Raw genomic sequence first — 125,923 nt, 5'->3', positions numbered from 1 at the left:
GGTATGAAAGCTGAACTTGAGAGGAGATAGTATTTAGGAGGAAAATACCATGCTACTTCTTCTGTACCTGTATTTTGAAATTCCCTGTGAATTCTTCTCATACTTTCTTTTTGAATTAAACTTTCCATTTATTTCTACTGCAGAGCACAAAATAGATCATCATGTACGGGACAGGAAGATTTTCTATGGGACACAGGGCAAACTATTACATATATCAACATGAATAATGAATCCATTTATCAAAAAGAATAAATAATAATCATAAATGACTGGCTGATTCAATAGACACTGAAGTTAAGTCCTTTTGCTGTCAATAATCAGTGGATTATGACTGTGATCCTGCATATTTCCATTCCCAAATGCATGCTTCTACCTTGAATGAAATCTTACTAATAATCCATTATATAAATGTTTTAACAATATTAACAATTCATTTCATGTATGTACATGTATGTGTGCTGTAGCTCCTAATGAATTATATTGAAACTTCATCCATCAATGACATTTTTTCTTTCCCATTTAATATCATACGTTTTGGTCTCATTTTTGAAAAAGCAATCAGAATTTTATAGCATAAAACTATTCTTTGTGCTCGCACATCTATGTATGTGCCTCTACTATCTTTCAGCTCAATGCTTTTGTAAAGGTTCTCTGTATTTTGTGATACATTGTAACGATATTCAGGAAAAAAGGGTCCTAACTTCTGAAAATATCTGGTAACTGCAGTTCCTCAGGGATGAAATACGTGCATAAAAATGCTTACTTTGGTGAAATATGGAAAAAAGGACCTAAAATGGTTTGGGTTTTATTCAGGGCATATCCTTTCATTGGAATTTTTGCCATACGCTTAAACCTCTTAAAGAATGTATTAGCTAACAGCTAACAGATCTGGGGAGTCTAGCACTGGAGATGGGTGAAAATCAGGAATGCAACACCAGGAGGCTGACTATTTTATCTCACCACACTAGCTTTCCCTAGCACACTCAGCCTTCAGCATTTCTGCGACAACATGACATCATTTTCGTGAATGCATTCATGTTCCCTCATTTGAAAGGAGACAAGGATATGGTGTGTACAGCCACTAGGCATTGCACCAGAGCACTGCTCTGACCTGAACATTTTTGCAGTCCTTCTTACATCCTACATAACCACCTGAGGAAATGCAGCAGCACAGCTCACAATTAGGGCACCACTGTGCTTTATACACCAAGCAGCTGGGCACTACCACAGTAATGAATAGAATGCTAAAAAACTGCGATGTAAGAAAGCCTGGAAAGAGCAGCAGTCATCACCAGGAGTGAAAGAGCCACAGGGTAAAGCAGTGTGAGTGGGAACTGGGTACAGTGATTTGTGTAGGCAGAGTCCCTTCTAGTGTTTTAGGAGCTTACCATGACCCATCAGAGGAATTAGAGCTCCATCATCCAGTTTCCTCATTGTTCTGGCTATGAATATGACTAATAGGAACTACCATATTCAAGATAGCGGACTGACAGTAAAGACTGGAGAAACAAGCAAGAGCTTTGAAACTGCAGGGCATTTCTTCCTTCGATACATCCGTTTATCAACACAGAATTAATGGTTACCATTTTGAGCTAAGGTTTCCATTCTGTATTATGTAAACGCCAAATGAAAATGGACACAGCTTGCTCCCAAGAACAGATTTTCAAATATGGAAGGTGAATTTTCCATGGATTTCTGAGAAGATCCTGGCAGAATTTTCAATGTTGCAATTGTTTGGTTGAAGTTACCAAGACCACAGGTATTCTCAGATGATGATTATGAATTTAGAGTAATCTGGATCAGGGCTCTCAGTGAACTTCAGGAAATACAGTAAACTCACTTTGGTGCATTAAAGTGACCATTATTTAGGAAAGAATATCATTGTCATGAGATGAAAGAATTAGTTATACGGCAGTTTGACTCCCTGTTACACTCCTTTGGATCTAAACTACATTAAATAGGGGGTTTTGACAGGGAAGAGAAGAAAGTAAGAAAAAAAATCTGTGCGATTTATAGGTAAAAAGAACAGGTTCACCCATTTCCTGCTTATGGTCATTAACAGTGGCATAATTGTGCATAATCATTTGTCGCAGTCCTAGTCTACGTTGCTGGAGGCTAACTAAACTTTGCATCTGCATAGAAATTAAGATGCAAATATGAGTTGTGTTCATTGGTATGACTAGTGTAAAGTAAAGAGTATTTCTATTGTATATTTAAGGGTGAGAAACCTATTTTGTGAACAGCATGCTATCAGCGAATACTTCACAGTTATTAAGTAACTGCAAAAGAACCTGGTCAGGTCAATGATGGGTAAGGAAAAAGGCATATATGAAGAGCACAGCAGTGTTGGGATACTGACAGGCACCTGTGGTCCCCATCTGTGAAACTGCAATTGTTCGCTATCACGATTCCTGTGTTTTAAAACAAAACAAAAATTGTTGTGTTGGGGAAGAAAGTGGGGCTGGAATACCAAGGAGTAATTTTTAGGATGAAGAGTACAGAAAAGCTGGAGCAAAATGGATGGCTTAATTTCTCATCATTATTCTACTGAAGAATTAAATTTGCAAGGTCATGTTGCAGCTGATTCAGACGGAGGCATATCAGTGAAGGTAACTGGATTCAGATGAGTTCCCATCCAAGAGACATTTAAAGAAGAGACTGTTCTCTAAATATATGTACAAAACAGCCTTGTCTAGACTCATGTTGCATATTAAATCAAAGCTCGGTTTCCTGTAGTTAAAGGACCTTATTTTAGCCTCTTAACAAAAAATTGACCAGAGTTCTGAGATCCACCTTGCCAGATTTATCTTAATAGATAACACTATGCTACTTTTGCTTCCATGTACTTGATTTCTTTGTTTCTTTTTAAAATTCTCTAAGAATACCTGTAACAGCAGAAGTTCACTTTACATAATTCTTATGTCTTACTAACACATAGTCATGGTAGAACAGACATGAAAAATACCTGTTACCTGTAACCAAACCTATGCATTTAGTGAACATATTAGATGAGTATTTTCTCTAATTACTTTACTTAATATATAGCTGCATTTCAGATGTGTTCACAATTGAATGTGGAAAGGTAAATTCAGAAAATGAAAGAAAGGAAAGAATGGGAGTGAAATTACTGTAGAAAAAAACCTTATAGGATAAGTTTTTGAAAAATCTATAGTGTAAATTATTTCAGGTGCTAATAAATTTTCCTTATTAACATTCACCTTTCAATTTTCTTAGTTTTGTTGACTCCTTAACAGAGAAATATATGATTTTACATCTTTTGAACTACTTGAGAAATGGCTGTCAGCTGGTTTTGGATTGGATTGGATTTGTTATAAACAGCTGACAGTTGGCTTGGGAAACTAACTGTGATACATACAAATGATATCTCAGGTTTTTCTTTTAACCAAAGCCTAATTTGCAGAATCTTAAATTACTCAGTTCTTCCAGTTCTTCCCTTTTATTTATTTTTTTTTCCTTTTGTTCCCAAAATCTATCCAGAACTGCTGCTAGAAGAGCAGCCTGGGCACTAGCAATATGCAGAGAACAACCAGGTTTGTGTTTTCTTTCACAGGGAGAAGTGTTTCAAAACCACATAACATTGAAATAAGTAGGAGAGGAAGTATCTGTCAACTTTATTCCTCTGTAACATTTCTTATTATGCCCTCATATGGTTAAAATAATGTACAGATTTGAGATAGTTTGTGGAAAAGAATATACAAATAAACATGGCAGGAAAAAGTGTGGTTACTTCTGCAACAGGGCAGAAGAGATCCCACCTTTTCTTACCTCACACACCTGCACGTGTGAGGTGAGAAAATGTACCTGTGTACATTTTCTGTGTACCTGTGTACAGGAATGTACCTGGGTACATTCAGCAACCTGAGTGTACATAAATGTCAGCATTGATTATTTAAGAGATGTTAGGAAAAGACCAGCAGTCTTGGGCAAAAACTCTTTCCCACCCTAGAAGGTTCAAAAGTTACTTACATTTTTATTTAGAACAGGTACACTTCTGCTCCAACACCCACATAACCCCCTTTCCCCAAACCAGTGTCACTACATCAGTGTGCAGAAATAGTTTGATGCTTCTGGAAAGTTGTGTTTGATCAGGACAATTTGGAATATTTAAAGGAAACACATTGGGCAATGCGTCCAGCTTTCAAATTACATGCTGGTTTGTGAAGCCATCATACGAGAGTTCCTCTCACTGTCACTTAAACCCACTCCTTAAATCCCATGTGCCTTAATTCTGAGGATCCTTCATGGCTCAGCTCACCCATGTGTGCGCTGTATTTCATCTACTGCATCTCTACATGCTAATCTCTTTAGGACAGGGCCTAAGTCCTTCGCCATATGTCTCCTTTTGTATGTTGTAACACATGTGATGAACATCCTGTGAATTAAAAAATGTAAGAAGCATACCGGACAAAATTAAGACACTGTGAAAGCTGTAAACCATTGGAGCAGCTTACTAGAGGCCAGGTCAGTACCCAAATGCAATTTTAATACAAAAGCTTACACTCCATCCTGGTACTGTTTTTATCAACTGAACCCTTCTATTCTAAAAATACCACTTTTAGAAAATAAAGAGAAAACAGGTGGGAAAGCAGAATTCTCTTTCGGTACCTAAGTTGAATTCCAAGCATTGGAAAAATATTTATGACTCTAAAATGGGGGCAAAAAGTCTTGTCTGTGAGAAAAGGCTGAACCCAAAGAGGTTTGGGGCTTTCCTTTGTCAAGGTCAGACACACGTTCAGCAAATAGCTTTGAAAAATAAACCAGAATGATTCCACTTCTTCAGACACCACAGGCATTGTGAAATTTAGCTTGGAAATGATGAGGGGTCAATTTTATGAGGTTACTTGGTGTAGTAATTTTAATCTTAAAAATGTTATACCCATTTGGTCTTGTATATACGGCAATCTGGTTTCTTATTTCTTTTAAAGAAAAATGAAAACACTGAAGTGGGGTTATAACAGCTTCTTTATTTTTTTTCTGTATTCTAAATTATGCTTATTCACCCATACATTCCCTCTCCAAGTATTCATTTAGAAGGAAGGTTTTGCAATAGTCACATTTAATTTATCAGGGTGCAATAATTTGTGTTTCCCAATCATCTTGCAGACTTTGGTTCATTATACTATTGTTTCACATGAGTAAGTTAGCAAAGTTTGGATTGATTGACTCTAATTAACTAAAACTGGTTCCAGGCTGTGCATCCATTGTCATGGTAGCTAGCCACAAAGCCCCAAACTGTTCAGTAATGGCAATATAACATACTATTGATATGAAAACTCCAGCAAATGTTTAATGTTGGGCTTGTCAGCAAATGAAAATAGCAATAGTGGAGGAGGGAGAAAAGGGACATTAGGACAAGCATGTCTCAGAAGGTTTGGGGGGAACACAGCCTTCCAGATCTGCTGGTGCTCTGATTTTTCCAATTCTTGTCATCTCGGCCTCCAACATGGAAAGAAATTTATGCCAAGTTTGCACACTGCTCTGTAAAATAAAATGCACTCTTTTTGTTTAAGTCCTCAAAAGGACCCAAAACTCTAGGCTAAGCTAAGACTCGAAGAATGTATGTGGACTTCTCCCTCTGTGTATTTTTAAAGGCAAAGTATTTTTGCTTGGTTTTGTTAGCCTACTTACATGAAGTCTGAATCTCTGGTCTATTACCATCAAAGAGAATCTAACCACTATAAAGTGCATTCCCTTACACGTGACACTGGAGAGCCAGCTGCATTGAAAGCTTACGAAGACATGTGAATATTCACCTCTTCTTTCAGATCTTTCTGAAATTAAGCAGAAGCAACAAGGACCTCAAAGGCTGTGTTGTCTCTGCCAGCAGCAGTGGGCAGCACCTTCCTTGGCACACCCAGGACATACAAATCTGAAAGTGTAAAAGCTTTCCACCATCTTTACCACAGGCTGTCTGCTCTCCAGACATGCACCACCTGAAATATCAACCTTTGTAATCATTACAAGGAAAATTATAGATAGCAAAACACTCACTGAAGAGCCAATGCAAGCACAAATGACAGGACTGGTTTCCTTTGCTTGACCTACCTACATGACTGCCTTGCTGCAGCCCCCAGTGTCTTGCTCAAGAGCTATTTCTGTGGCAAGACCCGTGGCAGTCTGTTTGTTACTCCCAAGGAGTAATTCCTTAGTGTGATGTTTAGTCCTTACTGCGCAACATGGTGCTGTCTCCCTTATTTTTAAAGCATATGACTCAAATCATGATTCAAGTACAGATATGCCATTTATTTCTATTTTTTTCTATACCCTGTGATGCAGGAGATGTCATAACTCTGCTCTTCACCATGGGAAGTGCAGTCTCCCTTTTACAGATACTGCTTGTCCCAGCCTCACTCTATTTACAGCATCTGCATCCTGCACCTGAGCAGAGCCAGTTTCACCCTACAGTACCTAATGCCTTCAGGGCTGTGCAGGAGGGTTGACCCATCATCTGTTGGATGCCAACCCCTTGGCAGAATGCAGCAGCCCAGAGCCCTGGCTCTAGCTGCTTGGGGGCTGAACCTGGCTGCCTTTCATCCCCAGTATTTTATCAGGCAAATATCTCCTGTATTCTCATTTGCCAAAACAAGGACTTGATTTTTATGGCATGACTGATCTCAACCTTTAACACAAAAAGACACAACTCCTCACAGGCTGCTTCCACAAAGCTCTTTGTAGTTTCATTTCTTCTGCAGCCTGGATGGAGGGATTGAGAGCAAGGCTTGCAGATAGGAGCCACAGGGAGCCCTTTGGTCCCATCAGGCACATGCACGCAGCTCTCATCGACTTTGGTACAATTTACATTCCTGGGAGTGATTGAATTGGGTCCTGGAGCCTGGTGCTGGCCCCGCTCTGACTCACTGTACACCTCCAGGCAAGCCATTTAACACCAGGCTGTGATACCTCTCATTGAACTACACATTACACCAAAAAGGGTCTCACGGAAGTCAATGGAGCTACTTGTGGAGCACTTGTACTTAGTAAGTGTGTCACAATCTGGCCTTTGCTTAAGTTTCCCGTTTTAGTGGAAATTACAGACTCATTTCCAAGGTTGTGGGGCTTAATTAGTTTATGTTTGCAAAACACATCTTACTGCTGGTGAAAGGGAATAACCATTATTATGATGATGATGCGTTCAGTGCATGGCAAGGTCTTGAGTCTGTCTAGGTTTTGTTTCATTTATCCTGTATAAAATAAAATTAAACAAAGGTGCTTCCTTTGCAATCAAAAATCCTATTTCTAGGAATGGAGCATTCTTTCTTCTGTCAGAAGCATTGAGGAAGAAAAGAAAAAGCCAAGCAAACTTAGTGGGCAAAGTTCCCCAGAGCCTGAACCCAAGGCACAAACCCAGCTGCCAGTGCAGGACAATGGGACTGACCAGCCATAGCAGAGCTGTGATGTGACCATAGTTTAGATCAACTTGGGTGATGCTCTCCCAAACACAAATGCCATTCCCTTTCCCAGAGTCAGGATATATTCTTTTTTTTAACCCTAAGATGTATCATACCTTTAAAACTTGGCATCAGCAAACAGTTTGTTTTTTCATCAGCTGCAATCGGGGGTTTTTTATTCTGTTTTTTTGTTGGGGTTTTTTGTTTTTTTAATCCAAGTATGGTTCTCATGGTGTAGTAAATGACATTAGGCTTTTGTAAATTCTTGCAGAATATAACAGATCATTGATTTTATAACACAGTCACTGCTTTTGCATTCTGATGAGATTATTAGTAGCAGCCTAGAATACAACATCCCTGCATACTGTTAGTTAAAAAAAATAAAAGTTTACTAAATGGTCTCTTGTCAACTGTATCTGAAAATCATTATAGTTTCTCTGGTTTCCTTTACATGGGGGGCTTCTTCTGTGAGCTGGTGGGTTACATCAGTATGAAGTTATAGAATTATTGCAGAGATGCTGTTTATTCCTCTATAGCTCTGTTTGTTTTTCTACAGAAAACCAGTTTTTTAAGTATTCATAAACTGATTGCAAAAATTGTTCACATGCCCAAGACGTGCAATATGGTATCTGAGCTCAGTAAATATAGTTTTCCTTTCACGTTTTAACTGCAATTATATTAGACATTTTTATCTTGTGTCGAAGTATATACAAATCAAGCCATTTTCTGATCTTTTCACACATCCTGTCTTGCAGCCCTAAAGCAGTTTAATTTGCCAGTGAAGACACAAACCATCTGATCTTTTCAGGCCAAACTCCCTCTCTTCCACCCTGCATTGCAGCTCCCCACTATACACCCAGTGTGTACCACCCACCAACTGCAAGCCAGTGACCCACATGTGGCATCAACCAAGGGCCACTCTTCAGACCCTGCTCATCAGGCAGAGGGGAAGGGGCAATTTAAGCTTGAATGTGTTTTTTAAAGACTAAAAACGCTGAAATTAAAAGCTGGCTACTGACATGCAGCATTTTCTCTGCCTCCATGCTGTTATTAACATACATCTGTATCAACACCAATGACAGTCCACCCTACAAATTGGTACAATACCAAATAAAGAGCCTGCACTGTGCACTGTAATGGCTCTACAGGAGCCATTACATCTGATATAGTCAATATTATACATTTTTTAAAAATGTATGAATGCATATTTAACTGAGAGATCTGATCTGCTCCACCAGTTCTGATCTATCAGAAACATAATATGCATTTTAAAAATCTGCTTGCATACAGTTCACATTTTTACCTGAGAAGCCGCACACAGGGTCACAAATAAACATTTTCTTTTCTATGCATTTGCTTCAAAAGAAAACAAAAATAAGGGGGAAAGATGATGAAGTCCTGGCTTCGTTGCCTCACCATGTCACCACCAGCATTCCCACCCCCTCTGCACCTTCCTCCAGCAGCTTTTATTCCATGTCCCTGGCACTGTCTATGTGTAGGTCTGCATTTGGTACAGCTGTGAGGAGTGAGCATCTCAGCAGAAAGAGCATCGCCAGGTCTCTAGCTCATGGCCATGTCACCAGCAGTGTGTGACACCTACGCACACGTACACAGAAAACAGAGGACCCTGAGATGCCACCAGCACTCCCAGGTTACTTCTTCCTGCACAGGGAGAGTGTGAAAGAGAGGGGAACTCAGCTGTAAAATACTGGCAGATATACTTCTCTCTTCAATGAGATCACACCCTGTGGTTTTGCAGACAGAGCAAATGCTGTTGTGGGTCCATAATTATGGGGCATATTGGGGTGGGAGCAGCTGATCTGGAGAGCTGATTTTGAGATGCTATGAATGGCATCTCAAAATCCCATCAGGCTGGGTCTGAACTTGAGTACAGGGCCGCTACATTGCTGGTGGGAGGCGTTGAACAGTCCCAGGCAATCCCAGCTCTTCTGAACATGCTGTTGTTCCCCTCTGGGGCTGCTGGGCTGCTTGACTTACTCTGACTGTTGTGAGCAGAGGACATATGAGTTCAGCCATCCACATCATGAGAGACAGGGCAGAAAGAAGGAGTACAGTGAAAAGGCACCTACACATTTACTTTCTGAAAAGCAACCGTTGCTTTTATTGCTACTATGAAAATTGTTACATGTTAAAAATTCATGCCAGCGCTTTCCCACCCATATCTGCGCACACAAGTGTCCCTGTACTCTCACAACCTAATGCAGAACATGGCTAAACTCCGCAGCTTCCTGCGGATTTACAGCCACTCTGTGTGCTCAGGAGGCATTCCTCCTCCTCATCCATTACAGGCCCTCTTAGGCTTTCTCCTTTATACCTCTATGGAGCTTTTACATTCTCACACGTGCACAAAACAACTAAATAGTTCAGTCAGTAGAAAAGCATACATTACTAATTATTCCTATGAATCCATGGGTTTTCACAGTAGTTTTAAATGTAGCTTGCCCACATAAATATAACCGCAATGTCACCAACGTTGCCAGCTCTGTAGCAAATCTTATTACTCATAGATTTTCCCTGAAACCACTTGTTCCTGGGCTCAGCTGATGATGCGAGAAGCTTGGGTTTCTAAACAGAAGCTGGTTTCTGTCACATGTGGTTTGAAAACACAGAGCTGAAATGCTCCAGCATCACAATATCAAGAGTCAGATCAGTTTCTATATTTGTGGTTCTTTTATCAGGAAGGGTGCAAGTGCACACTTTAAGGGGTGTGTGGAGGCAACATGTATACTGTATGCAAAGTAGGCTGGTATAAGGCATGCCACATCAGCTCTTCAAACACGTACAAAGGCATATTTCAGAACAGCCTGGCTAGTGATGGCAGCTGTAACTGTTTCAGGGACAGGGGTAAACGTGGATTTCAGGGAAGCAGTCAGTGTCAGTAGGGGATTTGGGGGGAGTTTTGAGTGGAGGTGCAGTCTCTTGCATCCTGCGCTTCCTTTGCTGTCTGGGTGAGAGGATCTGGGCGTGAGTGCACATGTTATTGGGGTATGTCTTACATTAATACTATAATGAAAAAAACTACTAATGCAAGAGCTGAGTGTTTGCTCAGTGCAAAGACAAAAGATGACTGTTCTTCACTGACAGAACTTCAACCCAGAGATGGCCACCAGCTTAAATATGTGAACAGCACAGAGAAGAATGTTTTACAACACAGAGAAGCACAGAGAAGAATGTTTTACAAACAGTCCCTGTACTTACAGTTATCTCCTGTTCTCTTACCAGAATAGGAATGCAGTGTGCAAATATTATTAAAGAAATGTATGAAATAATGAGGAATCATTTCTGTCAAATGGATATAAGATGCTAATTGGTGATGTGCTGAATCCCAGAGATGCTTGACATTCAAAAAGTGAGTGAAGTACGGCAGAGCATTTGTATAGGCCATCTGGAGATGTACACCATACTCTGCACTTGATGAGAAAGTGGCATTAAACTGAAATTTCTGATTCCAAGACCTAAATATGCACCACTCCAGGGTTCAAATTTCATAGATTGCTAGGAAGATCACAGATAAACAGCAATCTGGCACATCTCTGACTAGAGGGAGGGAAATGCTCTGTGGTCCATTCCTTACACAATTATTAATGCTTTGAAGAACTTCCATAAACTTAAGAAACAAAAGCTTTGGAGCTAACATTCCCATTTATGCACAGTTCTGGCTCTTGGGGTAATTAGACTGTGAAATCTCTGTTCAAACAGGGATACCCAAATACTGTATCATCTATGATACTGTTACAGAGGGAAAAGCATGCAAAGTGCAACAAGAAACATCATACAAACTTGCATGGTGATGCCCTCAGTTCTTTTATGACATCAGGATTTCTCTGGTAAAAGAACAAAAACTTTGTAAGAGCAGGTAATAGCAGTAGCCGTTCAATATCCCATTTTTCTAGTTTCTACAAATCTGTAACTTATGTCACTAAACAATTTTTGTTCTCCCTAAAAGTTGCTCTTACAAAACACACAGCATATTAAACCTTACGATGATCAAGGTGGTAGTGCCGAAGACATTACATTGCAAATATATACATTTCTACTTTCATCATACATTGCAATCAATTCCTTACAGTGCTGTCGGCCCTACAGTCCTGAATCTGCTATGTTAGATACTGTAAAAACAGTGCTACAAGTGAATCACAGCCTGCAAGCTAAGAGAGGAGCAGCACATGGTTGGAGGGTGCATAGTGGGTGACTTTCTGATAGAGATAAAGCAGATCTCTCAACATAGCAGCTGCATAATTGGTGCCAATTTTTATAGGTACCTGATGGAAAAAAAAAAAACGTAAAGAAAACAAAGAGGTGAATCTGCTGATGATTGTATAGTGCTCCTCCCAAGATTAAAGAACACCAACAGAGAAAGTGAGAAAATGCTTTCTTTAACATAGATGTTTGGCACGTAGGAGCTTCTCAGGTGGGCCAGGGAGCAGCCAACACCTCACCAGGGCCAAGGGTGTGTTGGACACCATATATTGTTTTGGAAGGCAGAAATTTTGAGAAATTACATGGATAGAGGTTTAGATACGGCACTGGCACATCTGTGAAGAGCAAGGTCAAAGCTGAACCCCCGCCACAGTGACCAACAGAATGATGATGGTGTAGATAAAAACCAGAGCAAACAGGGAGACATTTGAAGGGAAAAATAAGATCACTGTTTTCTGTCACCTCAGCGTTGAACTGGTGTATAGTTATTCTTTAAGACCTATTAGAAAAAGAGCATGAAGGATCTGGCATAAAGATCTGTGCAGGACTGGAAGACTGGCCATGAGAGATGAACAAGAGGTCATCTGAGGAAGAGAAGAAGCAGTGAACATGAACAGCCCTTGGTAGGGAATAGGGAGCCTCCTCTTCTGAAAGAGAGGACACTGAGTGAACCAGCAGAGCAGCCCTGAGAAAGCTGAATTCAGTTATGAATTACAGCAAAGTAACAATTTCCAAGGAGCTACTCATAAAGGTGATGTTACATTTTATGAAGCTGCTACCAGAAATGTGCAAAGGAATGTAGACTCTATGCTATACCCAGTTTCTCATCCCTCTTAACATCTTGATCAGGGTCTACCCTCAAGGCTGTTCTGGGTGGCTTCCAGTCAATCTGACCATTCTGCCTGAAAATATTTGCATGGTTTGAAGTGGCATATTATCCATAATTACCTTCTTGTCCTACCTTTACCGCTCCTATTTGCAATATCCAAGTCTGTTGGTGGGACTCAGCATAGAGCTGGCAGCTTTTGGAGACAGGGTATGCTAGGTGGAAGGTCTGTCCTTCTGGCAGTGGCATTGCTGTAGTGATGATAATTCAAATAAATCAGCAGATCAAGATGAAGTCTTACACCAGCTGATATGTTCAGAGTAAATAGTCCCCAGGATAAAGAAGCTATTCTTCAGCTCACTCTCAGTAGCCCTTTCTGGGATAAAATATTGTGCCAAGCCTCCGGTATGTTGTAAAGAATTAGTGTCAAAAGACAAAGATATTTCACTTCTCCAAGGTGTTATGGTGTTCAATCATCCAGAAGATGTTTTCCCATCCGGTTCCAAAGTATATGCATTGAATCCACCATGATACAAAGCACTGAGCCAGGGCAAGCTAATTCGGTTGCTTCAAATATGTTCACAAATATTGAAGGCAGAACAACATACTCTAGATGATGGTGAATCAGGTGCTTATATACTGCTCTAATTTTATACTGGTTCAGACATTGTCTGTACTCCTACACAAAGATGGTGTAAGCATTGTGTTGTGCTTTCAGACCAGCTCTACAGGGGGGCAGCTATGTGCTTTGCCTGCTTCACAACTGATCTTTACTTTTGGGGATCTGATCCTAAACCAATCCGGGGTTAATTAATGTGAAACTGTGCTCTGGCAGCAAGCATGCTACACTAATAACCCACCAGCATGCCAGGTGGAAGAGATCATCTTGCCTGCTCCTCTGCTATGGGAAGTAGGAGTGAAAGCAGAGAAAAACCTGGAAGATTTGCCTCACCTCTTCTTTAAAATTCCCCAGTGATGGCAGTTCCACAATTTCCCTGAACAATTTGTGACTACGCTTCACTGCTCTTGTTTCCATAAGGTTTTCCCAATGCCTAAATGTAGTCTTCATTAATATCTATGGAATTTATAATTTCCTGTCCTACTAGTTTAGGCTATACTTCTAGTATTAGGCTTTGATCATTTATTGTTAACACGGATTTCATTGGATATATAGAGTTGTCAGACACAGTATTCGTGAACAACTTTCAATTGGGTAATTAATCATTGCATCTGTTTTCTGTTACTGCGATTCCAATTCTGCATGTGTATACATGATTGATTTTTAGGCACACAAATGGTCCCATTAAAGACAATGACACTTGTGGATTTACAGCTGAGCACGTACTTACAGGTTTGTAGAGTCGGGATATAGTAGTAATCATATTGCTGCATAAAAATCCTCTAATTTCACTCCTTCAGTTATCTCAGGTCACAGGTAGTCCTTCAAACCAGAAGTGCTGAAAAATTCACTAATTTTAAAAGTCAGTAACTGGTTTATGGCTACACCAAAATGGTCATGGTACTGATAATGTCTTGACAGATTGAATCTTCATTGCCAGGACAGCATACATAAGGATAACTCACACATTATTTGTACCTGTAAAATATTTTTTATAATGATCATCTAATAGAGATCTCAATATTCCTCCATAATAATACAGATGACAATCTAAAGTTTGGGAAATAAATATATTGTTACAGACTGATTTAACTAAAACACAAATAATATTAGATTATGACCTCAAATTAACACCTCAAAGTGGCTGACTTCAGGGAACAGTTTTGAAACGTTTGTTATTTTGTCCCTTCCATCAGTTTTGATTAAAAAGTATTCAGACTATTTAAAAAAGCTGCTGAGAGAAATTCTAAAAAAAAAACCAAAAAACACCATTTTATTGCAATTTGAATGAATAATAAAATTGCACCAACTGAGCGGTCTTCCCGTATGTACTTAAAATTGAATCGTGAGTTTTGAGTTCCCTCAGGATCCTAGGTTCTTAATGCTGGTTAAATATGTCCAGTTCACAATTTTGTTGCAGATGCTGCCAGTGGTTACAAGATTAGATGAGATGCTGATCCCTTGCTCCCAGCATGAGCATGTAAGAGTTGATCTCCACAGGGAAAAATAAAACTCGGGGGAATAGAAAAGATGCACCTGGTTATCCTCAGAGTGGGTTCAGTGACTCCCGAAATCCACTTTCCTTAGATTAGGAAAGTGCTAGAAAGGCTAAAGAACAGTCAGTCTAAAGGCTGACTTTTTCAGGGCTTGGGATCTAACTCAGGGGTTCGATGCATTGAAGGTGTCTATCAGCGCACACAAGAGAAGCTGCAAGGACTTGTCTTCCTGCTGCTTTTCACTTCTGTTTCAAATGCAGATTGAAGCCTTGCCAGCAGGGAGGGACACCACCACAGTACACTGCAAGGAGCCACATCTCTTCTAACCCGTTCAGTGAGGCATTTGGTGGGGGAGAGCACATAATGAGTGTTCTTTTCTTCATATTAAGGACAGGCAGCTGCAGGGCTCTTTTGCTGGGATGCTGGCCCACTTTCCCCAGCCTCGTCTCCCAGCCAAGGGCACCAGGCAAAAGACAATACATTTCCTCAAGTCTGAGGACCTGTCTCTGTCAGCTCATTGAGATGTGTGTGCCTGTGCCTATGATGAGCTTCAGAGAGCACAGGAACAGCCTATGCTATTTGTCTCTCTGCACCCCAAGGCACAGCAACATTATGGCACAAAATCACCTTGCTTGTCTCCTGTAGCTCCAGGAAATTCCCATCAAGCAGCAATGCCAGAGCCCCTTTGCTATGAATGGGGTTAAGGATAGAGCTGAGGCTAAGGAACTAGTAGGACTAGCTACTGCCCTTCTCTTGGGGAGCACTGATGGTGACAGCGGACACACTGAACCTGGAGTGCTGGAGCTTGGGCTGAGCTCTTCACTTGCCTGACAATTAGCCTGGATACCATCTTATGCTGGTCACCTGCTGCCCTTATTAACTCACTGTAAGAAAAAGCTGAGGGGAGAGGGAGAAAAGGGAAAACTGCCATTACTCTTTGGCTCTTCCCTGCCCCACAGGAACCCTGGGACTTTTCCCCATGGAAAGCCAAGCTAAGCTTCACCGCTGTTGGACAGGAGGAAAATACTGCTGTGCCAAGTTGACCCACGCATGTAAAATACTAAACAAATATGTTTGCTTGTGTACCATCTCAGCAGCAAGTGCTCTCATTCTGGCCAGATATGATTTTGCTCTCATAAGAGTCAGGTTCTACTTGGAGGTTGCAGCACCTGAGGTTTCTCTCTGGGCTCAGCAGAACCACAGGGCAAGGTCCTTCACACACTTGCAAGGCTGAAAGAGGAAGCAACATGCACATTGCACAGGGCTTGGGAGAGCCCATTCCTTCCATGGGCTGTCTGACAGTGGGGTTGGGGTCTGCCAGCCTTTTGGCCTCAGCCATGGCACATGGCTGAAGTCCCCATGGGACCCACTGCTAGGAGACACGTACGCATAGCCAGAGCCAGTGCAGGGCACGTCCTCACTCTTCATGCCTTGGTGGAGACATCGCAGCTCACTGTCTGGTCTGCGGGACTCTGCCTTCCCACCATAATCACTGCACAAAGACCCACAGGAGGGACAAATGCCATGAGGGCCACTGAGTGCAACAGGAGCCCCACCACTGTCACTATGAGGAAATCACTGCCCACAGCACACTGAGGGTGCCAGCCCTTGTAGTGGTCTCCCTGCCTGTCCCATCTGCTCAGCAGCAATTCCAACCCCATGGGTATGTCCCCTGCCCTGCTTGCTGGGGTGATGTCCCATTCTCTCCTGACACAATTGTGCTTTCACCCATGGCATTCAATGCCAAGATGGCCACAACTGCTGCTTCCAACTCCCACAGCAACATGGTATCTCAGCTTTCCATGGTCTGCTGCTGAGCTAACCTGTCCCCATGAGAAAGGGGAGAAGTTTGAGAAAAGAGGTGTGAAATGGAGAAGTAAAGGTGGTGTTTACTGTTAAAACAGACACCAAAGAAAAGTATGTGAATGTGATATTGAAGGTGTGAATACAAAAGGACAGGTAATATAGAAGGTAGGCTCCTCCCTTTTAAATAAACAATAAATAGTGTATTAAATTGCAAAGTGGCAATACAAAATACTCTGACACAACCTCTGTTCATGGATTACTTTGGTACATGCAATTATTTCTGCTTTTAATCTGATGTATTTTAATCTTGTGTTTTTCTTGGCAATAGTGGCACAGCATCCATAAAAGGTGCAACAGCAAGCAGCCTGCCAGCTTTAGCTACCAGAGTTCACTAATAAACATCTGGCATTTTTAGCGAGTTGCACAGTGCTACGTGCTTCATTTGGATGTATTGGAGTCAACCTTGCTTTGGTTAAAGAGGTGTTTAATTAAAAGGACAAAATGTTAACAATTCAGTAAATATCACATTAATTTCAAAGAGTGTAATTACTAAACATGCATTAATAGAAATTATACTCATAGTTGTTTTAAAAATTGCTTAACTCTTAAGAATTATTATAAAGGGGTTATAGTTTGTCTTGTAATAGACATATTTGAAGTAATTTACAGTGTCTTCCCTGCTCACCACCACATTCCAGCCTCTGGGGTCCGTCTGTTCTAGCTGCCATTTAAACCTTTGCCATAATAAACACTGCTGTGATGCCTGCAGCACCCCCAGCCTGCCTGCAGAACCCTTCCCAGAACGTCAGACATGCTGCCAGCGTTCCCAAAAGTGCTGTCATGTTCAGTGGTAATGATTGCAAGTGAGAAGACGATTGCGAAGGTGTTAACAGTGGCATCATAATGAGTGTGAGGTAGTCATCGTACATACAGGTTTCTTAATGCTGCTCCTCTGGAAAAATCTGACACAGTGATGCCTCTTTCCACAAGGTGTTTACATCATCCTGTGTCGTACTAGAAGTGTGTGGTACAAATGCTGCTTGGTTCAATAGGTTAGCTCTTCAGTCCTTCAGAATTTAAATAATTCCCTAGCAAATCCTATCTGATATTCAGAGTAATTTCTATTGAATCCCATTGGTTTCACCCTTATTATCTTCCCCAAGTTCCACTGCTCATGGTGAGTCAGCATGGTCTAAAAGGCTGAGTGTGAAGAGCCAGAAATAAGACATTTTTCCAGGAGGAAAAGTACATAAGCAAGATGTCCTTTCCAGATGCTGAGTTAGGGAATTTCATTTTGCTTAGTTAAATTCCCCTTGCAGTTACTGATAGGTGCAAAATATTTCTTTATGTTCTGTCATAAACTCCTCTTCCGTTGTGCACTGATGAATACTCACCTCCAGCTCCAGGTTGCATTTCAACATTAAGCAGAGTCATATTTGTTTCTGTTTCCTTATGTTTGTAAATGCTTTGGAGTGCTTCTCCATGAAAGGTACTGCATAAAATGTAAACTATATTTTAGTGTTATTAGCACCACCATTTGCAGGGGAAGCTTTAAATTGTATTTCATTCTTGCTGCAGTCTATCAAATTAATGTAATAAACGTAATGTAATATTAAGGCTTTTTATAAATCAGATGAAGGATGCAATTTTTTTTCTGTAAATCATATAGAATTGAATAAATCTAAATGCAGAGAGAGTCCACAAAGCCCTACCTTAGTCTGTCTGAGATCCGCCTTTAATATTTTTGTTGCTCTTGTTCTCTTTTCTTACGAAAGTATGAAAAGACAGCAGGCAGGTTTACAGTGTGACCATATAGATGGCATAAAAAATCACTTCTGGAATTCTTCAGTACAATCCTCAAGGGTGAAGCGGTGACGGTAGATTTTTGTTTGTTTGTTGGGGTTTTGTTGTTGGTGGTGGTTATGGTTTTGGTTTTGGTTTTTGTTTGTTTTTTTCTGTTTTTTGTTTTAATTGGATGTATTCAGCACTATATGATTAAGATTTAAAAAAAATCAGCACCCATGGCCAGCTCATCGCCTCATCACTCAGGCCAGCTGAGGATGCAGGAGGGTCTCTCTGCAGTCTGGCAATTTTCCTATTCTGCCAAATGCCCTATAATCAAGTATGAGTGATCCTTTTCCTAGAGGTGCTTAGAGATTGTAGAGGTCTTAGAGACAGCAGAGATTATGCTCAAGGTTGGTAAATGGCCTCAGAGTGCTTGAGAGCCATGTATTAGCTATCCTTCCCACCTGAAGCTCAACTCTACGTTATTTGGTCAGGCCACAATTTTTCACTGAACTTGGTGCCAGTAAGGGATAGGGTTGTTTCATGACAATGATATTGCCCCCCCTCTCCTCCCTGTACAAGATAGACCATCAAACTGGAGCAAGTTCTGGAGAGTCTGGAGCTGGAAAACTTGCTCCGTGAGGAGAAGTTGTGGGACCTGCGCTTGTTCAGCCTGGAGATGAGGCAGCTTCAGGGCACCTAACCGCAACCCTCCAGTACCTGTGGGGAAGTCATCAAGATGGAACTGGCCTCTTTACAGCAGTGAAAGGTAAGAGGAAATGAGACAACAGGCACAAGCTCAAAGCATATCTTCAGACAGATACAAGGAGAAAAATTTCCCCAGGAACGCAGGCAGTGTCAAATGCTGCCCAGAGACGTTGTGCAGTCACCACCCATTGAGCTTTGCAAGACTTGACCAGAGAAATCCTCAAGCACCCGATCTGAGCTCATGGCTCAGCCTGGTTGAAGAAAGTTGGATTTGAGAGGAGAGACCTGCTGAGGTTCTTTCTGACCTGAATTTTCCTTTGATCCTGTTTTTCTTCTTCCTGGCAGAAGCAGTAATATAACTACAGCAATAATTATGGCTAAGCAGACTGCCACATCATGTTTACAAAAGAAAAAGAAACAAACAAAAAAAAAAGAAACAAAAAAGAAAACACAAACAAAAAACCCCCACCCACATAACACAATTCCAGTATTGGGAAGATTTCAGAGTAATTTGCTTTCTAAATCCCCTTTTTAACACTTGTTCAAACTTCAAAAATAAAGTTTTCCTAAGGATGAAATGGAAACGGTTAGGAAATTGGTTTGCATAAAAAGAGGGGGGCAGCTAGAAGAAAATCAAGCATTGGGTGCTCAGCAGGTACTAATTGGGTGGTTAGCTGTGAAGAAAGCGCTTCCCCCAGGTACTGGGATAAGGCAGCACAGAAATGAGTTGAAATATGGATGTGACCCAAAACCTCCCTTTTAATTCAATCTTTTTCCAGCCCATCGCAGGGATTTACACAACGTTTTATTGACTATGGTATCAGAAGCTATCAATTTGCTGCAGCCTCATAAAAATAAAATAGTTATACAGAAGAGAAACTGCTGTGTCAGACACACTTCAGCTATTCCCAGCTTTCCTCGACCCCTTCATCTACCCTCTCATCATAAACATCACTATTCTGTTCGCCTCTTGCTTCTCCTAACTATTAAAACAGGAAACCAAAAACATAGCCCAGAAGCTGTTAACACAAGACCCAGAAATTTGTCAAATATTCAGTGTCTGAAATATTTGTTGGCACCAACTAGTAGGAAGGAGCAAGCAAACGAGCAAACAGCATTAAAACTAGGTGTGTCTGTGGGTAAGAAAGAGATAAAAGCCAGGTATGTATTTAAAATGGAGAGTTTTGTCTCATGCCATTTTTGCTACGGTAATTGCCAATTTTAAAGCATATTAGTGCAAGCAGTTGTGCAAAATGTATATAACTGGTGGAACATATGCAATACTCTGATTAAAAAGAATTACAAGGAGTTTTTTTGAAGGAGTTAAATGTATTTTCTTGTCATGCCTGATTGCTTGCAACATAAATATTTCCCAAGGACCAGTAAAAAAGGTGCACAATAACCATTTACCTCTTTGTTTAATTCCACGTATGTTAGAAATGCGTTAGTTTGGTAAATCCAACAGCAGAATTTGGAAAACTACCTTACTTTTGGCCATGCAAATTGTAGACCTTCTGCAATACCAGTGATGTTTACCACACCTTATGCATGGCCACATGTCAAAGACAGAGCATTTAACAAAAGAGAAAATAAATTAGCTTGGGATTGGGGGAGTTATAATGCTTCTGTTGTGACTGTGCAAAGTGACTCTGGTGAAATATATTTAGTAGAGGAAGATGTGGGTATTTGGACAAAAACTATGGCCTTGGGTGACTTGAAACTGTGAGGAACCACAACATAGTGTTTTCCAAGAGAGAAAAATGTTTAAGACAAAACATTAGATGAGCCCCCAAACTTGTATTTTAGGGTGTGTGCCTAATTACAACTCAGGGGGAAGCCATGGAGTAGAGCCCCTGTTAATCTCATTGCTCAAACACTGGGGCTTGCAACTTTCCCCAGGAAGTTTTAGGTCCTTCAGAACATGCACTTGCTGATGAGAATTGTTCCCTTAAGTATACGCACAAAGAGATAAACTTTATGCCGTATGCCAACTTTATGATGTGATAAAAGTTTGTGTTTGAGGTAGCTTACTGATTATCTATTAGGTGGAAGAAAAAGAATAAAACAACCAATTAAACAGTAGTTCTCTTATCTGTATTTTAGCTAACCTGGTAATTGAAAAATGGCCCCCATTTTTTCCCTCCCCCACCCATTTCTGTGTAGCATTTCAAGAACTCTGTCCAAGAATATCACTATATGAAAAAAACCATCATCTCAAAATTATTAAAATCTCTGTGGGAATTCATGATTAATTTTAAGGCCTGGCAGATTAAAATACATTATTATGTACACTCTAGTGCATCCTTTCAGATATTTTCAGAATCTGATTTTGCTCTCTTGATACACACCAATGATTCTACATGTATCTAGTAGATTGCAAGGAATAGATTAGCATTAAAGAGGCAGTATTGTGTTGTTAGGTTGTTATGTGTAACTTGTGCTCATACATTAAGAAAAATGTAGCTGGCATTCCCTTGGACATGACCAGACCCCTTAAAAAAAGGAAAGAGTTATTAATAGTTGGTTGTAATGCATTTGTAGAGCACTTCAGAAATTTTGACCTTTAGTACATTAACTGGCTGTTTTTATCCAGCTCCCAGGCAGAGTAAGATCTACAGTAGCCTGCTTAGGAAATGGAAATAATGGATTTATTAGTAGGACTTGTTAAACCTTCAATTCCTGAACTTTCTACCTTTAGCTCTGGAGCTAGCTTTGCAATGAATCTATTGCTCTAACCAGCAAAACCAACAGCATTCAACATCAGGAAGACAGAAAAAAAGTTTTTTATTTGGGACAGACTGGCCAAATTGATCATTACTGCAAATCCATTCATTCACATATTAGCTTTATAAATGTTAATGTTCCACCTTTGGCCCCAGCAGTTGTGTTTCTAACTAGAAGCCTGAGGACCTATCTAGTCCATCATTCAAAACATCTTTAGCCTCCATCCTGGCAAGGTAAGCAGCTAGAGCTCCTTAAGCCTTTTTTTATTAAGGCATGTTTTCTCATATAATTCTGATACAACTATCATTGATACTCTTCCATGTTCCACCTACGGCTTGGTATCAACCTGTCTGAGTGGTGAGCACTTAAAAAGGACAAAGGACTTCAACAGCATTATGGCTGACATAACTAAATCCTCTGTTTCTCCATAGCCTATTTACATGCTCAGAGACCACAATGGGTCTAGGAGCAGACTGGAGTTCATGACCAGTTGACCAGTCATCGTGAGTGTCATCCTTTTTACTGCCTCTGTTACAGAGATGTCCCCTCTCTTTCTAGTATTTTTCCCCCAGACAATGCACACGCAGCTTTACTGAAACTAATACTGTTTGTTTGTGTCCATTGTCCTAGCAACCAGACCTTCATGCAGCAGAGATCTCTCCAGGTCATTATTTAATATGGCCTCGAATGTCACGTCATCTGCAAACTTTATCTCAGTGATTTTATGTTTTCTTCCATGTTACTGGTAATGCTAAATGATACACAGCCAGAGCCAATCCCTGCAGAACCGCACTAGCAAAACACAGTCAGTGGTGATTGTTGCTTATAATTACATTTTGAGACATATCTTTTAACCAGTTTTAATGCATTTAACATGTGCCACATGGGGTTTGTATTGCTGTAGTGTGTTAATCAAAATGCTTTGAAGTACCAGGTCAAATACTGTACAAAAATTGAAGTATGCTACATCAATATAATTATCAACTAAATGAATAATCTCATAAAAATGTTAGGAAGTTAGTTTTACAAGAACTGTTTTCTATAAAACTACGTTAATTGTCACTAATTCCAGTATATTATCTGTTAATCAGATCCTCTGTCAATGATTCCATTTCAAAACTCTGGACTGAGATCAGACTTGAGATGCTTAGAGCTAATGCAGTCATAGTACTTACTCTTTTTTAAATACTGGCACAATGAAGCCTTTCTGTTGCTCCTCTGCAACGTCTGGATTGCTTCAAAAATTATTGGAAATGAGTACTAACAATCTAAAGAGGTCCTTGGTTAGCTCAAAATAAAACATCTCACAATTTTAAACATCTAACCTTCATGATGGCTGCCTACCATCATGCCTTCACATACTGTTGGGAATGTAGCAAGCTAGTTCAGTGTCAGTTTCATGACATATGAACACAGATTTACTTTTTTCTTCAAATGAAAAAGAGCTTTCTTGAATGCTTCCACCCGTTTATATTATAAATTTTTTTTTTAAATTTCCCTCTTATTTAAAAGCACCCTTCATTTCAGACCCTTTTTATTCTTGTAAGTTAAAACGATTCTTCTGTTTTTCTTTCAATTCCTTTACCTGTAAATTTCCTCTTTGTGTCCACCAGCTTTATTACTCAGTTTTCTATATTTTCTGCTTTTAATGTATGTAAAAAAGAAAAATAAATTTTTTTTACTTTTTCTTTCTTTTTTTGTATTTGTAGCTGTTTATATTTCCATGTTTTCTTAGCTCATACAGTCTTTTTTCCAGACTTACACGAATTTGATGAGGTAACAATTTCTCAAACAGTTCACAGTTATCATTCATAGTTTTTGCTTAAATTATGTTGCTCAGATATTTTAGGTTGTGTAAAATAGACCTTTTCTAAAGCACCAGAGAGATGTATTGGAGGTTCAGGCTGTATTCAGTTTTCACATAACAAACACAGCCAATTTACAATCCTGAGCAGTTGTCAGATTTTATTTCAGGCATGAATTTCTCTTCTTCTATTAGATGTACTCCAGTATAACTGGATACAACCAGCAACGGTATTTTATTTTTTTGGAAGTTAAGAAGTTGTCATCCATGCTTTTAAAAAATTCCAAGGACATTTTAGTTCTGACAGCCAAATACTTCCTGCACATGTCAATCAGATTGAAATCTGTACCTCTAATACAGTTTTTTGCCCCCTACATCTTATGTATAGAAAGATGTTTAAAGGTCTGGCCATTCTGTTCTCTTGTGTGATTTGGTAGCCCAGAGTAGCTGAGGGTTGTCACTTATTTCATCCTACTATACTTCTGATCATGAGTATTTGAGATCATTTCCTTTAAAGTTGACAATGACTCAGAAGCATGTACTCGTGTAGTTGATACAGAGTGCTTTTCTTTCTATTCCTTTGCTCATCTGGTTCTCCCTAAAAATAAATAAATAAATAAATAAATAAATAAATCTTAACATACCAGGCATTAAGTTCTTTCATTTAGAACCTGGATTGGGATTTAAAACCACAAGTTCTGTTGCTATTGATTCACAGAAACATTTTCTACACAGCTTTACTTATAGACTCAGGACATTCCCAAACCAGGGGGACTGTCCAACATGTGTTTTGGAATCATTGCACTAAGAGATAATAGCAAAGTGCAAGACAATGAAAACCAGGCTAAAGTGAGGGTGAATCACACAGTGTTATCTTGAAAGATGGCTCCATCTGAGTGCCTCAGACCCTGGAGTCTGAAAAGTATGATGGTACGATCTGCAATACCAGAGGCACTGTACATCCCATTCCTACTATAACTTACTAAGATACCTGAAGTGCAAACTCTTGGGCTGGACTACATTCTCTCCTCTCTCAACCTTAGGTGTCCTCAAGGTGTAAGTCAAACTTTGGCCATGTGAACTCCACCTCCAATCCCTACTCATGAACCCAAACTTGAACCTGTTTTTGCTAGTGTGGCTATTTTCCTCCCTAGGCTTCAGTGCACCTGCTTCTATGAAGCAGAAATTGGGATAATAGTAGGTGTGGAGAGATAATACTGTAAGGGCTCTGACATCCGCAGGGATGAGCATGGTAGAAGTATGATTATGGGAAGCACTCCTGCAGCTCCAGTGGTACCTTCTGAAAACTGTATAACGTCTCGTGCTGTGAAGGTCAGGAACACTGATGACACTTGGCATCTTGCAGAAACTGACCTACTGTCACCCATTACATTTTCTTTTTTTGCTTTCCATTACCTTGCAGATAACTGATGCCTGTATCTTACCTAGTGCAACTGCAAAGAAAATCCCTCCCTCTTATGCCTTTCTAATTCCCTGAACCTTGGAGTTCAAGCAGGCTAGCATTTTGGATAATTGCCACAGCTAAGCGGATAGAAGGGGCAGAGCAGCTTTATGTCCTGTCACCCTCCCATAATGACCTGGTTGACTGCATGGGCAAAAAGAGGGAAATGACCTACATTTCTTCAGTCAGAGAAATAATTATTACATCCCTAAATAAGGACTGGAGAAGCTACTCTGCAAGGCATCCGAACTTCGGTTAGAACAAATTTGTGATGCTTGCTACCCAGATCTGAGACTTGCATCCTTACTATAGTTGTTAAATGAAAGACAGAACAGCAGGTTAATGGGCTGATGCAGTATCTTGCACCACAGGGCTCATCTCCTCACCAGCAACCACAGGAGAAGTAGAGAGCCAGAAAAAAATGACTACATGGTAGGGCAGTGATACAAGGTCAGTCTAGACACAGGAAAGAGAATAAAATCAACAAACAGATTTAGCGGTCACTTCTTGACATGAATCTGAAGGTTTGCTTTTTAACTATGCTGAAAAGTAGTTTTCTTTTATTTTTTTTGGCTACATGGGTCAGAGACTGAAGAAACCTGTGCAGGAAAGTAAGAGGGAGAACTGAATGCAATCAGTCACAAAATAGAAATGAAGATTTATAAGAGAATCACATAAGCAACTGCCAATAATGCTTAAAATCACTTTGATTTATAAAAAAATAAGCCTGGCATTGGTATATATTTTGTTACCTCTGAATATTTTGAAGATATTTTTTGCCAGAACTCAAACAGTTTGCAGATAAAAATGGCTGATTCTTTTTGTTGTTCTGTGTATAAAAACTAAGATCAACATACTGTATGTTAGATGAAACCAACACCTGTGTGCTGCAGTTCCAGGACTTGCCCCACTTCAGACAGACTTTCTCTTCCTGCTAAATATGTGAGACCTCATCTTCTCCACCAAACTTTCCATGCCTGGGTGGAGATAACATTATTCTGTGCTGCTGCTTTGCACCAAAATTGAACCTTTGTTTCATCTGCCAGGTGGGAAGAGAGAAGTTGAAATACACAGTGTCTCCAGTGACTCAATAGGTGCACTTAGTGCTTAGCAGCTTAAATATCTCCACAAGGAGTTCCATCCTGGGTACTTATCTGTCAGGGACCCAAATGGACTAGAGAGGAGGGATTTGGGCATGGAAGAGGTCAGGGTGTGGAGGTTAGAGTACTCATGTCAGGAGGTGATCAGAAAGCTGATGCTGTGCACTTTCCTGCTCCTCAGTGAACTGATTCACATTGAATGGTCCATTTATTTATGTGACCATCTAGGGGGAAAGAAGTCTTTAATTGCAGGCTCCATAATGTGTTCTTCACATTAAATTCCAAAGTGCTGATTTCAGTTGATTCTGTTTAGAGGTCCATATAGTTTCGTTGGTGAACTGTGCTTATTCATTAACCCTCTTGGTTTTGATGACGTTATATTCTTTATAACAACGTAAACCACCTTTGGAAGCCAGCTAAATATCACTAAACCCTTTGTACAGAGGAAAAGGAAGTTATAACACTTAAAAAAAAAAAAAAATCATGTAAATTTGTCCCAGTACAAGGGAGATAAAGTATAACTAAATATAGGATTGAAAAATGAATTCTGTATTTTGGAATAGAGATCACCTTCTTAAGGCCTAATGTCATGAAGGAAGACCCATATTTTGGCAAGGGTAAATATATTTCCTTCTTTTCCCTGAGCCAAAGTTGAATGCAGCACCCAAGACTTGTTTCTCAGAAGTGATCTGTGTTTAGCTGCTTTGAAATTCCTCTTATGAAGTTTGAATACCCAGGAACTTTGCACCACTGTTTCCTCATCCCTCTTCCCACCCTTCAGCAAATTGGTTTTTTGGCCCCCAAGGACATTATCTTTCCATAGACATTATCTTTCCAGGGACATGTCTTTCCACCCATCTTGTAGCTGTTCCTGCAATAACCAGGAACAACTGTGCAGAAAGGCCATTCTGTCCCTTGCTGTATCCAGAAATCTGTCTCCAGAGAAAAGAGACCTTCATGAAGACTAAAAAGCAAAGGTCAGTCTTGGAAGGACAACTTTTCCCAATGTTAGAGATTATTTCTTCTGGAAACAATTCCTGCAAAGGATTGTTCTGACACAAGGGTGTTTATTACATGAGCAAACTTGCTCACATCTCTTTTCCAGAAGCCCAAACGTTGTATATGACATGATTCCATTATTTCATGACCCATCTTCAAGGTTGTAAACTACACTTAACCCTCTTTGAGAAGGAGACAGAGGAAAAACCAGCAAGGTGATCTCGCCGTGCAGCTCAAGATTTTAAAAGCGTAATAACTGTACTTTTTAGATAGTCAGAACTTAGCGAACCATTGAAAGTGACCCAGTTCATTGAGCGGAGCTGAACAGATGGAATTCCAGCCTCGCCATGCTTGGGTAACTCTCTGAACAATACAAAATCTTCCTTAAAAGCTGTCTCCATCAAGCTTCCTGCCTCACACATGTAACATTTGGGATTGTTCTGGTCCCTTCTCTGTTCAGCTTATCACGTTTTGGGGTAGAGTAGGTGACAGACTCTTAGCATTGGGCTATTATTTGGGGGTTTTCATCAGGGCTTTTAAAAATTCTGCTGTTTTGTTTTAGACTTTAAAAAATTTAAAAAATCATAGAATCACAGAATGGTTTGGGTTGGGAGGGACCTTAAAGATCATCCAGTTCCAACCCCCTGCCACAGGCAGGGACACCTTCCACTAGACCAGGGGCTTTTGACGTCTCACCCAGCCTGGCCTTTAACACTTCCAGGGATAGGGCATTCACAGTTTCTCTGGGTAACCTGTTCCAGTGTCTCACCACCTAAAATCCTATAGTGTGGTCTTTGTTTGCTGGAAAATATCTCAGCAGGCTCTAGCCCCTGAAATGCCATGGCTATTTTCCCTTTTTTTCATTCAACTTGCCTAATACTGAATGCTGACAAAACATATTTACTGCATTGTTGTGATTTACATCAAGTCACTTGCTCAGTAACTCTGAGGGACATGGTGGCCCTATGGCTCTCAGACAGAAACAAGCAGCATCACCTATGAGCTGGCTACTGCAGCAAGGGAGATGAGGGGAAAAGAAAAATAAATATGGTCAGAAGCCTGCCATCACCTCCTATAGGACACGAGCAGAGAAAGATGATGGATTAAAAACTTTGGATAAGGTACTGATTTGCTAAATCAGAGCTGAGCATGGCAGAGACCTCCTCTTGAAGCTGTAGTATTGCAAGTTCTCTTCAGAGCAAACTGTCCAGCGCTCTGATGCTCATGGAATGATAGCAAGAAGCAAGCTTAGGTATGGAGGGCTTGAAGCTAAGTGCAAGAAGGTGTGCACAGAAATACTGTGTAAGGCTTTAATCTTCCCACATGCCTGAATACCTTAGAAAACTGGCTCCATTCCAGATTCATTTTGAAGTGTCTGTAGCAAGCTCTCCACTTCTCTTGGTCAGAAAAGTTTCAGGGTCTCTGTGTTTCTTTCATAGTAAACTGAGAGATTATTGATTAGATATGGCTTGGTGAGAAGAAAAATAAACACAGGATGAAGAAGTTATTTGATCTAATGGACAGCATAGCCAGAAGCACACATGGGTGTAGGCTGGTTATGAGGACTTTTAGCCAGCTGTAAGGTGTCTCCGAACCAATGAAGCTCACTCCCTTCCTGCTAAAATCCAACAAGCAAGACTAAGTAGAGCCCAGTGGGTATATCTGGCATGGCTTCCCACAAGTAAGGTGTCTCTGACCAGGAGACCTTCCACTCCAGTCCTCGAATAAAGATGCCTGCACCTACAGCTAGTACTTGTTATTTCTCCTAGTGGAGATACCTGAAAAAAAGAGACAAAATCTTCCTTTTTTACTAGGTTGATGTGATGGCCCACTCAAGAAACAATGCAGACCATGTTTTGTCACCACCTTTGCTGTAGCCATTCAGCAGGTGAAGGACTGTTATCAATGCTTTTCATCTGTGCTTTGTTCAGTGTCATTTCTTTAAGAACAGGTCCCTTAAGGCTGTCTGTATGGTAATGGGAGACAATAGAGGTACCTATAATCTAACCCCAGTACCAATAACACTTGCTAATAACCTTAGAATCATAGAATAGTTAGGGTTGGAAAGGACCTTAAGATCATCTAGTTCCAACCCCCCTGCCATGGTCAGGGACACCCCACACTAAACCATGTCACCCAAGGCTCTGTCCAACCTGGCCTTGAACACCGCCAGGGATGGAGCATTCACAACCTCCCTGGGCAACCCATTCCAGTGCCTCACCACCCTTACAGTAAAGAACTTCCTTATATCCAATCTAAACTTCCCCTGTTTAAGTTTGAACCAATTACCCCTTGTCCTATCACTACAGTCCCTAATGAAGAGTCCCTCCCCAGCATCCCTATAGGCCCCCTTCAGCTACTGGAAGGCTGCTATGAGGTCTCCACGCAGCCTTCTCTTCTCCAGGCTGAACAGCCCCAACTTTCTCAGCCTGTCTTCATACAGGAGGTGCTCCAGTCCCCTGATCATCCTCGTGGCCCTTCTCTGGACTTGTTCCAACAGTTCCATGTCCTTTTTATGTTGAGGACACCAGAACTGCACACAATACTCCAGGTGAGGTCTCACAAGAGCAGAGTAGAGGGGCAGGATCACCTCCTTCGACCTGCTGGTCACGCTCCTTAACTAGGACCTTAACGAGGTCCTTGTCATGTGGGCAAGCTCCTATCTTCCTGGGAAGGTTTTAATGAACATGTATGAGTCTCTTCTTCCTCTGCTCCACTTTCTGTGTACAACAGTTAGGTTACAGATACCTCTGCTACATATAAATTGCTGCAGCCACCTCTGTAACAGCACTGTTCATCACACAGCCTTGGTCAGCAGCCCCCTCTCAGACAGGCACCCAGGGCTGAGTCATAAGCACATCTGTTCTTTCTTGGGGAGTTGGCAGAGACACCTGCTGTATTACCTTCTGGCTGAACCAACAAGGGAAATTAAATGCTAAGACCTTATTGGTCATCAGAAATAGGAACCCACAGGAGAAGAGTTCTTCCTTGATGGCTGTCAGCTCAGACTATAAAACACTGGAGGATGCTCCAGTGGCTGGGTGAAGTTTACACCCATTCCCTGAACTTACCAAGTACTCCTATTTGAGGTACTCTGGGATTTATAAATGCTAGGTGAGCCACACTGTAGCCCTGTGGTAGGCAAGGATCATACAAGTTTGTTACCATACACTGCTCTGTGGCAAAGCTGAGGGCAACATGGCCAGGCGGGATGCTGGGCTAGCCTCACTGCTGCCTCACAGCCCCATTCCCTGTGCTGTCTGAACCAGGCCACTTGACAAGAAGTGATCCTGGCTACGCTGCTCAGTGCAGCCCTGAACTTTGCAGCAGGCATTCTGCGTACCAGGGGTCAGCCATCACCTGCCCCCACCATTGGCACAGCTGGGGTTCAACTCACAGACTCATAACTCCTTGGATGTGCTTTCCTCACCGGGCAGAGGGCAGGGGGGCACTGCTGGCTACCACTGTCCAGAGCACCCTCTCCTCTTGGTAGGCTGCAGATTCTCTTCTGGAGGCAAATAATCTTTGCTAAGCCTCTGCCCCAGCCACAGTGACATCCATTTAACTGATAGAGAGATGCAAAAGCAATCATCTTGTTTGATCCAGTGGGAAGCTGGACAAGGAGAAACTACCCCCAATATAGTAATGCCTAGCATGAGCCTAGTAAGTTTTATAATTAGGTGGCATTAATTAGTGTCAGAAAAGGCTATTGTGTTTTGTACTAAGCCTTTGGTTAAAAGATAGGAGCAGAATACTTGTCTTGGGGAAAAAAAAAATCCATGTATATTTTCTTGTTTTACTAGTAAGGATTTTTAATCAGTTGAATGAACTTGTATGTACTAGTTAACTTTGCTGGAGTTTAGTGGTTGTATTTAAAGCAGATTTTATCCTAGAATGATATTAATTTGATAGGATCCCTGATCTGTAAAACCATTGGTTATCTTGGTCTCTCCTGATAAGAAAAAAAAAGTGCCGAGGGTTTCCAGTTGGTGAGCACATTTGGGCAGAATCTTTCACACGTCACAAATTGCAGATGGGAGGCAGTGATCTCGAACATGCAGTCACATTGCGTGACCATCTGACACCTTCCATTTAGAAAAATAATACTTTCCTCACAGCATACGCTCCCTGCTGCAACCAGCACCAAAAATTATGCCTGGGAGAGCTGTTCCTCCTAGACTAAGGTCTTAAATATTTCTTAGGCTGCTTTTAAAAGATTCATGCAGCAGCACCACCTCACTCACATCCTGCTAAACCAGAGAAAATACTGAAATTCTTCCCCAGACAGTATTAATCACAAAATAGCTGAAAAGAACAAAAGGGGGAAAAAGACAGCAGGAAAATTATATACTCACACTAGTGAGGTGAACAATGGAAGGCTCTTGTATGTGTAATTCAAACATGCCTATGTAAAACACCACACAGAGTTATTTCCTACAGCTGCTAGTTTCTCAGCTGCACAAAATCCCACAACTGTGGGGAAGTTCAGCTTTCAAATGCCCTGGTTTTGTGCATAAATTCCTTTTGACAATGCAGTGCACTGACACTCATTCATTTGAAATAGCAATGACCATTTCAGGGTGTCCTTTGCTATATATTGAGGTGTCAGTAGTGATAAAAAAAAAATCTTTACTCTTTAAGGACAAAGCCATGTGAATTTAAAGGCTGACGTCTTGCACCAGCCTATTGCATCCTCTTTGTTACTGTGTCCCAGTAAATACTAAGAATAAAAATTAACCAACACTCATTCTTTCTACCAAAATTACAAGACTGACTAGGAACACATTTTTTAATCCATGATATTATCAGCAGTGGGATGGTGTGACCTGAAACAGGAGGCAGCTCCTGCTGTCCTACCTGACCTTACCAAGTGTAGCTATCTTAAAGACTGGGCCATGTTTTCCCGTTCATCTGCCAAGCAGATGCGCCCCAGCAGCCACATCAGCCAAGCACTTAATTTCTGCAGTGCCTTCCTCCCCACATCACACCAGCACTATTTCAGCTCTGCCATCCCGTATATCTGTTCAGTCTCTGTGTGCCCAAGTGCCATTGATACCCATGAAAAAGAGACAGCTGTTAAAATGTGGGTGTCTTCCCAGAAAGTGGGGCATTGTTTGGATATTTTACAGTGAAATTTAGCACATCGACTGTAGGGTAAACAACTCTCCCCACTCTATTTCTCCCCACTCACAGGGATATGACCCTCTGGCTGCTGTGAGCATGACATGAGCTATGGCTCATGCATCATAGCACAGCCCTGCAAGAGTCTCTCACACCAGCCCCAGAGGGCTAAGTCAGGACCCAGGGCACTTGTCCTCCCAACACTTTAGCAAGGACTCCTCCAGCCCCCAGGAGTTTTAATGGTAGTTTTGCCTCGCTGCAGATTTCTGGCCATTAGGGCTGGCTTGAGCCCACCAAGCAGCGTTACAAATACCCATCATGCAGAAGTAGCAATTAGTGTCTGCCACCATGGGTCAAGTTTGAATTCATGGACCAGAGAAGAAAGGCTCTATCTTCTTGCCTGTGCTCTGGCACAGCCTTTCAACACCCTGAGCCCTGGACCAGCTCCTTGAAAGGTCCTTGAAAGCTCCTTCTCCAAGCTCCTATATTGTACTTTCCAGCCCAGGCCTCCATCGACCTCCTTCTTTCCACAGCATCCTCTCCTGTAAGATCCTCTTCACTAAGCAGGTGCCATGCTGCAGCTGTGTGAAGATTTTGTGCTGCTTTCACAGGGCACATGTGACATCTGGACACACTGTTACCCCCTGCCTCGCTCCTGGCTGAGAGTGGTAAGCTCCCTCCCTGGCAAAGTGGTTTGTGCTCTACCTCCAGTACTGAGACTATGGATGGTGTGTAGGTGCTGCGTCTGCACCAGGACCCACAGGCTAGGGAAGTACCGTGTATCAAAAGCAGGAGGACAGGGAAGCGCTGGTTCATGGCAGACAGCCAAGACCAAAGTGAGGGAGGTGTTCAGCTGCTTCACTGCTCCTTTAGCAGTGTGTACACCACCATGGCTAGTGCCAGCATGTCTCTGTGCAGCCCCGCAGGTTGAGTTTCACACACGTGGTGTTTGGCTAGGCAGGGGCCCCTTCTGCCCCTTCCACCAACAGCCATGTTATACATGCTACTCACTGGACCCAAAATTAGCTTCTTCACCTACCTACATGGTCATGGGACTGCCGCTTGTAGAGTAGAGGTTGCAGCTTTAGGCTATTGCAGGACTGGTCCACTTTGAACTCCAAGACAAAGTTTCTCCCCTTGAAGCTAGAAGAAGCAGATTCTGATGTGTCTCCCTCCTGTGACTTGATAAACAGAATATGGACTTCAGTGTTTTAACAGTTTACAGGCACCCATTTAGATCATCACAGCCAGTGATTGTTGTTTAGTGAGGATTACAGGCCTCAGGTTTATTTCCCAAAAGCAAAGTTCAAATGGTGGTCCAAACGTTTATCAGAGATAAAAAAAGACCTAATGACTTCCCAGAATGAGCCCTCCTTCCCAGTGGTGGTACCACCTTCCAGAGAGAGCTTGTGGGGACTCAGAATGAGAGCCAAGTCCTCCCTGTGGCTCAGGACAGACTAAGCTATTTTGGGGCAGATGGTTGGATACCCAAACCCCAGACTTTTCCCCCTTGAATCCCAACTTTTCTGATCTGTTAGCTTTAAAGTTGTGACCTGCTGCTCATATCTCATCCTCGTGCCTGCCAGGAGTCATTGCCGTGTCTGGATCAGTAAGGCTGAGCCAACTGGTGAACTTGTCTCATTATCTCCTTGCCGAAAACTTACAAGCGTTACTTATTCTTGGATACTTGTAGTATTTATGCTTTTCCTACCCAGAAGGTTAGCTCAGGCATAACAGAGCTCAGAGCACAAACCCATCTTTTGGCATTAACTTAGCCTGGGCTGGCTGTCATTTTACAGTAGTTTGCACAAAATGAGTAAGTAGAAACTGCACTTATGAATCACAGATTATATTGTATTGGTTTAGCTTGTATTGTTTGCTTTAAATCTATAGTGTGCTTTAAATGCCAGCCTTTAAAATTATTAGGGCAAGGTTTGCCCTCAGTTTACAGCCCCTCTCCCAGCTTATAAGGGGATCTGCTGTACAGCTGTCCTCATCGTTCTTTAGTTGTGAGGTAGAAATCAAAGAGAGTGTCCAGAGCCATAACATACCCTGGAGCTGTTTCACTTCCAGGCAAGATTTCCATTTGGAAGTCCAGGTACAGAACCATACAAAATGCATTAGAAAGGTGCATTTCATTTGATCCACCTATTCACCCCACCCTGACCCCCAACCTAAATCCTTGCTCTCTATCTGGATTCAGTGATGCAAAAAGCAGTAAGGGACTAAAAAGCCCTATCTTGTCCTTGGCATTAGGTTATTCTGAGTTGCCATCTAAGCCTAAGTAAGACCATTCCTTTTTCTAGAAGAGCACTTTATTAATGTATTCTTTTGACTGTTATTATCCTCTCTTGTGTTGCTTTGCATTTTCCTTGTCTGTCCTCACATTTCCCGTAAAACACAGCTCTTAAATAGCTTCAGCCATGCATACGGAACTTTCTGTGGATGTTCTTAATCTGTGAAAACAAGATCTGTAGCAGACAAACTAATGCAGCCCTAAGTACAGAGATGCCAGTGCCATTTCTTCAGGGCCTTTAAACTGATGAATATGATACTATTTTGGCTCGTGACAAATCCCAGAGATGAAATGTCAGCAGTGTTTACACAGAAGTCTCCCTATCACAGACAGTGCAAAATTAACTCTCTCCAGAACCACTGTCAGGACACAACAGAGCTGTTGCATGTTTCTATAGGACCACGGTGGGAGAAGATAAGGAAATGGGTGTGGAAGCATTGCCAAATAAGAGCAGAAGGGCAGAGATGCTGTGAAGCTGACAGAGTGAACAATACATGAGCTGCTTGAGAGCCGCCCTGGACAGAGTTGTCCAGGCACACCTGGTGACGGCAATGTCACAATTTGTCCGGAACTCCTCAGTGGAAGTTTGAAGCAAAATCACAGCTATCTTCCAGGCTCAGCTTTGACATTACATACACAACGGCCAGGCCTCTCAGCTTCTGTAGGATAGCTTAGGTGTGAGAGAAACTGGACAATGTTTCAGTGGGAAACTTGAAGTCTGTTTTGCCATGTAACCTTCTGACTGTGCATTAACAGCCAGGTCTAGGGACATAAAGGTAGACACAGCCCATCTTGAGGAACAGGCAGCAGAAAAGAATCCAACTGGATCCTTGTTAAAGGTCCTGACTTTGTTGAGCACTTGCTTTGGCAAATCACAGGTACCTTTTACACACAGGCTAGTATGATAAGGCATAAAGTTTCCTAGCTGATGCAAGACACACTGAAAAGACAAAAGTAGCGAGAAGAAAAATAGCAATGAGAGGGCTGACAAAGAAATGGGTGACAAAAGTAGAATATTGGAAGAAGAAATTTCCTGTGTGGGGATGGAGGAGAGGCATGCATAAACACTGTGGCACCAACAGGATCTTGTTGACATCTCCCATACACTGTCCTCTGCCTTGCTGCAGTGGCTTCTCTTGTGAGCAGGGAGCGGGCACTACAGCATGAAGCTTGGTGGGCAGCAGAGGAACTCTGGGACCAGCCATCAAGGCTGGTTATGCCTGCCAGCTGCCGCATGAACAGTGCTTTACAACCAGGTTAGAGTCAGGAGGTAATTCACTCTCATGAATTCATTAAATCGTGTGGCTGCATATCAAAAACATTCAACAAATCCAATCAGTGTTCTTTCTGCTCTGCGGTGTCACAGGATAAAATAGATGGAAATGTGTTATACTGCGGACAGGAGGGGTCTGGATGTTCTCTTCCTGACACAGTTTTCCTCTTTTCAGGCTTTGCTTTAGGTTTCGAATGCCCTTTATACAAAGAGAAACTGCAGTCCTGTTCCTGAGGTTTTTGAGTATCCAAACTCCTCTCTCCATGCTTTCTGGTCACTGGTTGTGCACCTTGAAGGCTATTTTGTCATGTTGTAAGGTAAGACAAGGCTGTGACCCAGATTCTGGTCTCTTGGGTGCTGTGGCTCAGCTGCGTATACTAATGTTGCTTGGGGTTTCACTGTTTCCACCCTTCCTACTGTTCCTGTAAATTTGATTTCCCACTGCAACACATAAAGAGCAACAATACATGCTTCGAGGCATTATCTCTCACCTCTTTGTCCTCAGCCAGGAGAAAAAGAAGTTCCTTTTAAAAGCACTTCACTTGCATTCATTTGGCTTCTGCTCTTTTTCATATTATTTAATATTTTTGTTGTATATTTTTTTTTTCCCCAAGACCATAGATAAAACACAGAACGCTAAACAGAACGGCAGTTACTTTCCAGGACAATAAAAGCTAAGGGTCAAATGAAGAAGAAAACATCACTTCAAGGTAGGCCTATAAAATCTGGTGCATTTCAGGGGCAGCACAGGATTCTGCAGTACAAATGTCTGACTAACAGCTGGTTGCCGTGTCCTAGAAACACTTCTCCTGCTGCAAGCATGTTGGAAGTCATTTTAAGGCCAGTGCCAGTTAAAGAGATTCAGCCCAACAGGGTCACTGAAAGATCATGGGAGTCCTGAATCCAGAACAATTCCAAAAGGAGCCCTTTGTATTCCACATATCATAATATTCTTCAGAATTACATAGTGCTTTATACAAAGTAACAGTATGTTATGTATGTGTGGTGGTCTATATTTTTCACCGATTCCTTAGAGGGTCCTCTCTGTTCCTCTCCATGTGTTTACTCAAGGGCAAGCAACTGGAATTACCTATCTCCTGAGCTCCTCAACTGAGGGAACAAATTACTGCCTGCACCTCTTTCTGGTTACCTACAGAGCAGAGAGAGGAAATCAAGCACAGTGCCAGCTTAAGAGGAGAATCTCCCTCTTTAGAGTCCTGCCAAACTTACTTATTGTCATGAGAGACAATAATAATGCCAAAGATGAAACAGACAACACAGTGAAGGCAACTTTGTTCCTTAGAAAAGGATAAAGGATTTTAAAAGGTTCTAAAATATTTTCCAAAGAGATCACTTTGTCCATGACAGAAATGTGGCAATTGAGCAGGTAGGACACCACAGCTGGAGAATAACAGCACTTCACTGCATTCCAGTGTCTGTAAGGGACATATGACCATTTGACCTCATTTCAGCAAATTATCTTCTATGCGAAGCTTGTTTCTAATTGTTGTTTCTTTCTTAACAGCAGAAGACAGGCTTCTGAATCTGCACATCTGCCCCACACTAGTATTTTTTAAAGGCTTTAAGTTTTCTCCCCAGCGTCTTCTCTGCATGAAGTCCTTTTCTTCGGACAACTCTAGAATATTTTGCAAACATTTTTATTGTAATTCCAGTGGCCACAGCATCGGGAGCATTCAGAAGGATGCGGCTCGCTGGACTGGAGCAATGGGGAGGGTGGAATTCAGCCCCTTGCATGCTTCACCAGGCTATGCCCTGCCAAGCTTTCTTCTCCTTTGCCTCCTTGGAGCTGCCCCGAGCTTGCGAGTTAAGAAAACTGCAGCCACATTACGGAGGCCAGCAGCACGAAAGTACAGTGTGAGAAGCACTTGTCACCGTGAATAAACAGTGAAATGCATTTTTTTTAAAGTTGCTAATTCCACTTGGCATTTCTGAGCCCTGTGTTGGAAACATCCATCTTGTTAAAAAGTGATGTCATTTGTGACACTAGTAGTATTAGAAGAGACTGCAAACTAGTTTTCAACCTGCTTTAATAATGATTTAACGACCAGGAAAGTGATCAATATTTTAGGGATAGATTTTCCACTGTGCTTTTAGCAGGCTCCATTTCTGACCATACAGAACCATGTCTACAGATCTGCAGGTGAAATTACCTGAGTGCATGTGTCAGAAATGTATACATGAAATATTACACCTGCAACACTCACTGCCCAACACCAAGTTTATATTGTGAATTTAAAAAGTGAATTAAAAATCCCTTTCTCTCTCCCCAGCCTCTGAAAAAAACAGTCCCACCTCTCCCTCTGATGAATCTGTAAAATAATTCTTTATCCCTGTTTTCTCTCAGATATTTTTGTGTTTGAAAACAGCAACAACAACAAAAACAACAAAAAGCTGGAGAGTTTTTGATACAGAGCACAAGGCACCATAATGTCATTTACTGATAGAATTGGATGACATTTGGATTTCATATTCTGATCACAAAATGAAATTTTGGCATTCTAAACTGCTTGGGTAATTGATGTGCAGATGCTTTTCAAGAAAGTGGATAATCCAAACTGATTGATTAGGGAAAAAGAAGAAAGGAGCTCAGGTTTCTTTCCTTTTTTAATGCTGATTCATTCCATAGCTATGCCAGTGAAAGCAGAAGCCTTTCAAATGGCTTTGGGGTTTTGTTTGGTGCGTTTTGCTGAGTGAATTGTTCTTATGCAATTTCACCCCTACACAAGAAATATTCTTGTAAGATTATTTAACCATAGGCAAAGTTCCTGAAAAGGTAAGCATGGGTCTCCCTTCTTGGGGGAAATAGACTAATATTTTCTGAAGTAAGTAGTAATTACATTTGCTAGTGTCTTAAACTAACCTTTTTCTCTTTCCTTTTTTCTTTTTTTTTTTTTTAATGAATTATGCTCTGAACTTTCCAAAGCTGAGTCACTCAAGTTCTCTACTCCCCTTAAAAATCTTGGTCCTGCAGCAAAATTCTATGCATAACCTCATTTCCCTAAGGGTCTTTTTAATACATCACCAAGCTAGATGACTTGACATTATTATTATTGATCATAAGTCATACTAATGCTAACAGTAACATAATGAACTTTGGTTGTTTTGTGAGAAGCTTAAATATATATATTATTTTAGATAATCTTTCAGATAATTAGAAATTAATTAGACAAATTATATCCAAAGAGTCAATTTCTAAAGGCCTTGCTCCATGGATGTTCAATTCACTAAGTCACATTCCCAGTTTGAAGTTAATGGCAGTCTCTTTACCTGTAGAACTGTAGGTTTTGACCCAATGTTGTGACATCACAATATTGATAAATAATTTTGCCAGCTTTTTTCTCACAATTAAAATTCTTTGGGTTTTGGCCATCAAATGCCTCGTGGTGGTAACTGTAAAAATCTTATCTGTGTCTATTAAGAATAGCAGCTACATTTTCATTTTAGTGCACATGATAAACAAACCTTTGGAAACCGATGCTTAGCTCACCTGGAGCTGGATTAGTGACTATAAGCAGCAGCAAGGCAATTGGATTATACCATGCAGGAGTTACTCCAAGCTTTAGCCCAAAACTTGATGTCATATACAATAAAGTGCAAAAGGAAACAAATGACCTTTCACTTCTCTTTTTCTCCAGACCGTCTCAGTCTGTAGGTGGACCAGGTGTCATAAAACACAATCAGGGAAGTCAAGCCTCTGCAGATGGGTTTATGATGGGTAGGCTGGGAGGGCAGGGAGGGAATGGCAGAGCTGCTAGGCAGCTGCTGTGATCCCCATCTTTGGATGCTCAGCAGAAAGCCTGGTCCAGACAGCAAGCTGCAGGTGGGCACTGCTGGGCAAGGTGTGGTAGAAAGCTTCATGCATGGCAGGAAAGGGATGTGCTCCTCTTTGTCACCGTGTGGCCATCAGCTTTGAGAGGAGGTTAGATGGGAGAAGAAGGGGTCCCTCATTAACAGGACAGATGTCGGATGAATCAGCACTTCCTAGTGAGTGGCAGAAATGAATAGGGAGGTGGTGATAGGCTGTGGATAGAGTACAGCACGAAAGTGTCATGCTGCAAGTGACAACAAGTGAAAACTGGGAAATATCAGCACTGGAATCTTACTTAAATGATGTGCTACAGTAAAAGCTAAACTCAGGTAGGGGATCTGAGATGGAAGTTGACAGTAGGAGTCCCAGAAAGGTAAATATTTTCTTTCCTCTAGTCTTTAAATTTGTCTCAGAATTCATTTGAAACCAGAACAGTATGGAAAGGAATATCCTTGTTCTGACTACCTTCCACTAATCCTCAGAAAACAGCTATGATCCTACGAATCATTCAAGGTATTATTGACTTGGAGGATTTGTGTGCCCATATACATGTGTGCATGTGTATGAGCAGGTATGTGAGATTGTACTCCCAACCCTAGCACAAAGCACCAACCAAATATTTGTAACCTGACAAATCTGAAAATCTGTGAAATAGAGAAAATGTCCAGTCAACCTAACACTGTGGTATGGAGTTCCAGCCAGTCAGCAATGGTGGAGTCTTATTTGTCCCCTGAAGAGCCCTGGAAGAAGGTATATTGAAATAAACCTGACCAGAACATCTGCCAGAGAAGCTTTCCACTGGAATATATTACTTCCATGACTTGATATCTTCCTGCAAAAAATGCCCCAGAGGTCTTCACTAGTTTTCCCACTTTATTTTCTGAATGTGTGAACCCACATCGTCTCAAAACTGTTTGCCCATGTTCCCTCAGTCTGTTAGGAAAAATATCTGCAAAGCACTTGGCTAAAATAGAACTTTTAAAAAATTCTCTTCTGTAAGAAACAAAACAACCCAGTCCAACACCCCAGCAAGCACCCAGTTTGGAAATTTTCATTATTTGGAATAAGAAGTATTTTGAGTACATAAGCATCCTGCATGACTCTGTTGCCAACTTGGAGGCACATGAAGATATTTCAGGTGTCACTGTTCTTAATATTTCTATCATGTATGTGTCCTAGAAAGGAGGAGTGGGTTTGAAAAGGAGTATCACATCACACAGATCTAGCAGTTCACTGAAGGGCAGAGAACACTTCAGACAGGAGACAGCCACAGGACGATACAAACATAGACGTTCAGTTGCAGGCCACAGGGTTCCTGGTGGGTTTCCTATCGTCTGATTTTGTTGAAGGTGTGCCCAACCTTTGAAAAGTACAGGAGCAAGAGGTGACAAATGGTTTAATGATTACAGGATGGTATACTATATCACATGTTCTTGGTCCTTGGCCTGACCCAACTCCTGACCTGTTACACAACTGTAAGCAAATTCTTTTACTTTTCCAGTCCAAATCCTACAGTCTGCATCCAGGCAACACAGTGACTGCAATAAACTTCTGTCTTGCTGAATGTTTTATGGGTAACCATAATAACACTGTTTCCTTCCTCTTGCCCACAGCAAGATCTTCTGGTACCACAGTCCCCTGAGGGACACGGCCAAATGTGGCATGATATGGTGACAGGCTGTGATCAAAATCAAATCTGAGCACCAGTGTGCAGCAGTAGTGACCCACTTTCACTCTTTATTTCCTCCTCGTCTGTGGTTCTCAAAAATCACTTGCCTCTAGCATTGTCACTTCTTTAACTCCCAGCCTAGAAGATCTGCTGTGCCAGAGCACCCCATGACTCAGAGAGATCCAAAAAGCCTGAGCTTAGCAGCATGCCTACTGAACTGAGACAAATAAGATGAGCAGGTCAGTCTGACGAGCTAATCAGAACTCTCCTCTAGGAAAGATTATGCTTCCAGGACATACTCCACATATTGCAGAAAGCATGTGGAATAGAGCCAAGGCAGAGATACCAACTCCAGCATAAACCCATGCTCCCTCAGTCTTGCACATCCTCAAGGACGTTTTCTCTTTTGACCTAACACTCAGAACATGTATAAGTAAAAATTCTCTTTTCTTCCCTTCCTTCTCAGGTGGGGAGTGTTTCTTAGCCCATCCTTCTTTGGTGCCAACACTGGGGATTCTGCCGCTACTGAAAAACTGTCTCCAAGCACCCAAGACAGAATAGGCACAAGACAGACCCTCTGATATTCCGCACATCTCCATGTGAACCCTTAAGTCCTGTATTTGTGACCCCAGTGAGTCTTGAAAGATTACTTAACTATGGCAATAGGACTGAAGTTATTACTTCCCTTCTCTGTCTCAGGCAGGAAGAGCACACGCTGTGACAGAAGAGCCGTAGATAGTACTTACTGACTCTACACAGTTTCATTAATGTCGCTTAAACCCCAGTAACACTGCTGAAGCAAACATCCTCAAGTCTGAAACTCATCATCCCTCTATTTTTTTTTTTCTTAGACACCCTATAGCACATTTCACAGTCATGAAAGTGAAGGAGCAAATAAGATGTTGATTTACAGTCCCGTATTTCCTAATCTAAGCTCCTCTTACCTAGACATCCATACCAACATTTACTATTGATCAAAAGTCTTGCTCAAATATAAAAAAGGTAGCATAGTGGCTAAATGGCAGTCTGGGACTGACCCACTGTTCAAACCTAGAAGTGGTTATATCCATTCCATGCACAGTTTGGCCTTCTGTGGCTTTGGGAGAATGGCAGATAACTGATGAACAGCAGCCCCCCTTCTGCCACTGTATATACTGATATATATACATCCGGCTAACATATTTGTGAACTCCTTCAGAAAGCAAAAATCACACAGCTCTTCTAAGAGCCATGAAATGAAGTGGCAAGATTTTGTTTTGCTTTGCTTCTGTCATGTTTTGCTTAGGAGAATTAGTGCTAAGTCTTGATTTCAGAATTTCAAAGATAGCTATTTTGCTTTGGGTCACAAGTGAAACATCCTATTTTAATTCCACTCTTCATTATAATTTTTGCATTGAACAGGAATAGTTAAGACTTTGCAGATTGCTACACACATGCAAAGGGAAGATCTGTAAGAAAAATAATGCCATTCTTATCTGCAATATGCCTTTTTAATAAGACTCACCTACTACTGTTCTTCAGTTGTTGTAGCACTAAATTCATATGCAGGTCTAAAATTGGAATTAAATAAGCAGTGACTTGTGTGCGTGTGGTGTGTATAGTATAGCAGATACTGGGGCAGATCGTCAGCTGGTGTAAATCAGCCTAGGTCCATTGACTTTAATGGAAACTTGCCAACTTACCCCAGCTGAGACTCTGATTATTGTTTTGCAAGTTCTTGCATTAAAGATAAGCATTCACATTCTGCTGTGTTACACTGGTGTAAGTGGGAGTAACTTCACTGAAGTCTCTGGAGTATTGCTAGATGTACCTTACTTGGAAAGCAGAATTCAGCTCAAAATCTTAATATGACAGTTAAAGCAGTTTTTACCTCTGCTACCTTTCATCTCTTCCCCTTTCCTTAAAAAGACAGAAAAGGAATTTAAAAAACAAAAAGGAAAAGGAAGAAATATCAGGCTGTCATGGAAATTCTCAACTAAATCTTTTCTCTGACTCTTATTTCCAGGCTTTGTGCAAAGAGTTTATTTGATTTGACACCTACTGCACAAAAGGTTGCCCCTTCTGTTCTATCAAGACTGGCATCAAGAAAAAAGAGAGAAAAATCGCACAGCTGGTAATACAGAGAACCCAAAAATATACAAAGACGTACCAGAGGGAATAGTCATCAACATAAAGTGAACAAGCACCCAGACTATTGATTACATGCTGCTCACAGAACACTAGGCATTTCTGCCAACTTCTTTCCACTCTTACACTGAGCTGCAGACAGCATGTTGTACTTTGCATCATCAGTTTTGATGAATAATGCACTGATAAACACTGCAGCCAATATTCTGGAGGAGCTGAGAAGCCAGATGTCATCTGGACCTCCAATAGTTTTAACCCTAGGTCTCTGACAGACACTGAAATAAACACTAGACATGCACCGCAGAACGGGCGATGCCCAGATGCGAGGTTAGGTATAATATTAAGCTGGAAGGCATATGAAAAATGAAGGGGCATCACAATCTTTTCATGAACAACTTCCAGAGGTGCTGAGATAGTGAGAAAGAAGCTCCCTGGCATGAGCTGCATACTGCAAACACCTGCCAGGTGCAGCATCCCTATGTAAATAGGGGCACTGAGACAAAAGCGATGCTGTTAGCTGTGTCAGTGCATCCCTCCATTTTGAAGGGACCGAGTAGAGGGGCTTGGTGGATTCAGCCCCTTGGAAAAGCAGGATCCCTGTTCAGAAGAGCAGCTGCATTCTTCCCCTGCCTGTGGGCCGGATGTGTTAGGATGGCAATCATCTGGGCATCTTACCAATACACCAGAGCCTTTCTGCTCACTGGCAGCAACTTGTAGCAAGGTTTCTCAAGCCTTGAAACTTCACTTGGTGTTTATCTTACCTGTATCCTCATCAGTAAAGCCCAGTTTTATTTAAGCAACCTGTGGTCTCCCTACATACCCCCACTGGTCAGGGGACCTCAAGGCCTGTGAAGATTTCATTTCAGTGAGTCTCATCAGAGTAGGTACCCTTTAGAATCTCACACAGCAATATGATCAGTGAGATTGTGCAGTTTTGGAAGTAAACTCTTCTACTCACCTATCTCAATAATCCAAGGTCTCAGCATGCTACATATCAGTAATACTTACTTTTTTAATAAATGAGGGTGAAAGGCTCTACCTTCCCCAGAATTATAGTGTAAAGGGCTCATTGCTAACTCAGAATTCTGTTTAAGGAAGATCTGCTTCTATAAAAAGCCAAATTAGGCTCTCAAAGGCTGAGTGTATGCCTAAGCAATGGAAGAGCAGTTTCTCTCTGCTGGCACTGCAACACTGCTAGGGTCAGGAAGCCCCCTCATGGTTTGCTCACCAGGAGGAGGTTGTATTATTTGAAGCATCCTAAATGTTCTGCTTTATTTTACTGCCAGAACTTCCCAAGAAAAACTGCATGTAGAAAAGAATATATATGGCTTAAATACAGAGGGGGAGTGTTTTTCCTCCCTTTACGTTCACCACTTCCTTTTGCACCTGAATAACCATTCTTGGCATAGCTGGCAAATGCTCTAAGACATGCCCTACTCCCACATTGAGGGGAAATCCAAAAATAGGCAACATGCTCCTTATAATGCTATTTCTTTCCCATTCAGCTTGTCAAATAACTGACAAATGTGAAGCATGAATAAGGACCTCTTAGAGGTATGAAACAGCCCAAGAAGAAAACTGGCATGCACCTGGGAAGTGGTTAAAACAAAGTAGTAGATCGGGAAACGCTTCCACAGATAAAGGGTAAGCTGTAAAAAGGCAGAGGCAGTGACTATAGTGGAATTTCAATTATGCCGACATTGATGGGCATAGCAGTAGCAGAGTCATTAAGGATGGATGCATGTTTCTGAGTGCGGTACCAAACTGTTTTTTCGGTTTGAAGAGCAATCAACAAGACCAGGGGCTATTTTGGACTTAGTCCAAGGAAATGAGACTAGGTGAAATGAATAATATAGAAGATAATAAACCCTTAGGGCTAGGTTATAATATCATCAAATTGGAAACACTTCTGAAAATATTTGTGAATGGTTATAGAAGTACAATAATTTTGAGAATGGAATGAGTTGAAGAAAGTTGATTGGAATCAACTGTTTGTGGACAATAATGGAAAAGCATGCAGTATTTAAGAAATGGAGAGTGCTATTTCTATTCAGTTTATTAGAATCAAAGTCAAAATGATAACAAAAACAAGCTAATGTGGCCTCAAAAAATGTAATAAAGGTATCAAAATGCTTTCCTTATTTAAAAGGCCAGGCATCCTTGAAAAATGGGAAGGTTTGGCAGTTTTAAAATGAATGAGAACAACATCAAGAGAATACCAACAATGAATAATATCCATTAAATATTTCAATCAAGACTGAAGCCAAGTTGCTCAAGTGTATGCATGCAATGTAAATGGTGAAAAAGAGGAAGAAGAAAAAAAAAGAAACATGATAATGAAACATGGAGCACTCATTCGTATCTATTTCCACAAATAAAAGGACCAGTGTCAGGCTTTCATTCCGAGTGCAGTTCCTGTGGCTGTGGCAGAGTCAGGATATGAGTTCAGGCTATTCAAGGAGTGCACCCTTAAGGAAGCTACCAGCAGTGGGAAACCAGGATAACAGCTTCCACACAGAAAGGTCTGATCTCACTCTTCTGTTGCTGAAGACCACTCAGAAGTGGTTGGCTAAGCATTTGTGCAGGGTCTACCCTGGCAGCATGGTGGTTATACTCACTTGCCAGGACAACCTGTAAGATTCCAGAGGAAGAAGTACACCTTGATCCATACAAATTACTCCAAGGATATGGTCAAATGATAAAAGAGGTCATTCAAGCACATGTATTTTGTTTTGCAGAGATGCAGTTGATTGCCTCTACTAGGACAGATTGCAGCTTCCAGCTGAGGGGAGCAGTAACCTCTTCCAGTAAGCTGAGTCCTTCCCAGCTTACCTACGTTTTCAGCTGCCAGTTCTGAGCAAACTCTCCATATCTTCTCCCAGACATCAGTTTTTCACACCAGAGAGGCCCTTTTTCATTCTGCTCATAGTGATGGAAGGGCCGGAGTCACCTGGATAAATCTTACCCTGGGAAGGAGCCCAAAGACATTGCCTACTAAGAGTCTCAGCAGAGAGACAGATGGCAGAAGCTTGTGTAAACAAGAGGCTGTGTGGTAGGTAAGGGGAATGAGCTGAAGGAGGTACTTCACCTCTTCCTGAGGAGAAACAAGATGTCCTTGGTGAGAGCATGCTGCAGTCAGCAGAGAGCCCAGCCAGGCAAACACAGGGCTGGCCATGCCTGGCTGAGCAGCACTCTGTGCCCCTGTTAGCTGGCAGCATCTCCTGCTGCTGTACAGAGCCCATGATGGGGTTTGCTCCTTCTCCCAGGGAAGGAGGTGCCAGAGCCCTCCTCCTTCCTTCCCCACAGCCATGTATTTCTAAGCCCACACCACCAGCCAGGAAGCCATGAACTTGAACTCTACCCTTCCCCAGTATCCAGAAAGGCTGGAATTGCTTATTTCAGGTCATCCTTGCTAAGCAGAGAGCTCAAGATGCCAGGGTGACCTTTTATTATCCCACATTTCAAATCAGGCCTCATGTGTAGAACCCAAGCTCCAAGACAACTCTTCTGATTTTCCAGAGTGCTTAAGCTGAGGACAAAATGGTGACCAAGTTTCCACAAAGAATGCAAAAGGTGAGAACAGACTGAGGAAGACCATGACTGGCTTCTGGATCATGATGCAGTGGTTCAGTGAGAATTAGGAACAATATTAAGTTTGCAGAGTTCTACACAGAAGCAAACATGGCACAGGACAGAGAGGAACTGGGCAATTAAGCCAGAAAACTAGCAGAAATTATGGGGTTTAGCTTCAGTTGTAAGCATGAAAAACAGTTGATTTTGTCCAGCTACATGTTGCAGAAATGAACCCAGTCCAAATTAAGCTTCCCAAGTCCCCAAATTGTAGATGGAGACCTTGCAGCTTTGGGTTGGAATGTGAAAGGTGTCCAAATATGAGCAAGATCAATCCTTTGTGTGTCACCTTTCACCCACCTGTGAGACTCCTTGGAGAGGTTGGCCCTGAGTAAAACTGGTTTATTGCAAGAATCATCTCCCCTCAAACACTTCAGCGCCTATCAAGCACTGAGCATCCCCCATCTCTCCTTGCAGCCTCCTCTCCCTTTGGCTGCTGCACCACTGATTCTTATGCCCCACTGGAGCTTGCAGGACCCCTTCTAGCCTCTTCTGTAAGCTTGCCTGAGGAGATGGTTCACACTGTGCTCACAAAACCCACAAAACTCGGTGGAAATTTCAGCCCTGTGATAATGATCCGAATTTCCATGAGCCCATAAAGCGCTCTAAAAGGTTAGCAGGGAGAGTGCAAGATCATGCATACCTGTGCAGAATTAGTTGTCGCTTAGGCAGGGAAGCAGAGAGAAGGATGTAAAAGGAGCAGAAACAAGTGCAACAGCAGTGCTACATCTTTCTCTCTAGAAAATTCAGAACTGCAGAGGGCAAACAACTGTTCCCAAAGAAAATGGGTACTTTTAAAGTCTGGAGAAAACAGGACTGACAGTGAGCCATAAAACCCTGGGAAGCTCAAATCAGGAAATCGGGGTGTCTTCCTTTTCTCCAGGGATCTGTATTAGGTGAAGAACAAAGAAAGGATTGCACAAGTGTAGAAACCAGGGTAATTTTTTATGTATTCCTTTTCAAATCCTACCACACAGCCTGGCTGCAAAGAAGAGCAAGCCCTAGCCTTTGTGGGAGTAGAACCTGCCACATATTTGCCCTGGGTAATGAGCTCAGAGGAGGAGATTTGAAAGAAGACTTTTCATTGTTCGAGAAAGCTCTGGAGCAGAGGGAGGGTGGAATTCCATCTGTTCACTTCCGCGCGGTTCAGTGAGCTGCTTCACTTTTAATGGTTCACTAGGCTGTGACACTTAGCAGAAATTACGGTAAATGTTTTTTAAAACCTTTACATTATCATTTAAGAAGCGCATGACAAGATCACTGAAAAGCTAACCCTTTGATCTCTGTCTCTTGTGAGGCTTTTCTCTCTGATAATGGAGACAATGTACCATGTGCCACTGAGGCTGGATAATGTGTTGGTGTGCTTATGCTCACTTTGCACCCTGGATTAATGGCATTCTCAACGGTGTTTTTTTCATGCTATTGCAAAAAAAAAGCGATTGTTGCCCTTAAAATCTACAGTCACCTCAGCAGTTCCTATAGAGCTCTTTGTGTATTAGGAAAGCTGAAAAACAGCTTGCACGCCAGCTCAGATAGGAAGTACCCTATGTTACTGATCAGGTGGAATTCCACATTGCCTGCTTGAGTGACTCTGCGAACAATGTAAATCATTAAGTAAGTCTTTGCAATGGTGCAGAAAGGTGATGGGGGAAGGGAGCTCTGTATCTGGTGCCTGTTCAGTGCAATTTCACAGGAAGGCTCCGTTTTCCATGACCCTTTGAAGAAAGCCAAGTGGTAATCAACAAGTTCAGTTTGACTTGAAGGTAGGGATGGGAAATCATGGTAAATTCTTGTGTACTTCTGTGTTTAATCAGAATTTAGGACATTTTTTTCTCCCTACATTTTCACCTTTCCATCAGAGTTTTCAGCACTCTCTTGTATAAATCAGTCTTTTCCATCTGGAGAAAAGTCTGTGAGTATCTGGAAGACTTGGAGCAACCATTTGCAAGTCTTCAGTGCTATCGAAATTGGCCCTTTAAGTACCAAGGGAAAATCTTTTATCTTTGTGTAATCTTTATCTTTTGCAAAGATGGGGAACACATACAAATGAGGTTAGACTCCTCACAGATCCATGGCTGGAAAAGCTTTCTGCTGCCTTTGCTCTAGTCAAAGGAAATGGTTTACAACTTCCTTAGACAGACCATGTCACCCATCAACGACATTGCATGGGCAGGCATATCTCAAAACCAGGCAGCCTGAAAAAGAAATGAAGGCTACAGGTTCCAGACTTTAGAGACCAATCTTACCTTCTCCAACCTCCAAGAATTACATACTAAAGCCTGTTTTGGTGTTAGGAGGCAACTGTGCATATTCAGAACCATTTATTTTCCTTTCGTTGGTTGTGTCTGATCCAGGCCATGGGCATGAGTTCACAGCATGAGTTCAATCCCTTCGTGATGTGAAGATATCCTATAGGAAACAGGTATCTAAAAGACATAGATTCTAAACTATATGGTGTCCACTGAGCTGACTTCATTGTGCTCATATTTTACTAAGAAGTATGGTCAGCACACTTTACAAATAGGATTTTAGCCATCACAAAGGAAAAATCTGCAGTAAAATGTAGTAAATAAACCCAGAGTTCTTGCTGTATAGCTCTGCTACTCTATTGACTCTTGATGAAAAATGTCCATTTTCCTTGTACTAGGTGGAATCTACCAGAAGAGCAAAAGAGCATCTCAGATCAGAGTTATCAGCACTCAGAAGGCCGGTAACTACTCTCTGAGAAGAGACAGAGAGGTCACCAGAGAGGGAGAGGGAGAAAGCAAGGACTGCAGCTGAATTTCAGGTCAAAGAATATGATACTTTGGATAAGCCAGTAGTAATGAAAAGGAAGGAAGTAGGTGGGCTCCTTATTGTCCCATTTAGCTGCTGATTTGAGTAAGGCACTACTGACCTTTAGAATTTATCTGACATCTGAACCAGCACAGACAAATTGAACAAAAACGAGCAGCTAAATATTGGCACCATGGGTCAGTTTTCCATTGCTCCCTGCATCATCTCCATGCCGTGCTTTGTCCATGATCCCAGATCACCCACACAGCTCTGCAGTATTCAGACTGGGGAAGCCTTCATATCACACTGCTCATATGCTAGTTGCTTCTGGCTGTCTCTGACTTGTCTCAAAAAGGCACAGGGACAGCAAGACATCCCCCTCTGTGCCTCCTCCCCCTGACTCTGCTGAAACATAAGTCCAAGTATTTCTTTTCAAGCAGTGCCCAAGTCTTTTCTTCCTCTCTTGGGGATTTGCAAAAGCTCATTTGAACTCCAGTGTCCCTGTACTGGTGCAGTGGCCAGCGAATGTTTTATGTTACAGAGACGTGCTACCTCTCAATCTAAACGTGGAACCCTTCCTGCAGAAATATCCATATCTCATGAAGCTCGAAAAGCATGGCCAATATAGAGCAAATAAATCTATCTGCATGTGGACTTTGACTGGTATCAAACTGGCTCATTTATTGTCACAACTCTTTGCTGGGAGACTTTTGTTCTGCTGTAGAGCTGCTAAATTCCCCCTGAGTACTATTAGCGTTGCTGCTTTTTATGTCTCACTCCATGACACTACTCAATGCAAGTTATAATTAACTCAGAGGAAGTAGAAGGGGGTGGACTCGGTCTGTTTAGGGGGAGATGGGTACAGAATGGTAAAAGATAATGCCAAATAACAGTTGGGGCTTTCTAGTATCCCCTGAACACTTGGACCTTGGTTATTTTTTGACCTCACCTTTCTACTGAAATGCAGCCCAAAGCCAGTTGTAAGCCACAAACTACAGCAATCAAGACTAATTTTCAGGGCTGAGGGAGGACTTGAGTAACTTAACTTGTAAGGCCTTTGGACTGGCCTTTTCCACAAGACTGTACTTTAGCCTTGGAGAACTGCAGAAGCCATCCCTGGCTGAGACCCTAGTATCAAAGGTGAAAATGTTTCCATTTTTCAGCAACACTGGACAATCCAGAGAGCAACTTATTAACTATTAAAGATTTAAATGTCAAATGCAGGACCTATCCTGTAGTTACTTACAGTTGTGCATGCACTTGCAAGCTGGAGGGCTAGTATCCAGCTGAAGCACACAAAGGCAGGCTGAGAGAGAGTAGCACAGCATTTCTGAAGGTGTGTGCACTTAAACAGGATCCTGGCAAAGTTTCTTGCATTTCTTAAAGTACTACATCGTGCAAGAAAAAAAAAAAGTTAAAAACTAGCAAACCAGTGACCACATTGCACATGGTTTGGACACAGAAATTATTCAAGAGTGAATGCTAATAGATCTTAGTGATCAGCTCACAGAATCTTTGGAAGTCAAGAAGAAAAAATAAAGTGTCTTTACAGAGTTTGACATCTCTCCTCCTGATACATACAGCCATGGAATCATAGAATGGTTAAGGTTGGAAAGGACCAAGGATCTTAAGATCATCTAGTTCCAATCCCCATGCCATCGGCAGGGACGCCTCACAGTAGACCATGTCACCCAAGTCTTTGTGAGTAACTTTATACAGCTGAGTAAACTGACCGAGTTCAGCAGGAACACTCTCATGTGCACATTACTCACCCAAGTCTCAGTAATGTACACTCACAGTCTAAATAGTTCATACATTTGAACTATTCAAAAAGTGAGTTTCTGAACCAAGAAGCCAGTTGAATAACTACCATGCTATTTTGTTCTGCATTCTCATTTGAAAACTCATCATTATTTACATGATAAGCATAAACAGTGCATTTGGAGTTGTTATAGTCCATCATGTAAATTCATATTTAAGCATTATGAAAAAGAGGATTTGTGACTCAGTAGATCATATTAGCTGTAGAGCAGATACTCCTGTTGATCAAATCTATTTTCTTACTGCCCAAAGTGCATCAAGTCCATGTGATAAAAAATCTTTATGACATACTTACTGCTGTGTGAAATGATGTGGTCGTTTTTAATTTCTATGTATATTTCCCATAATATTGTAAGCAGCGTGGCATCCTCCGAGGAGAGCAGCAGTCTTACTCTAGGTGGCCCAGCTTTGATCTCAGCTAGGTGACCATGAGTGATGAGCTCCCACAGGATTAACAAAGGTTCCCACAAGTATTTCCCCCCAGCTCAGTGATGCCTGTGATGTTCTGTGCGCATGTCCTCCTCACAAAAAAAACCCTCATGCCAACTCCATATACTCCTTTCCCATTCAGAAAACATCAGCTCCATACTCTCATATCCCCTGTTTTGATTCATCCCATTGATTCATCACACTTGCACATCCCAATAACCATTTACTATTAGTACCATTTAGAGCTGCTCTCCTTGACCAGCAGCTGTTTTTTCAAAGCCAATTCAGTAGAAATGAGCTTGGTGGTCTCTTGTCAGCAAGACACAAGCTTCCTGGACATTTAGTACTCCTGCCAATGCTAACCCTGCACTGGTGGCTCAGACAACCATAGAGTCTGCCCTGCCACAGCAATAGGTAGTCAAGTCATTTTTCCTTCTATTCCTCAAGTTGACAGTCCCTTGCAGAGAGATGAAGATATCTCCAAAATGCTAGAAAGAGCTCTACAGCTAGTGCTGAAGGGAGAGACAATAGCTCTTCTGTCTTGCACATGGCAGTACAGACTTTTCTTGCTTCATGCTGGGCCACAAAGACCAATTTCATTCTTCTTGCTGCTGATGTCAATGCTGCATCACATACATGTGCATTCAGACATGGACTTAAACGTAAACTGGAGAGATCACCCTTAGCATTTGGCTATCAGCTGGAAATAATCCTTTTTCCACGAGGTGCAACCAAAAGATATCTGCAATTGCTGTGACTCTATTTATATGACAGAAGTTTTTAAAGGCTGTAAATGGGCTAATGTTTTTAGGATACTTTTAACTGCTGCCATTTTGTGTGCATTCTCCATGTATGCTTAGAGGCGAGATAGAGACAGATCTTTGTCCTTTCAGCCTCCTGCAGCAAAAGTACTCGCTATTCTTCTCACCCCCTCCACTCAGGTCATGTTTTTAAGCCTTTTTTTTTTTTTTTCCCCCATATAATGGGAAACAAACTTCAGTTCAGGTCATCAAAGATTTCTAGAAAGAGATATACTGAAGAAAGCTGATGCTTTGTTATTAAAACTGAGACTATCTTAACAAAGCCTCAGTGGTTGCTGCTGTTAGCCAAATCTTTTAGAAAAACCCCCATAAATCCTGTTTCCATCTTCGATGAGAACAGCAAATAGCGGGGTGTCACTCGTGCTGCTGTGCTTTTTGACCTTCTTGGGGGAAATCAATCGCAGTCTGAAATTTGGAGGCCAGTCAGAGAGAACTGAAGGAACAAGGAAAAGGTAAGACAAATGAAATGGCAAAATAAGGGCAACATTCTGCCTAGCAGATGTTCAGCGTTCCTACAGCCTTGTTATCTTTGTTTAAATGTTTGAATCAATGCTCGCAGTTTAATAAACAAAACAGATGCAAAATTTGCAGCTAAGTTTTAGGAGCGAATGTCAAGGCACAATGAACAATCTGCATGTCCCCTGGGACTGTGTTTTTTGGTCCAGGATGGGAAACCTGTTGTTAGAATTGTTCCCAGATTATATCCCACTGGCCCTGATTACCTTGATGTTGGGGAAATGTCTCGAGGGACATAAATTGCCTAGAATCATTTGCAACAGCTGCCAGCAACTGCGATTCTGTGTTATTACAAAAGCAATCTACCTTCCTGGGATTTTGATTTACAAAAGCAGAAGAACTAATAGAAATAAAGGTTTTAAAATAAGATCAGTTTCCTTAAACCAGGTGCCCTTTTTGGCACAAGTATCCCCTATGCTCTCAAATGGGAATAATTAGAGCAGTGACTGTCATGAGATGGTACCTGCTTATGGAAAATAAATCTTCCCCTTGAAATTGGGCAGGCTTGAGTCAATATTTCTTGCAGAAGAAATCTCTCCTGTAAGCTCAGTATATTTTCTGGAACAATGGATATTGAATTGTGTCTGTTAATATAATCACTTGACATCTACCGTTTTGTATATTTCGTGTTCCAGTGAAACCTTCTCTATATTGCTAATGAAATAATTTTTTTATGTTCTCAATAATCATTAGTCTCTTTAATGAAAAGTTAGGGCAGGTCTTTCAGTCCCTACATGTGGGAACAATTTCTACCCTCACATTACTTTCTCAAGTAACTTAAGCTGACTTGAGTGAATTGAAGTTTTGTAGGGATGGCTTGTTCATAACTTAAGTACTAATTGACATCAATTTCAGAACATGACATTCTGGAGTAAACTCTACTTTAAGACATAAATGCAATTATGGTTTTTATAACAATTAGTATAATTATGTTTTGGGTAATAAGTCATTACAGTGGAATGTAAGGTAATGTCTCCTGCCAGCTGCCTTCAGATGTTCTCTGTCAGAGAGACAGTGAGAAAGATCTGTCCTGTGCCCCATAAAGCATCTCCCACAAACATGGTGAAATAAAAGAACAATAGACACAATATTTCTGTCTTTTAGTTTTGAGGCATGACTAATTCTAGTGCCTGGAAATTCTGAAGTTCTAGTATCATGAACAAAACAAACTGTTTTATGTCAATGCTTTTGCATCAGAAAAAGAGCTAGGTCCAGACACAGTGGTCAGTCTAATAACAGATTATGTAGACAAAGTGAGCTGCTGGTACTTTATTTATTTCCTATCCCCTGCTCTGCTTCCTCTTTAACACTCAGGTAACTGTCAGAAAGGGACCCAGCTATTACAGATGACAAGGGGTAAATGCCTTCATGTTGTCCTCCAAAGGTTAAGGTTTACCAACCTCAGTTGGAAGCCACAATCTCCAATAACCATTAATCCACTAAACTCCAGTGCAAGTGAACATATTTATGGCTGCAGTCACTAAAGGGTGAAATAAAGATTAGTTTTTAGTTAGGAACGCAAAGCTTTTTAGATCAATACAGACCCACTGCTGAAATCAATCTAAAGTTTGGAATTTTTAAGTAAAGATTTACTGGGCTTCCTTGTACAGTTAATTTTCCAAAGGGGGAATAGTCTCAGCAACGTTACATAGTAATCAAATTGAGTAAACACTAGTCAGTTCGTAAACTGACCTCAGTTATGCGCATAGCAAATGAGTGTACAGCAATAAAAATACCCATAATGTGGATAGTAAATTTGCCAATAAACAGGTAAAGCCAAAATGCACATATAGGCTAACATGATAAAATATTAGTAGCTACATTTGCCTATTTGAAAACATAAATAATCAATAGACATTAATAATGAAGTTGTTCGTGCGTTTCTTTATTACTGTGCATATTAAGTGTTTCAATTATTTCTACTTAGTTTGATAGATAAATGTATATGCGCATTTTATGCCTTTGAAAGAATATAGGATTACTCTTCAAAACAAAAGCTACTGTTTAGATGAAAGAACAAGTGGACTGGAAATACACAGCTTGTTATACCCCTCTGCTGTTCATGTTTGATGCATGTATACAATTTATTATGCAATTTCTTGAGATTTGACAAAGTAATTGTCTGGCAAACCATAGCTTTAATGATGGTTTTTCTGCTTCATACAAAAGGTCTGAAGGTAGTGTAGGAAAATGACTTAATAGATCAGTGTCTGTAAATGCTGTTAATGCGTATTACATATATATATTTGTGATGGTAGCCCAAGTTATTTTCTGAGTTACCGCACAATATGTTGTGAGATTCCATGTGGTAAATTTGTTTTTCGTCATCAAAGCTACTGCATGAAACCCGGTATGTTGAGCTGTAACTTCCAAAATAAGTTGGGTCACTGCCCTAGCTTTATTCTTGGTGTCTGTCACTGAGCGTTCCTGACCATGGAAGAAGCCTGGATGTTATAATAGTGCCATGGTATCTTAAAAAAGCCAGAATTTCCATTGTTAATCCTGTTTTAAAGGGCTTGTAGCTTGGCAGTTAAAATCCAGTCAGGTCTGAAACCAAAGTCAAGGTGCAATATATAAATTTCCTTTTAATCATATTCATTTTAAATCTTTGTAGCTATGCTTAGGGTAAGGAGCACAAAAAGTTTTATTATTTTGAACACTTTTGCAGTCTTTCATAACTAAAATATGTTTAATTTAAAAAAAATGAAATTTCTCAGCAGAGGGATGTTCTTCATTTTGTCTGTTTTATCATCAGTAAAAGACTAGTGGCCAGATTCATAGCTTGTGTGAGCAAGCACTAGGTCCACTAGGACTGTCCCTTTACATCAGCAATGAGGCTTTGTCTGCTGACAAGCTGCATTTGAACAGAATGGAAACCTTTATTTTTTTCCAGTGTCATTTCTCACCCCTAGGATATTCGGGATGTTTGTTTACATCTTGGCATAAATGAATATGCGAGACTGGGCAGACAGGAGTTCCGTATGTGCATACAGTTTCATCTCTTTTTTAACCTTGTGAGCAATGAGTACCTGAAAGTCATCCAGGCGACCTGAGCCAAAGTTAAAAAAGAGATGAAATTCTGGTGACTGGGCTCTGTCATAAAGTATCACTTTATTTTATCTCATCTCAATTTTTTAGAATTAATGATATCTACCCTCATACCTACCTTTTTGCTTCCCACACATGGCTCATGAATGAGTTTGTTCATAACAGGGAAGACTAAAGTCTCTTAATCCTCTGGTAGAACTAGGGCTACTATTACTATAGTAGTAGTAATGCTCTGGTAGAACTAGGGCTACTATATAGAGCTACTGTTGATTTCCTCACATGCCCCATTTGGCACCATGAAAATACTCAAAAAAGGTGAGGGGAAGAAATTCCTAGCTGTGAATGGTTTACACCAATGCAGACCACATATGATCTGCTTGTATTCCAAGGCGATGTCACTCAGAGCCAAATAAAAAGATGTTATTATTATGTGAACTACATGCTAACTAGAAACAGCTGGCTAGTGATACATAGAACCCTGCCAGCCATTCAGTGATGACTTCTTTTTGGTTTCTACTGCCTGGGGCAAATTCAAACCAGCAAGCTGGACAAAAGTGTTCACTTTCTGAAAAGCGTGGAAACACTTCAGCAAAGGAAAGGGATTTTCCTGCACATATTTTCTCTCCATTCAGAGTATCTGCTAGCAAAGTTAAATCTTCCCTGATGAAAAAGTATATTTTACAATGCTTCACCAACCTCAGGTTGACATTTTGCAGTTGGACCTAGTGGAGGGAAGACACAGGTCCTTGTTTATCTGGCTAGCCAGTTGGGTTAAGTAGGAGCCACTGATGGATTTGACCAAAATCACCATCACCCATTAGTGAGGGTCAACACCAGTTAGGGGAATAATGCTTGACCTTCACTGGCTACATAAAGTTAAAGATTACCTGATTTTAAGCTCATGAAGCCCTGTCTCCATGTTTTGTGTTTGGTTTTTTATGTTGGGTTTTATTTTTTCTCACAGCAAACAGCCTAACTTGAGTTAGCAGGTTCCAACTTTAACAATACAGTTTGAAACATGCAGAAGCAGCAACATTTCACAATGGTGAATCCACCTGATAGATGATCTGTGGAGGGAGATCACCTTTTTCCCCTCTGTGGCAGAAAGAGAATGTACCATTTAAGCACAGCCCTACTATTTAAACAGCAAGATCAGAAGGTGCTCTGTGTTATCTTACGAAGATGGAATAAAGCAAGGGGAGACCATAAACCCTAACTCACATTTCCTTTGCTTTTTTACACTTAGGTTTAACTTATGCCCCAAAATGATGTTAATAAGTAAGTACCTTGATAGTTAAAGTTAACACCACCTTTTATTTTAAACCCTTATTTCTTTCTGAGGGAAATGATGTCCAATGAGTCCTCTCTGCTACATGCACAGGGAGAAGACAATCTTGGGGCAGCTGAAAGAGAGCACTACTGGAAAAATTTCTGTCCCCAGAGCACTTAGATATGATGGAGAACAAAAGTCTTTGTCAGCAGACTTTTCTTGAAAGGGAATTAAACAATTTTCTGCAACTCCTCTCCTTTAAGAACTGCTAGTGCTCCCTTGGGATTTGTGAGAGCCATGTTAAACCTATGGATTATGTATTACTTCAGTACAAAAATGTGCTCTAAATCTAACCACTGCAATCCAGGTAGTTCTGTTGCTCTGAAGCTTGCCCTTTCCCCTATGTGCCTCAAAATGCCGCCTCAAGAAACCAAGCAACTGGGATGGAGCACGCTCCCGCTTGGGGATGGCTCCTCACAAAGCTGGATCGTGACTTCAGAACAATTGCAGTGTCACGTGCCACCAACATATCCTCCTCCTAGTTTTGCAATGGGTCCTGCTTGCACCAGTCTGGGAAAATTATGCCAAAATGAATGAAGAACGCAGACACATGTCCTATGGGAGGAAAGCATTCCCCTTCAAGAAAACACTTAAGAATATTATTTAAAAAATGCTCAAATGCTTTCCTGAACAGAAATGGACTTAAGCACAAGAAAGCATCCTTTAACTGGGAGTACCATGCAGACACAATCACTAAAGCTCGCATTATGTACCTGAAAATCAAGTCCCAGAGCGTAAGCTTTTCCGAGTGATGGTTAGAGGGTTCCTAGTTGTAGCATGGTTCTGTACAGAAGGATTTGCTTAATCCACCTTGCTTTTAGATTGCAATTTCCCCAAGCTTAGCAGCTTCTTTTAACAATTCTGAGTTTTGCTCCCCCCCCCCAGTTTTATTAATAACTCTTTGCAATACCTTGTATTTTGATTTTTCAGAATCTACTGGTTTCCTGCAAACTTTATTCATGTCATCTTTGTTGCACAGCATTGCATTGAATGACTTTTTATTTTTTTTTATGTCATTTACACTATTGCCTTTTTGGGGACTGTAAGAGGAGGAAGAAGTTTGTCTTTCGGTGCTCTTAGAATCTCTCATTTAGGGTCCTGTTTAAAAGCTCTCAGTCCACCCCCACCAGAACTTTGGCTACACAGGTCAAAAGTCTGAACTCTTAATGGTATTATGACTCTCGTAATACAGAATGTATACATCCAGACATAAGAGGCAATACCTCACAATATGTCTGTATGTATATATAAAACCAGTCAGTATCCCTGGAGGAATCCGAAAGCACTTAAACAAGCATGGATTAACCAGGTCACAATGCAGGTGATCAGGATGCCTGTGAAGCCTCTGGGGCCAGTTGTGCCAGTCTCTACAGCCACACGGTTGCAGCAGCCACTGGCATAGCAAGTGTAAGAGTAAACATTCCAAAATACCCAGCTGGTGGAGCTGGGCATATGTGCTCAGCAGGGACAATGGACCACAAGCTGGGAGAGCCTTGGCCTGCACTAATGACAACTCTCTTTAGCATTTGTTAAACTGAAGCACAGAGATATTAAAGGATGCACCTCGGTCAAGGTTGTTATATCTAGATTACCACACCAAGATAACTTATTTTTGATCTCTCTCCCTCCCAGCTCCTTGCAATACCTCTCACCTCTGTGAGAAAAGGCCTCCTCGGGGAGCAAGGTACCTGTGAGCTTGGGTGGTTCCCAGGCCCTAACTCCGAAGTGTACAATCACTGCGTGCCAGTGGTGGGAATCCAGACATCCAGACTTGTGGGCCCTGGCTCTAACAACCACCACCTCAACCTCTTCACATCTTCCTCTCCTGCCCTAGACTGAGTAGTTCATCTGTACTCCAGGAACAGAGCTGCTGTGATGCCACATCTACCTTCAGAAGTGTGAGCATACATATTGCCAACATCATCAGAATGAAAACGAAGGAAGAATTATACAACGTTTGGCATTATGGGTAACAGCCAGTACTGCTGTTGCCCATCTATTTGTATAGTATTTGCACTACAGAAGGGACCTATGTGCTCAGATCTGTCTAAACAACCAGTATGGTGTCTTACCCAACACAAATGACTCAGTTTACCTGTAGTAAGCTTTACTTCTCTGGAATCCCCCCACAAGAGAACTTTCTTTTCCTGCAATGAGAGCTCCCATCCACATACAGGTGGCCCTGGTGAGTGCTGTCATTTCTGTTCTACCATTTGAAATGCAAGAGTGGCAGAAATGCAGACTGGAGAGAGAGTTCAACAGGCCAGACCACATGCACAAAGGCAACTTCTGTGCCCCAACCAGGGGAACCAGCTGAAGCTGTTTCTGACAGTAGTTTCAATGACAAAGGGGCAGGTGTTCAGAATTGACACTTATTTTTGTTCCCAAAAATCAGGATACTGTGCATGTAACTTTATTTATGAGCTGTGCCAGGATATCAGTGTATGTCGCAACAATAAAATCTGCAAAAAATCCCCACAAAACAGCAGTTGTACAGAGGTATGTTTCATGGCACAAGCACAGGTAATACATGAGTTCTAAATTTCTCTTTTTTATATAATTACTCTCACTGAAAAGTATTTACCTTGCTTATTTACCTGGAATTTTAATGACAATGCCTTATACTGTCTTAATGAAGGCCTCTTCTGCATGAGGAGGAGTCCTTTAGTTGCAAGATGTGATTCAGTTCCTTGTTCAGTATTGACCTCCATACTATAAGCCTCTGTAACTTGTAGTAGGATGAGACTTCTGTAAGTTGAGGAATTTGAATGAATGGAAAGAGATGAGCTAAAGGAAGACAAGTAAAAGCACAGAATCTCTAAAACACTGGCTTTGAAAAGATGGAAGCATGGGACACTGCTTGCTGTTCTTTGGAAATCCTGCTTAGGGATAGAGCCTTATAGCTATGACAGGGAAGGGTCAGGGGTTAGCAGGTGTTCAGTGCACTGGGGGAGATGATCTTCACTCCCAGTGGTTTCCCTCAAGTCTTTGACAAACTAAGGTTTACGAAACAGAGACAGGAAGTCCCTGCTTAACCAGGTGGCAAGTGCATCTAGTTTTGCTCCAAATTAAAAAATTGATAACTTTACATGGTGCAGGTCTGAGAGTAACTGCAGAGGAAATAAAACGTGGTATTTTCTTCTGATAGTTGTCTCAAGTGATGAACTTTAATTTTCTACTCTGCAGATAAAATGAGTGAGTGAGAAACTTTGAAGTCTCCCTTTGAAAGTGTTCAAGCCAATTTAGGAAATACCATACCCAGGACTTCTGGAAACATTTGTCCAATGTAATTCGTAAGTGACCACAAATCATATACTTAAGTAAGACTAAACTTTATTTCAACTTGAGTTAATGTAGCAAAGTTAAATGAAAATTACCCAGATCTTTTCACTAATGAGGAAAACAAACCAGTATGCTAGTTCCAGAAACTTGCTACACATTGGCACAGACATATTTTGGCAGCTTACAAGGGTGTAAGAGTATGTGACACATCAGTCAGTGAAAACTGATACAAAACCTCATGAGGATTATTTACAACCATTACAGCAGTAAAGTTCAGCAGCACAAGCATGATATAAAAACTGTTCTTTCCATCTACTGTGGTTGAGAGACAACTCGCATCACTGAAGATACCAACTACTGTTGAAATAGGAGCATATAATAATCCATGTTTTTCTTAACCTGAACGGGGTCAAAATCTGAGTGGCCAACAGGGTACAACTGGGAAAGAAGGGGAGGCACAGCAGGGTCAAAACAGAGAACATGGTTTGCAAGGCAGCATATGATGGTGTCATTCTTTTGGGAAGAATACCACACCCTGAAACACCAGCTGCCTAATCTCCCTTGAAAATGTCTTGCAGAAATAACTGATGTCCAAGGGAGGAGGAAGGGAGCTATTTGGTGAGGAAAACCAGAAAGGTATGGCAGGACACCTTTTGTAAGGTCACCAGAAAGTAAATAAAAGCAAAAATTGCCTTGATGACTTTCAGTTCCAGTCCTATGCATTCCTGAGCAATTCCAGCTCTGGAACCTCATTGCCATCCTTGGCCAAGTCAAAGAGAAAGACCATGAGACTTGGCATTCAAAGTCCCACTCCTGGTGTGCAGTTTAATTAGCAAGGACCTGAGTATTATCTGGGAAAGGGGATGGGGCTTGAGTCTTTTACACCAGATAAAACTTCCTGTAAGTGCTCACCTGTCTCCTTTCATGTGCATTTCATTCAAGGGCATACATTCCACCTTTTTTTTTTTTTCTGTTTTTTTCTTTTTTTTTTTGACAATTGGAGGTTTGACAACAGACGAACAGCGCTGTAAATGTGAGGGTGCAATATATCATGAGATAAAGTGTGGAGAACATGTCCTCTACCAAAATGCCCCTTGGTGGAATGAAAAAGCCCCAAATGTCTACAATGAGAATTTCCTCTGTTTCTTACAACTATAAAGGATCAAAAAACAAAACAAAGCCCCAACCTATGGGCTGTGCTGTGCACGTTTCTAGGGTATCAGCTCTGGCAGAAAGTTGAAAGGTTACATTTGTGAAATAGCAGCTGCTTTCCTGCCATTTGATTCAGGCTTCTGCATTACAAAGTCTTGAAACTGAAAGACAAATCTGACAATATGCTAATCTTCCAATAAAAAAAAAAAAGTGACTTCTGAACCCTTATCTGTTGAAGAGCTGACAGTGAAGTTCAGAGACGGTTGTCTAACCAGACAAAACGATAGAGAAAATATGCCTTCAAACAAGATCATAAATCTTCAACAGTGCAGGGGAACAAATGTAAAGGGAACGTTTTACCACTAACACCATTTAGTAGCCTCACTTTCTTTCTCTCCCTTCCACCCCTCCAGCCTCATCATACTTGCAAGGAAAGGAGATGCATCCTGTCAAAGCAATAATATAAATACAAAGGGTGGGGGCGAGGGGGTGTATGTGATGATACTGGGTGCTGAAATCAGACATTATTTTCACCACATTTGGGGTGTGGGGGGAGAGTAGAGACACAAACCAGATACTGTGAAACCTGAATATAACAGACTTACCCCCTCCCCCCCCCCCCCCCAGCACACACACACTCGCAGACAAAAAGTTTGCATATTGCACAAGGCGCTTGAAGATCATAAATCTATGCATGAGAAAGATGTAGTGGAAATTTTTGGGGGGATTAGAGTTTATTTTTGTCATCTCTGTGAGACAGCTACTCATTCATCCAGATCACAGCTAAGAAAAAAGCTGGTCACAGAAATTAGCAGTTTCAGCTCAGCAGCAAAGTCGCCAGCCTGTGAAGGCAGAGAGAAATTGACTAATTAGCAATGCGCACTAAAACTTGACGGTTCTTTATAGAGAGAGAGAAGAGAGAGGGAGAGCAAGAGGGAGGGAGGCGGGGGGGGGGGGGGGGCCTCGCTTTTTCCCCTTCTTTCTTCCAAAGATGTTTGAAATCGCAGTCATTTACGCTCGACAATTTTTACAATAGCCTTGAGCCATAATTTTGCGAGTCTCTCCAGCATCCATCCCCCTGTATGGTCTCTCTCCACTGGCCATGCACGACCGTTTCTCTCCCCAACCGTGGATTTCCTATTACTCTCGTTACGACTCACTGAGCCCCAGGCCCAAGGATAATGATGTGTTGTTTCTTGGTAGCATAATTTGTCACACGTACATTTTTTCTTCTTCTTCTCTTGCAGAAAGCTCTGCGCTCTCTCTCTCCCTCTTTCTCTCTCTCCCCTTCTCTCTCTCTCGTACATTTTCTTGCTGTTGCTAATTCATGGTGATCAAATGATGTACGACAAAATAAATTGTAAAGAGTGACTGCTCCGAGTTGGGAACCAGAAGGTTTTTGGTGTTTTTTTTTCTTTATTTCTTTTCTCTTTTTTTTTTTTTTTCGGAAGGAGCGAGCAAACCTTTAAAAAGGAAGGACAATTGATTTTTTTTGGGGGGAGCTTAAGTGAACCTTTACTTTGGCAGCTGGTTGTGGAGCAGGTAAGTTTCTGGCCTTGTGTCTAACCGTCTCTGTGCATTTTCTCGTGTCTCCTGATTTGTTTGTTGTTGGGGGAAAGGGGTGCCTGTGTGTGCCGGTGTGTGTGCTGGAAGTGTGTGCGGGGGAAGGGGGGGCAGTTGTGTAACGAACGCGTTTGCAGAATAAACTCCGATTGCAAGAAATGGGCAAAACGAGGAAGAAAGAAGGGGAGGGAGAAAGAGGAGGAGTGTGTGTGTATGTCTCTGTGTGTGTGCATGTATGTATGTGTGTGTGTGTGCGGTGGGGAGGGGGGGGATTGACGGGTCCACTTAAAGGGAGAGGCTCCGGGAGGTTTCTGTAGCCGGCGGCGGGGCGCGGAGCGGGGCTGAGCGGCGGCGGGGCAGGGGAAGCGGCTGGAGGGAGCCCCTCGCTGTGCCGATAAATGGGGCGAGGCGGGGGTGAAGGGAGGCAGAGGAAGCCCAGCGCTGCTAAGGAGCGACTGAGCGCGTTGCAATGGCAGGAGCAGGTCTCGGCGGGATCCCGCTGAGGAGGAGGAGGAGGAGGAAGAACAGCGGCGGCGGCGCTGCGCGGGATGCGGCCAGCGCGGGTCGGTGGTTGCGCAGACCCCGCAGGTGCGGCCGCAGCTCGGGGCCGCCTCGCTGACCCCCCTTTCCCGGGACGGGCACGGGGTCGGGGGTCGCGGCGGGGCCCGGTCACTCCAAGGGGCCGCCGGGCAGGGCCCTGCTCCCTGCCCGCCTCCCCGTCCTTCCCCCAACTTGAACTTCACGTAGTTACCGGAGTTCCAGCAGCGGCGCCGTCTGCTGCGAGGAGAAGCGAGCCGGGCAGGACAGTGGCGGGCAGCCCCTCGCCGGGCCCGGGGCTGCCGCTCCCACTCCACCCCCCACTTGCCCCAGTGTACGAAGTATTGCAAAGCCCCGCGGTGGGAGTGGGGCTCAACTCCAGGACCTGGCAGCACCGGGGCCCCCGCCACGGGAACGCAGCCCTCCGGCCCCGGAGAGGAAGCGGGTCCCGGCGGCGCTGAGTTGGCAAAGCGGGCGGAGGGGGCCGGGGGCAGGCGGCGGGGCTGGTTGCTGCCTTCCCGGCAGTTTCAGTCACTTGGTAGTTTCTCTTGGCATCGCGGAGTTTGGAGGGCTTATTTTGTGTGTGTTTGATCGCTTGGGTGCTTGGTGGGGTCGAGGTTTTTTTTTTGGTCGCGGGGGAGAGGTGGCTCAGCTTTGAGAACGTCCCCGGCTTCCTTGCTCCTCCCCTGGAGAGCAGCCCGGTTTGCACCGAGGAGGGAGGAGAAAGGGGTGGTGTGTGTATGGGGGGGAGGGGGGCAAAAAATAAACCTCCTTCAGCCCTCCCAAGTTGCGGCCCCTCCGGACGAGCCCGTCCTTGCCCGGGGCGGGGGGCGGCTCGGCAGGCGGAGGGGAGCCCGTCCTCGGCAGCATCCCCCCGCCACCCGTGCGCGCACGGCAGGATGCGCCCTCCGGGCCTCTAAAGCTCTTGTGTTTATTACTGTGTCGTCCCGTGTGTCCCCCCACCCCGCTCTCCTCCCCACCCCTCTGCCCAGGTTGGAGGAGGGTTTAAAAGGCAGGTGTGCCGGCGGCCGCTCGCCATGTCCAGATCCGGTGATAGGACGTCCACCTTCGACCCCAGCCACAGCGACAACCTGCTGCACGGCCTCAACCTGCTGTGGAGGAAGCAGCTCTTCTGCGACGTGACCCTGACGGCCCAGGGCCAGCAGTTCCACTGCCACAAGGCCGTGCTGGCCTCCTGCTCCCAGTACTTCCGATCCCTCTTCTCCAGCGGCGGTGGGAGCGGCGGGCACCCCCACGCCCTGGGGCTAGGGCCCGGCGCCCAGGACGGGCTCGGGGGACCGCCGAAGGAGCCGCCGCCGCCGCCGCAGCCGCAGGAGGAGCCTGGCACCCCATCCTCCTCCCCGGAGGACAAGCTGCTGGCCAGTCCGCGGGCCATCAACAACCTGGTGCTGCAGGGCTGCTCGTCCATCGGGCTGCGGCTGGTGCTGGAGTACCTGTACACGGCCAACGTGACCCTCTCGCTGGACACGGTGGAGGAGGTGCTGTCTGTGAGCAAGATCCTGCACATCCCCCAGGTCACCAAGCTGTGCGTGCAGTTCCTCAACGACCAGATCTCGGTGCAGAACTACAAGCAGGTGTGCAAGATTGCCGCCCTGCACGGCCTGGAGGAGACCAAAAAGCTGGCCAACAAGTACTTGGTGGAGGACGTGCTGCTGCTCAACTTCGAGGAGATGCGCGCCCTGCTTGACTCGCTGCCCCCCCCCGTCGAGTCGGAGCTGGCGCTCTTTCAGATGTCCGTGCTCTGGCTGGAGCACGACCGGGAGACCCGCATGCAGTACGCCCCGGACCTCATGAAGCGCCTCCGCTTCGCCCTCATCCCGGCTCCTGAGCTGGTGGAGCGGGTCCAGTCGGTGGATTTCATGCGCACCGACCCCGTGTGCCAGAAGCTGCTGCTGGACGCCATGAACTATCATCTGATGCCCTTCAGGCAGCACTGCCGGCAGAGCCTGGCCAGCAGGTGAGGGGGGCGCCGGGAAGACTGGGGGGAGGGGGAGGGGGGCTTCCCTCACGAACGCCCCTCGGCGGCTTCTGGCTGCGGGGGAGTGCGGGAGCCCCCGCGGGAGCGGGCCGGTGGCTGGCAGGGACCGCGCGAGGGCCGGGCCGGGCCGGGCCGGGCGCCCGCCGGTGGGGCGGGGGGCGGCGCGGAGGCTGCGACCGGGCCGGGAACCGGCTAAAGGGCGGCGGCGGGGACGAGCCGACCCACCCGCCCCCGGTGCCGCCAAACTTTTCGTCGCTTCCCCTCGGCCCGGCGGGGCCGCTGCGGCCGGGGGGTGGCGGTCGCCGGCCCTCCGGAGCGGCGGGAGAGCCGGCCAGGGCAGGGGCAGGCAGCGCGGCGCCGGGCAGCGTTGAGGGGCGGGAGGCCTCCTGGGAGGCGGCAGTACCCGCCCCGCTTCCCGGCCTCCTGTCGCGCCTGCGGCGGTGGCAGCGCCCTCAGCCATCGTGCCCGGCCCGCGGGGCTCGTGTGAATGTGAGGTGTCACCGTGAGTGGGGAAACCTGTTGACCTGTTGTGGTATTTGTTGTAGGCCACGTTTGTTTATTGTATTTCCCCCCACAGTGTTACTCCTAACAAGGAGTTGCATCCTCAGGGTGTTTTAAACTGTAATATCCGAGCTCTAAATCTAATTAATTATATTCATCAGTAACTCCGTTATCTGTGCACATCCCAGTGTTTGGTGTTTGGACAATACGTCCGTATTGTGCATGGAAACTTGTGACTTCGTAGCCCTTACGTCTATGACATGTCAGTTATTTTCATTTAATAAATCATGGTGTCAAAGATTGACAATATGAGGTTGGTGTTAGGAAGTGAAAGCACAGCATGTAGTTTAATGAGCAGTAAATATACCCGAAATGAAGGGGGTATTTATTTTTCTCCTTTTAAAATAACGTTTATACTTCATTTCATTCAATGAATAGAAAGATAATACCATTTTCCATTGGTATTATACAGTGGCACAGTAACGCAGAAATCAAAGCCCACTTTGTATTATTCAGCTTTTTAACTAATAGGTGGATATTATTAATGACTTAACAGCAGCTAGAAAAACTAGGATGTTATTAAATATTTTAGATAATATGCTCTGTTAGCATTAATGCAGAGGATTCTTTATATCTTCATATAATTGGTACCCTGATGCTTTAACTTTGGAAATGCTGTGCCTTCTTTCATTATCACTGGCTAGCTCGCTCTATTAGTGTTTTGTTGTGCTTATCACCTTGCTGTCTAACCAGTTCTCACTCATAACCTTACAGTAAGAAATAAATACCAGCATTTTGCAGTGCAAACTGTTTTTGAGACGCCACTGTTGTAGCTGGTGCATACCCTTTGCATTTCAATATTCAAAACTGTTGACTTTCAAAAATGCAAAACCCACCACTTCCTCCTTGGTCGAGGTGCTGCATTTGAGGCGGAGGAATGCCGGGGCTTGTGTCCTGGTGGATTGCTGAGATACCAGCCGGCTTGGTTCAGTGAAGATACCTTCCAGCTTCAGTGGTCCATGTCATTTGAAGGATATGTAGTGGTGTTCTGACCACTGAATGCTTACAAGTGTCATGGATGCTGCGAGAATCTGATACTCCTTGTGCTGGGAGCTGGCTTCCCCTGTAAGTGGGAGTGTACGCAAAAGGTTCCACTTTATGTAGACCTAAGTTTTGCTTACTTAATGACTTACAGGGGACTTCAAATACCACAAATACCATGGGGTTTATTTGCAATAGGTCTGCACATATGTGCAGACAGTGGCATTTCAGAGACCCTTAACCATAGTTAAGGTTCACCTTCTCAACTTTAATGTGTGTTTAATGACAGCGTCGTAACTAGTTTCTCTTGATTGGGTTCTTTGGTGGTGGTGAAATTAGACCAAAACCATTTGGATTTCTCTTATTTATGAGGAGGCATTAGAACTTACTCAAAATACTAAAATGTTGAAGAGAGATGCTGAAATGCTCTGTGATACAGGATGCGATTGGTATATTTTCGGTTTTGGTCATGGATAATATTCCTGGGAATTCATAAAGGTCACAAAGGCCCGTCTTTGAAACTTAATCACTTTAAGATTTCATCAGGCTGCCTAAATGTTCAGATGCCTTCTTAAACATGAATAAAGAAGTCATACACAAGACTAGAGATTTCCAGACACATCCTTCTTGTTACTCATAGTTTCTCTAAAAGTTGTAATTTGAACAGGTTGACATTCATTCAGTAAAATTTTATTGTAAGGAACAAAATCTTTAGAGTTCCTGAAGTTACTGATTTGCAGAAGGAAATCTTTAACAGCAAGGACTTTAAAACTTTGATTACCTCTTTTGTGAGCAACAGTGACCTTGGTAATTTGGAATTTAAAGTTTAATGAAAGGTCATTCATAAAATATTCACATGTCTTTAGGAAGAGATTAACTGTTCCTCTTGTGCAGCATAATACTTACTGCACAGTTTGGTGTGGGTTGGTGAGAAATAGAAGCAGCACAGTGGTGCAGCCACCTGCTTACTGTGTGTTGAAGAAATGAGGAGTATCACACTCAGAACCAGCTGATACCTTTTTTGCCTTTTCAAAAGAACATATGTTTTATTGTAATATACTGCTTAAAAAAACACGTGTACACATGCATATGTACATACCTGTTTCTGCACTATCACTTTGGAGTACTTTGAAACTGAGGCCACTTACATTTCTTAAAATAAGTACAATGGGAAGTTTTAACTGTGAAGTTAACACTGGTTATTTCTTTAAACTTGTTCTTTATGTGGTAAATCCCACGTGCTTGGTTTTCTGACAAACACAAGTTTTTACTGTTGTCAGGGCTGGAGGAAAGCAGTTTTGGATCATAAAACTAGTCTGTGTGGTGTGAGCAGGGTTGCTTAGAAAGTTTGTGCTACAGATGCAGAGCCTGCAGTGCAAGTGATACTGGGGGGCTAGTAGTTACCTGGGTTGTCTTTTGTGCCTCAGTGAAAAACACTGTCTACTTGCAGGGAGAGAAAATTTATTTTTCCTTGAAATTTCCTGAGAGAAGGTAATGCCTGAATGCCCTCAATCTGTAAAATTATGTTTCAAAGTACAGCAACTAGACAATCGTAGTTTAAGAAGTTGAGGAATGACGCTCCTGACTTGTGAACCTTGGCGTGAATACCGAGGTTCAGGACTTCACCACAGCAGGTGTGTGTTTTGGTTCTAATCTGGCACTTGATCAGGTGCTCTACTCTAAGCTAAGTAATTCTATTAACTCTGTGACAGTCACCTGCAGCAGGGCCTCAGCGCACAAACTGCTATCACTGACCGACTCTTGAGGCACAGTCAGTTTTGACATCAGTAGGAAAAATCCCAGTTGATTTCACCACCCATTGTGGTGACCCTGAGTGTTAGGCTTAAATGATGTTTGTCTGTCCCTGAGAGACGTAGGTACATCTGTGCTGTGTCATGTTGTCTGTAGTTCTGGGACTAAAATGAATTTAGATAGAGGAATGCTCTCCTTCCCGTTATTTATTTGACTGTCTGGACTTCACTGGAGTATTGAGTTGATTAAAATGTCTCTGTGCTTTATTTTGTAATATATTTTATATAATACACAGTATGTGTTTTCAATTTTTAAAAAGTTCTGGGTTAGAGCATTACCATGTTGCTGGGAAGAATGTCACTTTCAAAAATGAGTGAGCTAGTGAGAATTATTATTGCTCCCATGTTTACTTGCAACAATGAAAATGGTTAAAAACACATCACCTCTGTCAAACGCCTGGCTTTTTACTTTAATTTTGCTTGTGCTCATGCACAGTGTAGCTGTAGACAGAGAAAGGAGCATTATAGAAAAATACTTGCATTACAGCGCTTATTGTTAAATGATTTACCTAAATATTGTTGCCTTTTTGTAGAACATTGCTCTGATTTTATGGTTTCACTCGCCTGTAACTATTTAGAATGACTTGTGTTCCAGACAGATATGAGAAGGAAGGCAGGGTAGGAGGAAGCATCCCCTTGTGGCCTGGGAGTTTGTTGGGTGCAGGACATAACGCAGCTCTTCTCATTTGGGCTGGTCAGCTGCTTCCAGGATTTGCAGGCACAACTGCATCAGGTACCTGAAGGCAGAGGGGAATGAAGAAAGTAAAGCTGGGAGAGAGCGGAAGATGCAGAAAAACAAAGGAATTGAGATACCCCAAGGGAGAAACAGGACACAAGTAGCGGAAGCAAAGCAATACAAAGGAGGGGAAAGGAGAGAGTAGGACAGATTTAAGGGGACAAAAGTGAAAGAATAGAATAACAGACAGGAAAGGAGACAAGGAAAACAAAAAAGACCCTGGCAAATAAAAAGAAGAAAGGGAATGAAACAAAAGGGAAAAAAAAAACCCTAATTCTTATCAGAAACAGCATCTGTTGTCAGTAACAGATGAGTATTTCGGTGTCTGGAAAAGCTATTTCAGATGTGGGGGAAGAAAAATGGACAGGGGTCAACCAGCTGATGGAGATGGGAAAGGTCATAGGCAGGAAATATGGAATTAAAGAGAAAGAGAGAAAGGAGGAAAATAAGAAGAGGTAATTAGGCTAAGCCTGACCATGCTGTTTTCTGGGTTCAGTGAAGTCCCAGCATGTTCAGACCTAGCTGTTTTTCTGTAGTTCTTGCTCCCTGGACTACTAGACTTTGGGGAGATTAGAAGAGATTCTGGTCCTGATAAAGCTAACTGTAGAGATTTTTATTTTAATTCAGTTTCAGTGGGGAGAGAATGTCATCCACGCTGCTTAGTGTTAGTGGATGCCACTTAGTGGAAGTGGCAGCAAGTTAAACAATGATAGGTGATGAAGATGATATGGCCAGTTTTCACTCAGTAGGAAGGTGGTAAATGTTGTTGAAGAAGGAAAACGTAAACTGCTAAGTAGCATCAAACAAGAGCATTTATGTGGAAGACTTCTGTACCCAGTCTGGTTTACTTTCTGCAGAGATTAAAAATTTGAAGAAACTGGTTACATCCCTTGGTAATTAAATAGTTTCCTTCTTGAACACACTATTTTGTCTACAAACCTCACAGACTGTAGTTCAATTTGACCTAATTTTCAATTGAAATTTTTGTAATATCTCAGTAGGACTTGTTTGATGGCTGTATAAGGATTTGCATGTTTTTTTTCACTGAAATACATTGTTGTGTGTTCTGGTAATGGCTACCTGCCTGTCCCTTTGTGACCCTGACACCAATATTTGGATTTTCAGCTAATATTCATACTCAGGGTTAATTGGAAGTGAGAAATATTTCAGACCCCAATTGACATTGAAATAAACATACTTTGAAATATATCTTAATTATTAACATTTGCATTGTGGTGTAGATGAAGTGAATATAAGGCCCTGGTTTACTTTAGATCAGGTCTGACATGTCTGAATTAATATTTGGAAATTGTACCTGTCAGGACTCTCAGGTGAGCTGCAGAAGGGAGAGTGACACAGTAGAGGCTGTGGGGAAATGAACCACAGACTTGTAGTCAGTTTAATCCTAGTTAGTCTCAGCTACTTGCCTTGTTTGCCATATGTGCCTACCTGAGCTTCACCTCCACCTGTCCCTTCTCTTGAATCCTCTGCTGCTATGGCCTCTGCCCCCCCAGTGCCCCTTTCTGCCAGGCTTCCTACCTCACACTCCAATGCTGACTGCTCTGGATCTCTCGTCTCTCCAGATCCATGCTGAAGCTGGCTGGGATGTGCTGCTCCATAGCTTTCTGACACTCTGCCCCTTTTAGCACTTGAAGCAGCTTCAAGTATCTGCATCTCCAAACTCGTTTTCCAAGAAGGAAAATCTTTCACTGAATTTCAAGCCTCTTTGTTCTATAGGGAAAACTAAGTTAAAATAAACAAACAAAAAAATTACCAAGCCACTCAAACTAAGAGCAAAGAGCCTGTGAAAATGGGAACTTCATTCTCTAATTCTGTACTTTAGCAAAAATGCCCATTTCTACCACCTGCAACTGTCTGTGCAGGTCATTTACAAATCCTGCTGGTCCCTAAAAGAACAGGTCTGTCTCCCATGAGACATGCCTGTGCTAGTCTTGCCCGTGCTTTGCTAGCGCAATTCAGGACTTTTCTGTCAGAGAGCATAGGTCACACAGGTGGTGCACTTTGTGGCCTGGTGTCACTTCAGTTTTTTCCCTGTAGCAGGAGAATATGGAGGTTCTAGGTCTGTAACTGCTGAGCAGTAAATGGAACAGAGCTGTGATGGTGTGATTGTTTGGATTTGTACTTGAAGAGAAAGTATATTGAGCCTTGGAGGCAAGGGGAGTGAGGAAAGCAAACATAGACCACAAAATCAGCAGAAAGTAGTCTGCCGGGAAAAATAGCTTTGGTTCTGTTAAGCTCACATTATGGAAAAAATCCTCATAATCTGTAAAAACACCACTTTTTCTTTTCAGACAGCTCCATGTTTTAAAAATCAGAGCAGCTTTCTAAATCAGGCTGAAGTTTGTTATTACCCTTTGCACAACATGTCCTGAAAAGAATGAGCAGGGAAGTTAATAGGAATCCTGAGTGAAAGTTTTGAGCTAGATTCCAGTGCTCCATAAACAGCTCTGTTGTTGATTTTGTTGAAGCAGATCCTGAGTGGTATTGCAGGTTTACCAAAGGACCACCTAAAGAAATTAAAGAATGTCATGAGTTGAAATTCATTAGTAGATACTTCCTGGCATCATTTCTAATATTTGCTGCCTCCCTGAAATATTCTTTAAGGATCATCATGCCTCGTACTTAGTAGTCGACACTTCTTGCCATGTTCTTGGAAAGCAGACAATAAACTTCGAGCAAGTATTATCAGCTGCCAAGTTCAATGGAAACAGACGGTTTGCAGTGAAGCTGGAAGTAAATAGAAGTTGGTGCCACAGTTGGTTCTTCCTGCCTTCCCCTGACTGCTGCCTCCCTTCAGACAAAAAACCCCAACCAAATATTGGAAAAGGTAACTAGTCATAAGCGGAAATTTGCATTTCTGCCCCTCAGCTTCCTAAGGAGGAGCCTCAGCTGGGGAGAGCACAGCCTCTGATGCAGAGAGCTCCTGCCATCATGGACATCTGATACAGAATCAGACAAAAAAAAGGACCTTACTGACTTTTCACAGTCTGAAAATCAAAAAGAAGAGTTGATTGAAACTTCCTAAGGGAAAAATGAGGATTTGAGTACCCTGAAGCATTCTGCAAACATTTAAATTTTACCACCTCTCTTGAAAACAGCAACAACAAAAAAACAGGCAGAAAAGGAGGTAGGGAAGGGAAAGCAAATTGCAAAAGAAAAAAAAAGAAAAGGTAAAATAGCTTTGACATTTTCCTTATTTTTGTTTTTGAAAGTATTCAGGATCAAGGAAATTTCTTTAAGGCATTTCAGAACTTCCAACAATACGGAAAATCAGTTGTTTTCATAGTTTTGCCAGTAAGATTGGTGACACATGGGGGTTTGGGACTTCTTTACCAGTAGAAGTTTAGCTAGTAAAATTCATTTTATTCAAATCCCTTAGAATGCTTCAGATAGTCACTGTGTGGCTAGTAAGAATATCTTTAGCATTCAGATCTCAGTGAATTTAGCGGCTTGTGTTCAAATGATCTATTTGTATAGATATTATCACTATACAAGTACTATTCATGATCTCACGTAGGCAACACATGTATTAAAGTCTGTTTCAAGGTAAGGAACAACAGTTTGGTGTACCAATACAGCAACCTTGGCAAGATTCCATATGGGAAAGCTATTGAGCATTTTTTCTGGGGAATTGTACCAGTCTCCAGTCAACAAGAAGAATAAGCTGGCAATACAGGGAGACAGATGAGAAGGACATTTCTATGTGTTCCTCCCAAAGGAACGCTGATGGTAAATGCCACTTTCCCAGGGTACTTGCCCACCCCTAAGCTACGTATTAGCTCAGAGGCTCTTCTTGCAAAAGGAAGGGGCATTCAGTTTAAAAACCTTCCAGCTAAAAAAATACTGCAGCTCTTCAAGATTTGCTTAGGGACTGTGCTAAACTAGTAACAGCAGTGGGGTTGGATTCATAAAGAAAAATCAGTTTTTCCAAGTAGACTTTAAGTTATTTTAATAGGGAGATGAGAAACTGGCAGTTGTAGAAATAGAGGAAACTTTTAACTTCTCAGGTAACTTTGCAACAGTTAAGTGTGGCCTGTCAGACAAAAGATTCACTTACCCTTAGACGTCTGCTTTTTAGATAGACAAAAAGGAAAGGTTGTTGTTGGAGCAAACAGTGAGTTTAATTTTTTTTAATGTTCATTTATTTAAAAAAGAGTGCACTGGGGGGGGGGGGGGGGAATCGAATCAATTCAGAGGACAAAACCAAGACAGTGTCTGCATCAAATCATTCCCGGCTTAGTGTTTCTGTTCCTAAACTTCAGTCTGTCAGTGGTCAGCAACACGTACTAAATGAGCAGGAGAGAAAGTGTGTCCTGGGCATCACTGAAGCCCTTCAGTGAATGCTATGGTGTGGTCTGCTGCAATGAAGACTTGTACTCAGGGCCTTCTGCTAAGCATGGGAATGAAAAAGATGAAAAGCAAAATCTTCATGGCGCTAAAATGAATTATAAGACTGATTTTCAGGTACAGCATAAACAGAAATTCTTTTCACATTCTTTCAGTTGTGCCTTGGGTGTGCCTTAGAAGAGTCAGAAAAAATCAATTAATAAAGCATCATTCATACATTCTGCGTGTTTTTGAATGTATTTTGAACCTAAGAGATGAATAATTTCTTCATCATAATTTACAGAAGACCTCAGCATGCTTTAGGTTTTGATACAATTGAAATACTCTTTCAGGTCTGTAAGGTCTTTAAGGCCCATAAGGAGAAGAATATTCCTGGTGGGCCAGAGGTGTAGCAGAAGCCTGATCTGCAGGACTTCTGATGGCTGTGAGAGCTCAGTTCTTCCCCTGGCAGTATTGTAGGGTTAGGAAGAGATTCTGGATGCCTATTCACCTGCAGGTTGTGGTGTTCGTTAATTCATCCTATGCGATAGCAAAACCTCACAAAATCTCTCCATCCAAAATAAATTTTACATTGTATTTTATGTCTTTCATCAAGTTCATAGTTGAACTGCCACATAATGGTATTTTCTGTCTATTAAACACATGTTACTAATCATGGCTATCTTTGCAGTCAGCTGTGGCCAAAATCCATTGAAATAAGCAGTTTTCATATGACACTTCTGTTGCACTGAAATGCCTATGCAGGATCAGGGAAGGTAGTTGTCGCAGATCTCATCACGTGTTCTGTGATGGCAGAACAGTTCCTTCAGTCACAGGCAAATGGGTGCCTGCAGCATCAGTTCAAAGGTGCAGACTGCAACTAGAGTCTCCGTTACATTTTTGTTGGACACAGCACTCCTTCAGGTGCCTTTTTACAAGAAAAAGGTTGCTAAGGACTGGCCTAGTTTCTGAAGATTAAATTAAGTCTTTACAGCTAACAAACAAAAGGTCTGTAACTGAAATGCTGATTGGGAAGGTGTATTTATCTCTGTGTATTACCTTGAGGTTGGTATCTAAACCTCACTGAAATATTTTGTTTCTGCTTCAGGTTAATACAGCCACTATTTCAGAGATTCTTGCTACTTGTTTCATGCCTCCAGTTTCTCAATCCTTCGATATAACCAGATTTGTGGTTGTAATTAAATGTCACCACCCACTCACCTGCTCTTGCTGGACCAGGGCTGGTCTTCTGCCTGGGTTTAATTGTGCCTGAATTCAGTGAGGAAATACCTGAAGTTCAGTTTGGCTTTTTGCTGTGTTTAAGGTCAGCACTCAAGCAGGAGCAAGGCATTCCATCTCTGTGAGGTCCTTGGTGTGAAAAGCCACCTGGCTCGCTCCGTACTCAAAGTGATAGCACATATTAAAAGAGAATTAACATTCCAGGTTTTTGGTTCTATTATAACCCTGAGAAAGGTATAGTTGGATAGTTGGGGGGGGGGGAGATGTTATTTTTTGTGGATTTTTTTTTTAACTGATGACTATGATCTAAGGTGCAGTTTTTCTTTCTGATGTGTAACACTACACCAAGTGTGTTAAGAACCACAGGATTGCCATTTCATTGTTGCGTTCTTTCCGTTTCTTTGTGTTTGCTAATGCAGAGAGAGAAGCCTTACTGCATTGTTTAAAAAACTGGAAGAGTCTGGAGCAAACCTGTTGTTGTTGGGGCTAGTTTTCTTGCCAGCCTTAGTAGAATGAACTTCTACTAACTGCCCAGATAAGAAAAGACCATCAGTGCAAGACTGATGGATATGCTAACAAAGAAAAACAATGTTCAAGAATAATATTTCCCATTCATGTGTTTTCTATTAACACAAAGTTAATGGAAAGGTTTCAAAAGAGCTTTGGGTGGGAGTGATTATCAGGAGTACTGAGGTCTGTTACTGTCATTTCTACTGCTTCCTTGTGAGTTGATAAACTCTCCTCAGCTCAGCATTTTGCCCTGTGTATTCATGGTTAGTTTAGACTATAGACTCATAACCTGAGTTTTAGCCTGATGCACATCTGCTGCTAGCTTTGAAGTGAGTAGGATTTAGGTATGTTGATGGGTATTCAGCATCTCTGAAAATGAATCCGCGTATATGAGTGCTCTAATTCCTAGGTTTGTGTGCCTGAAGGAAATGATACAAGTTTGAAAATGTTGACTTTAAAATGTAGTTTGATTTCCAGTCTTGTAAGTAGACAAACTTCACACCACATGAGGTACCCAGGGACTTAATTAAGGTGAATTAAGTGTTTTAAAATCTTTGCAGGACGGAAACTGCGAAGTGTGTGCAGAATAATAGAACACATGTGTGTTCATCAATGAGAAACAGAGTTTTGGAATCTAGGTATAAGAAATGCCTTTTGGGTAAGGTATGGATATATTTGTCTTAGCTTTTTGCCATGACATCAGCCAGCCTGGTCATGATTAACATTATTTTAGCCTTCCCTGACCAGGGCCCACTATTGTTAATTGAACACAACATGATCATAACAGCCTTGCTAGGGACATTGTGGACTACAGTATGTAACTGAATAGTATATTACATTGCAAAATAAGGACTATGAAAAGAGAGTGTTTCAGATACAGTGTAGAGCGTTTCACATGGTAATCTTGAGTTATCCAAATAGTAAACGCGTAATAATGACAGAAAGAGAGAAACTTTATCTTGTTAAGGTATTACATGTTTTTAAATCCTACCTTCATTGTAGTGTTTCAGTAAATTACATTTTTATTAATATTTGGAAAAGTCTTCTGCATATGAGTAGTGATCAGTTCCATGTCTTTCATATTTCAAAATGTATTTGAAGATTTTAACAGTACTGCTCAGTGCAATATGAAACACAAAAATAATGTAATAAAGAATTACGTTTCTTTTTGAAAACCTAAAATGTAGTGATTCACACCAAAACTTAAAAAGCAGAACTAGCTCAAAGAAAACACATCAGTTTAAAACATGCATATCTTTAGTCACTGTATTATCTTAACTTGGTTCACTGGAAGAGTTCTCAATACAGATGAATTAGATACTTTGAGTAAAAGAACTCCTCTCTTCTTTGCCATGTGAGAGTCCCCTGTGCTTTTGTAGAGACTGTGCTGGCTATTAAGTTCTTATGAAGCTTTCATTACGGGCTTATAAGCGTTCATGCTACTTTCCATTTTAAACACGTAAAAACACTAAATATTTTTTAAACATTCCCATATAGCAGTGCTGCTCCTTCTCAAGAAACAGTTCTCTGATTGTTTAGCTGAAAAAGTAATGTTAAGGATAGTTGCAGCTGCCAGAGTCTGGAAACTCAGAGTCATATCTGACATTTCATTCTTCACCTTGACTATTGAGCCTTGGCCATTCATTGGTTTTTCACAGTGCTTTGGAGTTAGAAGGGAGTTTTACAGATGAAAGATGAAAATCAAAATAAACTCCTTTATCAAGTAAACCTTGCAAGGGCATTCTAGATTTTGCAATATACAAGGAGTTGATTGTCATATAACATACAGCACAAGAGGGTTGGAATAAACAATTTATTCTCTATCGTTAGGGATGGCCATGCATAACTGACTTACGGCTCTGGTTTGCTCCGCCACTTGTTACATGTGCAGTCATCCCTAACTCGTACCAAAAATAGTTTTACTCCTGTGTTGCGTAGTTTTTACCAAATTTTCTCTCATTAAAAACTTTACTGGGGAGATTGAATGTTTCAAGTTGCTGGCAATTCCTATGAAAGCTTTCCCCAGAGTTTGGTCTCTCCGAGTGGAGCCTGTGCCAACAGTGATCCTGTGGTGGCTCCCGATATCCTACACAGATACAGGTAGGTGTAGGTGACAATCATTGTTTGACAGTACATAGGAGGTTCAGTGCAGAGGTCAAAGGCTGGCTTGTCAGAAAGACTGAAGGACCACAGGGGCTTCCCCCAAGTCGGGAGCGAAGCAGGGGCATAGAATAAAGTGGGACAGTGTCACTGCCTCTGGGGTGTAGTTCCTGTCTCTGCAGTAAGGGGTTTATTTCTTAACGCTGTCAATTCAGGACCTTCCCTGAACCCTGAATCCATTTAAAAACAATCAAGGCCTTCTGCCAGGTAATTCCCTGGCCATCCTTGTGATAGATGTATCTGCAGTCTGTAGCTGTCTTTTGAAAAGCCATTTGAAAGGTTTTATCCTGGAGCATCATATGGCTCAAGCCTTTAGCTGCGTGCTGCCTTCCTGGAGGAGGTTCCTTTTGAGTAGTGCATGTCTGCAGCACAGCCTAGTTCATTTTGCCCAAAATTCTCAAGAGGAAATGCAGTCCTGATACAAATGTAAATCAGTGGGCCCCCAACACTCATTCTAGGTAGTAGCTGAAGCTAAGCCACTGGTGTGCCTCAATAGTAGAGCACTCACCGCCACAGTGCACCACTGAGATTGGAGCACTTGGGTGACAGATTGAGCCTACCACATGCAGTTGTGGTGGTGGGCTTTGGTTCGTGCAGTCTGTACCTTTCTTGGCCAGGAACGTTTGCTGAAGACTGACATGAAGATAGCTACAGTGATGTTGTGGTTTGGTGAACAGTGCTGTTTGCCAAGGGTGCTTTCCATCAAACATGCTCCTCCAGCACATTCATTTGTATCAATGCATGCTACTGAGCTACATCACCTTCCTACTTAAACAGGAACGTTTTGAGCATAGACCTTTATCGCAGTGTTAACCACACCCAAGCTCGCTATAACTGATGAAAGTTCAATTATATGCAAAGTGACTATTAAAGCATCAGGGCTCATCTGGGGGTCTGGGCCTCCCCTCCCCTTTTCACTTACAATTCTGCTAAATCCCTTAATGTTGCGAAGAAATCGTACATTCATCAGGTGGAGCATTGGAGGCCAGGGTGCAGATAATCGCTTTTACTGCATGAGACATTGCAGTCCTGTTCTTAAGAACTGCCAGGCAGATTGGGAATCACGGTCACGGTTAATAGCAGCGAATTGCCAGCTCTTGATGGGTGGGTAGTCACTCCTTTCAGTGGTTGCCCCCTGGGGGAGAAGGTAGAAAAACAGAGGGAGGGAATTAGAGTGACTTTGCACAGTTGAGCAGGTTCATGCCGCTGGATCAGTGGCAAGCATTGGCAGGGCTCCACTCTGGGGAGGCTCACAACAACATCACAGTCTCATTTTTACCAATTGGTGTTGCTATAGCCAGTGGTGCACAGGGGGAGAGCAAAGAGAAGGGGGGGAGTCAGGGAGGAGAGTGAAAGCAGGAGTCTGGACTAAATTAAACAAACAAAAGTAGTTGTAAGTAGCATTTAACCCATAACCATTAGCCCAGTGCTGCTAATTGTACTAAACTATATATCTGAAGTTCAGTGTGTGATTAAAGAGTTGGCTCACAAACTCTCTGCATAACCTTAATTTTTTCAAGGTTCTTTGAGTGTAGAATGGCTTATAATAATGATTTTGACTAATACGATTTTTGACATGCAACTTTAATGCTTAACCTTAGTACAACTCCAGAGCATTTCATGTGTATTCAGCTGTAAAGAGTGATGATTTAAAGGGATAATATAAGAAAAAGGTCGTTTTAGAATGAACCTCTAACAAATTGCATAAAGGAAGCTTATTACTCCATGAGTAGAGAGATATGCAGCTTTTCTGATCATTTTTCTGCTTGGTTCAAAAGATTGTTGAGACATGATGGGGAAAAGAAACACAAAAAATGAAACAGAAAACTGCAAGCAGTGAACATTCTTTTGATGGTGATGATTTTGTTGCCACTAAAAATACTTCTTAGTAATGCGGTTGTTCATCTTTCCTCTTGTTTTGGGTGAAGAATTCGTTCCAATAAGAAAATGCTGTTACTGGTTGGAGGATTGCCTCCTGGACCTGACCGGCTACCCAGCAATTTGGTTCAGTATTATGATGATGAAAAGAAGACGTGGAAAATACTGACAAGTAAGTGGTTTATTTTTTGTACAGTTGCCTTGATGAATTTAAAAACATGGTTAATCAAATTAGACACTTTATTGATTTGTTTCTCTTCAGAGATTTGTTTATGTATCACAAGGGGCTTCACAATGGAGCAATAAATTGAGGTTGCAAAAGATGCTAATTTTATAATAGGATAGGTCTAAATTAACATTGGCTTAAAATCATTTCAGTAAGTTTTTTAAGTAAACTTGTAAGTCTTTCATACTGCAACATGAGTACATGCATATTTATGTACATATGAATAAAATCTGGTTTAGGAAAAAAGGCTATGTTTATGGCAGTTTTCTCAGAGTGAGATCCCTGATAAAGCAGTGGTACTAGAGCACACCTTTGATTCTCTTTTGCATTTTCATTTCCTTCTTCCAGCTTTATCTGTTGTCCACAGTCATTAAAGAAAGGTTTCCTCTGTACTGCTCTGCGTCCATTGCTGACAGAAACATTGGCGGAATATATCAGCTACAATAAACAGTGCATGGAGGCTCCTATCACAAAACTCTTTCCCACCTCTTTTAAAGGTTGATTGTGTTTTAGAGTAAGTATTTTGCCTCAAGCATCGAGATTTGGAACTTATTGTTATGTTGGTTTTGATTCCCAGTCTGACTTGGTCATGGAATCAAATCATAGCTTCTTGAGTGCAGCAGGCTGTGTGTGTATTAGTCCCCTTGTGGCTAAACTGGCTGCATTGGTCAATAAAACTAAATTTTAACTGTCAAAATTGCCCAAAGCAGTATAGATAAAATAATAAATGAGCAATTTTGATCCATAAATCAAAGCCATTCTTCTAAAACTGGACAACTGGTAAAACCTGGATTTCCTAATAGACCTGCTTTCCCCTCCCCCCCCCCCCCCAGTAAAATACATTTCACAGAGTTCTGTTCTTCATCCCTTATCCAAAGTCCTTTAATGGAATACATCAACATTAATATTACATACACAGTTTAGGATGAAAAAGAGTTAGAAAGACTGCCATGATGTATGACTTAAAATGATGCTTTTACAAATTGCTTTCTACCATGGAAAATCTAGGATCCTTTCTGCAAGTGCTGCAGTGTAGGTACTGCTTAGGTATAAATGCCCTGGACTAATAGTTGAGGGTAGCATATAAGAATGGCAATTACAAAGTTCATATGAACTGTACATTACAAAAGTCTACAGGATCTGTACTAGGGACCATATTATGCTTCACATTTTTCAGACCAATGAGATATGATACTCATCTCTGTAGGCTACTTCTAAGAAAATTCTGAAGATGGTAAGTCAGTGAAAAATCAGTGATATTACACAAGGCAGAAGTGTTTAGGTTTTTTGAATTTGTTGTGCCTAATCCAGTGACTCACCAGGAGAGGCAGGACAAATGGATCTCTTTCTTCAAGATCTGAACTCTCTACTGAATTAAAGCAAAAACCCCACTTTATTCTGAATCTCACCTATCTGTAGATAAATAAGATTTTGTGAGAATGAAATTTACTCAGTTCTTGGTTACTTACATTATAATGCTCTCTTCAAGACTATGGGAAACTGGATCTGGAGACATGATACCTATATATTCTGGTTAAAAGCCCATTGCTAGTATTTGAGTAACACCACTACCTATGGTGGTGTTGAGAGATGTCTCTGAATAATTTTATATAATTTTAGGAAAAGAGTGTTAATCTTTTGTGTGTTACCTCTAGCAAATAGTGAGCAAAAAATCTCTCTCCATTCTGGTTAATGCACATAACCTGCGCTGAGATTAAAAAGATCTGTTATAGCCCTAGCTGATGTTCAAGCGCTTTGTGCTCAGCACTGGAAGGCCTGAAGGTCCCAGGTTCTGTCACAGTGTCAGCTGACACAATGCTTGTCAAATAGTCAGCCCTCTCGTGACATGGGTAACTCATGTTCGTACAAAACCTGCTAGAAAAGGGTGCCCTCTTGGCCTGGACTACTGTTTGAGGAACAGAGAGGAGAATGCTTGTCTTTTCACACTGAAAAATACTAAATGTTAACAAGCATGATTTCTTAGAAAATAGTATTACTAGTCACCAAATGTTATCAATATTTGTATCTATAATTATTTAATTTAAAAAAAAAGTTTAAATAAAAGTTTTAGGTGTATCCCCTGCTTTGTTTTCGAAATATAAAAGAGGTGGGAAGTGGAGAGAGGTTGGAGTGGAACTTTTGTGCTCTCTTTTCTGTAAAACACTGAAGGACTCTACAGCATAGGAGTGCAGGGACTTAGAGCTGTGACTGAGCAGTTTTGGGAAAGACCACAAACTAATCACCTTGCAACATGGTGATAGTTCAGTGCAGTCATGGTGTTGTATTAACATACTATGACATTTACAGTATGTGTGAATTTAAGAACATTGTTCTATCTTTATTTTTCCATGTATTTTTTGCTATCTAGGAAGAAGTACATTTATTTCCTTCCTTTTACCTTGTTCCCAGACCACAGTTTTGGAAAATAATTGGTCTGTTTATTCTTATCAGAGATGTACAATCATCAGTGAAGGAGGAAGGTTTTTTTTTCTGTTTAATTTGTTCAGATAGTGCTGTCAGTCGTGAGGTTTCAGTTCACCCCCAACTCATCAGTGCAAATGAGGAGTTTGCTCCTCAGTGGGCAGGGACAGAGCAAAAGCTGTGTCCTGCTGATGAGATTCTGTGATGGGAAGAATCTTGGACTTTATAGTCAGGTATTTTAGGGTATTCCATCTTATTATTGCCATAGGTGTATTTGATTTCCTCCTGTACTAGCAAATGTTTACAAAGTCTTTTAACCTTCTGCCCTTCACTAGAGTACCCCACATACCAACAAAAAGCCAGGTTTTGCACTTAGTGGCTTACTGATCCAGTGTAAATGTGCAAAGAAATTCCACTTTTTCTCCTCCAAACCCACCTACATAACTCGTTTTCTGCTGTCTGTGCCAGTGGCATTTGAAAGTAGCTAAGGTGGGAAGGAAGCTTGAAGAAACTTAGTCCTGGGTGCAGTGGCAGGGCCGTTGAGGAGGAGATGGTTGAGAGGGGACCAGATTTCCTGTAGTCACTCTCCACTGAGAGGAGGCCCAAGATACTCAGCAGGGCCTGCAAACCTATTTGACAGGGAGCTACTTGCCTGTTGCTTTTTTTCTTTCTCAGTGTGTGGAGAGGGGCTGTTGCAGCCACTCAGTTGCTTAGGGCTCTGTGTCCCGCCTTACGTGATGCATAAGGAACAGACGATCAACCATCAGTAACTGCTGACACCATGAAGCCATGGCGCTGCAGTTGGAGCTATGAAGACAGTTGCAGGTGGAACAGCACAAGCTATCGAGTATGACAGCTCAGCAGAGTAGCAATCTCATTTTGTTCCTACGACAAGACTAGATCTATTGGCAGGGGATACTGCCCACCTCTCTCTGCCTGGCTAGCCAAAGCACCAAATGCATCAGTACTAATGGGAGTAATTCTAAAGGTATCGGGAAAACAACTTGCCTTGTTCGTAGACCCAGAAGAGGAGGGGAAGCATGCACCCATTTCCAATTTTTTAGTGTCATCATCTATAGGCAAGAATGCTATGGCTCAAGGAATCGGTAGATTTTTCACAGTCTAGTATTACGCTGCATTTTTCCTGTCTGGTATTTCTCGGAGAGTTATTTTTTCAATGTTGGCAATAAAGAATAGAGACAGAATAAAGGGTAAAAAAAAGGAGAAAGTAAGTGGCATTTTACAGACACTTTCTTCCACCTAATTTTACTTCATGTGGGTACAGTCCTAATCTGAGATATGTAACATGCATGTTGCTGTTTAATTTGAAACACTACTTAGTGCACAGTCATACTTGAGCTAAGTAGAGGCTTTTATAGACTCTATGGCAGAGCATAGGGCACAAATTTTCACTGTGTGGTTTCTTCAGGTTTGTCTACACATGCACAAGCACCAGTTCATTTTTTAACTGGGTACTACCTATGTCATGCAGCAGCCACTGGCTGCCACTGCCCAGTGACACAAACTGAACAGCTGATCAGTATATGACAGTCCTTAATAGCAGCAAAAGTTCTGCTTTATTATAATGGGGTTTCATTATTCCATGATATTTCACAGTCTTCTACTTAGCGGATGTGGGGCAGTGAGGAGGTCTCTGTCACTACTTCATGCCTTGCTGCTTAGAACCAGGCACTGCTGCTTCAGTTTTAATTATCAGCTATGGTCCTGCCAGGAGTCTGTGCTTAATCCTAGAACCCCTTCGGTTGTTTCGTTTTAGCAGCAATGTTTAAGATTAATTAAACATTAAGGAAGTGAAACAATATTTTCTGTGTTAGAATTATTCTATAATAACTGCAAGTTCCAAAATCCAGAGCCTATAAAGATTTTTTGTGTTCAGAATTGCATAGCTCTCCCAAAAACCCTACTGCTAAGGCAATGATGTATTACTTTCACTTTCATTATATGTTTTTAATCAGAGCGTGACTTCACACTAGACAAAGCGATGCTTTATGCATGGTCTCCCTTGTTTTTTGCTAAAATCTTTTGACATGATTAATTTTTCTTTAATGCTTTTGTCTTGTAATGGTAAGGATGATGGGTATAAACCAAGGGGAAAAAAAAAAAAACACAACAAAAAAACCTCATGCTTTTCTATCATAATGCCTCTAAGCATTTAAAAAATATATTAAATGAAAGAAAAAAATATCACAAGAGACTGCTCCAACTGGAATTAAATTTCTTGCTACGTGAACAGAGGATACAAGAAATAAATAAAAATGATGCAGTCATTGTTTTAGTTCTATTTTTTGTATTTTTTTCCATTGCAATGTGTCCATCTGTCTGATTAGAAAGCAATGAGTAGGAGAAAAATCGTGTCTTACAGATGCGTAGGTGTACAGCAATCCTCCTTTCAACACAAAATTCCTTTTGCTGTAAAGCACAAAAGGGTAAATAAAAGCGTAAAATATTGGAAACATTACTGAACTCTTCCATGGCATGTTCTATCCGTGTGAAACTGCGGAAGGAAGGTAGAATGGTTTGCTTCATGTCATAGCATCAGGGAGCCTGGGTCACTCCACTCCTCAGCCTACGTCATTTCTGCTGGAATAGGTTCTATTTCTTTCTTCTCTGCTTTCTTTGGCAATTTTTTGGTCCTCAGTTGTAGCAGCCTTTCCTATACAGAATGATAGAATTGTCCTTCCTGGGCAAATTAGTAACAAAACTCCTGATTGTGTTTTTCTGAAATGGCTTTGGAGTCAGCAGGAGCTTCTCAGTCATTCATGTTTTGGAGTGCTTTATCCAGTTTTCTCTTTTCGAACTTGGTTACTTACAAGATAAGCAGTATGATTTACACACTCACAACAGAGATCCTTGGGAGGTTTTTGAAGGCTTAAGTGTCAGCTTAAGTGCCACTAGATGCCTAGCACATGTTATGTCTTTGGAAATGTTATATCTTTATAAGCAAATAAGTTCATCCACTCTAGAGCTTTTACCTTTTAGAAGAATGACCAGTGTGTTAGAAGTAAAGTTTTCCTCCTTCAATTTACCCCAAATCAATTGGTAACTGAATAAAAGAAGTAATATTTGCAAAAAGTGAGCTGAGTCAGATGGACAGATTCTCTTGACATGCACCAGTTATAATTTCTTTCCCCTTTTTTGTCACTTGTGAGAATAGTGCATATTTTTGTTAATAAATAATGTGTCTTGATGAACATTTATTGGCAGCCCTGATAAGTTTTATCTCTTACTCCATTTATCCAGGAGTCAAGGATGCTGCAGCTTCTTCTTCACTGCTATGTCAAGAATGGTTTCAGCACTGCACTGAAAAGCTTGTGCAAGCATTAGCATATTGCTAAGGCAGAAGTCTTTATATTACCCACTAAACAGACTTAATAAATGTGGGAGATGTGTGTAGAAGTTGCATAAGTACATGTATGCGCATGCTTTTATGTGTCCTCCTTCTTAAATAAGCACACTGATTACACTAAAAGCTAATTTTAAACATAGATTTTATTTTTCTTTTCCATCCTTATATTTAGACCCCTTTAAAAGGTTCAAAATCAGGAAAACATGCTCACAAAAGAATAGATATTCTTCCACAGAAACGTTGACCAATTCGTATGACTATCCAACTTTAAACCTGGATTTGGGAGATTAATTCAAGGTGGTCAGGCGCACAGCCAGTAAGCCATATGTTTTACACATACAGGGAGGTGAAAATACAGAAGTAAGAAATAGAAATATAATGAAGAGTATTTTTTCACATGTGATGTGTTAGAGGTTAACCACAACTCCCATTATGAGGACAATGCATGGGAATTCAACCATGCAAGTGCCATTAATGATGCATGCCTCCATATCTAAGAGCAAGACAGAGCTCTAAGAATGAGTGAAAATGTAGCATGTTCTGACAATGAGTGCCGTATTTGTGCATTAAATATAATTTTCTTCTGCACTACCATTTGAGATAACTTTTAAGAAACATCAGCACTCTTTCTGTTCATTTTTCTTTTTGATTATAAATTTGTTGGCTTCTGCTTTAACACAGATGTTACCCTACTCTGTATCGTGATAACCTCTGTACTCTGTGCCTTATTTGTGTGGTGTCTGGTAGATTCTGGATAGCTTTCTCTTGCTGTATTCCCAGTCACTTTATATCTTGATGCTCTATGTCTTTGAAATGGCAAGTCTTATCACTGCATCCAGTGAGTTTGTGCTGAAGCCCTCAACTCTTTCAGGTTCTCTTGGCTACTTTCTGCCCTTTGTTATGGACTTGTGAACACCCTCCGCTCTGAAAACCAGGCTGTCCGTTTTCTCCTACATATGCAAAGATGCCTGGATCTACTCTCCTTCATCCTCACAAACTCCACTGGCAAACAGTTACTTTCAGGTAGAGACCAGAAGAGTTACATGAATGTCCTGTTCCCTGCCTGTGCTCAAACAAGTTTGTGGTTGAAAGCCTGAGTGGGACAAGAGAACAGGACACAGCCCCATTCTAAGACATCTTTAGGCAGGGCACCAAAAGTGAGGAGCTGAGCTGTGGGTGGCTCTAAGTAAGAAGGTAGCAGGTGTAAGACAGGTGAGTTGTCAGGTGATCTGTGCCATTTCCACAGCAGATGCTGATGCTGATTACATCAGCAGAGGCTGTTATAAGACCTCTCCTGTGGCAATGTCTTACAAAGAAAGTTACTCATTCATGGAGATGCTGGTCCTTGCCATATCCTGGCAGAACTTTTGATTTGAAACCTTCCTCCTGGATCACAGAACTTGCCGTTTCTCTACCTCATCTTTCAATCTGAGTTACATATCTTTACAGATAGCTTGAGAATGATTGTTCCATTTTGGAGCAACTTCTACAGCTTTGTTCCAAGGCAAAATGAAAACAAATGCCTTTAACTGGTTTTTCAAAACTGAAGTTGTATGAGAATGTCCCTTCTCATCTCAGCATCTCTTGTCGGTCAGGGAAGAGGCAGGCAGTTGAGGTTCAAGTCCCTGCTTTGCTTAAGTCAGATCAGTTATTTAACTTACAAATCCCTCATGTATGTCCCAATGGGTATTTCACGGCCCCACCAAAGAAAGATTTGTCCATCTTTGCAAAGCTAACTGCAAACCAGAAACTGCATACCTACAAATAGCAGGTTGCTACAAGTTCATCAGTAAGCCCACGTGGGCAATAAAGCATAGATACTTGGGCTTAATGCAGCCCTAGAAGATGTGCAGCATTTTGAGTCATCTCAGCCTGTGGGCATTGTATGTCTGCTATGAACACACATACCCTGGTCCAGGAAGAACTGAGAGCTGCATGCTCCTGTCTTCTGTCCAAAGCAGGTGTCCCACCTTGCTAGATACAGATTTCAGTATAGTTGCATAATTTCTAGTGGAAGGAAATAATGCCAAAATGTACTTACCAGATCTGCTTGTGCAGGTTCCTTGATGCTATATGGCCACTGTCTCTAAAAGATGAGCCACCTGAAATAAATTCCACACAAAATTTTGTGGCATTGTGTGAATTTAATGCTTGCTGCAAACATGGCTTTCTGTTTCTTAGATGATTTAGGTAAAATTTGCGTGTTTATTCTTATCTGGTTGCTCTGTATGTATGATTTATGTAGCGTTAATAGGAGCTAGGCACATACGGAGGTGCAGGTGAACTCTGGTGTGTTTCTACTTTAAAATGTTTTGTGAAGTTGCTTACTTTACAAAGCATGCCCTTCTTTCAGTGTCTTATGTGACATTTTGTTTATGTGTAGATGGGTTGCAAACAGGATGGTAAAGCACCACTGTATGGGCAAAACATAATAATAAAAAATGCTCATATAAATCCTCAGACTTTTTTGAGAAGTTGATGCATGGTTTATAATTTTTCTCCTCTCCAATGTTCTTAAACCAAAAGGCAGTTCCCTTCCAAGAAATCTTTTGTACTCAGTTATTTGCAATACAGATTTCAGAAGCCTGCTTCAACTTTCTCAGTTTTGCAAGTGCTATTAAGGGCAAGAGGTGCACATTTTGCATCCCCAACTTTATTTGCTGTTGTATGACCTTATTGTATTGCAGTGGCTCATTGTTTGCAGGAAGTAATTTCTCTTTTCAATTTTCCTCTATTTTCTCACAGCTTCATTAAGTTGCTCTCTCCCTTACCTTCCCTATGCCTTCTCCCTCCCCTACCTGACTGCCCTACTCCAGTATCTTCCTCTGTTTAAGACAGAAATAAAAATTACTACAAATTTCAGGTTTTTTTTCTAAGCTTTCTATCTCATACCAGGTGTTGTATGAGCTACAGCTTTCATTTGACTGAAATCTGCAAGAGCAGACTAATAGGGCTTTATGGGGATGGTTTTTGGTATATTGTTTTGTCATATTTATATGTTGTGATCGTACTGCCAAATAGGGATTGTGCTACTATAGGGTATGCAACTGCAGGATGACTGTTCACACTGAGAAAAAAAAGTGTTAACAAATTGAATAATAATGAATTAACCTGCAGAAAAAGCATTTTGCCCTAGTACACAGGAAGCCTGCATAACTAGAGCATATAATTTTAAATGAAGCAGGCACTAGGAATGCCTCAATGGGTGTGATGTCGACAGTAGCTCATAATTCATGGATATGAATTATGGCTGAATATCAGGAAAAATCTTCCTGACATTGAGATCTATTAGGTTGTGGAATAATCTCCCATGGGAAATGGTGGAAATCCCACTGCTTAAGATCATAGTGAGCACTAGAAAAGGGACAAATCCTGGCCTGGCCTCCATCTTTTAGGACATACTAATTAATTGCTTTGACATATGCCTTCCTGCCAGGATAGACAAGTGATGTCTTCTGGTATCTGCTGGGCAGGAGCGACAAAGTCATCTGTAGTATGAGCTACCCTACCTTGCCCCATGACCAGGCTCCCTCTGTTTGTGAATATATCACACTGAGGGGTAAAAAAAACAGGGACTTTGAGCCTCTTCAGAGCTGTGCTGGCTTTTGATGAGCTGTGGCTTAGGACCTGAGCCACTTTGCTGGCAGGGGACTCACACCCACCTTCTGCACACCCTGCAGGATGCCCCCGTTCTCCATGCTGGTCTCCTCCCGTGCAGCCCTAAGACTCCTACTGCTCTTGTGAATTACTTTAATGTGCATGAAGGGTTGGGAGGTGCTGCCACGGTCTCCCAGAGTAGTCTCTTTATAACAGGACACCAAGGCAGGGTGTTCAATGCAGTAAGTCACTTTACAGGTGTTTGAGGATACCAGAAGGTGCTGTTGGTGGACTCAGGCAAGTGGCAAAAGCCTAACATGGGCTGGTGTTGTCTGTACCAGTACCAGCTGCAGGGAGCAGTGTGTGAAATAAACCAGGCTGTACTTTTGGCATGGAGGGGGAAGCTGGTTTCCAGCTGTGGTGCCCTGGGCTAACCTGCATTGTGTGAACTGTGCTTGAGGGCTGAGGCATGGAAGCAAGCCTGGTGTTTGGCATGAGAAACTCCAGCTTGGGATCCTTGGGAGCTGGTGAGAGGGACTGTGAAAGGGAATCAGGATATTTTATTCAGTATTAATGTCTCTTTTTGTCTGATCTGAGTAAATGCCATGCCTAGAGACATTCCAGGCCAGGCTGGATGTGGTTCTGGGCAACCTGAGCTGGTTGAAGATGTCTCTGCTCATTGCATGAGGGTTAGGCTAGATGACTTTTGAAGGTTCCTTCCTATGCGTATTACCCTATGAATCTGTGATTCTATGATTCTAAGCCTATTCAGACACTCACTGGGCTCAGCAAACACCCAGAGCTTCTAGTGGCTGATGCGAGCCTGTTTTTTTTCAGTAACAAATTATCTGTGACTGAATCATTTAAAAATTTCCCATTTTGTTACCAGTAGATAATGTATTTAATGCATCTGATTTAGCTTTAATTTAAGGGAGGGGTGGAAGCCTTCAACTCTGAGATGGCTACAGCTAGAACTATTAAATCAAACGTGTTTCTTTGTAAGAACTTGATAAATGCAAGTGAAATGACAAGTTTTGCAGTGATGACATTAAACAGCACCACAATATATATTGGTCAGCCAATGGTTTGAGTTCTGATTTTTTTTTTTTCTTTAAAAAGGAGGAAAGAAAAAGGAGGAAGGGAAAAAAAAGAGGTTTGACTCCAAAACCTTAAAGTAGGAGATGGTCAGTGCTTCTCCTTGGGTTAAGCAGGAAAGGAAAAATTGAGAGGGAGATGTGCTTGCAGCACTTTCAAGGTGGGGAGGGTTGTCAAATTATGTTACTAGAAATCATTATCATTAAAATAGATTTAAACAGAATTGCCATGATAAGTGATGTAAGAGCCACATTGCTTCTGTTCCCCTCCTTTCCTCCCCAGTTTTACACACGGAAGAACAGAGTGTATGGCTCTGATCTGTGCTCACCAGTAGCTTCTTGCTTGCAGGTCAAGAACTGCAGCTGCTGTATGTGCACTGCCTTAACAGTAATATACAACATATGTAAAATACACTTTTCTGATTTAAGTGACATGAAATTAATGTCAAAGACCTTCAGGATTAGAAAGAAAGAACCAGATTTTTTTTTCCCCTTGATGAATCATTAAAGTCTAACAGAAAAGACGTCAAATTAAAGGTTGTGGAGCCATCGTCTGCCCTCATGCGTGTGAAAAGCATTGTGCAGACATAACTAAGGCAGAATTTGACTCCCAAATTAACTCTTTTGCTGGATGCAAAACTGAAAGAAAATCCTTATGACCAGCTTGTAAGTGTATAGAATGAAAAATTGCAACAGCAGAAAAATGTATTCATATCATATTTCTAATTCAGCAAAGTATTAATCACATTGATGTTCAGCAGTGTGTTTAAATACATGCTTAAGTACTTTACTAAGTACTGCCTATAAACAACTTCATATGACAGTGCATTAACACAGGACAGAATTTGTCTGTATACAGTTTCGAGAAAACTACAATTATTTTAAGCACTGTGGCAGCCAGTAGCACAGAGCTGGATGATCTGTGGTGTCCAAAATCCCATCCTTCTGGCTAGTCCCTGTGCAGTCCTTGTCTCCCAGCTGCATTACCACTAATGTCTGCACAAGCTCATTTAAACTTTGTTTTATTCAGCAGAATCACAACTGCTGGAATCAGCTGGGCATTTACTAGCTCCCATTAACTTCAGCTCCAGGAAAGAAAGGTCTGTCCTGGTCAGAGGTCTCCCATGTAAGGGTTTATACAGTGCTCAAGGCTCCAAATGAAGTCTTGCTAATGTGCGGGGTGTTTCAGGGACTTTCTGGGGCACATTCTACCCAGCAAGGTTGGAGCCGCCGTCCTCCTGTCAGCTCTTGGGCTGTCTGTAGTGCAGCTCCAAGAAATTATCATTTCAGCACTCAGAAGTTTTTTCTTAACTGCAAAGATTTACAACAGCAATAAAGCCCTGACATAGAATCCCTTTTCCTGAAGCTGTGATTTGGCTTCACTGCAGGTGCTTGGCCTCCTCTCAGAGAGGCAGGGCTTCCATGACAAGGGCTTTCCCCCCAGGTAAAATGATGCTGGTGCTCCCCTAAAGCAGTTGTGATCACTTGAGGGCTTTGATTTGAAACTTTCAGTATTGGAAAATAAGTCATTGTCCTCAGAGAAAATAATTGATTCCTTAGAGAAAAGTCCTCTGTCTTCACATGACACAAAACAGTAGTGTTCAACAGGAATAAAGATGCATCTTTAAATAATAGAATAAATTGTGTGAATAATGCTAAACTTGCTTTTTCAGGGGAAAAAAAAAAATTGGTTTTATATAGAAAACTTCTATTGATCTATCACTTTCTATTGATTTTCACCAAAAACCAGACATTCTTCCAGGGCTGGTCATTTAACCATACAATACTACAGTTACTTGCTTCTGCTTCTGAAGTCGCTAACTACCTTTTTGCAGTATGCAAGAAGTATTCTTGAGAGCATTTCCCTGACGCTCAGAGGCTTTGCGGGATGCTGTGGGGGTTGCGAAATAGAGGGGTGCTGGAGCTGCCCATGGGTACATGACAGGGATGGAAAGCCTTTTACTCCTCACAGAAGCAAGGCTGTAGACGTAGCACCAAAGTACTTGAAGACTAATGATTATGAACCAATTGTTGGTGTTAGGAACCCCATGGAGGGTACAGGCAGGGCTGAGGGGTGGCTGGTTTCATAGGTTGCATAGTTGGACAAGGAGGGCACATGCCAGAGCCGGAATTCGCCCTGGGTGGGCTCCGGAGTCTGATGCAAAAATGTCATGCAAGTGTTGCAGGAAAAAAACACAAGCAAAGGAGAGTCTGGGATATTAGTGGTAAGAAAAATGAACTGTGTGAACCAAATTCATACCACTCTGTGAAATCTATGGATGAAGTCTATTACAATTTAATGTCTATTCTACTTATCAGTACTTAATTTGGACCAAATTCATACCACTCCATGAAATCTGTAGATGAAATGTATTTCAAATTTAATGTCTGTTCTACCTAGCAGTAGTTAATTTGTGGTTGTTCACTAGAGCAAGCCAAAGACAGACACTAAAAATCTGGAAGAAGTATTTGATTTACCCATTTGTTGATCATTTCTATACACCTTTCTAAGATTGTGTTTCCTGCCACCAGTGGATACAGCACCTGCTGAGCTTGGGCCCTAACAGGGACCTTTAAAACAAAAGAGAACCTGAGAGTACACCAGCTGGGGCTAAGTCAGCACTTGAAGTTAGTTCAGGTATCACTATACCATACCGTAACTATTTCAGTACTCGCAGTTCTACCCCGAGACTGTCCCCTCAAAGAGCAACAATAATACTGCCCTTTGTCATGGGTCTAAATAAAGCCTGAGTACCTAATTCTGATTATTTCAGGAAAGTTGCTGCAGAGTTACATTAGCAGTGTTGCCAACAATTTTATCTCTGATCTTGCACATTTAGTATGTTAAGACAAAGCTTTGTGATTCAGCTGATTATTTTTTAAATGGGAGGTTTTGATCTTGTGGTTGAAAATTAAAAGTAAATTGAAAGTAAATTGAAGAAAGTAAATTGAAGGGGCATCGGGTCTGTGTAGCGTCTTGGATTTAGTGGTCTGGTTTCTAGTTTTTGAAAATGTTTTGGGTTATCAGCACTTGTACTGTAGAGTAGGGAGCAGACAACTAATCCCATAGGATTTGTAATGTGATTTGAAGACAAGATTTGTGCAAAAGTGCTTAGTATTCATGTTTATGAAAATTACATTTATTCACCCTGTACTGCAATACCAGTTAATGTATTTGTGAACCTCCAGTGACATGGGTCTCAGCAAGTGTCCCAAACAGGTTTTCATGATTGCTCAGAGGTTCTGCATATTACAGAACACCAGAAAGTACTTCTTTATCTCAGAAAACAAAATAAATCAGAGGCTTTATCATTTGAAAGCAATATACAGCTGATCATATGGCACTGTCTTTGCAGATTCAATGCCTTAAGTTCAGCCTTAAGAACTCCACAGAATTTTAACAAAATTACTTCTCTAATAAGAAATCCATACTGCTTCTTGGGGTATGGATAGTCAGTGCAAAATTTCAGTGGGTTTGTCCTGTGTAAATGAGATCCACTGGCATAAGGGGTAGACTGATTTCACCAGTTCATTTTGCGTGTAGTTGTTATTTTTTGCTTGTCTTGTGTGGATTTTTCTAGGTCTAAATCTTTTGTGATTCTGTTATGGTCAAAGTATTGCAAGAGATGCAGCTCGTCTGCTTTTCTCCAAGATAGCACCCACCAGTTGAGCCACAATGCCTGCTGCTGCTCATGTTCCTAGGTGGTTAAAATGTAAGGTGAAATGTGCTCTTTGAAATGATCTAATCAGTGCTTTAAGGTCGTTTAAGCTAGTGGCTTTTTTTCTAATTGTAAGAGACTAGAAACAATTACTGCAGCCCATCTGATAAGCTGTGGCTTTCTCAAGCACAGTACTAAACCAAAGCAATTGCTTGATCATGTTTGCGCTCCCTAGGATGAATCAAAACTGTATCAATGGTGACCTAGTATGTGTACAAGCATGTTTATTTTAGCCAGATGTGGATCAGCAGTGTCAATATGAATATTTTTGATAAATTGCACCACATTTGGGATTATATTCTGTCTTTACTAATTTACAGGAAGACTGCAAACTCCTCAGACAGGATCGGGCTGCATTAATGTCCAGTACTGATGCACTGCACATTTTGTCAGTGGATTAAAATAAGAACTCCTCAAGTGCATTTTTTTTTATTTTATTTCCCGTGCTTTGCTTTTTCTGCCACATCTTTTTCATCTGTTTCTCTTTGTGAAAATCCAAATTCATCAGGAATGAAGGCTGAGTTGAGTTTTCACCTGCAGGGCATGTGACAGGACATAAAGTTGGGCAGCATAAATCTGTCTGCTCATGCTCATATCCCAGTTCACAGCTAAAATGTAATCCTGCCTAATCAAGTGTTGCATTGCCCCTTGGGTGTACCCCATGTGTGACTCGAAATTTCAAGACGTCTTTTGGGACACTAGCAGGGATATAGGCATATGCAGCCCCAGCTGTGATAGGCTGCAAAATGCAAGTTGTACTGTTGTTGGGTAGAGGAGAACTGAGGGTGTGTTACCCCTCTCAGTACTGCTGCCCCATGTTAGGAGCATCCCCAGCAGCTGCCCTCAGGTAGCTCCTCTGCTGAGTGGGAGGAGGACTTTCTCTACCCATGCCAGACAAGCAGAAGAAGACTGACTTCAGAAAGATCCTGTCTTTTTTCTCTGTTTCTCTTGGCCATGGAGATGAAGAAGTCTGCAGGAGCTTACAAGGCTGGGCTGGGTCATGAGAAGTTTCCGTATTTTCAGGATATCTGTATTTTCATGGATGGCTGGAAGAATCTGGATGTTGGGAAGGAGTGCTTGGTTGCATTTTATATATGGATTTAATAATAACTAGTGTTAGTGGGCTGGATGATGCCTCGAGAGGTGCAGCAGTTGGGAAAGAGTAAAAGAAGGTGCAATTTGCCGGCAGTGCGTATGCAGGTAAATGCCAGGCCCTATGCACATTCCTGATGGAATAGGCACACTTCAGCTTCTGCATGCTTTCCCCAGAAAATTGTTTTTTTAGGGAGATGAGAAGACAACCGTAATCTGTCCACCTTTATGCAGTTCAGTTTGGGTTTAACCTTGAGTAAAGTACTGTGTTTCCATTGGAAAGGAGTGACTATTTTAGACAGGATTCTTTTCGTTACCTTTAATTCTATAGGTTTTTTTTTTGTGTCACTGTTTCCTCACATCCTTACCTTTCTCCTTCCTTACCCCTGTAATGAGGAAGCACACTCTTTGTCACATGCGGACATGTTGTTTTGCCCAGTTTCCAGATCTTTACTAAGAGAGAGAGGGAGAGAAATTTGGTGGTGTATTTGTGGGGAAGGGAACTGTGCCTGCTATATTTCACTGGGACTGGTGTGTGGAGTAGAAAAGCAAATGTGCGTGGACTGCCAGAGGAATCACTGACTGATCCTCACTCAGTCTGGGTTTGGGGAGCCGAGACAAGACAAGGCAAAGCAGGTATGACTGATAACCGTGCCAGAGCCTGAGCACCTGCAGTGGCCATTGCACGCAGTGGGAGTCGGCAGGGCTCAGCATCCGCCAGGATTGATGGGCTGAGCCTTCACTGGGGTTTGTGTACTCCATTTGATTTCTTCCCTTTCACACCGAACACAAGGAACAAGCAGAAGTTCACTGCTTGGGAGAAGCTGGCTGTGTCTTTTTTCTGTGCTGCGTTTCACCTCGTTGGTTTTTTGGTTGGCTGCAAAACCTGAAGCCAAAAGATGATGGAAATGCCTCTCCCGGGGGAGGGGGGAGCCGAGCACACCGCACCCCATCTAGTGGCTTAGCCTCAAACTGCTGCCGGGAGGGAAATGCGGGAGGAGGAGGAGAGCTTGGTAGTCTCTCCAGCCATGGGCTTGGTAGATTTCGGACTCCACGGCACCTTCGTGGGTGATTCAGGGCTGCTGAAGCAGCCGCAGGATAAGGGAGGCGTTATCTGCCTGTCAGACCTAGGGTGGATCACAAAGAGGGGGCATGCACCAAGCTTGAAAAGAGCCTTAGACAGAGGGCAGTACCAAGCCCTCTGGAGTTAGAAAATGCAAGAATTAAGCTGCTTCTGAAACCTCAATTCGGCCTCTGTTTTCAAAAGCATGAAGATACAATCTCTAATGATATCACTATTCTTTGTTACATGTCAGTGCGCAGAAGGGACCGTGCTGAATTCTGGTTCGCTGTATTTCTTCTCTGTTTTTCAGCAAGTAGATCCTGTCTGTCACACGCTACTGAAATCTTTTTAGAAGACAGAATTTTTTCACAAGGTTTTCTCCACAGACTTCACAACAACAGGGGCCAACTGCTTCATTGGCATTCGTTGCAGTATTTTTGTACCATCCTCTTTGTGTGGAGCATAGTCAGTCATTGTTCCCATTTTGCAGATGAGGAACAGAGGTACAATGAGGTTAAAGTCAAAGGTATCCTTTATTTGGGGTGCCCATTTCAGGACCCCTTGAACCATGTTTTCCAGGCTGCCTCTCCAATCTATCTCAGTTACAGCAGTGAGAGCAGAGTGCTCCTGTGTATCAGACACAGGGATCAGATCAGGCTCTCTGAAAATGAAGCACATGTTACTGTCCTCAGAACAGGGGACTGTGGAAAAAATAACTTAAAGGACTTGTCTAGCACTGCAATAAAGTCATGTAGCAAAGGCAGGGCCAGGATCCTGTCCTCCATGTCAGGGCACATCTGCCTTAACTCTTGCAGCCCTCAGCCTCTCCCTACACACTTTCCAGAAGTAAAGCAACAACCTCTTGCAGTCAGAGGTCTTGTTCAGTCTTACCTGTTTCATTCATAGGGTGGCTTCATCCCCTGCACAGAGCCTGTGGCCATATGGTAGGGGAAGCTGTTGCTGTTGTTTTCAAGTTCCTTTCCACCCAAACCCCATCCCATGGTCTTGGCTTCTTCATGTCAGTGCTGGAACTGATTTGACTCCTGGGTGAGCCTGCTCAGGCATGAAACTATTTCCCATGAGTTTATTGTTTCGAAAGGGCTCACTAAGGGGGTGCCAAGAAGTGACTATGCTAGTGTGAAGAGGGGCTTAGCTTACCTGGACTATGAGAGGAACAGGGACATAGCAACACTGGGTTAGACCCATTTAAATGGTTTGGTTTCATGTGCTGAGGTTGTAGTTTCACAGCCACGGTAAGCTAATGCAAGCTGGCGCTGCTGATGATACATCAGTCCTTCCCCTGTTCTCATGGCCTTGCTCTCCTGCTCACTCCAATTTATGAGGCCATGCAGGGAAGCTTAGTGGGAAATACCTGGATTATATTCAGTGTACCTTAAAAAAATACTACTTTCTTACTTGTTTATTGCTTGGCTGCATGCATGCATCAGCCATCACAAAGAGTCATGGGACCTGGGACAAGAAAGGGCAGAAATGTTTCTTGCAGTGGCAGCTTCTGCAGGTCTCTGGTGTTCATTGGAGTGAACCTTCAGCAAGATATGCAGCTGGGAAGTATCATGGTTAGCTCTATAAGGACCATACCAGCATAAATAGGTGACAGAGGAGACGTGCACTATAGCCTCTTGTAATGACAGTCCCTAACTTGCAAATGTCCCATGTCTCCTCAGCATTTTCATAGACCTGAAGGTGAAACAGCTTTTTCATAGTATGCTGAGAAACAGCTCATCATGTAGGCCAGCTTTGTAGGTCTGCTGTACATCTCTGCCTTTTCAGTTGAGGTGGTTGTTAGTGACAGTGGAGGCTGTGCGTCCTGGGAACTGCAGAGTGTGAACAGAACAGATTTCCGCCCAGATGTATTGACAGCAGAGGAGCATAAAGAGTGCAGAACTTGGGGCTCTGGATCAATATGTACTGCTGTGTTCACTGATTTTGCCATCTTTTCCTTCAGTCCCAGTCCTTTCTGCCACATTCCCTCTGACCTGACCTGACCAGTCCCCATCCATTTCAGTTTCATTCCCTTCTTGAATTCAGTATCCACCAGAACCTGGTCCAAACCATGGTTACTAGCACCATTCATGCCGACTCTGTGTATCAGTCCTTGCTTCTCTTCAACTAACTGAAAATTATACTTTTGTGAACAATGCTGTTTGCACAATTTAATTCTTCAACAAAAAATGCAAACTAGTTGAGGACACTTAATTATGTCTATTTTAAGTATTTGGGTTTGATCACAACAACTTTACTACACGTCAAATACTGCAGGCCCAACATGGCCAATGATTTAAATTAACTTGACCTTTTATCCCACTTGTCAGCACTCCATAACCATGCACTACTGTGTGATCTGTGAGTTGTGATTGTGTGTAAACATGGTTCAGCACATGAATTTTGATACTGCTTGATTTAAATAGCAGCTGCTTGAGCTGTGATTCTCAGGTTGCTATTCAGTTCTTGGTATTCAGAAACATGGGTTTGCTTCTGTTTCCTGACTGGATGCTTTCTAAATCCACAAGAAGCTTTTGAGGAGACAGAAGAAAATTTCTGGCATGAGTTCTCATATGGAGTGATTTTTTCTGATCATTATGATTAGGCATCACAACACATTTTATGTATCAGTTCTTCTAAAAATATTAACCAGTGCTTTTATTTTAGAAAGCAGAAGAAAATTAACATAAATTTAGTCCAAATCTATGAATGGATTTTTTTTTTTCAGATATACATTCTCATTTCATTTTCTGTGTGTAGATTTACAAAGTAAGTGATCTGTGCCAATTTTATAAGCATGTGGTGTTGCTGCCTACATCAGATTTCCTTACCTGAATTTGAAAATGTGGGTCTGCCATTTCTGTTCCTTGGGAGCCCATCTGTGAGAAGAGGTCTAGCAGAGCAACGTTTCTGCCTGGAAACATTTCTCCTTTGTTGGAGAAACCAGTCTTGGTGTTACCCCATTTATGAGGATTGATTCCTAAGTTTCCTTCTGTATTTGTATACCTAGTGGTTAGTACATTTTAGAGTGTGCTGTTATTGTCTATCCTGAGCAAGAACAATATTAATTAAATATAGTTTAATTCTGTCCATCATGAAAAACTGTCAACAGTAAGATATGTGTTTCCTGGTACTTGGAATGACTGATTTGGTGGTAATGAGAATGTTAAGCTTTGTTGGGGCGTCTCTAAAGTGCCTTTTTTGTTCCCAGGGTGCTGGTATGGACATGCAGAATCAGTAAGGTCTAGGCTGCAGTACTCTCAGACAGCAACATTCCCCCACCTATGGGTATGTGTCAGGACATGGTGGGGCTGATAGGTCCACAAGGACAGGTCTCAGCATGGGTCCAAAGTCCATCCAGGAGACGAAGCCAAAGACAGGACTGGAGATGTGCTACAGCTTACCTACATGGTGTCCATCCAGGCCCCATCCAGGCTGCCTAGGGCTGAGCTGAAATGCAGGTCCTGCACCGGTGGGCAAGTGGTGTTGGGGGTTGGTTGGTCAGAGCCACTGAGTGCTGTTGGTGCCCTCAGCACCCTGACTGCATGTTGTCTGAGTGGCCTGTTCATTAAAGATTAACCCAGAGCCTTCATGTTGTCCCTGACAGGGGCTCCTGAGCTTTCCTGAGTTTCTTGGTAAGCCTAGGTAGGACTTTTCCTGCTTCTGCATGCTGTGCTTGGGCATGCTGAAAGTTAGGCATGTTAGTGTTTTAAACTTCTCTTCAGATACCCATACAAGTTGTATCTCTTCTGGGAAAGAAGTAATTTTCTTCAGCTGTTTTCCTCTTCATCTTTATGTCTAGTGCTTTAGGTATGTGATGGATCCTCTTGTGAACGAAACCTTTTGTTTGTGAATATTGAAGTATTTTAAAGGAAAAGTCTAAATACACATAGCAGTGAAGGTTTCGATTTATCTATTATGAGTTAAGTGCATCAAAACCGCTGTTTTAATATGGTGAAATAAGGGCACATCTCTCCTCCGTATAGTTTTCCAAATGGAAAATCACATTTTTCTTCTTCTGGAATGACTTCAAGACTTAGTGGGAAGAAAAAACCTTTTGGTTGCTGTAGATTAATTAATATGTTCGTTTATTGTGGAGAGCAGGGTAGGAAGTACTGAGACTGAAAGAGAAAACATTAAATGCATCTCAAGGTCAAGTAGAAATGGAGCCACAGGTAGATGCAAGTGGTCACAAGCAGCTGGGCATTAATGCACCACTCCCAGTCAGGGTCTTCCATCCTGGGGCACTGTTAGAAAAGGGAATATATGTCCTTGAGCTGACATCTTGGAGGATCTGAAAGCCTCCAGTGGGACATAATAGTATTTCTTTCTGGAGCTTTCTGGCAACTCTGCTGTGATTTTGTCCCATCAGGGACTATTCATCATTTGGTCCATGAGGAGATTTTGTTGTGCGAAATGTCACACATGAATGTTTCATCCTGAGACTGTGACAATGTGACGAGATGTCACATTGGGATGTTGGGCTCTACCTTTAAGTCCAGGGCTGAGTAGGTACATGGCATATCCTACTGGGGAGCAGCCATTGTGGAGGTTAACATTGCGTGAATCACAGTGTTGGGTAAGTGTCTCCTGACACATCGGTGCAGGATTTTGGTGCAGGAAAGTCATTTTTTAAGGTGGGAATGCACTATTTTCCTACTTCATTCAGACACCATTGATCTGAGTAGATAGCTTTACTTTATTATTCAAATGAAATCCAAGTGAGTGCTTGTAGCTTTGAAAATATAGCGCTAAAATTTGTCCTTGCAAACTGCCTCTGAAAACCCAATTCTGCCACAGGGTGAATTTCACCCATGGAAGCAGACAGGTCTGTACTCAGAACTTACATCCAAGTAGCTTTAAAACAATTTATTTCAGGGGAAAGCTGAGCATGCCACCTATTCCTGATGTTATGTTTGCCCCATCTGGTGTGTCAGCATAAATTCAAGTGTCTTACTTTAGGTGCTCACATATGAAAAATGTAGCCAATTAAAACGAATAAACTGAGAACTGCACTGAAAAAGCCTGGCTGGTGTTATTCCAGAGAATGTGTCAAAATAATAACTCCTGACATTTGAATGGAAAAAAATGTTATTTTCATTAATAAGAAATACATTCATAATGTGAAATAATTCATATGAAGGATCTTAATTATATGAAATACTGTTCACTGTGTTGTGAATTTTTACAAGGACTTTCATCTGCTCAGATAACTCTTTCTTAGTGCTTATGTTTTCTTGGGGTGGTATTACCTTTACTTATCTGCAGCCTCAGTTGAAGCAGGGACTGTGTCCTACATGAACTCAGCTGCCCTATGCTCATCCTGCCTGTGAACAGAGTGTCCACAGAAGTGTCACGGGGATGAAGAGGTTGTGTAATTTCTAAGCTGAAACTACTAAGCTGTAGTTTCTGAGCTGATAGAGTTCTCTGTGGCGCAGCTGCACCAGGGCTATGTCAGTTATTTGTTAAAGGTGACTTCAAGGCACAGTACTTCATGTTAAGATTTTCTGCTTATGGTCATTGCTGTTGGCTTGTCCTGGGCTTCCCACTGAGTTGAGCTCAGACTCAAGGTTGTCATTGATGTGTTGCTAGAAAAAAGACTTTACATGTATTTGTTTGAATTTGAGGTGACAGGGTGCAGTTTGGCCTTAGGAATGTTAACAGAGGTATTTGCCATCCACTGTTGCTTATTCTCTTTTGAGTTTGTTTCATTATCTTTTGAGCAGAAAATACCAGTAGGTGAAAAACCTGTTGCCTTTAAGGTCCATGGTAAAGCTCCCACCGTGTTCACTGAGGCAAGAATTTCGTACTTATTGTGGTCAGTCTTTCCCCACAGTTATTAAATAACAAAGAATTGAAGTGAACAATTCACAGAGGAATCCTAGTGTTTATTTATATAACCTCCTTGGTGAGAAGTAACAAGTAACATTCAGTAATAAATGCATAGTTTTCCTGCAAACGATGTATGAACCAAAGAAAGGTGAACAGTATCTGACACTCTGTTCTCGAGAAATAATTGGACCAGCTGTGGTCTGGCCAGCATTTTGCAGAAGGCATTGGGAATTAATATTGTATCTCTGCCATGAGCAAATCGCAGTCTCCTGAAGTGAGTTTGTAGGTGTCTTCTGTACCGGTAAGAGACATCTTCTCACATTACTTTGCCCTCTGGAGAGCCGTGGAAATAACCAGTTTTCAAATAGAAGTAGTTGAATATTATGTAGCCAACAGGTGAGGCTGTTAATATTGTGGAAGGTCATTATTTACTCCATATGTCCTCTGATAATGACATCCTGGTTCTGGAAATGCACTTGTCTCTTGCGTCATCTGCACAGGTCATTAGAGATGATAAACATGACTTCTTGGTGCGTACTGAGTCTTGAAGGGGCTATGCTCAAGCTGTGCAGTAGCTGAGGATGAGATTTCCTGTCTTTCCTTAAAGTACCTCCTGTATCCCAGGCAGCTGAACAGTTCAGGGAAGTGAAAAATCTATGTTTTTTTTTGTTTTTTTTTAGTGGTTTTTGGTTTTTAAACTTTGAAGAATCAAGAGTAGGTTCTGAAAGCAGAGCAGGGAACGGCTATGGTCTGTATCACAGCTTTTAGGTCTCCTGGGACCAGAGCTCATCCCTCCTCTTGTCTTGAGAAATGCCATTCCTGTTCCCGCTTCTACCCTGCTCTAGTTAGTGTTGAAGTGATGATAGACAAGGGAAGATGTTAGAAGAAGGAGGAACTGATGACACCTTGGTTGATGTATGGAGAGCAACCAGATGCTGTTTCCTAAATGTGCAATTTTTGGCAGAAACTAGCAAAACTAGGTAAGACAAACAGCACATGCTATTGCTTTTTAGGTGTCACCCCCATACAAAAGTTGGAGGTGCCTTTGGAGCATCATTGCATCTGGGTGACCTCGTAGGCATTATGGTTGGGAGTATAGCATTTGGCTATAAGCTGTACACTCTGTTTTTGAAAGTAGGTCCCAGAACACTGTCTGCTGCCTTTCCTCAGCTAAGGTTTGGGATACATGAGACACTTTTGCTTGGGACAGCTATCCAGGTGTGCAGAGTGCTGCTGTGTCTTCCACCTGCATCTGAAGAACATCCAAGAGTGTCACCTTCTGCATGATGTCATTGGTATTTGTGAAGTATTTCTTAGCATACACCACTGCAGTCTTGAGCTCCACTGTCTTCCAGATCATTCTCAAGTATAAATCACCACCCGTTTCCTTTTGACCTAGAAACTGCACGTTACAAATCTGTACATGAGAAATTACCTCCCACCTTACCAAGTGTCTGCCACCAATCATACATGAATTGCACGGGAAGGGGACCGGTGGGGCTGTTGTCTTCTGTATAGCTGCTTGGACTCACTTGTACTCTTGGTCCAGGAAAGCATAAGTTTGTTAACCATGGGACTCCCAGGTTTTGGGAAGCGTGTGAGGGGCAGGGGTTTAGAAAAGATGGTTTCTGCTCACTCCAACTAATCTGTATATACCTGTTCATCTCACATAATTCTCTGGGACCCATCACCTTGGTAAGTAAGCATGTTTCTCAGATGACCATGGCTTGGTTTTATTTTCTCCTCTTTTTAATAGTCTTTTCTCCTTCATTTTAAATCAGTCTTTAATAAAGTTGAGAATTCTTGCCCAAGGTTTTATAAACATGTGTTATTAAATTTTAAATCTGTTTTGAAAGTGCCTCTATCCTACTCCCTCCTAGTAAAGTGACCTTTTTAAATGGAGGGAAGTGGGTTTAGATGACAGTCATGATAAATGCGGTCATGTTCACTCAATAAAATAAGGCCCAGTGCATTTGAGGATAAATCAGTGAAATGTACAGCCCCACCTGTCTGTCTCCATCATTCATTTCCACTGTCACTTTCACAGTGGCTGATGGATCACAGTTGCTGTAAAATTAGACAGCCTTTAATCTCATTTCATCCTGATTAGCTTCTCCTTACCCTTTCCCTCTAACTCACTGACTGACACGCTAAAAACTCACACCGGGCTGTGCTTGAGCGTGGCGTACAAACTTCTCTTCAAATACCCTTTTCATGGGGCAGGCAGGTGTTCCACTGAGTTGAAATGGAGAAATGAGAAGATGGGATTTTCACATTATTAAAGCAAAACAGTAGACAAAGGCTCCTATAAAACTAATGAAAGCCTCGCCACAGTGTGTGATGGGTCAGATTCTTCCTGTTACACCCTGGCAAGCCCAGTGAGTTTGATAAGATTGTTCCTACTGGAGAATAAATTTAGCATGCTTGTTGCCATGTAATTTTGACTGTATCTACAAAAACCTAGGTCCTTTATGGGTGTCCGTTCATAAGAAACATTTTAAAGCACAAGTTTTCTGGTGCTTTCAAGGGGTGTTTATAGTGGTAAAAAAAAAACCCTGTTCATTCCCATAGTTTTGATTTCTGTGTATTACTCAGGATTCTGAGGGACCTGGAAATGGTGAAGGAGAAAGACTGCAATGTTAGTGATGTCACAATTTCAGTGTCGAAATGCCCTCTTAGATGTCCCCACTATTGCTCCATCCTCCCTGGTTTGCCCAGCTCCCTCTAGCCCCATGGGAAGATTCATGAGAGAAGGAACAGAGTTTTCTCCAAAGCTCTGTGAGAAACAAAGGTCATAGTAAAGGTCTGCAGTGTTTTACTGCAGTCACCTTTCCTTCTGAAGCCCAAATACTACTTTCCTTTCCAAGGCAAGCTTCCCTTTAGCTTTCCTGTGAGTTATGGATGGTAGTTAGAGTCATCTGGGCCCAAACCTGTATCAGAGGGAGTGTTGCCATCAAGTTCAGGAGGAAGCAGGATTAAGCTCTTAGTTTTCAAGGTTTAGTTATCATCATAAGTGTGGGAGTCTTACTGCATAGTTTCTATGCATGAGCACTGCAGAAAAACTTATAATTTCTTCCTCTACTGGCCCTGTTTTTGTCAATATGGAGGATAAATAAAAGTGTTTGCAAAAATTAAAAAATGAAATTTGTAAAAATGAAAACACAACATATGAAAGATATGCATATGTGCTGCCTGCAGCCACTTCTTTTAACAAAGCTTACATCTCTCCATACTGACCAGCAGAAGAGCCTGGTTGAGGGTACAACCACAGGCTTGGACCTAACTGGAAACCATAATAGAGCACTGGATTAGGTAAACCCCTGCAGACTGATCATGGGGAGTCTCTTCTTGAAGGAGGGGTTCCGAAAAGCATCTAAGGCAGACAGCAAATTTCCCATGGGAGACTGAAATTCAGTGTGTAGTACAAGCATCCCCAAATCAAGGAAAGTGCTGGGGTTTCGAGAGAGATTTTAAGATAGGAAGATGTCTGCGGTTAAAGAATGAGGTAAATATGATATGGGGACTAAGAAGATAGAAAAAGTATGTTTTCATTCTTCCATCCCACTGCAGGAATCCAGAGGTAGTATTAAATCTTACGTATAGGATTACTTCCCAATTATATCAAGTGTACTAGTAGCAAATAACCTTAATTAATGAACTTTCACTGTACCTGACTGCCCAATTTAAGAACTGTTTCACTCACATAACTTGTAAGAGCACCATGAAAACGATATTCGACCTTTACCAGAAACTAAAAACATACCTTACTTATTCATCATTGCCTTGGAAAAACTTCAGTAAGAAGCTTAAATGAGCCCACTTGATCTTTAAGAAAATGTGTCCTAAATAACAAAGCTGTGCATATTTCTTCTTACTATTATTTGCATATGCTATACTGCACAGCTGTATTCTGAGAAAAATAAAAGATAATAAAACAAATGAAATGAGAGATATATCGCCCAAAATAATCCAAGTGTGAGATAGGCTGCCTCTTTTTCTTTTTTTTTTTTTTTTTCTGGCATTGGCAAAAGAGCACAAAGTAAGAGCTGGCCCTGAGTCATATTGATTTCCCACTGCACTGGTTTCCTAAGTGCTCTGTTGATCCGTGTCAAGCAATAAGTTCCCTGCCTGTACATGCACATCACCTCCCCATTTGTCCTCACCTAGATTTAAGGTGCCCATATGATGAGCTGAACAAGGACATCATTTTTCCTACTGGTGTCACTGGGCCAAAACTACTCTATGTGGTATGATAACTAATGCTGTGTAAGTTTACATTTACTGCATAATATCACAATAGTGCCATATAGCACACCACAATAATATGTGTATATTTATGTCCTTATTTTTGTCCTTATTTTATGTCCATTTGCAGTGGAAAATGTAAATTTAAAAAAAAATGGATTGTTGTGACTGTAGTTGGTCCATGGTAATTGTGACACCTCCCGAAAAAAACAGATACTGTAAACCTAATGCCACAGTTTTGATCTTCGTTAACAAAGGGCTTCCTGATTAGATGAATAGAAAATGTGTGATTGTGCTGCTAATGACATTGTACAGGAAATTAAGCGTATACATTTGGAAAAGGCATTAAATCAGCAGGACCTTAATTTAAAAACTTAAAACTGTATGGAAATGCAGCTTGTTCATTGCTGTGTAATAGAAAGCTACTGAACATACTGACTCTTCTTCTGGAAACATTAGCAGCAGAACAAAGCTGGGCTGATGTTTTTTTTTAATGTTTCCTAGCCTACTAGGATTCCTAGCATCTGCTTATTTTCAGGGAAATTTCAGTCAACTTCACCCTTTTTTGCAAGTTGTTTTTGGAACAGCATTTATGGCACTTGGGTGGGGGAGGGAGGGTACTGACGGACGAGACTTCCAGCTTTTTTCCATGAATTATTTGCAATGTTGAATAACATAAGATTACTAATAAGTGGCTTTGTCTGCTGCTAAGTCAGTGGACATACATGCTTGGGGTGATGCATTCCTCTATTATTTCATACAGATGTAATCTCAGTGTTGTGTTTTGTACCTTTGGAAATATTTGATGGAATTGGTGCTGACAAAGAACTCTTGCTTTCCTTGCAGTTATGCCATATAACAGTGCCCATCACTGTGTTGTGGAAGTGGAAAACTTCTTATTCGTGCTGGGAGGAGAAGACCAATGGAACCCTAATGGTATGTATAGAATATTAAAAGGCAGAGGCAGCATCTGCCTTCCTGTGTCTGTCTGTCAGGTCAGCAAATGTAGTCACTAGCAAGGGGTTTTGAGGACCTTCAGCCTAATTGTTGAACCTAATAAAGGCTACTTTTAGATATTAATGTAAAAAATATGTGGTACTTTAGCATTATTATCTTTGTCATTCATCAGCTCCCACATCCCTTGAGAAATGCCACGGGCAGCAGAACAGACTCTTTCAAGTGCATGCACCAGGCAGCAGCTGTTAAGAATTTTAACCTTCATTTCCAGTCTCCTTCTAGTCATAATATAATAATGCAGTTGCAGTAGATGAATGATTCTTTCCTATTGTCAAACAAGGTACTCGCAGCTCAAGTTGTTAATGTGTTAATTATCTAAACTCTGAGATACTTAAACTGGTCCTTTTTTTAGTCTTGTGCAAGAGCTTCTCATATAGATTATCTGCTGCTACCTTCTTTGATTTGATTACTTCATAAATTTACCGCAAAGAGAAATTAAACAATTTAACAGGCTTCTGAGCAAAGCAAAAGGAGAATACCATGCCTTGCAAAATTCACAGAATTGTCAAGACATTGTTAAAAAGCTTGCACACGAAGAAAGAGTTGTAGTTGTAGCAGTCTGTGTAACAGAGATAATTATGACTGAGAAACCATAAAACAGCTTGCAGGTACACATTTTTACTTTAAAACACCAGAGGATCCAGCTGAAATTACATATACTGCATATATTTTATTGTGAATGCCCCATTTCAGCATCTGCACTAAACCAAATTATAGAAAATTGTTACATCTGTTCACTTCCTAAAACCTGAGACAAACAATTTAGTCCATCCTATAAGCACATTTCCAGTATAGTTAAAATTATCCCTAAATGTCTCAGGAGAAGAGCCCTTCAGTCCTATCTTTGAATCTCCTTTATATTAAACAGGAGATAGCATGGTATCATTAATGACAATTATTATTAGGACCATCAGCTACATCCAACAACTGAGGGCCCCTGTTGTGCTTGGTGGTAGGCATATAGATAATAGGTTGTTCCAGGCAGTTTATAATTAAACAGCCATGTCACACAAAGGATAAAAGAAGTATAATTACAATTTAAAGATGTGGAAACTGAGTCACAAGGTGATGGAGAGATGTTAGACAGAGTACATGTCCTGCATCTGAGATAGGAGTCAAGCACAGGTGTTTGTGAGATGGTCGCCCAGATCAACTCCTGAGCTGAAGATGGTGCAGAGACAGCTTCCGTATTCTGTGAATACCAGTATGTGATTTTTCTGTAGAAAATACAGGAATAATAGAGGTAGGCACATTGCTGATACTAATCTCTTTATGAATTTACTCTGAGAAATGGATCTTACTTGTCACGAAAAGTCAACCTGAAATCATAAACCTTGTTCTGTTCTTGGGCTAGTTCTTTCTTGAAACTGATCTGCTCTAATTTTGCAGCTACATGGGAACTGCTCACACATACCTGCTTGGATTTATGTACCAGCCCTTGTCTGTTATCCTCATAGCACGGAAGGGGCTTCAGATGGACCTAGCTGGAATTGCCTTGCCAGAGCATTCCAAGGGTTTCAATTTGAATGAGAATGTGCCAGAATGAGAATGTTTTTCCAGTGGAAAGAAATATCCTTGAGATGGGGGAAGCAGCACCATACATTTCCTTAGCCATCAGACCGGCAGACTCTTGGGAAGCTGGATGGGCCCTGGGAAATGTCCATGCCCCCTCCGTGCTGCTCCTGTGACTTTTTGACAACCTAGACAGCATGGGAGATATTTTTTCTCACTTTTCACGTCCTCCTGTGGCTATGCCTTTCCAGTCATAAGGGATCGCCACATGAGTAAACACTGATGAGAACAGTTTGCAGAACACAGTCATGTATTTAAGACCAACTTTCATAACCTTCAGAGCCCATCACCTTATGGCATGGCTGCAAAGACCTTCCTGTAGAAAGCAGAGAGCAGCATCCACCTCCTTTTGTCCCGTCATCCAGCTTCGCTACTGCTGATTGCCGATCACTTGTCACAGTTTTTGTGTTCTGACAGGTGCTTCCTACCATCTGTAACCTCCTGACTGATGAGCAAGGCAAAATAATAGATACAGTTCTTTTTCAAACTGAATTCCAAAGCTAAACTAGAGTCAGACCAGTTACACCAGGCAGCTTACATAGGTCATCGAGTCCTTATCCTGCCATCACAGGCATCATATGGCCCCATTTTGTAAATATTCTAAGATACATTTGAAAAGCAGATGAATTTTTAGCTCCCACTACTCCTATTGAAAAACTGTTACAGAATCCAGTTGCTCTAAATGACTGGGAGGCTTATTCTAATTTCCAGTAAAACATATTCTTTGAGCATCTAAATCACCTTGTTCTCATACCAAAAGTTGGCCTTTAGCTTAACAGTGTTTTTCCCCTGCTGGAGATTTGTTCCTCTGATGTATTACAGATGATGCTCCTATGCCCTTTCAGCTTTTGTTTTCCTAGGTGCAACAAGCAAAGTTCTTTTGTCTCCTGCCATAAGGTAAACTTTCTGATCTTCCTGTCGCCATAGTAGCTCTTCTTTGTGCCTGTCCTCGTTTGATTTCATCTCCTTTCCCAAAAGTGACCACAACCATATCCTGTGTTACTTCCCGCTCTAGGCTCACTGAACCCTTCTCTTTCTACTCTGCATTATACAGTCTTCTACGTACATGGTATTTGTAGTGAATATGTGTATGACATCTGTTATGTTAGGAGGCCAAGGTCCCCAAATCATAGGTTTGTATCACAGCAATTAAAAAGCTGCTATACAACCAGTGACCACTGAAGTCTCCAGTAACTCTGAAAGATGTAGTGAATATGGCAGCAATATAACTTCTGCCAGAAGTCCAGACTTTTGATCAGTACTTACATTGCTTTGAAATCCTGGTTTTTGAAATAGAAATAGGTTAGTAAATGTTCTAAATAGTAAGACCTAGAGTCAGTTAGATACCTGCTGTTACTGCTTTACTATTTATTCAGTCTATAGCTCTCAGTGCCTCTGTAAATTGTCTGTTTAGACTAAAGGAATTCAGATACAGACCAAGCCCAAAGCCTCGCTTCACTAAGCACAGTGGCAAAATGACCAGTTACCCTTAGTGTATAGGGATCTCCCCCTGTGTCTTGAGATGTGTTTGAGTGGTGCTCAGCATAAAGGGCTTTGGTCCTCATTAGGCACCTCGCTGGATTTGAAGGGAAATGCTGCATTATTTATCAGTCTTCTGCTTTACCCTTCTCATGTAGAACATGCTTGTAACATAGCGAGGGAATGAGTTTGCTTCCAGACAGAGTGGTCAACATGGTTTCTTCCTCTGTTTTCTTGTAGAACATGATCTTAAATTATTACGAATATAAATTCTAGCTGTATCATTATTCTTCTCTACAGTCTTGATGGTCTGTTTACACATGCTGAAGTAAGTGTGGAATGAAACAAGCAAAGCGAGCCAGTCCTACAGAGGCTTGTCCAATGCAAAAATATTCACCTTGTAGAATACCCAGTGACCATTTATAGAACTGTGACATACGCAGTCGGGTTATTCTGCTGGTCTGTGAAGCCTCTAATTCAATTTTTTAGTCACACATACATAAACAAAGGTTTCTGTTTCTGAGATCCTCATCTGTTGAAGTCTCAGGTGTTACAGGAAATTGCCATACACTCTCTTGCTTCAGTTTTCTTGCTTTGATGTCAATCTGCATGTAAAATAAGGTGAAATCTTAATATCGTGAAGACATGAACACAGTTCTTAGGCTTGACAGCAGGGATAAGCTAGTTAGCTGGTGTGTGTTGCTCATGTTTCATATTTTAGCTAACACACCTGGAATAAAACTCTTAAGAATGTATTCCCCCTTGGATGCACATGTGTAATTTCCTTATAACTTACACTGAAAGTACATGGTAGAATAAACCATCTAGTGCAAACACTGCATACCCCATGCTGATGGCTTATGCAGCTCCTGGTTATTTACACAATGCTTTTTTACAGTTTTCCACATAAAGGTGATACGAGGAGAAAGAAAAGCACATGTTCTCCCTTTGATTTTTTTATCTGACACAAAACACTCTAGTCATAATACCATGGGGATGCCTTCTTTTGGGCAGTGATTTTGTTTAGTGCTGTGATTTATTGTGGCTATGAAAGTACCACAGCATCTATAACTAAATTTAAATACACATTTTCAAGATCTTATTACAGCGAGCAAGAATAATCTCTATCTGCTTTTACTGCTAGCAATTGCTAATTCAAACCTTGCAGTGCCCCATTTGTTGAATTATTACTGTACACATAGTGTAATCATACATTGTTGTAAAAGGGGGAACCCTTCATAAAAGCTTTCAACTTGCGAAGTATATGTAATACATATTACAATCATGATGTTAAATACATGAAACAAACAGCTGAGTGTCAAAATAATCTATCTTTACAGGGAAACACAGTACAAACTTTGTTAGCCGATACGATCCCAGGTTTAACAGCTGGATACAACTTCCACCCATGCAAGAGAGGTAAAAACCTGCTATGCGTTTTTCAATGTATGTTTTATCATCCTAAGAGCAGCTGAAGTATGGCTTAGTTCTGGGCATAAGGAGGCCTACAGAAGCATTGAAAATACTGAGATAAAACTGCCGCATGCAGTTGCATCCCATTTGTCGCCTAATTTTTTTAAACTTTCCAAGTTCAAAACTCCTGATGCCAGACCCCGCGGTGCTAACTCATGCAAAATAACCATGGACTGTGTGCAATTACTGGTTGCCTGAATATGGTCTGAAGGATTTTTCTGAAGTCTCCATAGTGTCCTGTCATGTTCCCTGGCTGAAGTGTCATGCTGAGTTTGCAGTAAACAAGCAGTAATTATAGTCAGATGTCTTATAGGGAACTGAAACCTTTATATGTTGACTCCATCCTGTTTCATCACGCCAGCCATGAAAAGCTCTCCTGAACATGTCTTCCCTTGTCAGAAGACTCTTGATCCTAGGTGGTCTTTGAGTGAAGTTACTGTCAGTTAATGCATATAAATCAGTCTGCAGAGGTGCATGTGGACTTGAGCAGTGGCCTGTAAAGATGGCATAAATTTAACTCTGGTTCCTAAACCCTACCCTGGCAGGAAAAAAGTCCCCTGAACCTGAACTGAACGATACATGTTTTGTAAGAAGACCCGCAAAGGCAGAAGATCCAAAGTTACAATGTGACATGAAAAGCATTCGGTGTCTGTCCTTCATTTCAACATCCATATTCTCAGAGGTCCAGTGTACAAGAGATCTCGCTGTGTCTTCCTAAGACACATTCCTTGTTCCATGTCCTGTCAGTATTATAGTTCTTTTTCTATTGGCTGTCCAGTGTCAAGATGTTCAGCAGTCATAAATATATTGAACTCAGCACAACCTTGTGATTCAAGGTTTGTATTACAAGATACATGGAAATGTGGATGTCTTTTCAATTTCCAGAGGTAAAATATCAGTCTGTAGATTTTTTGAAGGACCTTTGTTCAGGATTCAGTTTGATTGACCTAAGTCTGTATGCAGAACCACAGGTGATGCTTGTCACCAAAAAATACTGTATTGTACAGTGCATGAAAAAGGGCAAATGGAACAGATCTGAATAAGTTCCCTGTTGGAGCTGAGTGAACTGATAAAATTAGCCATATAAATAAGAGATTAAAAAATTGCATCACAGTTCATTATAGTCTCTGGCTTTATTAATAACATCATCCTTTTAAAATTATTTACTGAAATTCCTTTTTTTTTTTTTAGAAAATAGTTTTAGAGCTAGTGCTCTAAAACTAAAATAGTTAATAGAACTAGTGCTTTAGCTAAAGAGGTGCTTCTAATTTAGCAGCACCCAGCCCTCTCCCTAATTCCTGCCAGCACTGTGGGATAACCCTACGACTGGGTTATTTGCCTTAAAACAGAGGGATGCCTTCCCCTCTGGTTCAGGTCCCCAGACTGAGTCACCGCTGACGCAGGTGCTGATGCAGGGGGTACAGGAGGGATGTGTGAGATTGTGCATCACTGTGCAGGTCATCCTCAGTGGACTGGAGGCTGACTAGTGTTTGTACAGAGCCCGAAGCAATTTGGTGGAGCCTAATCTGTGTCCTAATTAGGCCTTCTGGGTATCTGTAAGCAAAACTCCTGAGGAGCACATGCATCTGGCTGAATGGTTGGGTTTATTTGGCTGACAAAGCTCAGAAGGCAGAAGTATAGTTGGGGGTTGGAGAAAGCAGACAAGTAGAAGTTTTACCACATCCACTGTGGCCACTAGAAAATGAGTTTATAATCACAGGTATGGAATATGACTTGCCTTGTCCCCTGGTGGAAGCTGCTGCCTTCAGCCAAGAGTCAGAAACTCTGCTGTGCATTGTGATTGCTTAGCAGCTGCCCGGTAATAAACTGTGATGTATTAGCACCTCAGCTCCTTACAGTGATATTTAAATGCAATGGTCCACTCACACATAGTTCCCTCTGCAAGGGGCTTTACTATGACAACATTAATTGTCACCTCTTTTGTTCAGGATACATAACTCATAGGCTTACCCCTTATTTTTCTTTAAATATTCCTGAGCATAGGGGTATTGTTGGCAAACAGGGATTTTCAAATCTTTCTAAACACTTTCTAAAATGTTTTTAATGGTTTATTTGCTCATCTCTAATGACTTCCTCAGAGTTGTTGCAGCTTTTAGAGGTAGGGTCTGGCCCAGTTTTTGGAAGATCATACAAAGGAGAGAGCGTTTATGCAGTTTCCCAGCTCCTTTAGACAGATGGCATTCCCATTAAAGTCAACAGGCTATTCCCCACTCCTCCCAGGAGTACAGGGTCATGCCCTGTCTGCTAGCATAATGCAGGCACCATTGACAAGACAGACTGTTTAATGGGGTTTTCTGAGTCATTATGGTCCATCAAGTCAAAACCTACTTAGGAATTTTAGTCCGAGAATAATTGGTGGGACAGACTATAATAGCTCCTTTGAAATGACTGCAGGTAAATGTGGATCTCATTCACAGGCAGTATATTCTCAAGTTGAAAATCTGTATGAAATATTTGATGAGTAAACTTTTATCTCGTATGGTAAAATCCATATCTGATTGATTTTACTGTGTGAGCTATAAAGAAAAGCCTAATCCCATTATGGATTCTGAGCCATCGGTGTATTTTCTTTAAAGCCAAATTTGGTTTCTTTTCATCTAAAGAACATAACAAAAATATATGCTTTTGAAAAGTATGTACTACTTTCAGGTGTGCGTTGTTTAGAGAAGCAGCAAGTGACTCATAAGCTTTCAAAATGCACATATGCCTGACATTGCAGTAACAATAGGATGCTTTTTGGAGAGCAGTTTAGTTAGAGCAGCATGCCCACTGGTCTTTGTAGCAGACGTGTCTGAACTTGTGGCATGAGCCTCGGCTGGACACCTTAGTCAATACTGTTGCATCTTTCCAGCTCAGCCCAGAGCTGGAAAAGGTGTGTGGAACGTAGTATCATTTAAAACATCTTTTTTCTTACATTCCAAGTTAAAAGCTTTTTGTTTAAAGACCAGCAAAAAGCATGGTGTCATGCCAGGACCTGAAAAAGCACAAGTGGAAGTGAGCAGGTCAGCATCTTCACTGAGGCCAACTGAACTAAGAAAAATAGCTGCAGAAAGAGAGATAAAATAATTTCACATTTCACTTTAGGCTTTGACTTTAATAATAGTAATGTTAACCCTTATCAAGATTACTTTCATTTTTAAAAAGCTTCCAGGAAGTGACTCTGAAACCAGTCCAGATATCGTGGGATTAGTAATAGCACTGGCTGGTTTTAAACCCCAGGCTGGCAGTTGTATTTCTTGTTTCAGGGCATAAATTCACCATCTCAGGAAATCAGAAAGAAATTCTTCTGTTTTATATGTGTATACTTAGGCAAAGTATTGAGTGAAGGGGTGTAAAGGAAAAGCATTTCAGAGATCAGTGAATGTTGAGTACTTGCAAATCCTGAAGAAAGCCACAAAATAATTGTCTTATTGTCCATATTCAGATCCTGAGGTACATTTCAGTTATCTGATTCAAATGGATAGTGTCTTCCCAGTTTAGTGGGGAAAGCTGCCGTGTAAAGATTGCTGTATTAGTCTGAATCATATTTTACAGCAGTTTAAAAAGTCATCATCTACCAGCATGGCCCTTACACACTGTATCATTGAAAAGTGAAAAAGCAGAAGCTTAAAATATTTGTGACAGGAGCTGTAGAGGGAATATTCACATCCAGGCAGAAGAGTGAAGCGCTGACTCTTTCATTTTTGCTCCTTATAGTGACACTGTGTGGATGAAATCAGGAGTACACATTCAGAATAATGTCAGTGAAATCCCAGTTGAGAGTAATGCCTGCAGTTGTACCTACCTCTGCTTATTAATCCTGAACTAAAAAACACTGAGAGCAGTTTGCTAATGGGTTCATCAGAAGAGGTGCGCAAGGACACACAAGTGGATGCATGAGCACCCAAAGGATTGATAACGGGCACCCTGTGGGTTTGTGGCTTCAGTACACGGGAGGGTTGGAGAGCATGTCCCCTCCCATGCAGGCTCTGATGTCTAATAGGTTGTGGCGTCTGCAGCTTTTCCTATTTTTTGGGCCTCTATGGGCTCTCTTGCCTCTGGCCTGTCACATACTCTCAGGAAGCGTATAGGCACTTGATTGCCTCTAACACCTATACCCTCTGTCAAATCAGAGTGAAATCAGCCAGCAGTTTTTTGTTGAGGAGACAACACTCAGGCAGACATGGCTACACTTACAGTGTAATCAAATAAGCTTTGTTTCCATAGAAAATCAGGATAAAAACATAGATGCACAATTTGCTGCCCGACCATGCAGAGCAATATATGCCATCAGCTTCTATCTGCCCATTGACAGATAAATTAAATTGTCTTATTTAATTCGTAAGTTGAGCTGGAGGCACTTAGCAGTATTCCTGTCCTCTTGTTTCAATCTGTGTTTCAAGTAGCTTTATCCCTGTGGTGGTGTTCCCACTCCCACTCAACAAGGGGTGCTGTTTCACACCGTCCAAGCTGCCCATGTGCAGGCAAGGTGAAAGCAAAGAGACAGGAGGTGCTCAGTGACCCCAGATGGTGAGGAGCCCTTTCTGGTGTGCACCAATCCAAAAACTAAGGCCAGAAGCAGGCAGCATTGCATCAGATCTGAATGCCCATCAAGCCCTACTGTTCCCATGGCTGTGTCTTCATGTCTGCCTGACCTCTCCTCCAGCTTACAAACCACCAACCAGTCTCAGCCGCATTTAGCAAAGAGGGAAGTTTCTCCCAAGTATTAGAGCATACTACAGACTTTGTGACAATAGGCATCTGGGTAAAGGAGAAAGAACTTATTCCTGCCTTCACTGAAAGAAACCCTCCGGAACATGTGCCTGGGTAAATGGCAGGTTAGAGACACAGCACACCAGGCTTTGCTAGCTCATCTGGCCATAGAATGGCTGTAGGGAAGCCTGGGGAGGAGTTGGGACATATTAGAGCTGTTTATTGCAGGTGGCTAAAACTTCTCAGAGTTAGTTGGATGGAGACAGACCTCTTTCAAGTGAAAGGGTAGAAGTGTAATGTTGTGCCTAGCATAAGGAAAGTTGTTCTATTTACAGTACCGCAGAAAGAAGAAAAAAATGGTAATTGAAGAAAAATGTTGATGATGTGGTTCTCTTAGTAAATTGGGAACAATGACCCTTGAAGGACCATAAAGAAAGTGAATGTCAAGATAATTTATTATTGTTACATTATCTACCTCATTTTTCACTTTGTCTTACTGAGTTGTTACATCCCTTACAAGATAATGCCCCAAACCTTAATGAGCAACTTTTTATCTTTCATGGGTGTCAAAAAGCAACAATCAGCTTTGAAAAGGGCTATTTTCTGCCAGGTCTATGCATGGTTAATTGTTTAGCCACCAAAAATTAAGTATTTATTTGATGTGGAGCATGCTATTTGATTAACAAAGCAGCCACAGTCTCTAGAATAGCTGTAAGCATGACACTTCTACTACCTTAGTTCAGGCAGTCAGCTGGAGAGGAAAAATAAAGTGGTTGATGTGGCTAATTGGTTTGTTGTTGGCTTGTTTTGTTTTGTTCTGCCATGTCCTCCAGGAGAGCCAGTTTCTATGCCTGTCGCCTTGACAAGAACTTGTACGTAATCGGTGGGAGAAACGAAACTGGCTACTTGTCCAGCGTGGAGTGCTACAACCTGGAGACAAATGAGTGGCGTTACGTGTCCTCCTTACCTCAGCCTTTGGCAGCCCACGCAGGAGCTGTGCACAATGGCAAAATATATATTTCAGGCCAGTGTCTTTTATAATTCCTGCTATACAAAAAAAAAAAGACAACCCAAAACCACCGCCACCACCACCAAAAAAGCCCCAGAACCCCAAAACATAGAGCTAAATTCCTGATGCAGCACAATGTCTCTATTTAATTATTAATTAACAGATGTATATTTGTTTTGCAGGAGGTGTTCACAATGGAGAATATGTCCCCTGGCTGTACTGCTATGACCCCGTGATGGATGTCTGGGCCCGAAAACAGGACATGAACACAAAGCGAGCCATCCACACTTTGGCTGTAATGAATGACCGACTGTATGCAATCGGAGGAAACCATTTGAAAGGTCACATTTTTAATAGAGAAAAAGCATTTCGATGTCCACCATCTCCTGATAAAGAATATTTGTGTTAGACAGTCATTGTTAGGTACATTGTAAAACAGGCAACACGATTTAACAGGACACTTGAGCCAGCAATTTTAAAGAAATATTTTATGCAAATTATTTTAAAATTATAACAGTACATTAAATATATGAGTAATGAATGCTTTAGATAATAAAAATGGGAGCTTCCATTACTCAAAGGCACGGACAATTTGTCATTACCAAGAATTCAATGAAACAAACAGATTATTCTTTGACCCAAAAGTACCAGCAATATTTTCCTCTGTAAATCATTTTCCAAAATACGCAGTTAAAGAGAGCTTTATTCAGAGCACCACACAAAAACAAGCTCCTGATTGAATGAGGAGAGAGAGAAAAAAAATCCTCTAGCCATTAAATATTAGGACTAGGCTCTTTAGATCCCTTTTTAGTATTAAATGTAGCTTGTGAATTATAATTCTTTTCAGAGGCCTCTTTTTCTCATCTTTTGAAAAGGTCTCATAATAGAATAACTACTGCTTAGGCATCTGGTATTTCTGTCTTAATACCTACATGCTGTTGCTATTACTGCTGAAGAGATTCTGCTTAATCCAGCCACTTAGACAAAAAACACAGCTCCTGCTCCTGTGTCCTGTGACAATATTTGACAGTTTATATTCAACGCTTTATTTCTTTCTCCTTGGAAAAAAGTAAAAAAAAGCCTCACAACAACAAAAGAGGAAATTGTAATGAGAAAGAAAAAGTGATGTTAAGTGCAAGTAGTACCAGGCCATGTGCCTGGATGACTGGCACCTGAGTCCCCAGGAGACTCTGCAGCTACTTGCTGCTTTGAAGATCTGAGTGTCTGTGGAGCATGTAGGGGATGTCTCAGATGAAAATTTTCCCAGGTACAGGGCTCCTTACCACCAGTTGTGATGGGTGTTCCTAGACTGGACCTTACAGGCTGAAGGGGGTAAAAGCTGCCTGCACACGTACAACTACAGATCTTTAGAGGTTGCAGTGCTGGCTTTTTTTTGCTAGGAAAATAGAAGTTATCGTGTCACAGCTCTCCTACAGCTGAAGCACGTGATTTGATTTGCATAAGCTTGAATTGTTTCCATCCTGCCTTGTTTTCTTCCACCCTGTTTCACCTACCGTCCTCTGGGAAGAAGGAACTTCTAATAAACATTGCATTTTTGCCTCTGCAACTGTTGGCCTTGGTGCCTTTGTTATGTATGAATTACTCACTGTTGTGAGAAGCATTTAACATCCAGGCTTTTGGCTGTCCAGCAGAAGGATTTTTTGGAAAACTGGTTTCTTCTGTACAGCAAAACAAAAGGAGGAACTGCAGGGAAGGGGAGGAAGGAGTGGACTAAAGTGCAGATGAAATGCCACAGATTCTTCACCACGGAGCAATAGCAGTGCTCCATGGCAAAGTCCTCCTTTGTGCAGCTGGATCTGTATACTAGTGTTAGCAGTGCATATACCACACCACAGCTAGGCATGTGCATGCTGCAGTTTGTTACAGGGCTTTTGACAGATTCTGGGCTCACTGTGGTGGCTTTTCTGTGGCCCCTTGAAATCTTCACAGTAATGAAAAATTATTTCATCATAACTGTTCATTCCTGACATAAATAATACTCTTACAATTGTGAAGTACCAGTATCACCAAATGCCCTTCTCCAGAAAATCTAACTTCTCTTTTCTGTCATACCTTGATGGAGAAGATGGCAGCATCAAGTAAAGTGTCCCAGCACATTAAGGAAACCATAATTTTGCTGCAGAGCTCTAATAATGAAGGTAATGTGAGATAGGGAAATGCTGAAATATTGGAGCAGGAATCAGGACTCCTGTGTTCTGTGTCTGTGTTCAGATCACTTAATTGGTGCAGCTCGAGACACCCATCTTCCCTTAGGTGACTATAAAGCAGCAGTTGCATGGAGCCATTTTCTATCTGTCAGGGAAGGATGGGACCATCATTTCTACATTTTCTGTCGTCTTAAAGACTGTCACATCACAGCTGTGTGCTTAGGATACACCTTAAATCAGCTTGAAAATTGAAACTGGTCCTGAACATTATATCTGTCATGCTAAGCGCCTTGTCTCTCTGTAACCAAGTAGCATCAGTTGTCTAAGCTCTTCCTTGATTCCTTAGACATTGATTTCTGAGCAAGATTTAATCTGTTGACTTTTGATTAGATTAGATCTGCTGACTTTTGGAAAGACTACCAGGACAGTCTTTTCCTACATGTTCAAACTTGCATTAGTGCTGATTGATAGATGAAGAGGAATGTTGCTTGAATCTGCTTGCATCATTGATAGGTTATTACTGGGTGTTACTTTCTGATTTGTTCATGTCTTACATGTACTTGTAATTTGCAGAAGACTAGAACTAATGGTAAAAGCCTTCAACAGATTTATTTGAACTGAAATGATGAGACAATGTTATGAAAAATGGCTTAAATGCATATGGCAGTATTTTCTAGAAGAAAGTTTAACAATGATATTATAAATTCAATAATATAATGGTAACTGTAATTTAATAAATCTAACAGTGAAGCAAATATTAAATCAGTATGCCATAATGCACATACTCTTTTCTCAATGCCCTCATGCAGGTTTCTCCCATCTCGATGTAATGCTTGTGGAATGCTATGATCCAAAAGGCGACCAGTGGAATATTCTTCAGACTCCTATTCTGGAGGGTCGCAGTGGCCCTGGCTGTGCAGTCCTTGATGACAGTATTTACCTCGTAGGAGGCTACAGCTGGAGTATGGTATGTATCTGCTTTCTGCAGTGACTCTTTCATTCCTACTGAGTTCTTGCAGCCAGTCTGTATATTATTCAGATGGGACAGAGCGGACACGAGGGATGAGGTAGCTGCAGGGGCAGGTTTTGGTTTGGTTTTCAACTTCTGGAGAGCATGGAGTATTATTTTTCACCTTTGTGCTTTTCTATTTAGATGGGTTATTATCAGACTGTATTCACTGATATGGAGTAATACAGAACACAGATTACATTGGGCAAAAGTGATTGATGGGACTATATGCTTATAGCCCTAAGGCACTTGTAGAGGAGCTTGATCTGCAAAGTCTGGGTCAGCCCATATGAAAATGAAACCTCTTTAAGGGCTCGCAAATCAGAGCTCAAAACCACAAGTCACTTTTGAATATTTTTAAAGCTGGTGTGTGACTTGGATTTTACCAAAGCCACATTTAATATGACTTTTTGTTCTATTACAGGGAGCCTACAAATCTTCTACCATTTGCTATAGTCCTGAGAAAGGAACTTGGACAGAACTAGAAGGAGATGTTGCTGAGCCCCTTGCAGGACCTGCTTGCTCAACTGTCGTATTGCCAGCCTGCGTACCATACAACAAATGATAGTCAAGGAGCACTGACACGAACACTGATTGCATTTGGGAAAATAATGACGGGTGACATAAATATTTTATTAGAACAGGATTCCTGTAAAAAAAAAAAGCTACCATAATTGACCCCTTATTCAATACTTAATGCTTTAGGAGCAAACTAAAGGAAAAAAAACAAGTGTTGTCCCATCTCAGATAGATGCCGGTGTCTTACGAAGCAAGTAGCTAAAACACACCGAACATTACATGCTGACAGACTGCCATTTCAAACTGATTTTAACTTTTTCCTGCTGCAGAGATATTCCTCACATCAAATTTAACTTTAAAAAAAATGAAGGCTAACTGTTCAAATGCAGCCTGAAGAGACAAGATCAGTATTGTGCATTGTATCTACCTGCATGTGGTCTGTGTTGAAGTCATGAGGATGTTGTTTTCATGAATGCTTCAGAATTCAGATAGTGAAAAGCTCACACTGCATTGCAGAATTGTCTCCTCTGTAATCCTAACCTACAGCTACTTCACATGCTCTGCAAGCAACACAGCATCAGAAGATTATAAAAGGTAAAGAAATATCATTCAGTTTTCGCACAGCTTTGCAACTAATACACTCTGCCTTCAAAGTCCCCATGTGTAAGTGCAGCGGAAAGCAGACTACAATGAAAGCCATGCTTTACAGAGCACTTCTTGCAATAGCAGCTTAGGGATTAGGATCAAATTCTTCTAATCACACTTGTGTACAGTCAGAGTCATTTCACTGAAATCACATGGAATGGCTGTTTTTACATTAGTATAACAGAGATTTCATCCTACAGCTTAAATTCGGAGTTTGTAAAGTAAGTTGTTTCTATGATCACTTAACAAAGCACTGGAACCTTTACTTACTTGTCACTGACCTGTTAGGATCATCGGTGCTAGTTGCTTCCAAAGACAAGATGACTGCATTTAACTGTAAATGTATTACTTTGGACTCTTAAATGATTATGCACAATTTTGGAGAGGCACTGGTAAGTAGCTAAAATACTCCTGTGTGGTTGATCTTAAAATGTACTCTGAAAGATTTTTACTATTGATCCAAAGTAATACGAGGCTTGACTTTCCACTGCCTTATAGCCTGTGTAATTACTTACACATTGCAAAGCGAGTTCAGAATGCTACCACCTGGGACCAGTAGTGTTTAGGACTTGCTTCATGAACTCATAGTCACTTGCACAAATCAGGCTCTGTTATGTTTTAAGCTTATGTCTTTCTGTCCTGGCTTTGCAAAAGCAGTGCCAAAATCTGAGCCCAATTCTTCACCACCTTGCAGTTAGCATAATGACGTACACCTCAGTAAAGTATATGCATAATTCTTCCATTGTGGTTTACTGGTGCTGCATCCATTATCCTCAGGACCGTCCTCTTCACTAGTGCTCCATTGAAGCCAGTGGATATACTTCGGTTTATGTCAGCTAAGAATCTAACATTTAATTTGCCTGGTTATAATTATCTGCACCAGGTAAAGGGCAAAGGAGACTCAGATCCTGCATTTTCAAGCCTGCATATATCTTCCACTATAGGACTTAATGCTAGTGCATTGAGCAAGGAGCAGGCAACTACTGGATATTGGTTTCTACTGCAGAGGCAGTAGATGGGAGAAAACAATCATTATTTGCTTTGCAAAATAGAGGGTGAATGTACACAGAAATTATACTATATATTGATGCTTGAGAGCAATATGAATCGTGGAGGGTAAATACCATGGGACTGTTTCTCTCTGGCATCAGTCCAGTTTTATTGCAGTGCAACTCCCTTGCTTGCAGCAGAATTACACAGTTGTAAAATCAGAATAATGCAGTAAAGACTGATACCATACAAATGCAATAACCCAATAGATGAGGCAGCTGCACGCCTGGAAAAGAATTGTTTAAACAAAGTAATTGTCTGAAGATGCTAATATTTGAATGTACCATTGGGGAGTTTTCCTGTGAGCATCACTAAGGAACTCATAAAGGTGGAGTGTATATCCTGAACTCTCAATCCATTTCTACTATATAGTGCAATCTTAGTTGGTTTTGTATTTATTTATATTGTTCAGATCCAAGGGATCCCTTGTAAAATATATTTGGTGCAATCATGACGTTTTTTCTTTCTTTCCTGTTGAAGGTATATAAATATAAATATATATAAAAAGGAAACTGTTAAGATACTAAATGGAGAAACCTTGAATGACATTTAAGATCAGGATAAGGTCTGCCATTAAACACTGACTGTCACCTGTCTCTACTAAAATCTACCATTTCTAAAGGATATTTGTTGTCCTTTCAAGTGGTTCTTTTTTTTACCAAGATAATTTAAAGATTTATGAGGACTATATGGAAATCTTTTTATCTTTCAGGAAGGCATGACCAAGGAAAGTGCTAACTGAATAAGTCACACAAAGAATGTAAATTTTGTACAGTACTAGACTGTGTAAATGAAGCTTGCTTGTAGGGGGGAAACTTTAAATAAAACTTTATGTACTAATTCAACTGTCTGCCATATTCCTACTTATAAAGTGTATGTATAAATAATATCTACATTAAATTCTTTGGAACTTTTTTTATCATGTAGATGTGTAAACTTCTTTTGTTTTGTGGCCATCCATAACAGCCTTATTGTTCTCCAGCCCTTGTAAATGCAGTGACGCAGTAAAATGCAGGGAGTGAGAGTCTACCTCTGAGCGCCCATGCCTGGCCTGTGCTTCTAGCAGGAAAAGCCCCACCTGGGTGCCTGCAGGCAGGGTCTGATGAGACATTTTAGGAATGCCTCTGCCTCGCACTGCTTTGTGCCTTCCTCTGTCACATGGTAAGGTAAGTGAAAAGGACATTGCTCCGCTAAATACAGTCCTATTTTGGGGAATTTAATGCTACTTGGGGTGATTTCTTCCCTCTTCAAAATGTCCCTTCTATGGAGATAGCCTTCTACCTATAGGTACTTCTGTTCTTGGAGGCACAAGTGAAAAGCAGTGGAGTTGGGACAAGAGGTATAGGCAAGTAAAGGCAGGGGTTTTACCAGGAAGCAGAATCATTATCAATACCAGTTACTGTACTACATGTATTAGTTACTCATTCATGCCTATGAACCTTTGTCAGGGACCACAGTCTTCTTACACAAACCCAGTGGGTACCCTGAGAAAACAAAAAGGCAGTCCTTACAGCAAGTGTGAGCTGTGCTGGGAGTGGGATGAGGGAGCAGTGAAAGTCTGGTCTAACAAGAGGGGATCAGTCTGTTCAAATATTTTATGAAGAAGGGAAAGGCGAGCCAGCAGCAACTATGGTAATGTAGCACATTGAATAGGACTGTTTCATTAATGAGTTTAGTGCAGAAGAGAAATGAAGGAAGAGAGATTGATGCATATTCTTTAAAAAGTAATGCAGGAGAAGAAGGAGGAGGAGAAGGTAGGAGCAGTGGACAGATATTTAGAAAGGAAGGGTATGAAGTGAGAAAGAAGAGGTAAGAATGAAAGGAAAAACAGAAAAGGAGAGCTTGCAAGAAGAGAAAGTGTGAAGTTCTTGTGGAATAAGGGCACAGAGAAAGTAAGGGCCGGAGTAATGAGGAAGGCAAAGATGGTTTCTGAGAGGCACACATCAGAGCAAGCCTGGAAAGAAATGACAGGAGGGGTGATACAAAGAGCAGAAGAGAAACGGGAGAAAATGCAATAAGAGGACACGAAATAAGCACCTGGTGATGGCACTGCTCCTGGTTTCTTCAGCTAATCATTTACAGTGGTCTAGCTGTCAAGCAGAAGGATCAAATCAGCAGAGTACTTGGGTGTTAACAGTGTTCAGGGTTTCAGTGTGTGGACTTCAGCGCAACAGAAACCATGAAAGACGCACAGTGGCACCTCTGCATTT

At 41.7% G+C, this 125,923-nt stretch overlaps 1 protein-coding gene across 3 annotated transcripts; it reads left to right on the top strand.

Annotated features, from left to right (window-relative positions):
• Positions 1-63,536: 63,536 nt before the first annotated feature.
• KLHL14 (kelch like family member 14) lies at positions 63,537-124,639 on the top strand. Of its 3 annotated transcripts, none has more exons than XM_057397700.1 (9): positions 63,537-63,620; positions 65,171-66,156; positions 80,451-80,572; positions 107,906-107,995; positions 112,468-112,546; positions 118,147-118,337; positions 118,505-118,663; positions 121,300-121,457; positions 121,924-122,781. In XM_057397700.1, the coding sequence occupies exons 2-9, from the start codon at positions 65,216-65,218 to the stop codon at positions 122,062-122,064; spliced, it is 1,881 nt and encodes a 626-aa protein (XP_057253683.1). In that variant the 5' UTR covers positions 63,537-63,620; positions 65,171-65,215; the 3' UTR covers positions 122,065-122,781. The 3 variants fall into 3 exon arrangements, 2 of the variants coding, with proteins under 2 accessions (XP_057253683.1, XP_057253682.1); XM_057397699.1 differs by lacking the exon at positions 63,537-63,620 and adding an exon at positions 63,968-64,229; XR_008970708.1 differs by lacking the exon at positions 63,537-63,620 and adding an exon at positions 124,426-124,639 and having other exon boundaries at positions 64,821-66,156; positions 121,924-122,612.
• The last annotated feature ends 1,284 nt before the right edge of the window (positions 124,640-125,923 follow it).

This window comes from Pezoporus wallicus, unplaced genomic scaffold, assembly GCF_028554395.1.
Source record: "Pezoporus wallicus isolate ANWC-B61680 ecotype Strahan unplaced genomic scaffold, APGP_CSIRO_Pwel_v1 contig_227, whole genome shotgun sequence".
NCBI lineage: Eukaryota > Metazoa > Chordata > Aves > Psittaciformes > Psittacidae > Pezoporus > Pezoporus wallicus.
This window is presented reverse-complemented; position numbering and strand designations above follow the sequence as displayed.

Excerpts from the sequence above, each read along its gene's own strand:
- KLHL14 (XM_057397700.1), top strand. The coding sequence starts at position 65,216 with ATGTCCAGATCCGGTGATAGGACGTCCACCTTCGACCCCAGCCACAGC. Across the intron at positions 80,573-107,905 it reads GACGTGGAAAATACTGACAA|TTATGCCATATAACAGTGCC; the intron begins GTAAGTGGTTTA and ends CTTTCCTTGCAG. Across the intron at positions 118,664-121,299 it reads CGGAGGAAACCATTTGAAAG|GTTTCTCCCATCTCGATGTA; the intron begins GTCACATTTTTA and ends GCCCTCATGCAG.